This window comes from Arvicola amphibius, chromosome 4 (genome assembly GCF_903992535.2).
Source record: "Arvicola amphibius chromosome 4, mArvAmp1.2, whole genome shotgun sequence".
NCBI lineage: Eukaryota > Metazoa > Chordata > Mammalia > Rodentia > Cricetidae > Arvicola > Arvicola amphibius.
The window spans coordinates 97,558,365-97,702,543 of NC_052050.1; positions in this window are offsets into that span (position 1 = coordinate 97,558,365).

Below are 144,179 nucleotides of genomic sequence, written 5' to 3' on the forward strand. Positions count from 1 at the left end.
TCTGCATGTTTCATGTCCAGGAATTTAGCTAACTATATGGGAAATATTTGGGAAAAAGGTACCTGAGTATATACACATCTTTTCTAGCCGAGATTCTCTAAATAGTAATGTAGACAGCACTTTGGCAGCAGGATCATTTAGAAAAATTGTGACAGAAAGTTTACCTAAGGGCTTATGGCCTTTTTAGCCAAGTCCTTTCACCAGAATTAAAGTACCAGGCATGGGATTCCTTACTATGGAGCAGATACAAATTCTGTCCGAATCAGTTAGTTACCTAGCAATCATGCCGCTATGCACTAGTGTGGCCAGCTTGTCTGGGAAGTTGGTCTTGTAGCATTTGGGAGCCTAGCTCTAGGTAAGACTATGGATGTCTTCACTCTCTCAGCTGCCTATAAAAGCTAACAGTCAGGGAGAAAGTGTTGTGATCAGTTTGAGGTTGATTTTTCTATGTCCTACAGCCAAACTGTTCAGTGTCCTCAACAATAGTGCCTTACCATGTAGTTATGATAGGTAACCAAGGACAATGGGGTGGATACTCTTCAGGCCCACCACTTACTGAGGACCTATTGGCAGTTAGTTGATAGATTCTGGGAAGGAAGAATCATTTTTTTTTGGGACAATGTAGTCAATAATAGATTTTCCAAGCCCCTGTGGATGGCTCCACCCCCTTGGACCTTTGGGCAGCAATAAATGGGCTTAGTGGGATATGAGAAAAAAAGCAATGAAAAAAGGAAGTGTTGAAAGGGGGGATGGAGGGTGGATACCGTGCTTCTTTCTATGAAATGTTCAAGAATAAAGAAAAATGATGTGGAACAATTATTTACATAGCAGTTACATTGCTGTTAAGTGTTCTAAATAACCCTGTGATGATTTAAAGTGTAAGGGACGGAGGGTAGGGTAACTGTACATACTACACAGTCCCAGAGACAGAGATTTCTTTGCAAATTGTGTTATTTGGGACAGGGTGGGGAAATCCTTGAATCAATCCCCCATAGACATCAAGGAATCCCTACCCAAGTTTCCTAGAGTAAATAGTCTATGGAAATTATTGGGGGAGAAGCCTCTTCCCTTACCTTCAGCAGGAAGCATGAAGCTTCTTATTTTTTGTTTGATTTTTGCCTTCATAAAAGTTTGTGTATGAAGTTCAAGTTTCCCTGTGTGACTCTTCATATGAACATGATGCCTGAGACGGCAAGCAGAGCATGGCCCCGAGGGCAGAGGGGAGAGGGGAGGAAGGGAGGGGAGTGGAGAAAAATGTATGGCTCAATAAAAACAATAAAAAAGTATGTCCTCTTCACCCAGGATACCTGCTGCTCCTTCACGGGCACTTCGGGAAGCTCTGTGTTTTCCTCGAAACATTCACAAATTTCTGAGTTATTTTTGCTGTCAGAACAGCATAAGAAAATTATTGCTGGGTTATACCCAGGTTAATACAACTCATATTAAAGAAATCCTCTTAAATTTTGGTGATAAGGGAGCCTAATTCCTCCCAGGGACAGAAAAAACGCAATTCAAAGGGAATTTAGTAAAGAATATTAAAGTAATTTAATACCTGCCATCCTGCGAAGCATACTTTAAGCTAAGGCCTTTCTCCTTTGTCCTACCACCTCCTACCCAAAAGAGCAACTGAGCATCTACCATGTCCTAGATTTTCCTGGGAAGTGAGAATATGATGAGAAACACAGACACGGTCCCTGCCCTCATGGAGATTACCTCTGGCAAGGCGGCAGGAAGCTGGTAATTCTATTAATACCTATTTGTTTATTGTTGAAGACTCTGTATGAAGTGGTACCCACAGACGTGTGCAGAAACCTTGATCTACATCCAGCGAGGCTGCTTTGGCATGACTGTGGAGATGTTGGTACCGGGGCTCTGATGGAGGAAGAAGGCCATTTGGGTCCACAAGGGGAGACCTTGTTGCAGCCTAAAACACTCACGCATTGCTACACAATTTTGACGTCTTATTTCCTCTAGGTTTTCAGATGACTCTTCTCGCAATGATGTGGCTGTATAAGCCACTGGGATGTGCTTGTGTTACTTTTGTAGCTTGAATATTTCTAGTCTTGGGGACACACTCATAATCTGTCAAAGTGAGCTCTGAAAAGGGGTGATTTGTTCTCGTCTTCACATCGGAATCAGAGGCAGTGGTGACTTATTCTGTGTTGTCTCACAGGACGGAGGTGTGATTATAGAGAGTGCAGACACATAACCGTCATCGTGACCTGACATGTCCCATACTTCTTTCCATTTGTCACACAAATTGATCTGGATGTGTCATTTAAACACAACAGCTATGCTCACTCATGGGGTCAGGAGGGTGACATAGAGGAGGTCTCTTTACTCTAGCCTTTGGAGGGGCTTGGCTGAGCTTCTCTCTACCTTCAATTTGCTCGGCTTTTATTATTTCATGATTGCTAAAAGATGCTCATTGTTCTAGATCCTTTAAAATTTGGAACTGTGGGATGGTGGTGGTACACATTCCTGAACCAGGTCACAGATACAGTTGAGCAATAAAAGGCCTCACCCAGTGTGAGTGTGTGCATGTGCATGTGCATGTGCATGTGTGTGTGTGTGTGTGTGTGTGTGTGTGTGTAGGTGCGTGTATGTGTGTGGTGTGTGTGTGCATGTGTGTGCGTGTGTATATGTATGTGGTGTACGTGTGCGTGTGTATATGTGTGTGTATTATGCGGTGTGTGTGTGCATGCCTGTGTATGTGTGAGTGTGTGTATGTGTGTGCGTGTGTGTATGTGTGTGTGTGCATGTATGTGTGTGGTGTATGCATGCATGTGTATGTGTGCGTGTGTGTATATGCATGTGTGTGTATGCGTGTGTGCATGTGTGTGCTCGCATGTGTGCTCACATGTGTGTATGTGTGTGTAGGTCAGGGAGGTTGATATTGGGAGTCTTCCTCAGCTGCTTTTGTCCTAGCTCCATCTCTGTTGCTGTGATAACAAAAACAAGTTCGGGTAAAAGGTTTTTGTGGCTTCTGACTCCAGGTTACAGTTCATCATCACTGCAAAGTCAAGGCAGGAACTCATTAGCTAGTCTCTTTCAGTCAAGAACACAAAGGGGATAAATGCATGGATGCCTACTGCTCCACCTACTTCTTTACTCCTAAAAGATTGAGGATCTAAGCCCAGGAAGTGGTACTGTCAACTTTTGAGCTTTATCTTCACATATAAATTAATTAAAACCAAGATAGCTGCCTATAGACATACCTACAGGCCACATGGATCTAGACAGTCCCTCACTGAAACTCATCCAAGATTGGGTCACATTGAGTTAAAATAAACCCTCACAGCTCTTTACCTTGGCTTTTACATCCTCCTTAAAGCCATTGAACATATTAATAAATGCTGCTTTGAAGTCTGAACTAGTGCTTCAGGTTCACAGATGTTCCCAGGATCTGTGACAGTGTGTCACTGGCTTCTTTCTGGAAGAGGCATATTATCTTGGCTGTTGCTATTTGTGTTTTTGTGCCGGGATCTAGGCATCTGAAGTTAGGATGTTTTGAAGTGTTTCTTGGTGTTTTTGTCTTTATTGGGTGGGTGTTCTGATCTTTCGTTGCTATTGCCACTCCAGATCCTAGCCAAGTGCAGAGGCTGTAGGGTCCCTCACAGAGAGCTGTTCTGTGGGTTAGAAGAGACTCACAAAGGAATGGGGATGATCTGAAAGGAAACGGGTGGTGGGAAAGGATCATGGAGACTCTAGGTCTGCGCCAGTGGAAGGATGTGGGCTGCGAGGAACTCCTTGTTTTATGAGACAGAATCTCTATTTGAACCTGGGGCTCACTGATCTGGCTAGACTGGCTGGCCATCAAATCTGCTGGATCCTTCTTTCCCCTTCTAGGATGACAGGGGCACTGTAACCTGTTCTTCTTGTTATGCAGGCGGTAAGGATCTATCCTTGGTCCTGACTGTCCCCTTTGTCTCTTCACATGGCTCAGTTGTGTGCTTAGCTCTTAGAATCACTCCTCCAACTGGAAATATTCCATTCTATAGGAAGGAGGGTGGCTCCTAAGACTTGGGAAGTTCCTGAACCTTTAAGACTGGAGCCCTTCTCTGTGGTCAAGAAATCAGAAACAACTGCTGAGAGAGAGAGGAGGCTGTTGACGGGAGCTACCTGTAAATTGTGTCTGGAGGAAGTGTTTCTTAGTCATCGCTCAAGCTGGGGTGGGGATTTTCCATGTTTCAGGTGCCTTTGAGTTACTCATGCTCTGTTTCTGTAAGAAGCCCCAACATGCTCCTCCTCTTACCAGCTGGGGCATGGACAACAGACCAACATTCCACCAGTCTAGCCTGTCTTTAGAGGCAGAGTCAAACAGAGCAGAAGCAGTTGGTTTGTCTTCCCGATGTCTTCTTTCCCATTCTTTCCATCCCTGATGGTTCTCTTGGTGTATTAACTTCTCTGGTCTTCTCTCTAGAACTTTACTCTTCTTTTAACCCCAATGGCAATTCTTTTTTTTAATTGGTTATAGTGTTTTTTTATTTTATTTTTTTTCTCATGGTTTATTTTTTTATATTTAAAAATTTCCATCTCCTCCCCTCCTCCTCCCCCCTCCCTCCCCTCCTCCTCCCCCTCCCCTCCCCTCCACCCATACCTCTCCTCCCTCCCTCTCAAGGCCAAGGAGCCATCAGGGTTCCCTACTCTATGCTAAGACCAAGGTCCTCCCAACTCCTCCCAGGTCCAGGAAGGTGATCGACCAAGCTGAGAAGGCTCCCACAGAGCCCGTCCATGCAGAAGAATCAGAGCCCAGCGCCATTGTCCTTTGCTTCTCAGTCAGCCCCCGCTGTTGGCCACATTCAGAGAGACGGGTTTGGTCGCATGATCCATCAGTCCCATTCCAACTGGAGTTGGTGATCTCCCATTAGTTCTGACCCACCGTCTCCATGAGTGAACGCACCCCTCACGTTCCTGACTTTCTCCCTCATGTTCTCTCTCCTTCTGCTCCTCATCAGGACCTTGGGAGCTCAGTCCAGTGTTCCAGTGTGGGGCTCAGTCATTTTCCCCATCTATCGCCAGATGGAGGTTCCCTCACGGTCCTGACTTTCTTTCTCATGTTCTCTCTCCTTCTGCTCCTCATCAGGACCTTGGGAGCTCAGTCCAGTGCTCCAATGTGGGGCTCTGTCATTTTCTTCATCTATCGTCAGGTGGAGGTTCTATGGTGATATGCAAGAAATTCATCAGTATGGCTATAGGAACTGGCCTTTTCAGGCTCCCTCTCCTCAGCTGCCCAAGGAACTAACTGGGGGCGTCTCCCTGGAAACCTGGGAACCCCTCTAGGGTCAAGTCTCTTGACAACCCTCAGGTGGCTCCTTAAATTAAGATATATGCTTCCCTGCTCCCATATCCACCCTTCCTGTATCCCAAGCATCCCATTCCTCCGAGCTCCCCCCATTCTCCCCTTCACACTTTTCTCTCCCCATCTTCCCTTGGCCCAGTCTTTCCCAACCCTCAAGTTCCCAATTTTGCCTGGCGATCTTGTCTACTTCCAATATCCAGGAGGATTACTATATCTTTTTTTGGGAGTTCACCTTCTTATTATCTTCTCAAGGATCCCAAATTTATAGACTCGATGTCCTTTAATTATGGCTAGAAACCGATTATGAGTGAGTACATCCCATGTTCATCTTTTTGGGTCTGGGTTACCTCACTCAGAATAGTGTTTTCTATTTCCATCCATTTGCCTGCAAAATCCCAATGGCAATTCTTAAATTGCTCCTGGTCCCCAGGTATGCTTTGGGGTGTGTGGAAATCTGTCCTCACTCAGACGCTGCCCATGGAGGACAGAATGCAGGAGTTTCCAGGGAGGCCTTGGAAACAGCTCTGAAGAAACACTTTTGAAATTGTTCAACATCCTTAATCATCAGAGAAATGCAAATGAAAACAACTCTGAGACTCCATCTTACACCTGTTAGAATGGCCAAGATCAAAAACACTGATGACAATTTATGCTGCAGAGGATGTGGGGTAAAGGGAACACTTCTGCATTGCTGGTGGGAGTGCTGTAGCCCCTTCAGAAATCAGTACTGATGATTTCTCAGAAAATTAGGAAACAATCTACCTCAAGAACTAACAATACCATTGTTGGGTATATACCCAAAGGTTGCTCAATCATACCATAAGGACATGTACTCAACTATGTTCATATCAGCATTATTTGTAATAGCCAGAACCGGCAAACAATCTAGATGCCCCTCAGCTGAAGAATGGATAAAGAAAATTGGTACATTTATGCAATTGAGTATTATACAGTGGTTAAAAAAATGACATCTTGAAATTTGCAGGCAAATGGATGAATTTAGAAAAAAATCATATTGAGTGAGGTAACCCAGATTTAGAAAGACAAATATATTATGTTATCACTAATAAGTGGCTTTTAGACATAAAGTAAAGAAAAGCTAGCCTACAGGCCACAATCCTAGAGAAACTAGACAATAAAGAAGACCCTAAGAGAGACATACATGGATCTAATCTACATGGGAAGTAGAAAAAGACAAGATCTCCTGAGTAAATCAGGAGTGTGGGGGTCATTGGAGTAGGTAGAAGGAAAGAGGGGAGGAAGAGAGGGGAGTGGAAAAAAATAGATAGCTCAATAAAAACAATAAAAAAGGAAAAAAACCCCACTTTCCCCTGGCCTCTGTGGCTGGCCTCTCAGCACTGTTTGGGTTTGCCCACTCCTGGAGAGCGTCCTTCCTTTCCCACTTTTCCCAGCCTCACCGTCTCAAATCACCGCAGCAGCTTCGTTTATATCCTGGAGCTGGAGCGGAGGAGTGTCGCTGTGAAGCCCAGGTATCTTGGAGTGGAGTGTCGCTGTGAAGCCCAGGTATCCTGGAGTGGAGTGTCGCTGTGAAGCCCAGGTATCCTGGAGTGGAGTGTCGCTGTGAAGCCCAGGTATCCTGGAGTGGAGTGTCGCTGTGAAGCCCAGGTGGGCCTTGAACTTGTGTGTTTCCTCCCTCAGCTTCCTGAGGTCTGGCATACAGGTGTACACCACCTCTTCTGGCCCAGCAGTGCTCGATAAAGGTGGATTCCGGTAGTGGGCAGAGAGCTGTCTCCTTGTAATGGAATAAAGGAGAAGAAAACCCTTATTATGCTACTTTGGAAAATATGAAAAATTTCAAAGCAGAACAAAATAATTCTTAAACAGAACACAAAGAATCATCCACTCTGATATTTTAAAAATATCTTTTCTCTGTACAGTCCAGACAAAAACAATATGATTTTGCATTCTTGTTGTTTTGCTAGTCATTGTGAGGCAAGTCATCCCTCAATATTAAAATGCGCACCCCTGAACCTGTCACATTAACAAGCCCTTGCTTAATCGGTGTTCTATGACAGGCAGTTGGGCTGTTTTCTGTTTCCTGTCTGGCAAGTAACGCGGTTCACAAAACTTTGAATTTCAGAATATCTCCTGAAGAATTTTTTCTTGATGATTTTTCTAACAAGATATTTATAGAACAAAGAGTTGGACCTTGTTAAGGATCTTGGTTCAGTTGCCATGCTGATGCTCACATTTTGGTATCTACAGGCAGTGTCTTTTTTTTCTCATTTTTTTGAGACAGGGTTTCTCTGTAGTTTTGGAGCTTGTCCTGGAACTAGCTCTTGTAGACCAGGCTGGCCTCGAACTCACAGAGATCAGCCTGCCTCTGCCTCTGCCTCTCATATCTTAATTGTAATAATTTGACACAGTATCCAAAAGAGTAGAAGCAAGATGAGGGGAGGTTGGTATTGGAAAAATGGATGAGGGATGTTTAGTCTTACCTGTTTGGTGTGTATGTGTTCATGTGTGCATGCACATATATGTGCAGTTCCACATGTAAACTTATGCATTGCATGTGTGTGGATGTGTGTGCAGGTGCATAAGGGGGCCAGAGACCTATGTTAGGGGTCCTTCCTCAACTGTTCTTCACATGAATGGAAATTTTTCTTTATTTTTATTTTATGTGTATGGTGTGAAGAGCTTTCTAACAGGCCCAAGCATGGCGAACATGGTGCCATCCAGTCTTGACCTCTTCCATTTCCTCTCCCTTGCTAAGTCATTAGATCACATTCCTAAAACTAGCCACCAAGGTCTGTTCCCTTATTTGGGCACTTCCTTATGCCTGACTGAAAGATCTAACTATCAAAACATTAAGGTCCAGCAATCAAATTCATTATTTAGCTACACTGGCTAACATGTCCCGTCATAACTTACCAACTTACCCTAGCACAGGCATCCCCTTTGATCCTTAAAAACACTCCTACAGACATCTGCTGTTTACTGTCTCCCTTCACCCAATCAAGAGGAAGAACCCTCTGGGGTAATATATATCTCCTTTGTGCTGAGAATTTGGTGTCTGGGTGTTCTGTGATGACCCCAAGGCTCCTTCGGGCTGTTTGTCAGCATGTGTATCTGATCATCATGTGTGCAGTACCTGCAGAAGCCAGAAGAGGGGTCATATTTCCTGGGACTGGAGTTACAGACATGGAGTTGTGAGCTGCCATAAGGGTGCTGGGAATCAAACCTGGGTTCTCTGGAAGGGTGGGTGGCCAGTGCTCTTAAGCACTGAGTCATCTCTTCAGCCCTTAACATTTTTTTTAAGGCAAATCTCTCAGTGGACCTGGAACTTATCAAGTTGGCTAGACTAACTGGCCAGTGAGCAAGGGGTCTCTCCAGCTTAGTCTCCCCAGCACTGGGAATACAAGAGCGCCATTGGGCTGGCTCACATAGTCAGCTCCTCACTTTGCTGACTGAACCATCTCCCCAGCCCTTGGTTTCCTGCAACGAACATTTTATTCTGGACTAAATGCTTTCCTAGAATTAGTTTCTTATTAGTTTCTTCCACTGCAGCTTATCTTAGCTCAAACTGGCGTGCCAGGTCACATTAAAGATTATTTCATTTCTCTGCTTGGATTTGTATTAATTTTATTTTTATTGACAAATGGTGATTTGTGTATATTAATGAGGTACAGTAAAATACTTAACACATGCTCTGGTTGTTTTGTAGAATGAGGCAATCTGACGAGTTAGCACACCTGCCAGCTCAAACGGAGGCACACTTCTTTGTCGGGGGCATGCTAGGATCCACACTTCCAGAAGATTTGAAATATAAAAATCCTTGTGATCAACCGCAGTTGTTGCCCTGCTGTGTGACAGATCACAAGAACTTTCTCCTTGTACCTTATGTCAGCTTTCTACCCTTGGCCAGTGTCCTCATCCTGCCCAACACTGCTGCTCTACTTTTTTAAAGAACACTTTGATTGAATCTTTTCTAATACCATATGCTTATAGTGCATGATGGTTACTGTGCCGCATATTCTTATCTCCACCCAAGGTCCCTTCCCACATTCAGTCCTTTTTATCTTCTGTTTTGTGACCCAGTTAATTTAGTCTGCGTGGCAACAGGTTTACTGTCTACAGGAGCCTGTGGCTCCTCTGTGGCCCAGACAATGACTGCTTCTTCCAGAATCCATATGTAGTTAATATTTCAGCAGGCAGAGTGGGGGCCAATGGGCTTTCCCTGATTTATGATTGACACCACTCATGGGCCAGTGCTGTGGAGGCGCATTGCAGGCAGCTGCAGTTGCTTTGGGCTCATGCTGCATGGGCCGATGGCATATCCAGAAGGCAGCCCTTCACAGCCCTTCTCTCTGAGATCTTCATGCTCTTCAGTTCCTTCTTCTGTGATGCTCTCTGAGCTTCAGTGGGGTTGGTACAGACACCTGTTTAGGCAGTTCTCATTTTCAGTCTGCACAGCCTATTTTACATATTACTGTGTCTTTTGGATTTATCCACATTGTCTCAAATGACAGAATCTCATTCTTTTCAAACACTGACTCATATTCCGGAGAGTGCTTATCACACTAAAAATGTGTCTATCAGTTGACACGTATGTAGGGTTGTGCAGAATCCTCAGTTTGGTGACTAATATTTCAGATGGGGGTGCAGATGCCCTTTGACACACTGATTTCAATGCTTTGATTATATATATATATATATATATATATATATATATATATATATATGAATAGAAGCAGGTCCTTTCTTTCTTCCAACTTCCTTCTCTCTTGTATCCCTCCTTCCTCCACTCTTGCCCTTCTTTCCTTCTTATGTGTTTCCACAAAGAACCACACATACCCAGTGCCTACCATGAGCTAGGCACGGTACCTTTATCTTTAAGGCATTATCTGTTTAGTTCCTGCAATACCGCAGCTCTGTGTTGGCAAGCCCAAGCTTCCCGAAGTCACCTGGTCAGTGGAGTGCTACATTCTTGGCAGATTCCATGCAGAGTCTAGTCTTCACGTTTGATCTCAAGCCCGCCATGTCCACAAAGCCTGCTAACATGGCAGCTTGCTGTTCAGTCTACACTGGGGTTCCTGCTTGAGGCTGTTTTCCTCCCTTGATCTGGTGCTAGAGTGAGATTGTGGGTCCAGCAGAAGGGATCTGCAGTTAGTACAAGTTTTGTCTGTGTAAGGGATACATGTGGGAAATTTTCAATGATAATTGACTTCTGTTGCTTGTGTTTTCAGAGGTTTCAGTCTTTATGATGTGGAGACAGGAGGAGCAGCTCCCATCATGGCAGTCAGGGATCAGACACAGTGCCTGAACTAGTGATCCACAGGGGTCTCTAGCCTATGGATGGCACTGTCCTCACTCAAGGTGTGCTTCCCCTTAAACTAACTATTCCTGGAAAGACCCTATACACACCCACAGGTATGCTTTAGTAACCACCTAGGTGCTCCCCAAGGTCATCATGTTGGCAGTCAGGATTAGCCAAGCACCATCATGTCTCCACTCCCCATAGTAGACCTTCATAAAGGTATGTCTTCTGGGCTACCCTGAATCCACACACCATGCCTTTCTAAGCCTCTTATCCTTAAAAATTCTGAAGCTTCCTGCTCAGTAAAGTGTACCACAGTGTCTGGAAGTTTGTATAACGCCTTTGCAAACAGCAGCAGAAGACTAAGGAAGGGCAAAGATCTATGATTAGTGAGATCTTTGAATGTGATGTGGACAGCAGCACCTCAGGTGGTTGCATGGGTTATAGCCCTTATGACATGGACAGCCACACCTCAGGTCCTGTGAGTTGCAGCCTCATGACATGGACAGCCATACCTCAGGTCCTGTGGATTGCAGCACTTCCTTCTAGACATTGGTAAGCACATTTAGGGCTAGAGAAGTCAGTGGTGGATGAAATGATTTTACAAGTCTTTCCTTTCCCATCCTAGATTTCTTTTTTTCCATTTGTTGTAAGAAATACATGGAACTAATGGGATTGAGTAGATTCCCTTAGTGCATGATAAAATGTAGCTGAAATGAGGTGCACATAGGTTTAGATTCAGGATCTTACTGGTGTGATGCTAGAAAAGATCATAATCTTTCTAAGACTCAGTTTCCTCCTATCTAAAGTAGGACAGTGGTGCACTTGGGCCATAGCTGTGTCGGTAGAGTTCCCATCTAGCACACACGAAGCCTTTGGCTCAGCCCTCAGCACTGCATACACCAAGTGTGGTGTCTATCGTCCTAACACTTGGGAAGTGGAAGCATGGGGATAAGAAGCTCAAGGTCATCTGGGATATATAGCAAGGTCAAGGCCAGCCTGGCATACATCAGATTGTCTCAAACATAAAACAAAAAAACTACAATAATGCATGTCTTAAATTTCTGTTTGCAGACTTTGACATGATGCACTGAATTTACATAACACTGATCATTGTCATTATTGTCATTGTTTCTTCATGAAATATAGCTCTTTGTTTCTTCATCCTTTCTACTGAGCATCCCTGACTCTCACTGTTTTCTCACCGGATGGTGGATATCTCTGTGGAGCGGTGGTAGGTAGCTCTATCTTTCCAAAGGTGTTGAAACTGAATTTCTCTTTGTTTTCTTCAAGCCTCCTGCTAGCACATTCTTAGGTACCATAAGATGATTTAAAACCTTTGGGTTAATTCAGTGCTTTGAGACAATGATGCTGTATTATAGAATAAAAGCCAAGGCACAAGGATGAAGAGCAATGAGATTGCATTTAGATAGAATGAGCAGGGGAAGCTGCTAAGAGGGGTGACTAAGCAGTGACCTAAGGGAATCAAAGAAGTTGACACATAGAGATGTTTACTGCATGCATGTTCTGGGTTGAGGGGAAAACAAACACAGAGGTAAGTGGGATAGGGGTGCTGGGTTCCAGAAATATCGAGGAAGCTGGAGTGAATTTAGTAATGAATGATGATATCAGAAGGATGACTAGTTAGGGATTTGGAGCATGTGATAGGGACTTAAGCCACATTCGAGGAGAAGAAACATGTGCAGGGCTCTAGGAAGGAGGGATGTGAAGGATCTTTTTCTTTATAAGCAGCATGTTAGCTGCTGGATAGATGATCGGTAGAGAGTTGCCGCTAGAATAATGATGGGCCCCCTAAAGCCTCTTACAGTGGTTCAGATAAAATCAAAGAGGACAATTGGCTTATACTATAGTGTGGTAGTATTGGTAGTGGTAAGAAGTGATTGGGTGCATGGTGTTTATTGGGGAGAGAGAGGGTGAGAGAGAAATACAGAGAGAGCTCAGAGAGACAGGGACAGAGAGAAATTGGAGGAGATGGAGGATCGCTGCTAGAGCCAGTGATGGCATTTGCAGGTAGGTGTGTGTGTGTGCGTGTGGGTGTGCGTGTGCATGTGCGTGTGTGTGTGCGTGTGCGTGTGTGTGTGTGTGTGTGTGTATGCTCATGGGATAGTTACAGAAGTGTTTCTAGAGTGAGATTCATGTTACAGGCAAAGGTAGTGAAGGCTCAACCTGGCTAGGGTCTGTCTGGTAGGATTTGGTTTTCATGAGCCCAGACAAATGGAGACGCTTATCAAACAGCATCTTCTCCAATATACAACAGGAAGAGAAGTAGCTGCTCCTCGTTCCTATGCAACTTGAGGACAATTAAAGCTAAACACCTTAGAGAAAGTTACCCAGCCTCCGAGTTCGCTAATTCCATTTCTAAAATAGCTTCAACGTCTTCGCTTGCTCGTGGCGGGGATAATTAAAACTAATGAAGTGAATTTAGGGGTGCACATCAGAGACTGAGCCTGGAGAATCTGCCTGTGATTACAGACATGCTGCAGACTCTTTGAAGGTAATTGTCGAGCGACCCTTCTTCATTTGTATTCATGGAGACAGGGGGCCGGTTTCAAGGCAAACATTTCAGAGGCGCCATCACATGGCACACTGCAGAATTTAGAATTCTTCATTACATTTTAAGAGTTCTAGGGCTTTGCCCACTGGTTACAAATGACTAACCATGAGACAATTTATGCTTTACATTCTTATTCTGTGAATATGGGGTTTAAGAGATGAGAATGCAGGAGAAAACCTTTCATTTGTATGTAGCTAAGGTATACATATTTACTGAGCACGCACACACTAGAAACCAGGCTGCAGTCGAGGTTCCGAAGAGAAATAAACAAAACAGGGCTCTCCAGCCCTGAGAGAAACTGAAATAAAAGAAATGTAAGTTGGTCAACACACAGTACAAGTATAACACTAGGAGATGAATCAGGGGGAGCCTCAGGCCAAATCCTCTTCAAGGTTGCATGTTTTAACTGATAAGGAGACTGCTTACTTGGGGTCTCTATTGTTGTGAGGAGACACCATGACCACAGCAACTCTTCAAAAGGAAAGCATTTAGTTAGGGCTTGTTTACATCTTGGAGGTTTAGTCCATTATCATCATGGCAGGAAGCAGGGCTGTAGGCAGACATGGTGCTGGAGAAGGAACTGAGAGTTCTATATTTGGATCAGCAGGAAGCAGGAATAGAGAATGATACTGGGCCTGGCTTGAACTTCTGAAACCCCAAAGTCCACCCCCAGTGACACATTTTCTCCAGCAAAGCCACACCTACTCCAACAAGGCTACACCTCCTAATAGTGCTACTCCCTACAGGTCTATGGGGGGGGGCAATTTATTCAAATCGCCACAAGGACAGATAGTTGAAAACCAAAAGGAGGCCAAAGAACAAAGAATTGATGGGGCTGAGGGTCCATATGGCTGGGGAAGAGTGAATATAACCGAGTACACAGGTCAAAGTTAGGGGTGGAAAAGAAGGACTGCAGATTTTATGGGAAGTACTAAAGTAGGAAGGGGTGGAAAGATGGCCCAGAGGGTGATAGCACTCGTTACTCTTCTATAAGACCTAAGTTCGAATCATCGTACATGCCAGTCAGCTCACATTCATCTCTAAGTCCAGCTCCATGGGATCCAATGACTCTTCCAGTCTCCATGGGTACCCACACACATGTGGCACACACTCTTGCACACACAGACTCACAGCACAAGCAAAAACAAAAGCCGTTAGAAGTCTTCTGGCTGGCAAACAACTGGTCTGTTTTGTTCTTAAATGTTCTTTGGTACTGAGTTAGATATAACCTGTTGGAGAGAAACAATAAATTCAGGAGAACCCGCAGGAGTCTCCAGCAGTGACCCAGTGGCCTGATTGCTATGCTGAGTGAGAAGATGAAAAACATAGACTTAGTCACTGGTTTGAAGGCAAATTTGCCATAGTTTGATGAGGACAAAAAGGAATAAGGACATCCTGGGCACAGGAGGTGTGGTAGGCAAGGGGCTATTCTGTGAGTTCTGCAAGCTTTGAGCTTGAGTGGTCAGGAGGTGGCTGTAGCAAGTGATGGGCTGAAGAACAGCTGCTGGAGATAAGAGTAGCCATGGCTAGCATGCCTAGGATGACTAAAACTGTCTTGCATTGAGCTACTGATTCGAGTGGAAAAGGTAAACTAGAGCAAGGATCAAAAATCAAGAAAGAAGACTCATCTGCATATAGGTAAGGAGAGTGAAGGAGTAAGGAGGATTCTGGGAAAAAGCAAGTGTAGAGGTTGTTACCGCTTGTAACTGGTCTAACAGGCTAGTTTTGTGGTATTGGCTCAATGCTCAAAACTTATACCCTTGGAGACTCTCTGGGCTTGGCCTTTATTCACACTGGAAAACCCAAGGCAGACACTCAAGTTGTGATCTCAAAAGCTCCTGAACTCTAGTCCAAAGCCTGACTGCATCATCATACAGAGCTGGGTTCATATCTTAGGGTTGCTGTGTACTGGATGCAGGATCTTAGGCAGGCAATAGAACCTAACCCTTAGTGACTCCCATATTAAAAAGGACATAAGATGGAGTCTTGCCTCATGGAGTCATTGAGATAGCAGCTAACCTTATGAAGCCTCCATTCATGGCACATATGATTGAATTTCATCCTTAGCATGGCTCCACAAAGAAATGGCTGTTGTTGGCGATTTTATGGATGAGAAAACAGAGGGTTAGAGAGTGTCATATAGCAGTTTCCTCTGAGCTGAAATATTCTGTCCTGGAGGGAGCTGGGACACTCCGGATGGAGACAAATTTCACATGCTGGGAAGCTGGAACTCCTTCCATGATTCTCAGGTTCTGGCCCCATGGTTAGAGGCACATGAACAACTTCTAAGGAAGGAGACTGACCCGCTGAGCAGCCTGCAAGTTGTGCAGAGAATTCGATGGTTCCAGCTTTTGTGAGCTGTCGCCCTCAACAGGGCAAGCTTTCGCTGTTGCAGCTGCCGCTGAGTCCGCCACACTCCTGTAATAGCCCCAATAAACCCGATTGGATCGCCAAGTTGAACTTCCCCGTCTTTGTCACTTTGTTATGTCACCAGCTATTTATCTGCAGTGAGGGGACATTTGTTTAGCGTGTCCCCAGAAACAGTGTCACCAAAGAAGTTACATGATATGTCCAAAGCTCCACGCCAAGGGGCCAAGAGCAAGGAAATAACATGTCCAGTCTACAACCCTGTGAGCCACACAGGTGACAGTCACACTGCATACTTTGTCTCCAGAAACAACCTGGCTGCTTTTCAGCACACAGCTTGTCCTTGCTGCCGAGCCCCATGTGCAATACCGAATTATGATGTTGCTTCCATTTCAACTCTGTTTTCTCCCGGCGAGACTGGTGACTTAGCCACAGCTGTGCTGTGCTGCGCATGCCCACCAGCAGGTGTGCAGGGGATGCTGGCCAAGAGAAAACATAGCAAGACAGCTGCCTGCGATTTCTTTATCTGTCTGCAGCCCTCCCAAGGAGCACTTGCTCTATGCTTGGTAGAAGACACCCTTCCCCAAATGCAACAAGCCCTACCAGTACACAGAGGTGAGACAGACATGGAATTTACATTTCAGCATCTTTTTCCAGCCCCAAGCTTCCCCCTCAGTGAAGAAAATGTCTCATTGAAACAGGAATTAAAGCAGTAAGTTGTATTTGGCACCAGCCAAGTGCCCACACAAGCTAAACATAGAAAAAGGGAGGAGAAGACCATGAGACAGAAAAGGAAACTTTTCCTAATTCATTCTCCTGCCAGCACGCATGACAGTGAGTTTGTCATGGGCAGGCCAATTAAACTGAGATATGGCCCAGCCAAGCAGAAGAGTTGTTCTGGTGAGTAGACCAGAGAAAATGATGACAATCCTTTCAGGGAGCTGGGTGGAACAGGGTTCTCAATCTAATTATCTGTGTCCATTTTGGAGATGAGAACTGGCCTAAAAAAAATGCCAGCTTCCTAGGGTCTAGCAAGATGAGTATTTAATAATAATAATAGATAGGAATGGCTTATAATGGCTTTGTAATCTATGCATGCCTGGAGACCAAACATTCTTTTATAGATGAAGAAATGTACTTCTAATTGTGGAAAGAGAATACCCATGAAGACTGAGCTCATGGAAGGGGGTCTCAGGGTAGGTGGATGGTGGTACTGTGGTTGTCCCCACATCCCCTGAGATGTCTTCAGTCCTTCAGTGAGGAGGATGCATCTTCTCAGGCAGAGAGGACCTGCCTGGGTGGTGACTATCCCTGGTCCTAGTGATGAGGTGACATGATGGTTGGGGGTGCAGCCACTCCTTACGATGAAAAGGCTAGCCGTCCTGAGGGCTGTTTGAGTAAACTCAGCCAGCACGCATGCCCCGTTTTTGGAATCATATCCCACTGATGTGAACTTCAGACTCCTAAGGCAGCAACAGCTGTCTCCTCTTCCACTTCTCTAACTCTTGCAGGAGTTGGCTGTGAGACGGCGGGGGTGGGGAAGTGGGGAAGAAGGGGTAGGGACAGTCTCATGTGATGCCTCAGTGGTCCGGAGTCCATCTGGGTCTTAGTTATTTTTCCTATCGCTGTGACAAAATACGTGACAGAAGCAACTCAAGAGAGAGGCTCATCCTGACTCAGGGCCAGTATGGGCCACGGTGGGGAGAGGGTCCAGGCAGTCAGGAAACAGAAAGACGTGAATGCTGGTGCGCCTCAGCTGGGTTTCCTCATCCCATGGAATCAGAACGCCCACAGTCCCCGTAGGTCTTCATGCCGCCATTAGCCTCATCTAGATAATCCCTCATAGGCAGGACCAGAGAGCCTTGCCTTTTTGATGCTTCTACATCTGGTCAAGTTGACAAGTAATTAACCATCACTGTGTGGACTATAAATGCCCCCCTTCTTGCTTTATTCCCCCGTCTCTTTTTCACTTCTTACCAATGTCACTGATAATACATTTTCTGTACCCTCCACTTTTGAGACACATTTTCAAGTAGCCCAGGCTGGCCTTCAACCAGTTGTGCAGTTTAGGATAACCTTGAACTCCAGATGTTCTCACTTCCCTGCCCTAAGTAATTGGAATTATGGGCATGGACCACCACATCCGGTGTTTGTGGTGTTGGAGTTCAAACCCAACTTGGCATATAGTAGACAAACTCTCCCAACCAAACTGTGTCCCTTGCCCCCTCCCTTGATATTCTAGGACATGAGTGTGTTCTGGGATATTACAACTTGATTCAAATGTCATTTATACAAGAATCTTTTTATTTAATGGTAATTTTCAGTTTTTTAAAATTTAATAATAAATGGGATGACATTCTTTTTCATTATACATATTAATTTTATTAGGTAGCAGGTTTCATTGTGACATTTTCAAACCTGCATGTGATAGACCATGGTCAACTCATCCTATCCACTACCTTCTCTTGTCTGCCCTCCTTTCTGTTCTCTAATAATCCTTTTTTATTTTTGTTTTTCTTTTTTAGATTTTGCATATTAGAGAAAATATACAATGCTTCTCTTTCTGAGTTTAACTGATTCCAAATAATGCTAATGCAATGGTCTTCAGTTTCTTCCATTTTCCTACAGTGGGCATATGTTAGTTCTTTGTGGTTGAGTAATAAATAATCCAATTGTGTGTGTGTGTGTGGTATTTTCTTCTGTCCATTCTGTAGATGGGCACCTAGGCCAACTCTATTTCTGGGTTATTGAGCTATTATAATACAGCAATGAACATGCACACAGATATCTCTATTGTAAACTGGCTTCGATTCCTTTGTGTATGTTCAGGAGCGACACAGTTGAATGAATCATATAGTAGGTCTATCATCTTTCTTTTTTTTTTATTTTTTCGACATAGGGCTTCTCTGTGTAGCTTTGGAGCCTGTCCTGGAACTCATTCTGTAGACCAGATCAGCCTCGAACTCACAGAGATCTATCTGCTTCTGCCTCCAGAGTGCTGGGATTAAAGGTGTGTGCCACCATCACCCGGCTATTAGATCTATCTTCAGCTTTTGAGGAACCTTCATACTGACTTCTATAGTGGCTTCACGAGTTTACATTCCCATCAGTGGTGTGTACATGTTTCTCCCTCCTTGAGTTCATATTAGTGTTTATTATTTTCCTGGACAGGGACCTTTTAGGGTTTTCATTGAGCAGATGTGCTAATTCTTGACTACTTCTAAGGCAGGAATCCTTAACCAGAAATGTCTGTGATTCCCAGTCCCAGGCGACATGTGAAGATACCTGGAGACATTTTTATGTTGTCATGACTTAAGGAGGACTGCTCTCAGCATCGTGAGGAAATGTGTGTGGGTAGCCCCATACAGCAAAGATCACCCAGCCCCGAGTTTTAACAACGCTGAAGTTTAGGGCTGGAGAACTCATCATGTTCCCTAACACAGCACCACAGGCAAATGAGCTGACAGCAGTCAGCTGACTTCCTGATTTGCTAGGCATTGAATGTGTCTGGCATTCCTTCCTGCTTGGATCCTGTCTTTACTGTTGTGTTTAGGTAATTATAAAATCTTAGCATTATCAGAATGAGATCATGCCTGAATTATTGGTGGGGAGGCACTCTGCAGCAAGGCAGAAAAAGAGACCAAGGTTGCCTTCATGCGACAGTGATAACCATGAGCTCAGAGAGAAATTAGTAAGAGTGGGAAAGCGATGTGTCTGAGAAAGGCTATGTTACAAATTAGTTTTGTTTGTAGACAGTGGCCCATGTGTTCCTTTGGGGTGTAATTCATTAGAATGTTTTGAACATTTCACCATGTTTATTTTTCTTTTTATAAATTGCAATCATACCCTAGATATTATATATTGTATATATAACTAAAAGATAAGAAGTTAAAAAGGGTAATGTTAAGAAATATTTTCTTTATGCATCCTAATAAATTGTGCTGCCCAATTTTGATCATCAGTGTGGCTGCTCATCTCTGAATGTAAATGAATAATGTATGTTGTCCTTACCAAGACCCCATTTTAAAAAGCCCTTAACAGAGGGAAAAACAAACTGTATGAGGGAGAGAGAGTCACAGAAGCACCCTACTTATACTGCAAGACACTTTGAAGGAGAGAGGGTGGAAAGGTTTTCCTACTTTGACTACCTTTCAGGAGTGGTCAGGATTGAACGTCATATTGCTTTGTCTAACAGCTGTGATCACCTTCGCATACCAGGTGAGACAGAGGAGTCACTGTGACTTAGCCCTGAGCTGGCACACAATTTTTTCTGACTCTTTTTTGTTTGTTTATTTAATTTTTTATGTCACAAGCTTCTAGAGCTGTCTTCCACACCTGCTGCCAGACAGGACGCACCAAAGCAGGAGCGGGAATGTTTTGGTTTTTCACATGAACTTGTGTTGGTGCAAACGACTTGGCTGTCTTTTCTATGTTTCCAGCACCTATAAAGGTAAACTTCCAGATGACTTTTTGCAGACCTTGTGACCCAACCTAAGGTTCTTGAATGAGGGCTAGAGAGGGTGTGGCTAGTTTCATGTCAACCTGACACAAGCTACAGTCATAGGAGAAGAGGAACCTCAATTGAGAAAATACCTCCATAAGATTGGGCTGTAGTCAAACCTGTAGGGCATTTTCTGAATCAGTGTTTGATGGGCAAGGGTCCAATTCTTTGTAGGTGGAGGCATCCCTGGGCAGGTGGTCCTGGCTTCTATCAGAAAGCAGGCTGAATAAGCCAAGGAGAATACGTCAATAAGCAGCTCCCCTCCATGGCCTCCGCATCAGCTCCTGCCTCCTGTCCTGACTCCTTCAGTGATGAACAGTGCTGTGGAAGTGTGAGCCAAATCAACTCTTTTCTCCCCAAGTTGCTTTGGCTGTGGTGTTTATCACAGCAATAGGATCCTTACGAGGACAGGGGGTGAGAGATCTGATCAAGGTCTGTGTTTCATGCTCGTGAGGAGAGATAATACTACTGTCTACATCCCTGGATTTTGGTTTGGTAACTGATCAGGTTGGAAACATATCTTTTAGGTCAAACAACGTACAAGAGTTAAACTCAGCTCAGAGCCAGTAAGAAGGTAAGCTTTTATTTTCTTTTAAATAATTGAGTAGGCGTGATTAAAACGTGTGAACGTGTCAAAGACCCTGTTACAGCCTTCATTGTGTACTTCCAAATTTATGTTAAGTCCCCACTTCCAGGACCTTAGGATGTTTGGAGATAGGATCTTTGCAGCGATGTCCAAGTTCAAATTAAAGCCGTACTGGTAGGCTGCAATCTGGCATGACTAGTATCCTCATAAGAGGATGTTTGGGCCCTACAGAAGCATCATGGGTATATACACCTAGAGGAAAATGCCTGGGAAGACAGTGAGAAGGTAGCCGGCCATCTGTAAGCCACACAGAGATGCCTCAGTGTGAAACCAACCCTGCCAGCGTCTCAATCTTGGATGATCAGTGTGAGAAAACCAATTCTTGTTGATTAAACCACTAAGTCCCTGGTGTTCTGTTATGATGGGCAGGCCCCTTCACTTCTTATAGTAATAAAGCCAACAGCTACTATCTATTTTCCAATGAATTTCTCAATTAATCCCCATAAAACTGTATGATGTAATTCTTAGCTTCATTTTGCACATGAGTGAGTTGAGGCTAATAGAATTAGGATAGAGCTGAGCTTGCCAGTGTTCAAATGGCAATGCTCTTAATTATACCAGGGAATGCTAGAGTACTGACCAGGTCTGGTACCCAGCAGAGTTCAGAAGAGACAGAAGATGCCAAGAGTCTCTTCTTGTCTTATAGGAAGCACAGGAGAAAAGAAAAGGGAGTCAGACTGTATGGAGTTAGTGGCAGGGACAAACTGCTGCTTGTAGTGTCTGGACTTACCGGTCTGGCCCTACCATTGATCTCCCTCTTGCCCTTCCCTAAGGCAGCCTGTTTGGTCTTCTTCCTGGAATAGGCAGGGGCTGTCTTAGGCAGGGATTTCTGCACAGTTCAGTCTGTTACATTAGAGACATTATATACATATAAAAGATTGTATATAAAGGTATAAATGTCTCAGTAAAGTTGAGACGTTTACTAGGGGAAAGGACAATGGCGTCTTATAGATGCTCCTTTGGAGGACCTCTGTGGGAGCCAGCAGAAGGGAGACCTGCTTGTCCTGTTTTGCATAGCCCTGTCTTTCCTTCTTTTTATCCTGTCAGCCTGCCTATCTCACCCCTGCTGTAAACCCTCCCAGTCTTCTTCCCTGTGTTCCCAACCTTCCTGCCTCACCCCTGCTGTAAACCCTCTCATTCATCTTCCCTGTGTTCCCAACCTTCCTGCCTCACCCCTGCTGTAAACCCTCTCATTCATCTTCCCTGTGTTCCCAACCTTCCTGCCTAACCCCTGCTATAAACCCCCTCATTCTTCTTCCCTGTGTTCTCAACCTTCCTGCCTCACCCCTGCCGTAGATCATCTTATGAATGATCTCATGTTCACAAGCTTCTTGATTTAGCCATGTAATTTAACCCTAACTTTTCCATGTGCAACTTTTTATCTTCTGGGACTAGAGGGAATCCAGACTTGATGGTCCTCCGCATTGACTCTCTGTCCTACAGGAAGCAGAGGAGGACAGCAGGGGGAAGCTGATTCAGTGCCCAAGTGTGGGCCCACTGTCTTAGCCCTGCCAACTCTTTCCTCTTGAATCTTTAGTCATTTCCAGAAACATTTTTAGCCTCTACTCTGTACTAGGGAGGAGGCTGTGGGCTGGCCTGGCAGTGAACCCAGAGACAAGGCTGCCTGCTTGTGGGCTTTTTGATCTAGGGGCAGTTTTAGTTTTGAGATGCTTCAAATCCCAGACTCTTCTTTCCTCAAATGAGGGAGGGCCTAGGCAGCAGGCTGCTCTACTTGTCTTCCTTTATTTCTGTCTTCTGACACCATCCTTCACCTGTGGCAGGTGATGGCTCTTCTCAATGGTGACAAATTTGTATGCTGGCTCTTTGTGAAGCCCCCTAATTCATTCTTTATAGATTTCCATTGGCAACTAAATTTGGGTTTTCAGTTAAAATTGGGCAGTCAGCAGAACTGCCTTGGAATCTTCTTTTCTCTTGGGGTCCAATGTTCCACACTGTCTCTTTTTGACCTCCATATCCACTAAGGAAGTGAGCAGCACTGTTTGCCTCGTAGTGATGCACCAGCAAGTGGTTACCATGGAATGAGACAGCAGCACTGTCCCTGTCGTCATGGAACCCCCGGGACATCTCCTAAGCAACCTGGCAGGAGCTCCCTAAATAGGTTCTATGTTCTCTGTGCCACTGGGGTTTTTAGTAATAAATTTATTTTTGTGTGTGGCTTGATATCAAAAGCCTTATGTGGTTACACAAGTTTAGGGAAGGAGCTATAGTATACCTCTGTCCAGAGAGACAGAAAAAGCTAGAAGGCTGGAGGTGGGATGAAGGAGAGGGAGGGGGATGGCGCAGCATAGAAGACATGAGTCGGAGACATCGGAGAGGTGAAGAAATGTGTGGAAAGAGGCAGAGATAATGACACACAGGGGGAAAACAGAGGCAGAGGGACACAGAGAGAAGACATTTTCACAGAAAACAGTGTCTCACACAGGACTAAAATATCTGGGGAACAACAGCATAGGCTGTGACTCCGTGCATCAGCCGTTTCTTCGTTCCTTCCCGTTCTCATTCACAGTGGGAAAATATTAAAAGAGGCTGAGCTACTTAGAGTGGGAGTCACAGTTTTTGAAGACTCAAGCCTCCAAATTCTGTATTTTTCCAGAGGACACCCTTTTCTCCTGGTGTGTGGAAAGTGCCTTGGTATTTTTGTGTGAAGTGAGTGAAGGAAGGGGAGGCACAAAAGGTTTAAATCAGGGTCATCTGAATTCCTTTGCCCTCTACAGAGGTCATTTGAGAATCCCAGGTAGGCCACCCAGCAGTGAACATCCCCCACTTTCTGCGTGCCTGCCTGCCCTATCCCCAGTCCCTTCATCCCTCCTCATTGCCCTGTCCTAGCCCCTGACTTGGATGGAGACCCTCCAACTCAATCAGAGGCCATGCAGATCACCAAAACTCTGGGTAGGCCACTTGTCCTGGCACCTTCCCACTTTCTTGATTCCCCACCCCATCCCCAGTCTCCCTACCCCTCCTTATTGCTAAGTTCCAACCCCAACTCAGGTGAAGACCCCTGGTGGACCACAGGCCACCTGAGCCATCAAAAGTCCAACCCTCAACTTTGGTGGAGATCCACTGCTCAACCATAGGCCACACCTGCCAAAAGTGGAAACAGAAACCAAGGAACAAAACACCCATGAAAGACAAATTCAAAGACAAAATCAAAGATAAACACAAATTCAGAAATCGGCACTTCAGCCTATAATCACCCCAAACCCAGATGTCTAGACACCAGCATAAGAACACAATCAACAATAGCCAAGACAGGATGCCACTGTCAGAGCCCAGCTAATAGCTACAGCAAACCCTGACTTTCAGCACGGCTGAAGAACAAGAAAACAACCTTTAAAAAGGTTCTTAAAGAGGAAATGAAAAAAATCTTTTAAAGAAATTAAGGAAAAGATAAACAAAAGTTGAAAGAAATTAATAAGTCTCTCAAGAAAGGCCAACAAGCAAACAAACACAGAGTTGAAGGAAGCAAATAAAACTGTTCGAGACCTGAAAATGGAAATAGAAGCAATAGAGAAAACACAAACTGAGGGCATTCTGAAAATGGAAATTCAAAGTAAGTGAACAGGATCTACAAATGCAAGCTTCACCAACAGAATGTGAGAGATGGAGGAGAGACTCTCAGATATTCATTGAAGATATGATAGAAGGAATGGATACATTGGTAAAGAAAATGCTAAATCTAAGATATTCCTGACACAAAACATCCAGAAAACACAAAACCTAAGAATAATAGGAATAAAAGAAGGAGAAGATTCCTAGCTATATATTTTTCCCAATCTAAAGAAGGATATGCCAATAAAGGTACAAGAAGCTTATAGGATACCAAATAGATTGGACCAGAAAAGATAGTCCCCTTGCCACATAATAATTAATATACTAAACATACAGAACAAAGAAAGAATATGAAAACCTGCAAGAAAAAAAAAAACAAGTAACATATAAAGGCAATCCTGTTAGAATTACGCCCGACTTCTCAATGAAGTTTCTAAAAGCCAGAAGAGCCTGGACAGATGTGCTGCAGACTCTAAAAAACCAAAGCTATCAGCCCAGACTACTATGCCCAACAAAAATTCAATCATATAGTTGCAGAACAAGATATTCCATACTAAAGTCAAATTTAAACAATATCTATTCAGACCTACAGAATGTACTTAACTCCAACCCAAAGAGGTTAGCTATGCCCATTAACACACAGTAAATGAACAATCTCACACCATCAAAACCAAAAGAAGGGAAACACACACACACACACACACACACACACCACCACCACCACCACCACCACCACCACCACCAAAACAACTGAAATTAACAGTGATTGTCTATTGGTATCTCTCACTATTAATGGATTCAATTCCCCAGTAAAAAGACACAGACTAACAGAATGGATGTAAAATCAGGATCCAATCTGCTTCACCCAAGAAACACACCTCAACATCAACGATAGACATTACCTCAAAGTAAAGGGTTGGGCAGAGAGTTTCTAAGCACATGGACCTAGGAAGCAAGCTGGTGTAGCCATTCTGATATGTATCAAAATAATCAACCAAAATTAATCAGAAAAGATGGGGAAGGTCTTTTATATGCATCAAAGGAGAAAAATCTACCAAGATAACATTTTAGTTCTTAACATCTGTGTATTGAATGCAAGGGCACCCATGTTTGTAAAAGTAACATTACTAAAGCTTAAACTACACATCAACCCTCACATGTCGACAGCAGGGGACTTCGGTACCCCACTATCACCAATGGACAGGTTATTCAGACAAAATTAAGCAGAGAAATACTGAGCTAATAGATGTTATAAACCAATGAACTTAACTGATATTTACAGAACATTTTATCAAAAAACAAAAGAATATACCTTCTTCTCTTGCACCTTGCACCTTGCAGAACTTACTCATAATTGATCACAAAGCAAGTCTCAACAGATACAAAAAAACTGAAACAATCTCCCCTGTATCCTATGAGACCACCATGGATTAAAGTTGGATCTCAACAGCTGAATAAGTACTAAATCAAGACAGAAATAAATAAAGAAATTAAAGACTTCCTACAATTCAGTGAAGATGGAGGTACAATGTACCCAGACTTATGGGACACGAGTTCTGAGGGCTAAGAGGGAAATTCATTGCACTAAGCGCCCACATGAAAGGATGGAGAGATCTCATACTAGAACCTTAACATCACACCCGAAAACTCCAGAACAAAAAGAAGCAAACACAGCCAAGAGAAGAACAGGAAATAATCAAACTGAGGGCTGAAATCAATAAAATAAAAATAAAGATTCAATGAAAAAAGAGTTGGTTGTTTTTGAGAACATCACAAAATGGACAAACCCTTATCCAAACTAGCTAAAAGAGTGAGAGAATATCAGAAGATAGAACAATCTCCCATTCTCATGGATCAGTAGAATTAACATAGTAAAAATGACCATCCTACCAAAAGTGATCTTCAGATTCCAGTCAATCCCCATCAAAATTCCCACATAATTCTCTATAGACCTTGAAAGGAAAATTCTCAATTTCATATGGAAAAACAAAACAAGAAACAAAAAAAACCCCCAAACCCAGGATATCTAAAACAATCCTGAACAATAAAAGAACTTCCAGAGGATATCACCATCTCTTATCTCAAGCTGTACTACAGAGCTATAGTAATAAAAACTACATGGTATTGGCATAAAAATAAACACGTTGATCAATGGATTGATGTAGTGGCATCTCATTTATATTTTAATAAATAAAGCTTTCCTGAGAGTCAGAAGAGTATAATAGCCACACTGGCCAGCCTTACAGATCAAGCAGCAATGACACACACCTTTAATCCCAGGAGCCACACAATTTGCCATAGAAACCAGGCGGTAGTGGTACATGCTCTTAATCCCAGAACTAGAGATGATTATAAAATGGGAGGACAGAAATATCACTCTCAATCTCCTTCTGAGGTTTTCTGGAGGCAGGATCACCATTTTTGAACTGAGGTCGAGATAAGAGCCAGTGGCTGACTGCTGTGCTTTTCTGATCTTAAGGTTGAACCCCAATTTCTGTCTCTGAGTTTTATTAATAGTGCTTCAGATTGGAATTGAAGACCCAGAAATAAAAATACACAATTATGGACATCTGATTTTTGATAAAGAAGCCAAAAAGACACAATGGAAAAAAATCTTCAAAATTGTGCTGGACTGTCTAGATGTCTGCATGTAGAAGAACACAAATAGAAAAGCATCATCCCGCACAAAGCTAAAGTCCAAGTGGATCAAAGACCTCAGCATTAAACTAGACACACTGAACCTGATAGAAGAGAAAACAGGGAATAGCCTTAAACACACTGGCACAGGAGAAAACTCTATAAACAGAACACCAATAGTACAAGCACTATTGATTGGCAATAAATGGGACCTCACGAAACTGAAAATCTTTGGTAAGACAAAGGACAAAGTTGATAGGACAATACGGCAGTGTGCAGTATGGAAAAATATCTTCAGCAACTCTACATCAGGCCAAAGGCATCCAAAATAATCAAAGAACTTCAAAAACCAGACATCAACAAACCAAATAATCCAGTTGAAAAATGGGTCACAGATCTAAACAGAATTCTCAACAGAAGAATCTCAAAAGGCTGAGAAACACTTAAAGAAATGCTCAACATCCTTAGCCATCAGGGAAATGCAAATGAAACTACTTTGTTATACAATCTTATACCAATCAGAAAGGATAAGTTCAATAACACAGATGACAGTTCATGCTGGAGAGGATGTAGAGCAACGGGAACAATCACCCACTGCTTGTGGGAGTGCAAACTTGTACAGCCATTATGGAAATTAATATAGTGGTTCCTCAGGAAGTTGGGAATCAATCTATTTCAAGACCCAACTTTACCACTCTTGGACATATACCCAAAGGATGCTCCAGCCTACCACAAGGACACTTGCTCAACTGCATTCATAGCAGCTTTATTCATAATAGCCAGAACCTGGAAATAGCCTAGATGTCCCTCAGCTGAAGAATGGATAAAGAAAATTTACACAGTGGAGTACCCAACTGTTAAAAAATGACATCGTGAAGTTTTCAGACAAATGGACAGAACTAGAGAAATCATCCTGAGCAAGGTGATCTAGACCCAGAAAGACAAACAGGATATGTCCTCCCATATAAGTGAATATATCGCTGTTAAGTAAAGGGTAATCATGCTACAATCCACAGACCCAGAGAGGCTAAGTAACAAGGAGGGTTCAAAGGGGCACACATTGATCTCCCTGGGAAGGTAAAATAGAAGAGATTTTGCGGGTAGACTGGGGGCAGGAAGCAAGAGGGATTGGGTTGGGAAGGGAGGGATAGAGGAAATGTGTTTGGAGAGAGACAACTGGATTTGGGGGGCATTCGGGGGATGATGTGGAAACAGGGCTGTGGAAACTTCCTGGAACTCATGAGGGAGACTCCTGTGAGAACTCCTAAGAGCTGAGGATACAGAGCACACACCATCCATCTTCTGTAACTAGGCAACTTCCAGTGGCAGGACTGGGACACCAATCAGCCACAAACCTTTGACCTACAACCTGTCCTGCCTGTTGGGACAATGGTGGCACAGAGCTTGTGGGAGTAGCCAAACAATGACTAACTTGAGGCCCAAGCCACCAGAGGGAGCCCCACCCCTGACGCTGCCTGGATTGTCACATGCACACATAAACATACATGCACACACATTTACATTTTTGTTGGTACGTATTCATTGTACATAGACCTGGATTTCATAAGGACATTCTTGTAAGGATATATGTACCTTGCACTTATTCCCTCCTATGTTATATACACATATATGATTTTATGAACCTACATAATATCAAGGGTCCACAAATGAGATAAAAAAGTATGATCTCCGCCTCCCCTGCCTCCTCTCTGATAGTAATTTCGGCCCAGCGTGATGTTAAAGGCTCCTCATGTTCTCCCTTTATGTCTCAGAGGCACCTTGCATTATTTATCTTGCATTCTACAAACACAGCCTGAAGCCAGCTCCAAGGTCAGGGTAACTTGTTCAAGAACTAGCAAAGAGCTGAATCAAGTTTACACTCCCCTGACTGCAAAATCAAGGTAGACTCCAGGAAAGACACACATTACTTTTCTCTCTAGGTTGACTTGTAGCTTACTGTTGACTTTGTTATAATTTAAGATGCAATTGTTCTTCATCACTGACACATCTTCCATTGACATTCCATTTTTGCCAACTTGTTTGTGTCATTTGTGGTCACAATGCTCTCTCAGCATCTCTGCCAAGTAGCTAATGGTGTATACATTTGGACAAGTGCACCCATGGATCTGATGTTAGATTTCTTGTCATGAAGTGGTAACATCCATTGTTCTGGGGGTTCGGGTCTCTGAACTATCAGAAGTGTATGCATAGCTATTGAAGTTTCATTTAATTGACATCAACACAGCTCCTGCTACACTGAAGAAAGTTTACTGAGCCTGAGAACAAAAAGCTTCACTGGAGAAGTTTCTCTGCATTCATTATTAAGATGTTTTCCGGTGCTTTTCAATAACAAAGGACAACTTGAGTCAGCTTGAGCAAGAAGCAATTTGTTGGAAGGCTACAAGGACATCTAAGAGAACCTAGGGAATGAGCCAGATCTAAACAAATGAAATCAAAGTTTAAAATGGGCTGCTCCAGGGACCCAAGTGGAAGGAGTTTATGATTTATTCATTTTGGGTTCTGCAATGCAATCTCTACAGCTGGGTTTGGCAGGCTTCCTCTCCAGAAGAGTTGCTACCAGCATCTCACCCCCACCCCACTCATTGTTAGAGTTTACTTTACACTTGTTTAACAGAAAAAGCTATTATGCTTTCTGTTATTTTGTAAATCAGATGTTAATACCTATGACATTTAAAACCCAAGTTTTGTCATAGGAGTATTTCTAGCAGGGACTTCTTAGGTGCTACAAATTAAGGTTCGATTGTCTACCTATCCAACTGTCTATCTGTCTGTATCTCTCTCTCTCTCTCTCTCTCTCTCTCTCTCTCTCTCCCTCCCTCCCCCCCCCCCCTCCCTCTCTCTCTCTCTCTCTCTCTCTCTCTCTCTCTCTCTCTCTCTCTCTCTCTCTCCCTACCTACCTACCTATCTGGAGAAATGATGTAACAATACATCCTAACAATAGACTGTACTTATACCAATCTATAAAATGTCATGTTTAATAATATAAACTTTGAATTGGATTTAGTGAAGTTGTGGTCTTGCTATATTGTTTCTCCCCGTTCCCCTTCTTTTCTTCCCTCCCTCTGTTCCTTCCTTCCCATGATGCTCTGTATAGAGGTGGTACCAGGGACTTACATACACTGAACAATTGTTTTACTGCCAAGTTAAATTCCCAGCTCACTGGACAGTTTTCTTATTTTGTAAGCTTGAAAGTTTTATAGGCTTCCTGAAACTTAGATTTCTTTTCTACAGAATAAAACAACAATTAAACAAAAGAAGATTTGTAGTGATGACTTAGGGAATCCATAGAGCCTACACCACGGACAGCAATTCTCTGCTCTGCCTGTCTGTTGATCACTATTTATTGATGCTCCATACAGTTGACTTACCTTGATGTCTTCCTTGGTTCTTGGGCTTTTGGACTTGTACTGAACTTTATCATGGACATTCCTTGTTGTACAGCATGGTAATGGAAGATCAGGGGGTTTCTTAGCCTCCGTGTGTGGATTGGCTCACCTAATAAATATTACATTATCTTGTCTCTATGCTACTGTTTCTGTTTCTCTGAGTCACCCCCATTAGCACAGAGGAGGAGGACATGCCTTTCAGGATTAACTTGGTGATGCCCTATACGTGGCTTCATGAGCATGGTCTTCCCAGATGACCTTTTATGCAGGAACTTTTTGATTTACCCACATTTATCATTTTTTTCTAAGGTCACTCCGAGGGTGTGTGAGCCTGCAGGGGAGTCCATTTGGGCATTTAAATATGATGCTGCTACCTACAATGTTCATGCTGAAGAGCTGCACAATTGATTTACAAAATCAACACAAAATCTCATAATAATTTAGCTATATGAATGATTTTGTGCTGTGGTGCATCCACAGATACTTCTGACTACATGTGGCCACATGATGGGCATGCCTACTATAATTTATGACTCCAGACACTGCCTGAATCGAGCTGCACAGCCACCACACTTTCTGTGCTCCAGCATGGAGAGTCATGGAGTATCTTTTGATAAAGTTCTCTGGAAGAATTTCACAGGAATTAATGGGTATAAACTAGAAAAGATGAGTCTAAGATAATGAGCTATCTTTGGGGAAAGAGCATTTTGCTCCCTAAAATGTACTATTTGCTCCTTTCCTCTTGCTGAAGTGTCCTCACAAAGGGTCCCTAGAATGTGAAAGTACCAGGATGAATTGGTTCACAGAACCACCAAAGTTCAGGCGTCTGGAGACAACTGTGTGCTGTGCTAAGGGATATTTTGAGTTAGACTCACATAGATTTCAAAGCTACTCCCCAAACAGCACAGCATGGGCTATTCTCAGCAGCTGCATCTTTTCTATGTCTTCATGGAGCACAACACCTTGTCTAGTGCATTCTGTCTTTCTGGGTTCAGGGAGACATCTAGCATTTGAATGATACGTATTAGTTATCCTTCTGTTACAGTGATAAAATACCATGATCAGCAGCGACCTAAGGAATGAAGGGTTTATTTTAGCTCAGGATTCTAGAGAAATGAAGTCAATAATGTGAAGAAGTCATGGAATAGTAGAAGAAAGCTCTCTCTCTCTCTCTCTCTCTGTGTGTGTGTGTGAGAGAGAGAGAGAGAGAGAGAGAGAACAAGGAGTGGGAGATGAGGCTAATTTACCTCAAATCCCTCCCTCAGTTATGCACTTCCTCCAGCAAAGCTCCACCTCATAAAGGTTCTGCTCACAACTGCTCAAACAACACACAACCTATTTGAATTTGAATACCAAGTGTTCAAATACCTGAGCCTGTGGGGTCCATTTCTCATTAAAACCACCATTAGACAAGAGTTACTCTTTCTTCTACAGCCAAACTCTTGACACGTAACACCTTATGGAAAGGAAGGTTTATTTTGGCTTACAGCTTGAGGGGATACAGTTCACCATGGTGGAAGTACCGAGAGGGAGGCCGCCCCATGGTGGAAGAGTGCAGCGCCTTGTCCACACCATTGCTTGAGAGGCCGGTTTCACAGAGAGCAGAGCAAAGCAGTTACCCTGAAGTCTCATCTTCAGTGACTGCTTCTTCCAGCCATTTCCCAAAGGTTCTACACCTTCCCAGCTTCATCAGCTGGGAACTAACTGGTCAAGCTCAAACTACGCAGGTGTTAAGAAACACAACACGGTACAACGGCTTTCACAGACCTAGAGGCAAACTAGATCTTACTAGGTTTGTAGAATACTGCAAGCAAAAAGGATGCTTCATGCTGGTAATGACTTCCTACAGCCATTACAGAGGAGCAGAGGAAAGTCTGTGTAAAGATTTAAAGGGTGCTAACTTGTAACTAGAAATTTATGTGGTTTCCTAATCCCCAGTGGAGAAAATTTGCCAAATGTTTCCAGCGAGGTGAGGAACCTTCACTTTTTATTTTATTTCTTTTTGTCTAATTACAGGAGACACATGAGATTAACATCACCGTCTCCAACTTACAGACCAGGAAAACGAGGCACAAGAGATTCAGATAATTTTAAAATGACATTTAGCTAACCCATGACTGAGCACAATTTGAACCCATCATTGTCAGTCTGACTCAAAAATCTAATTTCTTTCCCATCATCCTAACTTCTTCTCTGCAATTTATACATTAGTCAGTTCTAGAGGTTTCTTTAGATTTCTCCAAGGAAGACCTAGGGTCAGAATCTATAGGTAAGAGAATTCTAGACTGTCTCTATACGGAGTTGTAGTGACTCCTTGTAATTTAAAGTGAAGGGGATACCAGGAAGGATTTAGGAACTATGATTTGTGGACAGTTTGCAAAGCTAAGCTTGTGTGTTTGGTGGCCTCACAGGAACTGTCTGCCCTGCTGCCAAATCCCAGCGTTTGCAGAAGTGCTGTTTTTAAAGAAGCATTTCATTTCCAGAATCCAAGCTGAAAGAAAAGGAAAGAAACTACCCATAATGTGTTTCCATGCACTGTTTAGACATGGTAAAATAGTCGCACAAGCTCACTTGGCTATCTGATTGGACTTTGGGGTACACTAGGGTGGGAGAGAAGCTGCCTCACTGAGACAGCATGAAACCATTCATCCTTTATTTTTCTGGCTGGTGACCTGGGCTGCACGGCAAAGAGAAGGGAAAGCACAGCCCACCTGGGAGCAGAGGAGGTGCGTAGTTGTTGCACTGTGGTAACTAAGCGTGGAAGTTCCATGCTAATTACATGAGGGCTGCATGTCTCACACAGTCCAGGGAGGATCTGATGCCACCGCTGCTGGCCTGCAGCTACATAGCTAATTGATGCCTGCACGGCAGTGAGTCTCTGGAGGTGAGACCTGAAAACTAGGCACTGGCCAGACACAGTATCCTGTTGCTAATATTTATTCTTGACTTGTTTGTTATATTTCATGAGCCTGAGAAGAGAGGAAATTTCCACCCCATCTTTCCCTAAAAAATACCGCGTGTGTGTATTAGTGAGGTGCCATAGCTAGTATCCGTGGGGAGTAATTTTAATTTTCCAGTCACTGTATCTAAGGCTTACTGTGTTTAGTTATGTAAACAGAACAGAGGGATACAAACTCAAACATGAATTTGTGTTTAGATATCCAGCCCTGGGGGTGGTCTGACTGATGGTGTTGATTGTCACTTTGAATAGGTTTAGAGTCTGCTGGAAGACTGGTGAGCGTCTCCTCTGGGATGTCTGTGAGGGAATCCCTGTGAAGGCATTTCCAGAGAGGATTCAGTAAGGAGGGCAGACCCACTCCAAGCGGGAGGTGCTCATCCCTAGGCTGGCGTCTGCACAGAGTGAAAGGGAAATAGAAGCAAGCCAGTTGAGTGCAGTCAGTCATTGTGTTCCCTGCTTCTTGCTGCCATGATATGAACAGTTCTGCTCCATCACTCCCCACCCCTGTACGGGGCAGCAGACACGCTCGAAATTACAGGCAGAGTGATTTCCGGTATTAAGTTGTTCGTGGGCACTTTGGTCACACTGATGCAAAAGTGCCCAACATGATGGAAAGTGGCCCCGTCACCGCCTTATCTCGTCCCACTAGCATGACGAGATTTCACGGGGTTTACTCAATCAATACCACTGTATGTTTCCAGAATGGACCGGAAGCCAGCACCACATGACACGAAGAAACCTCTTCAGATCAGCCTATTCAAACCTATTCATAAAAGAACCAATCATGGGCCTGGATTGGGCCCATTGGGCAAGACTACTTACCGCACAAGCATGAAGACCTGAGTTTGACACCCATGTAAACCCTATGTAACACCCATGTAAAAAGCTGGGCATGGCCAAATGCAAGCTGGAACCCCCAGAGCTATGGGTAGTAGAGACGGGAGGATTACTAAAGTTTGCAGACTGCCATCCTAGTTCCAGGGACAGGGAGGGACCCTGCCTGGAGGGAATAGAGTGGAGAGTCATGCAACAGGACACTCAGCATCCTTTGGTCTGTGTGAGCAGAGACTCATCCCACTTTTGTGCTCATGGAACACACATGCATAGGCGCTCGCGCACACACATGCACACACACACACACATGCACACACACATGCACAACACACACGCGCGCACACACACATACATGCACACACATGCACACACATACACGCACACACATGCACAACACACACGCGCACACTCATGAACACACGCGCACACATGCACACATATGCACACACACATTCACACACACACACATGCACACATGTGCACACACACACACACACACACACACACCCCTAGCCATAGATGGTCAAGATTCTTGTGTCAGTCATTGAACCAACTGAGAGTTTCTTTCTAGTTACCCATAGTCAAAAACAATCCTGCATTTACAGCTTAGGAATTTGAAAATGCTACAAATTCGAGCTTTTACATCTCTTTTGGGGAGATGGCTGACGGGCGCATCCCACCACAGAGTCACCATTCACTATCCACAGCTATGGTGGGAATCTGCCCTCCAGAGCTGTTAAGAAGGCTCAGTGGGAAAAGAACTTGAGGCTAAGCCTAGCAGCCTGAGTTCAGTCTCTGGGACCCACATGGTGAAAGGGCTGAACTAACTTCTCCAAGCTATCTTCTGAATACAGGTGCGCAGCGTGGCACATGTGTGCCCACACAGACACACACAGGCAGACAGACACATAAGAATTCAAAACGTACTAAAGAATATGAGCTTAAGAATGAGACTCGGGTGGGTGGGGTATTCAGATTTGCGACAACTTCATAATAGCATAACCTTGGGCAAAGCATTTATCTTCTCTGAACCTCAGATCCCCAGTTACTGAGAAGGTGCAGCTCAGAAAGAGCAAAGTCGAGTTGCTTCTGAGTGCCAGGCACAGTGGGGTCTTGAGGAATGCCCATAGAATTCCCGACCTTTGAATAATAGCTTCCATGTTGAGAAGGAATCAGAGATCATACCCAAAGGCATCAGGGGCAGAGCAGCAATTGATTAGTAATTTCTGCCATGAATGTTGGGAAGTGTGTTGTGGTCCAGCCAACACTGAGAAAGCATTTGTAAATTCTAGGGGCTCTTCACAGAGCACTTGCTCTATATAATAATGGCTCATTCATATAGCTTGGTTAGGCAATTTTTCTCTGTTGGGGTGATGTCCCAAACCAAGGCTATTTGGCAAAGTCTAGATACTTTTTGGTGGTCAGGATTGAGGTATATATGGGTAGTATTGACACTGAAGATCTAATGAACGTCCAACAAGGCAGAGGACAGATCCCTCCGTGCACAACCCCCAGATTACGTGGCTCAAAGTGCAGTGGTGCCAAGGATGAGAGAGTCTGCAAGGAGTGCTCTTAGTCCATGGTATTGGTGGGAAGTGAGGCATGGAGAAACCAAGCCAGGAAGCCAGGAAGCAGATAACTGGGACTGAATCAGACCTAAACCCACCCTTCCCTTCTGCATGTTTAGTAAGAGCAGGGCAGGGAGAGCAGGAGCTCAGAGCAGCAGAGCAGAATGCAGGTTGCAATCACAGGGTTTTGCTCTTTTGTTTTGCTTTGCTGGTGCTGAAAATACCCACTTCCCCAGGCCGCCTCTTCCACATCCCTGCTGTGAAAGTTGAGTTCTCTCTCAGATTTCCTCTGGCACTGGAGTCTCCCTTCCAGCTGCTCCCTGTTTGCTGCTCCTGCCCAGTGCTGGCAGGTGATGGCCCGTGAGTGTGATTTGCTCTGACACACCACTGTTGCCAATGTTGCCTGGGAAAGTGAAGCTGGGAGGTGTTGCTGCTTCACGAGTACAAAATACCAGCTTTGCACGTCTCCCTAGGGAAAGCGGGGCTGGGGACTGCTCTGGAGAATCTGTAAAACAGCAGTGCCCAAGAGGAGCTCTTTGTGACATTCCGTGCTCTGCGTGGTAGTAGCTAACTGTTAAGTGCAGAGTGGGTGACTCACCTGGAGCCTTGGAGAGGAAAGCAATAGTTGGCTGCACCTGAGGTGGTGGGGCTGCCATGCATCTCTGAGTCTTGGATCTGCCTCATATTTTAGGTGAGCAGGGATACTGTCTTGAGTGAGTCTAGGGGGAGAGGAATGGGGTAAAACTCAGACTGGGAGCTCATCTTCCGTAGCTGTTCAGCAGTGAGCAGGTAGCTGCACCTCTCTGAACTCCGCTTTTCACTTGTAAACATGCCACAGAGAGGTGGTTAGCATCACATCTTGTTAGATATAGGATGGAGCACAGATACTAAGAGCTAAGAAAGCAAATTATATTCTTTCTTATGAAACCAACTACTATGTTGACGCAGGTTCAGGGATCAAAGCCAGGCTCATCAAAAAAGAGTGCCTGATTGATTAGTCATGTCTGCTGTGGATACAGATGTGTAGGACAGGTATGCACACGCTCAGGCTTGGCACCTGCAGAAGCACTTCTTAGACTTTCTATTACTGTTCTTGATTATTTAAGCTGCTGTAAAGCCAAGAGAGAAATAATTCTTTGATAGAGACCAGAAATTAGTGAAGAAAAGCTCATTTTCTTTGAATTATGATTCCTAATAACCCAAATGGCCTGCGATGCAGAAGGGTTTTAGCATGTTGACTCAGTAGAGAATTGGGAACCAAGTGATTAGTCATAATTCTCTCCCCCTCTTGATATGTTTCTGGCAGATGGGGTAGCCTCTGGTGAGGGAGCAGTTAGTGAGGCCCAGAAGATAGAGAGTTAGCTGACAGGCTGATCCCAGACACACATGAGCACGGGGGAGAGAGTTGATATTAGCTGGAAAAATTCAAGCCACCTCTAGTTGGTTATCACGGTGTGCGTGTCATCTGCATCTCTAGACATTCACCTTTGTGTATGAGCTTCTCATGCTTCCTATGGGCACCATAAGCTGCATAGGACTCAGGCCTAGCCAATCAGAATATCCCTGGCTGCAGAAGTAGGTTATGGGGGAAGTCACATGACCAAAGTTGAAGTTGCGGAATTCTTGAGGACATGGTTCTTTCCGTTAGCCTTGCTGGACCTGGCATGACAATCACTCAGATTTCCCGAGACCATTTTTGTCCGTAAGGGGAGATTGCCCAACAATGAAGCCACAGTGGAGCAAAGTGGAGATGAGGGGCAGCAGTATGGAGGTTCTCCATGGCACCATCCAAATTTGCACCATCCAAGTTTCTAGAAGCAGCCACGTCTGATTTGTATGCACTTTCCATTAACCAATTTATAATGAATTGTTTTCTGCTGAAGAAGAGCCCTTAATGAATCCAGGGAGCATTCCTACCTTTGATGGGAGAAAGATGAAAACTACAGACCAAACAAGGCTGGAACTGGATGTGGTGCATGCCAGTAACCCGGCACTAAGGTAGCTGATGCACGAGGACTGTGATCTGGAGGCCACTCTGGAGTACATGCCAAGATCTTGTTTCCAAAAACAATAACAATACCAACAATAATGATAGAAATGTGCTAACCATGAGAATAACTTCTGTACACTAGAGGTTCCATGGCTACCATGGCTCTCATGAAGCGGCTTAGACTTGGACGTTGTCACTCGTATTAATAATGACTGCGGCATGGACTGTTTTCCCACTGAAGAAATCAAGAGTTTAAAGTTATTGTGGACTTACTGGGCAGGTGTTAGTGCCCACATGGTCAGCCCTATACTAATGTGTATACATATATCACCGAAAGATATATTTTGCTGATGTATAAAATTCTCAAAAAACTAAAAAGTCTATGTGTAGTTGATGTGATGGCCCACATACATAGTGACTGATTTGGGAAACCAAGGCAGGAGAATTGCCACAAGTTCAAGGCCAGCCTGGCCTACATAGTAAGACTATGTCTCCAGATCCAAATAATAAATACACAGATTTACGCATGAGTGCACACTCCCCCCCCCCCCACTAAAGTGTCAAGCCCAAAGCATAACAATCAGATCCATTACGAAGCTTAGATTGATAACCAGCTTAGCCTGATCCTGAGAACCATGGGTCTTAATTGCACACTGACTGCTTGGCCTCTCAGTGCACGCTTTAAGGCAATAGGAGGTGAAAAGAGAGCGGAGATTATTATGAACCAGGTACAGTATTGTGTGCTCTATCCTTCTAGCAAAGCAAGACCCAGGGTGCAGAGACTTAGCAAAAGAATAAGAAAGGGGAAAACCTGTAGGCAGGAAGCTCAAAAGCTGATGCATGGTGGCTCTTTCTGTAACTTATATTAAAATAATTGATCAAATTCATATTATCAACCACTGGAATACACAGTGATAATGGATAGCTGTAGTTCACCATTTAATCTCAGGCCCCTAAAGAGAACTCTGAGGAAATCCAGCAAGGATATCATTGCATTTTGTTATACAAGCAATTCTTGGAGAGACTGAGGGGAAGGTGGGGCAGGCAGTCACATTTTAAGCATGTCTTGAAGTCGTTGGAAACAGTTCTTGGTGTGCCGAAGCAGGCTGCAGGCTGCAGGCTAGAGTCACGCACCATGACTCTGGGAACAGCCTGTCTCAGAACCTATAAAGGTAGTCTCTGACTGTCTGCATGTCATTCACTAGTGAGCCATTTGTCCTGGGCTTGAGTAAAAGTTAGCGTTTCTCCCTCTGAGATCCCCATGAAGCACAAAGCGCTGGCCTTAACTGTGCAGGGGGCATGTTCTTACCTTCAGCGTGATCCACATTTTAAAATGTCTGGCAATTAGAAACTGCCTGCTTAAATGTCTTGCCCATTTCCATTCCCCACATCTGCAGTGTAAAAAGGCTTGTCTGTGACTGCTGAAGATGACAGTGGCCATGAGGATGATGGTAATAGTGGTTATAACAAATTCTTAATTACTGTGCACCAAGTCCCTGCTGGGTCCTTTCCACATACCTGTGCCTGTACGCCTCTGATTTCACTTTGTATTGTCACCTAAACGGCTTTATTTCTCCTACACGATCTAGCCTACTAATTTCCCTCAAACTCTCCCATCATGCCTCTTTCTTAGTTCCTGGTGCACTACTAAGTAGATACGCCACCGTTGTGCAATTTAAAACATGGCTGTGGTATTCTTTGAGTGATACCCAACTCCCTTTTGATGTTTTTTTTTTCTGAAAAATTTCAAAAATTTTATCCTCTATACGAGGTACTGTTAAAGCCACTTTTATATAATTCCTGTTGATCACATTCTCCCCACAACACTGTCCCTTTTTTTCTCTACCCCGGTTAGTCTCTTTGTTCCCATAGGCGGTTTCATTTCTATTCTCATGTCATATGTACACACATGATTTTATGTACCTCTTTCAAATCTATGAAACCCAAAGGAGAGAAAACATATGATCTTTGTTTTTCTGAAAATGGCTTAATTTACTTAATGTGAAGACCACCAGCTTATCCATTTTCCTGCAAATGACATAGCTTTGTTCTTTATGCCGAATAAACTTCTACTGAGTATATACACTTGATTGTCTTTATCCATCCCTCTGTTGTTGGGCACCTAGGTTGTATCCATACCTTAGCCATTGCGAATGTGCTGTGATCAGCACCGATGTTAAAGTATCTTGGTGATGTGCTGACTTAGAGACCTGAGTAAATACCCAGGAGTGTTGTCGCTGGTACAGCCAGATGATTGCTCTACTTTTAGTTCAGTTTTATTTATTTATTTTTGAACACCCCATACCTATTTTTACAGTAACAGGATGATATTTGCATTCCCACCAGTCCTGTCTAAGGATTCCCTTTTTGTGAGAGAAACCATGACATCGTGTTTGCTTTCTTTTATTCCAGGGGTTTCTCAAAGAGTCTGGCATCTGAAAACCCTCTATAAATGCTAACAACTTTTCTGTGGAATAGACCTACATCATCATCCGAATCCTACAGAAAAGGAAACTGGGCATGTGCAGAGGACAGCAGTGTTCCCAGCTGAATCCAGTCCTGCTTCACAAAGTTTTGCCCTGGACCATTATGCTATAGTCATTGACCTTTGTTTGTCAGGGACTCTGATGTCTGACTGGCACTGTCTTTGGTTCAGTAAGCTCACAAGGATAAGGCTTCTCTTTTGGAACCCAGTGGTAACCAGTTTAGAGATTTCAATAGCATTTTGGTTGAAAATGGTCTTTGCTGGGAACTTGGCAATGGTGTTTTCCTAGTGTTCCCAGGTGAGGGCAACTCATCCAGTGTAGACTGACCTCACAGTCTTCTCGCCCACACGATTCCAGGCCACACTTCAGCTGCACTGTGCTCCCAATGGCCTCGCAAGAAGATGCTTGCCTTTCCGTCCTCCATGAATGCCAGTTTTTCTATCATGCCCTATGCTTATAAATTTTTAGAACATTTAGCACACAATAATCTTTTTTTAAATTTAATTTTTTTGAGACAAGGTTTCTCTGTGCAGCCCTGGCTGTCCTGGAACTCACTCTGTAGACTAGGCTGGCCTTGAACTTGGAGATCCTCCTGCCTCTGACTCCTAAGTACTTGGACTAAAGGCATGGGCCACCACTCCTGGCAACACACAGTATTCTAATCTGTTATTTTATTGTCTTTTTGGTGTCATAGTTGTGATGTACTTGAGGTCACAAACACGATCTGAACCCATGTTGAACCCAAAGTGAGTAAATGCTTGAGAGATAAAAATGAGTTGGTAGGGCTAGGGCTGAGGCGCAGTTAGCAGAATGCTTGTCTATAATGTATTAAGTCCTGGGTCCAACCCCCAGTACCGCATAAACTAGGTATGATGGTGCACACCTCTAATCAAAACACTCAGGAGGTGGAGACAGGATCAGGAGTTCAAGGTCCTCACCAGTTATATAGCAAAGCTTGAGGCCAGCTTTGGCTGCGTGAGGTTGTCTCAAAACCCAGCCCCAAACGACAGAACTAGCAGTAGTAGCAGTCACAATAGTAAAGCCTTAAAACGAGCTGGTGGTTTAATGGATATGTGAAATGCAGGGGTGTTTTCGTATCTCTTAATTTCTCATGTGCAAAACCCTTTGCAGAAGCCAAGGCCTACTCCTAGGGCAACTGGGGTAGTGTTTCATGTGAACAGCTGCCTGTCTACTCACTTGATCAAACATGAACATCAGTGCTAACCATCGCCTGGTTTTTGAGAGACTGTTCGAGACCATCCTATTTCTAAAGCATCTGTCTTAGACACATAATTAGGCCCTGCTGTTCTCAAGCTGTCCACCACTGGAATCATCTGGAAATGAGTGCTGTCTACCTCACCAGTTACTACAGTGTTGACCGTGAGCTGGCCATGTGCCACGGATGGCGGCGTCTGAGTGCACCATAGACTGACACAGGAAGCTCTCTTCGCGCAACCCAGGGGTGCTTGCTTTGATCTCCCACCATCTTCTCTCCCTCTCCTCCTTCAGCTACCAAATGATATCCTACATACAGATCCTGGACATACAATTGAGTTTCCCTGCCAAACTTCAAAACAAAGCACTACCATGAAACCCCACATTTTCTGAGTTTTTCTAATTGGTTCTTTCTCATCTCCATATGGTAAACATTCATTATGCCTTTCATTAAACAGCATGAAAGACAACTTTTCTTAAAAATTGACTTTCTCAATTGCAGTCTGACATGAATGGTTTGACGCTGTTGTTTGGAGTATAAAAATAAAAGTTGAGTATAGAAATATATTATTGATTCCTGCCTGTTCTTTAGGCTCATGCACTATTGATTAAAGCTCTAACTTTTGCTCCGTCATCCCAAGAGAGAAAATCTATAGAGCTTCCAAGAACCAAAACTCTGGCATGAAGATTTTAAAAAATGGTGAGCCAGGCTGGAGCAACCCATGTTCTTATTGGTGATATGAATGGCCTTGGCTACGAGATGTCAGCCTGAGTGTACGACATCATGTTGGATGCTAACGAAGAACTTACCAGTTCAAGGATGCTGCATGTGTTTCTGCCTAGAGGTGTAAGTGAATTTAATGCAAGGGGCAACATCTAATCTCTGACTAGAATAGGCAGAGCGTACGGGTGTGTGGTAGGGAATGGCTAGAGTTATTGATCTTAGAGATGATCCTTATTTTCTCCTTGCATCTGTATGTTCATCTTATTATTCATTGGGAACTCAATTTCCCAGAGCAGAAATGCTTTTCCTAACGCTTTCAGATTCAACTACTTCCTCTCCTTTCTTGCAATCACACCTGCCTTGCAAGTCCTCAGTACCTCACATTTCCTTTTGAATTGGAGGCTCTAAACCATCTCTCCTCCCTGTGAAATGATGTTGGAGAACAGCATTGCAATATTGAGTTTTCCCCGTCTACTCATGAGCTCTGGTCTCCTGACAGAAGCACTTAGCATCTATGAGCGTCCAGCTTCCTCTTTTTCTTGGGACCAATTCACATGGTCAGATGAATTTGAAAGTAGCATATAGTGATTGAAGTGAGGCAAACCCCTGTCCAGCCCACACTGTGGCTAATGGAAGTGTAGATGATAGATAAGAGGCTTGTCCTGGCTATTTCTTTTGTCAACTTGACACAAGTTAGAGTCATCTGGGAAAAGCACCCTTACTTCTCTCTTGAAGATTATCTGTAGGCAAGTCTGTAAAGCTTTTTTTTTTGATTAATGTTTGCTGTGGGAGAGCTCAGCCCACTGTGGATAATCCACTCCAGGGCAATCCTGGATGGTATCAGGAAGCAGACTGAGCAAGCCCTGGAGTCAAGTCAGTAAGCAATGTTCCTCTGTGGTCTTGTCTCCAGGTTTCTGCCTTGAGTTCTTGCCCTGATTTCTTCAGGGATTGAGTAGTGTATATGACCTTTCCTATCCAAGTTGCTTTTGGTCAGGGTGTTTTTATCACAGTAATAGAAACCCTAACTAAGATGGGCTTCAAACTACAGAGTCAGCACACAATGGACCAGGGTGGAGATGACAAAAAGGGATCTGGCAGGGATGTGGTTAATGCTGTTAATAGGGAAGGACAACACATAAAAAGATGCGTTAGCGAGAAAGAACTGTGCACAAAGAATTGTGCTAGAGAAGCAGACAAGCCTCATCAAGTTAACTCAGTCTGAGAAGGACCTTGAGTACTGACACAGTATCAGAGCCATAGAATGGCTGCACATGGGGATTTTGCCAGGGCACCTGTCTGTACTTGCTTTTGATTTTCTATTACTACTTGGTTCTTAGCAAAGTTGGGGTGAAATGAGCCACCCGTGAGTGTCTGGTATGGGTGAACTTGTATATTTGTCTGTGTATGTGTGGTTTGTGTGTGTGTGTGTGTGTGTGTGTGTGTGGTATTTGTGTGTGCACATATATGTGGAATTCAGAAATCAGCATTTGGTGTCTGTCTGCTGCTCTCCACCTTATTTTGTGAGATAGGGTCTCCCCCTGAAGCTGGAGCTCACCACATCAGCTAGGCTGCCTGCCGAGAGGACCCTTTGGATTGACCTGTCTCTATCTCCTCAGCATTGGGATTCTTACACAACGCACATGGTGCTGTGCCTTGCTTTGATGGCGAATCTGAACTCAGATCCTCTCACTTCTGCAGCAAGCTCTTTCCCACTGAGCCAACTCCCTAGCCTCATGCGCACATTTTTAGCAGGGGGAGGGCAAGCATGTATCAAGAGACTTAAAGTGTGACCCTCTGATCCCACCACTGCTTTCAGATGGGATGAGTGCATGCGTGGTTTTATATTGAAGAACATCACAGGGCTATTTGCAATAGCAAAAAAAGAGTTTGTCTAGCATCTTGACATAGGGCAATAGGAATAATGTTCATTTTAGGTCAGTTTTTCTATCAAATAGTTTAATTTTCAAAAGTAAAAATATGGCATGAGGAAATACTCAATCTATGCTGTGTCTGGGATGGGGAGAGGGTATACTGCTCTTTAGCTAAACAGCTGTGCTGTCAAACTATCTCCTTATTTTTTATGCTTATCCCATGAATTTGTCCTGCTCCTAACCTTCTCTTTGCAGAGGTTAGTAGTTAAGGCAGAGGCTCATAACTGTTTGAAGAGCCAGGTATAAATAACTTTGTTTGCTCAGCTGTGCATAGTTTATCTATATCAGCCTCCTTCATCAGAATCAGGGGATACCTCAGGAGAGAGGACAGAAAGAATGTGATTGCTGGCAGATGAGGATAAGAGCCGTGAAGGGCTGTTTTCTTGACATGGCAGGGCTATTGAACACATGAACTTGTAGCAGCTGTAGCTACCTACACAATAACTGTAAGATCAAACCAGTCAATATTCCAGCATGGATGAGGGAGGGACCCTACCCAAGGCCAAAGGCTCTACTCGTAGAAGACTTGCTATTGGCAGTTGGTGGCTGCTGAGGGAGGGGGAGTCATTTTCCTTTGGGGATATTGCTGCTAGTCAGATGCCCACAGCCTAGTGGGTGACCCCACATCCAGGCACAATGGGCAGTAGTGCTTGGACTCAGAGCTGTTAATAACAATAAAAAAGAGGACATGAAGTTGAGCGGGAGATATGGGATGCAGTACGGTAAGCTGGAGGTGGTAGTAGTGGATAGATATGATCAATAAACATTGCATGAATATATGAACTTTTCAAAGAAGTAATAAAAACATTATCTAAAAAACACGTTTTGTATTTTTGCCCCTAAAGCCAAGCAACCACAATACCAAGTTAATACATATAAGACATAAACAATATTTTTTATATTAGAGTCCAGAATCTATTAGGTGATTTCCAGTGTGGCCGTGAAATCTGCTGTCCCTGCTCACCCAGGGCAAGATGTCAGTGTATCTGTGTACTTGTGGTTACCCCACTTACTAGAGTATTTTTCATTTCTACCCATTTTCCAGCAAATCTCAGTTTTTCATAAAATCGCACGTTTCCATTATCTATTTATCTGTTGTTGGACATCCAGGTTGATTCTATTTTCCTGCTATTATAAGTGAACAATAAACATAGGAGCATAAGTGTCTATGCGATAGGAGAGATGCTATAGCTGGACCACTCGGTAGTTCTATTTCTAGTTTTGTGAGAAAGCTCCCCATCGATTTCATAGTTTATCTTCCCGCCGGTGTTGGCCAAAGGTTCCTCTTTTCTCTTCAAAATTTTTTTCCTCCAATATATTATGGTTACAATTTCCCATCCAGATCTACACCCTTTCTGTCTCTTATTAGAAAACAAACAGGCATATCTAAGGAATAATAATAAAATAAAATAAGATAAAACAAAAACGAACAAGTCAGAATAAAACAAAACAAACAGAAAAAAGAACCAAAGAAAAAACATGAGAAACACAGATGATACATTCACATATCCACGCACAGGAGGCACATGTTCATACAGAGAGGAAACACACGTGTTCATACACAGGAAACCCAGAAAAATGTAAAACCAGGAGCAATCAGATGCATGCAAAGGACCTGTAAGGTTAGAAAAATGTCCTGTCATAGTGTTATGAGACAAAGGACCCCCAAAGATGCCATTGAGTTTGTTTCGTGGTGGCCATCTACCACTGGACATGGGGTCTACCCTTAAGGCTGCTTTGTTTCCCCAGTGAGACTGCTTATAGAAACTATTTTCCATTTGTAAGCAGTTGTCAATAGGAGTGAGTCTGAATTTTTTTCCCATCTACTGCAGGATGATGATGATGCTGAACACTGATCTATGAGCATGGCAGAACATCCTTAGAAGTCATTTTACTGCTGTGTTCCTTTAGCAAAGCAGTAGGGTTTGGTTTTCTCTGAGATACCTGGCCTTTCTGGTCTCAGGTTCTTGGCCACCCAAAGCATTAGTTATGGGTTCCATCTCGTGGAGTGGGTCATCAAACAAATCAGATCTTGGCTGATTACTCTCAACCTTTTACCACCACTGTATCTTGCAGGCAGGTGACAGTTGTAGGTAGAAGGGTTTGTAGCTGGGTTTGATGTCTGCCTTTCACTCTGGGTAGCAGACAGTACCACAGACATTAGACTGTAGGGGCGAAGTCTAGACACCAGCGCAACTTCTCTGTGTTATCTTCAGCAATATGGCTTCACCTTTAGTTTGTGGAGAACAGCCAATAGCCTTGGCAGTAGCCTGGGTAGTTTGGGGTTTTCTACGTGGCCCCTTTGGCTAACAACTTGATTAGATGTAACCCGTTACCAATACTAGAAGCTTCATTTGGTAATGAGAGATATCCAGTTGGGGGCTGTCTCCTCTATTATTTAACAATCTCATTTAGATTGAGTTCGTATATGAATTATTTTAGGAAACTTGTGTGGATTAGATTTTCATACAGCCTCTCAAATGGCCCTTATTTTTAGCTCTCTCCTCCTCCTCCTCCTCCTCCTCCTCTTCCCCCCATCTCCTCCTGTTAGTCTTTTTTCCAGTCTTTCTCTCTCTCTCTCTCTCTTTCTTTCTTTCCCTCTATCCCTCCCTCCGTCCCTCCCTCCGTCCCTCCGTCCCTCCCTCCCTCCCTCCCTCCCTCCCTCCCTCCTTCCCTCCTTCCCTTCCTTTCTCTCTCTTTCTTTCTTTCCCTTCCTCTGTCCCTCCCTCCATCCCTCCCTCCGTCCCTCCGTCCCTCCCTCCCTCTCTCTCTCTTTCTTTCCCTCCCTCCCTCCCTCCCTCCCTCCCTCCCTCCCTCCCTCCCTCCCTCTCTCTCTTTCTTTCCCTCCCTCCCTCCGTCCCTCCCTCCATCCCTCCCTTCCTCCCTCCCTCTCTCTCTTTCTTTCTTTCCCTCCCTCCCTCCATCCTTCCCTCCCTCCCTCCTTCCTCCCCCTCTCTCTCTAAAAAAACAGATATCCATGGGTGTGTGGAATTATTTCTGGGTCTTCAGTTTTATTCCGTTGATCAATGTGTATGTTTTTGTGCCAATGCCAAATTGTTTTCATTATTATAGCTCAGTAGTATAATTGATATCGGAGATGGTGATACCTATAGCAGTTTTTTTTATCATTCAGAAGTGTTTTTAGCTATCCTGAGTTTGTGTGTGTATATGTGTGTGCATGAGTTTTTATTTGTAGGTGAAAGTTGTCCTTTCAAGTTGTGTGAAGAATTGTATTGGAATTTTGATGGGGATTGGTTTATTTTTTTTTTTATTTTTTTTTCCTCATGGTTTATTTTTTTTTATATTTAAAAATTTCCATCTTCTTCCCTCCTCCTCCCCCCTCCCTCCCCTCCTTCTCCCCCTTCTCTCCCCTCCTTCTCCCCCTTCCCTCCCCTCCCCTCCACCCATACCTCCCCTCCCTCCCTCTCAAGGCCAAGGAGCCATCAGGGTTCCCCACTCTATGCTAAGACCAAGGTCCTCCCAACTCCCCCCAGGTCCAGGAAGGTGATCGACCAAGCTGAGAAGGCTCCCACAGAGCCCGTCCATGAAGAACAATCAGAGCCCAGAGCCATTGTCCTTTGCTTCTCAGTCAGCCCCCGCTGTTGGCCACACTCAGAGAGACGGGTTTGGTCGCATGATCCATCAGTCCCATTCCAACTGGAGTTGGTGATCTCCCATTAGTTCTGTCCCACCGTCTCCATGAGTGAACGCACCCCTCTCGTTCCTGACTTTCTCCCTCATGTTCTCGCTCCTTCTGCTCCTCATCGGGACCTTGGGAGCTCAGTCCAGTGCTCCAGTGTGGGGCTCAGTCACCTTCCCCATCTGTCGCCAGCTGGAGGTTCCCTCACGGTCCTGACTTTCTTTCTCATGTTCTCTCTCCTTCTGCTCCTCATCAGGACCTTGGGAGCTCAGTCCGGTGCTCCAAGGTGGGGCTCTGTCATTTTCTTCATCTATCGTCAGGTGGAGGTTCTATGGTGATATGCAAGAAATTCACCATTATGGCTATAGGAACTGGCCTTTTCAGGCTCCCTCTCCTCAGCTGCCCAAGGAACTAACTGGGGGCGTCTCCCTGGAAACCTGGGAACCCCTCTAGGGTCAAGTCTCTTGACAACCCTCAGGTAGCTCCTTAAATTAAGATATATGCTTCCCTGCTCTCATATCCACCCTTCCTATATCCCAAGCACCCCATTCCTCCGAGCTCCCCCCGCTCTCCCCTTCACACTTTTCTCTCCCCATCTTCCCTTTGCCCAGTCTTGCCCAACCCTCAAGTTCCCAATTTTGCCTGGCGATCGTGTCTACTTCCAATATCCAGGAGGATTACTATATCTTTTTTGGGAGTTCACCTTCTTATTATCTTCTCAAGGATCCCAAACTTATAGGCTCGATGTCCTTTAATCATGGCTAGAAACCGAATATGAGTGAGTACATCCCATGTTCATCTTTATGGGTCTGGGTTACCTCACTCAGAATAGTGTTTTCTATTTCCATCCATTTGCCTGCAAAATTCAAGATGTCATTGTTTTTTACCGCTGAGTAGTATTCTAGCGTGTATATATTCCACAGTTTCTTCATCCATTCTTCCACTGAAGGGCATCTAGGCTGTCTCCAGGATCTGGCTATTACAAATAATGCTGCTATGAACATAGATGAGCATATGCTTTTGTTGTATGATTGGGCATCTCTTGGGTAGATTCCCAATAGTGGAATTGCTGGGTCCTGGGGTAGGTTGATCCCGAATTTCCTGAGAAACCGCCACACTGCTTTCCAAAGTGGTTGCACAAGTTTGCATTCCCACCAGCAATGGATGAGTGTGCCCCTTACCCCACAACCTCTCCAGCAAAGGTTATTATTGGTGTTTTGGATTTTAGCCAATCTGACAGGTGTAAGATGATATCTCAAAGTTGTTTTGATTTGCATTTCCCTGATAGCTAGGGAGGTTGAGCATGACCTTAAGTGTCTTTTGGCCATTCGAACTTCTTCTGTTGAGAATTCTCTGTTCAGTTCAGCGCCCCATTTTTTAATTGGGTTAATTGGCATTTTACCGTCTAGTCTCTTGAGTTCCTTATATATTTTAGAGATCAGACCTTTGTCAGTTGCAGGGTTGGTGAAGATCTTTTCCCAGTCAGTAGGCTGCCTTTGTGTCTTAGTGACAATGTCCTTTGCTTTACAGAAGCTGCTCAACTTCAGGAGGTCCCATTTATTCAATGTTGCCCTTAAAGTCTGTGCAGCTGGGGTTATGCATAGGAAACGGTTCCCTGTGCCCATTTGTTGTAGAGTACTTCCCACTTTCTCCTCTATCAAGCTCAATGTGTTCAAATTAATATTGAGGTCTTTAATCCATTTGGACTTGAGTTTTGTGCATGGTGATAGATATGGATCTACTTTCATTCTTCTACAGGTTGACAACCAGTTATGCCAGCACCATTTGTTGAAGATGCCCTCTTTCTTCCATTGTGTACTTTTGGCTCCTTTATCAAAAATCAGGTGTTCATAGGTTTGTGGTTTAAGATCCGGGTCTTCTATACGATTCCATTGGTCAACTTCTCTGTTCTTATGCCAATACCAAGCCGTTTTCAATACTGTAGCTCTGTAATAGAGTTTGAAGTCAGGGATGGTAATGCCTCCAGAAGTACCTTTATTGTATAAGATTTTTTTGGCTATCCTGGGTTTCTTGTTTTTCCATATAAAGTTGATTATTGTCCTCTCAATCTCTGTGAAGAATTTTAATGGGACCTTGATTGGGATTGCATTGAATCTATAGATTGCTTTTGGTAGAATTGCCATTTTTACTATGTTGATCCTCCCAATCCACGAGCAGGGGAGATCCTTCCATTTTCTGGTATCCTCTTCAATTTCTTTCTTCAAAGACTTAAAGTTCTTGTCAAATAAATCCTTCACTTCCTTGGTTAGCGATACTCCCAGATATCTTATGCTATTTGTGGCTATTGTGAAAGGTGATACTTCTCTGATTTCCCTCTCTGCTTCCTTATCCTTTGTGTATAGGAGGGCGACTGATTTTTTGGAGTTGATCTTGTATCCTGCCACGTTACTGAAGGAGTTTATCAGCTGTAGGAGTTCTTTGGTGGAGTTTTTGGGGTCGCTTATGTATACTATCATATCATCTGCAAATAATGAAAGTTTAACTTCTTCCTTTCCAAATTGAATCCCCTTGATTCCCTTATGTTGTCTTATTGCTATTGCTAGAACTTCAAGCACTATATTGAAGAGATAAGGAGAGAGTGGACAGCCTTGTCGTGTTCCTGAATTTAGTGGGATAGCCTTGAGTTTCTCTCCGTTTAATTTGATGTTAGCTGTCGGCTTGCTATAAATAGCTTTTATTATATTTAGGAATGACCCTTGTATCCCTAATCTCTCCAAGACCTTTATCATAAAAGGGTGCTGAATTTTGTCAAATGCTTTTTCAGCATCTAATGAGATGACCACATGGTTTTTTTCCTTCAGTTTGTTTATATGATGGATTACATTAATAGATTTTCGTATGTTGAACCAGCCCTGCATCTCTGGGATGAAGCCTACTTGATCGTAATGGATAATTTTTCTAATGTGTTCTTGGATTCGGTTTGCCAGTATTTTATTGAGAATTTTTGCGTCAATGTTCATGAGTGAGATTGGCCTGTAATTCTCTTTCTTGGTTGAGTCTTTGTGTGGTTTAGGTATCAGGGTAACTGTAGCTTCATAGAAGGAATTTGGCAGTGACTCTTGTGTTTCTATATTATGAAATACCTTAAGGAGTATAGGTATTAGGTCTTCTTGGAAGTTCTGGTAGAATTCCGCATTGAAACCATCTGGTCCTGGGCTCTTTTTGGTAGGGAGGTTTCTGATAACAGATTCTAATTCTTCGCGACTAACAGGACGATTTAGAGCATTTACCTGGTCCTGGTTTAACTTTGGTATATGGTATTTATCTAAAAAACTGTCTATTTCTTTTACATTTTCCAATTTTGTGGCATACAGGCTTTTGTAGTAAGATCTAATGATTTTCTGAATTTCCTCTGTGTCTGTGGTTATGTCCCCCTTTTCATTTCTGATCTTGTTAATTTGCGTGTTCTCCCTCTGCCGTTTGATTAGTTTGGCTAAGGGTTTGTCAATCTTGTTGATTTTCTCCAAGAACCAGCTTCTTGTTTCATTGATTCTTTGGATTGTTTTCTGTGTTTCTATTTTGTTGATTTCTGCCCTCAGTTTGATTATTTCCAGTCTTCTACTTCTCCTAGGTGAGTCTGCTTCTTTTTTTTCCAGAGCTTTCAGGTGTGCTGTTAAGTCACCAATGAGTGCTTTCTCCGTTTTCTTTAAGTGGGCACTTAGTGCTATGAACTTTCCTCTTAGCACTGCTTTCATTGTGTCCCATAGGTTTGAGTATGTTGTGTCTTTGTTTTCATTAAATTCAAGAAAGACTTTAATTTCTTTCTTTATTTCTTCCTTGACCCAGGTGTGGGTCAGTAGTTGACTGTTCAGTTTCCATGAGTTTGTGGGCCTTCTGGGGGTAGCATTGTTGTTGAATTCTAATTTTAATCCATGGTGATCCGATAAGACACAGGTGGTTACTAATATTTTTTTGTAACTGTGGAAGTTTGCTTTGTTACCAAGTATATGGTCAATTTTCGAAAAGGTTCCATGAGCCGCAGAGAAGAAGGTATATTCTTTCCTATTTGGGTGGAATGTTCTATAGATGTCTGTTAAGTCCATTTGGTTCATTACCTCCATTAAGTCTTTCAATTCTCTGTTAGGTTTCTGTCTGATTGACCTGTCCATTGGTGAGAGAGGAGTGTTGAAGTCTCCAACTATTAGTGTGTGTGGTTTGATGGCTGCCTTGAGTTCTAGAAGTGTTTCTTTTACATAAGTGGGAGCTTTTATATTAGGGGCATAGATATTCAGGATTGAGACTTCATTCTGAAGGATTTTTCCTGTTATGAGTATAAAGTGTCCCTTTCCATCTCTTCTGATTGATTTTAGTTTGAAGTCAACTTTGTTGGAAATTAGTATGGCCACACCCGCTTGTTTCTTAGGTCCATTTGCTTGATAAACCTTTTCCCAACCCTTTACTCTGAGTAGGTGCCTGTCTTTGTGGTTGAGGTGTGTTTCTTGTAAACAGCAAAATTTTGGATTCTGTTTTCGTATCCAGTCTCTTAGCCTGTGCCTTTTTATAGGTGAATTGAGTCCATTGATATTAAGTGATATTAATGACCAGTGGTTGTTAACTTCAGTCATTTTTAGTAGTAGAGTTTGTGTGTTTCCCTTCTTCTAGTTGTGCTGGTGAAGGGTCGCTAGATGCCTGAGTTATTGTCGGCGTTGTTGGACTCCTTGGTTTGTGATTTTCCTTCTATTACTTTCTGCAAGGCTGGATTTGTGGCTGCGTATTGTTTAAATCTGTTTTTGTCCTGGAATATCTTGTTTTCTCCATCAATGGTGAATGCAAGCTTTGCTGGGTATAATAGTCTAGGCTTGCATCCATGTTCCCTAAGTGTCTGTAGCACATCTATCCAAGCTCTTCTGGCTTTCATGGTTTCCATTGAGAAATCAGGTGTGATTCTGATAGGTTTCCCTTTATATGTTACTTGACCTTTTTCCTTTGCAGCTCTTAATATCTGTTCTTTATTCTGTATGTTTTGTGTTTTGATTATTATATGGCGTGGGGATGCTTTCTTTTGATCCAGTCTATTTGGTGTTCTGTAGGCTTCTTGTACCTTCATAGGGACATCCTTCTTTAGGTTGGGGAAGTTTTCTTCTATAATTTTGTTGAATATGTTTTCTGGGCCTTTGAGTTGTAATTCTTCTCCTTCTTCTACCCCAATTATTCTTAGGTTTGGTCTTTTCATGGTGTCCCAGATTTCCTGAATGTTTTGTGTTAAGAATTTGTTAGATTTGTTTAGTTCTTTAATCTGTGAGTTTATTTCCTCTATAGTATCTTCAGAGTCCGAGATTCTTTCTTCCATCTCTTGTATTCGGTTGGAAATACTTGTCTCTGAAGTTTCTGTTCGTTTACTCAGAGTTTCCATTTCCAGTCGTCCCTCAGATTGTGTTTTCTTCAATACCTCCATTTCATTTATCAGGTCTTGTACTGTTTCCCTTACCTGTTTGATTGCTTTTTCTTGTTTTTCTTGTTTTTCTTGGGTATCTTTGAGAGATTTATTTATTTCGTCTACCTTTTTGTTTGTCATCTCCATTTCTTTATGGCAGTTTTTTACCTCCTGTTTAAGGTCCTCTATTATTTTCATAAAGTACTGTTTAATGTCGGTTTCTTCTATATCTTCTGGGGTAGGGTGTTCAATTCTTGTTGTTTCGGGATGTCTGGCTTGTGGTGATGTCATGTTGCCTTTCATGTTGTTGGAGGAGCTCCTGCATTGGCGCCTGCCCATCTCTTCCTTCAAAAGGAGCGCGGAGGTGTTTGGTGTCCCCAAAGAATGCTGGATCCTCCTGCAGACTGTCAGGTCCCCTTGCAGGCCAAGCAGCTCTCAGACAAAGGCCTACCTTGCTCTGGGCAGTCAAATGAAGGAGGGGACCTCCCACCGGCCTGGGTGCACTCAATTCCAGGTCCCCAGAGCCCAAACAGGCTGAGCTGTGGGATTTTGTGGCCCCAAAGACGGGAGGATGAGGCAGGGGGAGGAGGGGAGGATTCTGGGTGCAAGCTGGGAAGGGACAGGAAGAGAGAGGCAGTATCCGGGGAGAATAACCCCTGCAGGAAGAGCAGGAAGTGTGCTGGTGGCAGGGGGAGTTGTGGAGAGTCGGTGGTCCCTCTCCGGGCAGCTGCCGCGGTTCGGGCACTCACTCCTCACTCACCCCAAAGAATGATGGATCCTTCTGCAGACTGTGAGGTCCCCTTGCAGGCCAAGCAGCTCTCAGACAAAGGCCTACCTTACCCCGGGCAGTCAAATGAAGGAGGGGACCTCCCACCGGCCTGGGTGCACTCAATTCCGGGTCCCCAGAGCCCAAACAGGCTGAGCTGTGGGATTTTGTGGCCCCAAAGACGGGAGGATGAGGAAGGGGGAGGGTGGGAGGGTTCTGGGTGCAAGCTGGGAAGGGACAGGGAGAGAGAGGCAGTATCCGGGGAGAATAACCCCTGCAGGAAGAGCAGGAAGTGTGCTGGTGGCAGGGGGAGTTGTGGAGAGTCGGGGGTCCCTCTCCGGGCAGCTGCCGCGGTTCGGGCACTCACTCCTCACTCACCCCAAAGAACGATGGATCCTCCTGCAGACTGTCAGGTCCCCTTGCAGGCCAAGCAGCTCTCAGACAAAGGCCTACCTTGCTCTGGGCAGTCAAATGAAGGAGGGGACCTCCCACCGGCCTGGGTGCACTCAATTCCAGGTCCCCAGAGCCCAAACAGGCTGAGCTGTGGGATTTTGTGGCCCCAAAGACGGGAGGATGAGGCAGGGGGAGCTGGGGAGTGGTTTAAATCTGTAGATTGCTTTTGTAGGGTGGCCATTTTTACTATACTGCTATATCCTACTGATCCATGAGCATGGGAAATCTTTCCATCTTCTTCAATTTCTTTTTTTAATGTTATAAAGATTTTATTTTTCATAAAAGTCTTTTACTTTCATGGTTAGAATTACCCCAAGATATTTTCCATTTTCTGAGGCTATTGTGAAAGGTGTTGTTTCCTTGATTGTTTTCTGTCATTTCTGTATAGATGGCATGCTGAATTTTTCTTTTTTTCTTTCCTTTTCTTTTTTTAAAGTTAATTTTGTATCCTGAAAGTATTTATCAGCTGTGGGAGTTTCCTGATGGAATTTTTAGAGTCACTTACGTATACTATCATATCGTCCGCTAATAAGGATACTTTGATTTCTTTTCTAGTTTGTATCCTCTTGATCTTCTTCAGTTGTCTTATTGCTCTAAGACTTCAAATACCATATTGAATAGGTATGGAGAGTGAACAATGTTGTTTTAGTCTTGATTGTAGCAGAATTGCTTTAAGTGTCTCTTTATTTAAGTTGATGTTGGCCACAGGTTTACTGTAAATTGCTTATTATTTTTAGATATGCTCCTTCTATCCTTAATCCCTCCAGGACTTTTATCATAAAGAAGTGTTGGATTTTTGTCAGAGGCTTTTTCTTTGGCATCTAATGAGATGATAATGTGTTTGTTGCCTTTTAGTTTGTTTATATGGTGGACTGTGATTATTGATTTACATGTGTTGAACCATCTCTGCATCTCTGGGATTAAGCCAAGTTGATTATAGTAAATACTATTTCTTGATTCAGTTTACAAGTATTTTATTGAAAATTTTTGCATATATGATTATAAGGGAAATTGTTCTGTAATTCTCTTTTTGGTGCATTTTTTCATGGTTTAGGTATCATTGTAACTGTGGCTTCATGCAAAGAATTTGACAATGTTCTTTATATTCCTATTTTGTGGAGAAACTTGAGGAGTGTTGGTGTTAACTCTTCTTTGAAAGTTTGGTAGGATCTTGTGCTAAAACCATCTGGCCCTGGCCTTTTTGGGGGGGGGGGGCGGGGAGAGATTTTAATAACTACTTCTATTTCACTAAGGCCAATAGACTTGTTCAAATAATTTATCTGATTTCAGTTTAACTTTAGTAGCTTGTATATATCAATAAAATTGTCTATTTATTATTTTAGAGCCTCCAATTTGGTGTAATACAGGTTATTTAAATATGGTCCATATGAGTCTCTGGATTTCCATGGTGCCTGTGGTTATGTTCCCCTTTTCATCTCTTATATTGTTAATTTGGATCCTTTCTACCTGTCTTTTAGTTAATTTGGCTAAGGGTTTGTAAATCTTATTAATTTTCTCAAAGAACTAATTCTTTGTTTTATTAATTCATTGTTAGTGGAATGAAATAACTCCAATTTTTTAACGTTGGAATTTGGTGCGATGAAATTGCAGCACAACACCACTTCTTTATGCCCATAAGTTGGGCATGTGCGTTTCCACTTTCTTTCTTTCTTTCTTCCTTCCTTCCTTCCTTCCTTTCTTTCTTTCTTTCTTTCTTTCTTTCTTTCTTTCTTTCTTTCTTTCTTTCTTTCTTAACACTTTATTTGCTTTTTAAATTTTTGTCCTTACCCATTTTCATTCAGTGGTGAGTTGTTCAGCTTACATGAGTTTGTAATCTTTCTGTTGTTGATATCCAGATTTAACCCATGGTGGTCCGATAGGATACAGGGTGTTATTTCAATATCTTTTGAGACTTGCTTTGAACTAAAGAATGTGGTCAGTTTTGGAGAAAGTTCCAATGAGCTGTTAGGAAGAAAGTATATTCTTTTGTGTTTGACCAAAGTGTTCTATAAATATCTGTCGGGTTCATGTGATTTATGATGCCAGTCAATGCCATCATTCCTCTGTGAGTTTTTGTCCAGAAGACTTGTCTATTGGCAAGAGTTGGGTACTGAAGTCTTCCACTGTCACTTTGTGAGGGTCAGTCTGTGAGTTAAGCTGTAGAGTGTTTCTTTTATGAACTTGGATGCTGTTGTGTTTGGTGCATAGTTGTTAAGAATTGCAGTGTCCTCTTGGTGGATTTTTCCTTTGATAACTATTTCTTCTGATTAGTTTTGATTGGAAGTCTAGTTTGTCAAATATTAAAATGACTACACCAGCTCCCTTTTTGGGAGCTGAACAAAAACTGCTGAGAAAAACCTCACCAACAGAATATATACAAGAGAGAAGGCATGTTAGAGAGAATCTCAGGCATTGAAGACAAGATATAAGACAAAAATAAAAGAAAAATAGTAAAAGGTACTTAAAATACCTTTTTCCGTCCTTTTGCCCTGAGGTGATTTCTATCCTTGAAATGAAAATGTTTTTTGGCTGCAGCTGAGGTATGGATTGTGTTTTCCCACCCACTCTGTTTGTATCTTTTTATTGAGGAGTGGAGATCATTGATGTTGAGAGTTATCACGAGCAGTGCTTGTAGATTCTGCTATTTTGCACTGGTGGTGTCCCCTCTTTTTAATTTGCTTGCCTGATATTATTTATTCCTTTTGTTTTCTTGGATGGAGTTTACCTCTTTAGGTTGAGGTTTTCTTTCTAATGCCTTCTGTAGGGCTGGATTTGTAAACAGATACAGTTTGGATTTAGTTTTGTCAAGGAATATCTTTCTTTCTCCATTCATTGTAATTGAAAGTTTTGCTGGATATAGTAGTCTGGGCTGGCATCAGTGGTCTCTAGAGTTCATAGAACATTTGTTCAGGCTCTTCTGGCTTTTAGAGTCTCCACTGAAAAGCTAGGTGTTATTTTTGGTTTTTTTGGTTGTGAGTCTAGCCTTTAATAACTGAGCCAGGTGTTATTCTAAGAGATCTTCACTTATATATTACTTTGTGTTTTTCCCTTGCAGCTTTTATTCTTTCTTTATTCTGTACATTTAGTGTTTTGACTATTATATCCCAAGGGGACTTTGTTTTCTGATTTGGTGTTCTGTATGTTTATCATACCTTTATAGGTATCTCATTCTTTAGGTTAGGAATTTTTTCTTCAGTGATTTTGTTGGAAATATTTTCTGGACCTTTGAGTTGGGATTCTTATTCTTTTATTCCCATTATTCTTAGATTTGGTCTTCCCATAGTGTCTCAGATTTTATGGATGTTTTGTTCCTGGACTGTTTTTTCTTTTTGTAGATTTAATGTTTTCTTTGACTGAAGTATCCATTTCTTCTATCTTGTCTTCAATGCCTGAGATTCTCTCTAACATGCCTTCTCTCTTGTATGTATTCTGTTGGTGAGGTTTTTCTCAGCAGTTTTTGTTCAGGTCCCTAAAATTTTCAGTTCCAGTTTTCCCTCAATTTTGGTTTTCTTTATTGATTCTATTTCCACTTTCACATTTTGAACCATTTTCCTAATTTCATTCCATTTCATGTTTTCATAGATTTCATTAAAAGGTTTATTCATTTCTTTTTTTAAGGACCTCTAACCTGTTCACAAATGCTATTTTGAAGTTCTTGTCTTATGCTTTAGCTACATCGGAATACTCAGGGCCTGCTGTAGTGGGTTCCTGGGCTCTAGTAGAAACTATTGTCCTGGGTCTTATTGATTGTGTTTTATACTGGCATCCAGGCATCTGGGTTTGGGATGATTGTGATTCTGGGTGCTGAAGTCTGGTCTTGTCTTCGTTGGGTGAGTGTTCCACTCCTTGGCTTTTTTGCTCTGTCTGGTTCTTAGGAGAATGTAGTGACTGTGGACTATCTCATAGGGAATACATTGGCAATTCTGCCAGGTGTGTCTCTGTGGGTTTCAGGCAGAATGTGTTACCAGGTATTGGGTGCTATCACTTACAGGAGTGGGGATGGGCTAGAATAGGGGTAGAATGAGGGGGGGCCCACATGAGTGGGGGAGCAGCGTGTGCCTACAGGGTCTGGAAAGTCCTCTGGGAATGAGGCCAGAGAAGAAGGGGAGGCTGAAGCTGGTGGCCTGCGGTAGAGCTGAGGATGAGGCTGGGGGTTGGATTTGGAGGAGGCACTGCAGAGTGGAGATTGCCTTTTTTGCTTCCCTGACTGGTGATGTTATTTGTTTTCTTGATATAGCCATTGTGGCTGAGGTGTCAAAGTGGTTTTAATTATTTGCATTTGCCTGTTGACTAAGGGCATTGAGCACTTTAAAAATATTGTTTTGTATGTGCTTTTCTTCTTTTAAGAATTGTCTGTTCCATAGGCTTAATGTCCTTGGTTTATGGCTAGGGTCCACTTATGAGTGAGTACATACCATATTCATTTTTTTGGGTCTGGGTTATCTCACTCAGGATAGTGTTTTCTACTTCCATCCATTTGAATGCAAAATTCTAGATGTCATTGTTTTTTTACTGCCTAGTAGTACTCTAATGTGTGTATATTCCACACTTTCTTTATCCATTCTTCCATTGAGGGGCATCTAGGTTGTTTCCAGGTCCTGGCTATTACAAATAGTGCTGCTATGAACATAGTTGAACAAATGCTTTTGTAGTATGATTGGGCATCTCTTTATTGGCCCACGGTTTGCTTTACTGGGTATTCCACTCTTGTCTTAAACATGGAGGTCCACCTTTTTAGTTGGCTTATAGATTACTTCCAGTTACCCAGGAGAGGTGCAGTTTAAGACAGAAAGGCTGCATCTTACTTTTACCCTAAGTCCCAGTCTCCCCGCCCTTCTCTCTGAGGAACCCATTCTGAATTGAGCTCCTCTCACACTAGTCTTGCAGTAGCCTCGAATTCCATCCACCTTGTCTCATTTCTCCTTCTTCTTTTGTTTTGCTGTCTGCTGTTCCTTAGCTGTGTGCTTTGTAACCATCCTGGGAGCTGAAAATTTGTCTTTTCCATTTTGTCTGAATCCCAAGACAGCTACTACTCTGATGGGCGGAAATTGATTTCCTGTGTGGGAATGAAAAGGTAGGGCAAGTGGGGGAAACAGTGGCTAGGGTGAACCCAGCCCATCTTGACAGCCCCCCCCCCCGTCCTCTCTCACTTCCTGAGCTCATGCTCTGAAAGTGGTCCCCGGTTGGCGCTTTTGCAGGCTCGTTGATTCGCCAAGTGCAGGTGTGTTTGAACACGGTGTTGTGGAGAGAAGCCTTTAAAAGTGAGTCAGACCTCCACAGGAAGCTAGCTGTGTGGCATCAGCATATTATCTAACTTTACAGAGTTTCAGCTTTTAATTTTTTATGTACAAAACATTACTGGTCAAAAGAAATGGATGGGGTGTGTATTGAATGGTACAATAGTTAAGAATGTGGACTCTAGACCAAGATCTAGTGGAGATCAGTTCCCAGCCACAGCCTGGGCTGTCACAGAGCAGTGAGAAACGCTCTTACTCACTTAGTGCTGTCGGGCAGTCTAATGAAAGATGTAAATGTACATGAGGATGACCTTGATCCACCTCTTTCTACTTCCCATGGGCTGGGATCGCAGGCATGTGCTATCACTTATGACTAAGGTCGGGTGGTGGGGTCAAACTCAGGTTTTTGTGACTGCTAGCCAACATTAACTACATTCAAATCACAGGTGGATATTTTTACCTTTAATTGACACATACATGTATATGAGGATATACAGTGTGTGTATATGTGTGTGTGCATGTTGTACTCATGCACATGGAGGCTAGAGGTCAGGCTTTGGAGCCATCTGTCACACTTGTGAGGCAGTGTCCCATGGGCACCTGAGCCACACTAATAGGCTAAGCTGACTAGTTGAGAGCAGGTCCCAAGGACCTGCCTCTGCTTCCCTGTGCTGTGATTACAGGCATGAGCTACTCTGTTTTTTAGCCTGGGCTTTTGGGTATTGGACACAGATCCTCATGGATGTAAAGAAAGTGCTTCACCAACTGAGCTATCATCTAAGTTTTAATTAGATGCATTTATGGAATGTAATATAATAAGGGATATTAGGAATCATCTAAGACTCTACCAACTGAGACATATCTTTAACCTCAGGGAAAAATTACTCTAGTTGACAAGCAATAATTATATATGTAACTGATTACTGCTAAAGTGTATGGTTGTGAATGAGTGGAGTGTGCAAGGGAATGCACATGTGTGTGGATGTCAGGCATCAACCTCAAATGTCATTCCTCTGGAGTCAGAGCGAGACAGAGTCTTCCACTGTATATGTATCCATGTCGGATCTGTCAATCAGGCTAGTTAACATAACCATCACATCACACAGTTATGGTGAAAACATTGTAAAGACAGTTGGAATATTCAATATATTATTATCAACTATTGCCAACACGCTGGACTACAGCTCTTTAACATACAGTTCTCCTGACTAGTTGACATGCTAAACACATACAAGAGAAGAATAGTAATTATCAGAGCTTGAGAGGCTGGGCTTGGGGTATGAGGAAGTGTGATTTGCTTTACCCTATCATGGCTTGGGGATAGCTGGTAGTAGGAGTAGACGATCCATCCATCATCTGTGCTCCTTTCCGCTCATCTAACACCCTAGTTCTCACTATATGAGCTCTCGGTGAGAGTTGGTTTACTATGTGTGTACACCTAGTACTGTTCAGAACATGTGCTCCATGAAAACTGCTATTGTCATGTAAAATCACATATGGTGCGGGATACATAGCAGTCACCCAAGGGGCAGTGTGTCCGCCTTAGAGTGTGCTCACTGAAGAACTGAATACAAATTCATGTTCAACTTCTGCCTGAGTTTTTAGACATCTTTTGAGCTACCAAAGATCACCACAGGGTTTCCATGGATGCATAATCATGCTTGATCTGAAAATGTCCCTTCTCTACCCAAGGCCCTTGAATCAAGCTGGGGAAGGGTCCCAGTGTGATAAACACACACTCAGCTATTTCTTCTACCCTCAGTGGCTTCTGAGTGATCTGTGCGTAGTCACCTTGAGCATCTAGGCCATGGGGCTTGAGACAAGCAGAGGGCAGAAGCCGGTATCCTGGCAAGAGCTGATTTGTGTCGGGAGAGCATTTACCATGCATAAAAAAAGCTTTCCTGGTGTGTGTGTGTGTGTGTGTGTGTGTGTGTATAGATCACAGGTTGATGTTCTGGCGTCTTCCTCAATCACGCTCCACCTTCTTTATTGAGACAAGGCTTCTCTCTGAACCTGGCTGGTCAGCAACCTCCAGGGATCCACCTAGCCCTGTTATTCACCCCACCCCCTCCCCAGTGCTGGGATTGTAGATGTATGCTGGGAACTGTCCTTTTTATATGGCAAGTGGAGGTCCTAATCCAGTTACCCATGCTTCTTCAGCAAACATTTTACCCACTAAGCCATTTCTCTAGCCCTACGGAGTCTTTTAAAACAGAAGGCAAGTCAAGGTGCCTATCTTAAATTCAAAGAAGGCTGACAAGTCAGAAGCACAGTTTTGTCTGGACAGGTCTGGCTTAGGCAGAGGGAGGAATGCCCATTGAAGGAACCTAGCAGGTGCAAAACAACTTACTTCTCTGCTGGGCCATGAGGAAAGATTTATAACACCTTCTGTTTATTTGGTGGTTGTACAAGCTCTCTGTTTCTGTGATTTAGAATCATAGTTTTCAATTTACCAAGAGTTTCTTTCCCCTAGTGAGATGTGATGACGTCTCCCCTGCCCTCCCCCAAATACACACTGCCCACAAAGGGCAGCCTGAACAAAGGTCACAGAGCCTTATCTTGCTGCATGAAACATGCTCTCTCATCAAACTCAGCCAGAAGCTGGATTCAAAAAGCCTGGAGGTTAACAGGATCATCGCAGAAGTTGGCTGCTGTGCCCTCACTCTCCTGATGACCTTGGGCCAATTATTTAATAGCTCTAATCCTTAATATCTATCTTCATATCTTTAGATAATGGGGAAGGCAGTAGTTCTAACCAATTAGAATGCTGTGGAGTCAGTGTAATAATAACTGAAGAATGTCTCACATAGCTCTTGGCAAACAATTAGTGCTCAATAAATGACATCTAATGCTGCTGCTATTACATTAAGCAATTGCTGCATCTCTTGGTACTCAAACTGTTCATGAGTGTTAGAAAAGGAGCAAAATAGCTATGGAGATGGCTCAACTGATAATACTCCTGTTTCGTAAACACAAAGTTCTGAGTTTGGATATACCGTAGACACAGAGACATCGGCTTGGTGGTTGGTGTCTCTAACTCCAGTACGGGGGCAGAGGGAGGCAGGTGGACTCCTGAAGGTCATTAGCCAGAAACAATAAACTCCAGGTTCAGTAAGAGACCCTGTCTTAAAATAATGTGGAGAGCAATGAAGAAAGAAGCCCATCGGTGAGCTCTGACCTCCATGTGCAGGCATATACACTTACATATGCACACGCACACACATGGGAAATCAAGAGCACAATTGCTTTAAGGTTTCTTTTTTTCGTGGACCCAAAGGTCTCCATGGCAATTATTCACCTCTGCTACTGCCGGGAGAAAGGCAGCCAAGGGTGACCAACAATCGTCCAAGTAAACTGTTATTTGCAAAAGCTGTCTGTTTGCTAGATTTATTCTGTGAGTGGACATTTGTTATCCGTGTCCTAGAGACCTTTGCTGTTAGGAATGTATTTGGCTATACTTGTTGGGAAATACTATGATATGGAGTCTCAGAGAAGTGGGTACTTGCATTGGTTCTGTGGTTTGAAGACTGGGTCAATGTTTCTGTGGTTCTTCACATGTTTTCTTCATGTGTCTCAACCACATCATAGGCACAGTACACACAATAAGGAGGTGTGAGACCCAGTCAATAAGAATAAGGCATTCCCAAAGTATTTCAGACTTCAGTAGCTGGATTGTGCCATGTGGCCATTCCTGGTTGAAGTGGAAATTAGGTGGTAATGATTGTTATCTACACCATCTATAGATGGTCAAAGTAGTGGTCCTGATAAAGTGGAAGTCCCAGGCATGTCTGGGAGAGATGTTTCCCCTTGGCATTTGTTGTCCCTTTCTGCCTGGACTCCAGCATGTAAAATACACTTGTCAATCTGAATCAAACCTACATGCGCAGCCAGGCAAAGCTAGACTCAGGCTTGAAGCAGAGAAGCTCAGCTGAGCTTATCAAATGCCCTCTCAGCCTACAGGTGCTGAGTGAGGACAAAAGCTTGTTACATTGAATGAATGAGTTAGGACCTGGCTGCTACATAGTAATAGCTAACCAATAGAACTCTATCTTATGTAGGGGCAAGAATGCCAAACTCACAAATCAGAATCTCTTTCTACATAGGTTGTTTTTTTTTTTTTTAAACTTTGACTGGAGACCTAATATTCAAGATCTGTTGCCAAATTCCAGGGATACTAAATCAGGTGAATTGTGCAGTGTGGTGTTTGAAAAGGGAAACAAAGTATAGAATCAAGAATGAAAAGATGATCATCAACTGTAGGGAAAGGAAGAAGAACAAAGCAGAGGGAAGGAACACCCAAATTTCCATGTCACAGTTAAGTAGGGGATAGTGGAGCAGACCCTATTGGGAAGAGCTTGGAGTAGGGGATCAATGCTATTCAGATTTGAAAAGCAAAAGGGGCTTGCTCATGGAGAAGCAGCAAGTAAAGATCTCTGGAAGGTCAGTGGTAAGGAACAAGGTGTCCGATGTCCCTTAGAAATGGTTTTCTATGGAAGGAGAAGGAAACTGTTTTGGCCATAACCACAAGGGCAGTGGAAGGGGTGGGGCGCACTGCCGTCTGCCGACTCATCTGAGTGCACCCTGATTTGAACTGTAGCAGGCACCGCTTCGCAGGCACCTGTGTGCTGCCAGGCCCTGGGCTATGTTGACTTCTCTCCCAGACACTCGAATAGTTAAGTATTGCTATTCTCCCTTCACAGGTGAGGAAACAGACTCAGGGGGGGTAACAGCTTGTCACCGCCATGGAATAATTGCTAGAGTGGTGTGTCCACTCATGATGCTTAATTCTAGATTCTTGCTCCTTAACCACTGCAAATTCCAGTGTCTCTACCCAGCAGACGGGGGAAGGGGCCCATCTCCCCATATGTAGTTTCTGAGCTCCCAAGAGCCCTTGAGCTCATCAGGACCATGTCCTCGGGAAACTTGATTGGCAGAGGAACAGTGCTCAGCACCAATGACTTTTATTGGTCCAGTAAGACAGGTTCCTTATGGCAGTGACTCTTGAACATGCTGGGTTAAAGCATCAGGGAAGGGGTTTTAAAAACAATAGATTTGTATGGTAAAGTGCTTGTCACATGAGGACACCAGTTTAATCCCTAGAACCTTACATTTAGAAAAGGGGCGGGGTAGGGGGCATTGTGGTGCATACTTGTAATCCCAGCACTGGAGAGGTAGTGACAGGTGTATCCTTGGAGCTCATTGACCAGTTGGTCAAGTGAACCAGGACCAGAAAAAAAATGAATGACCATGACTCACTTCTCCCACAAACAAATAAATGGCAGAAAGTCAAGGTAGACAGCTCCTGCCTAATGACACCTGAAGTCAGCCTCTGACCTACACATGTGCATGTGACCCTTGTCCTCGTTTGATTTCTGTGTGCTGTGATAAAAATAATGACCAAAAGTAACTTGGGGGAGGAAGGTGTTTCTTTCATCTTCCAGCCTATAGCTCATCATCAAAGGAAGCCAGGACAGGAACTCAAGGCAGGAACCTGGGGGCAGGAGCTGAGGTAGAGACCAAGAACCCTGCCTCCTGACTTGCTTCCATGCGCATTGTCAGCAGCCTTTTTAATATAACCCAAGAGCTACTGCCCAGGGGTGACACAGAACACAGTGGGATGGGTCCTTCCCATTGGCTTTTAGTCAAGGAACCCCTGCCTCCACACACACACACACACACACACAGACAGGCTCCCAGGCCAATCTGTTGGAGGCAATTCCTCAGTTGAAGTTTCCTCTTTCTGGATGACTCTAGCTTGTATCAAATTGACAAACAGTAACCGTGAGAGCCCTGCACACACAAATGTACTTGCATATAATGCACACACAGAGACATATAAACAATAAAAGCACAGCTTTTGGGTGAACTGGAATAAAAGTGTTTGAGTGGGAGTTTTCTACACCTCCTTGCCTCCCCACCCCTTTCTCTTTACATTTCCCCAGTGACTCTGCAGTCCCATGAAGGTGACATTGGCGATCTCTGTAGCCACATCCTGACTAGGACTTTGCAGCTCAGCACACATGGCCAGTCAGCTACTTCCTGGGGGTGAGCAATGCCTAGAAGCTCATTTTAATTCCCCAGGCTCTCTGCTGAACTGTAAGAGCTGCCAATCTCTGCCCTGGCCCCTGGACAAGTTCTTTAAAGATACTGTTGCCTGAAGCTACTGTCAAACTAGCTGCGTAGCGATGTCCAGTCTTCCTGACCTCACGGTGGCTCCTCCAGCTGTTTGGAGTAGAAGATATCCACCAGAAAAAGATGCAGAGGCTGCATCTGTAGCACAAGGTTCAAACAGAGTGAGCTGTATTCCAACTGAGGATCTCCAGGCATGAGGGCAATAGACCCTCATTCTGCCATTCTGTTCTAGAAGCAGCAAAAGCCCCTACTTCTGCATACTTTCTGTTCAGGAATCTAGAGGATGTGATGACATCTTCTCTTTCAATCCTAGAATATTTCAAGGATGGACAGCTTTGAAACCAATCATTATCATCTAAGTTGCTGTCTGAGAATCCCCCCGCCTCCTGTTGCAGTCTTTGATTTTGGAACCTGGATGTTTACCCCTTTCTCAGATAAGCGTGCAAGCCAGACAATCTGATGTGACCTCGGTGTTTCCATCTGCAGTCAGACTTGATTTCTGCTGATGCGAGGAAACAGCCCTGAAAGAACTTGCATCTGTAGCTGTGGGAAGATGGCAGGTTTGCATTCAAGTGTGTGGCCTGCTGAAGCCCTTTCTCTTCCAGTCCCTGCTGGAGTTGGCAGTGCAAACATGATGCCATTTCTCATGTAAGTATCTCAGAGTCTGATGACAGGTAGAATAGTTAGTGCAGTAGGGGATATTTTATGACACATGATTTGCACGCAGTTCATCTTCTATTGTGTGTATGTACATGTTCGCATGCCCCTGTTAATGGAGAGGTACACACACACCTTATATGTGCACTCTTAATGTCTAGCTCTGTGTGTGTGTGTGCTTTTACCTACACGAGAGTGCCTTTGGACTTGCACAGTTTGCATGCATATTTTCCAATTTCTGTCACAGAGCATGTTTCCAGTCTTTTAACCAAAGCTTTACAGTCTTTGCAGTCTCCATCATTGCAGGCATTGTCAAAGCTGGTCCTGATGAGAGCTTAGCATGGTAGTTACTATATAGTCTCTCCTTAGCTAGTACTTCATGCAGAATGCCGCACCAAAGATGTAAGATGGTCTAGTGTGTTGGCCGCCAGATAAACCTCTTAGAAAACCCCATTCACCTCATTCTTAGATCCCTCTTCTCTTCCTGCTTTTCTCAAATATTGTTGATCCTCCCATTTGCCCTGCTGTTGCAGAATATTTGTTTAACTATGTAAAGATGTCTCGTGCTTGTTTGATTATATAAAGATGTGTTGCTGTCTTACTTTGCCTGCCTAAGGCACCTTACTCATTGAATCAAAAGCTGAAGGGCTAATCTAATAGTGAGGGAGGAGGTATAGGTGAGACTTCCTGGCAGGGAGAGTAAGGAGGAGGAGTGTAGGCTGGGGAAGGAAGAAAAAGAGATGCCAGGGAGGTTCCGTGGTCAGCCAGCCTGATGCAGAGAAAGCAGGAAGGAAGGACATACAGAATAAAAGAAGGTACAAACTCCCAAAGGCAATACGTAGATGAAGAAGCAGGTTAAATTAAGATAAAAGAGCTAGCAGGACAAGTGTAAGCTAAGGCTGAAATTCATAATTAATAATAAGCCTCCATGTCTTTATTTGGGAACTGGTTGGTGGCCCAACTATGCCCCACTGCCATTGCTTGCCCAGATGCCTCACCCTTCTCTTGTCTTGGACTCGATGCCCTTCCACTGAATCCAGGGCCATGTCTTTTGAGGAGCCAGCAGTGAGCTGTAAGCTTTATTGTTAGCTAAGAGTGAGGGCTGGGTTCAAAAGCTCCCAAAGGCATCCAAGGACATTTAACTAAGACCTTCAAGGTCACTGTGGATGTGTTAGTCTTTTTGTTGCTGTGACATAATACCTCACAGAAAGAGGTTAAGGGAAGGAGGATTTGTTTGGCTTATGCTTTCAATTCATGGCTGGCTTCCTGTTTCTGGACCTACTGTGAGGGAGGGGATGTGGCAGAGGAAGCTGTTCAATCCATGGCAGTCAAGAAGCAGAAAGAGGGGAGAGGGAGGGAGGAAGGGAAGGAGGAAGGGAGGGAGGGAAAAGTAGAGAAAGAGAGGGGGAATATGGGTTTGTTGGCCTTCTCTTCCTTTCCCTATTGCATTTGATCCACCAGCCTGTGGAATGGTGCTGCCCACATTCAGGTGGGCCTTCCCCTTTAGTTAATCCTCTCTGGAAGTATACTCATAAGCATACCTGAGATGGTTTTACTAATCTCCCAGGTACCTCACAGTTAATCAGCCTGACACTTGAGATCATCATCACAGCAGTGACACAGTTGGGGACAGACAAAGCAATCAGTGGAACATCTCCTCACTGAGAAATACCTGCAGGAAGAAGCCTATGTTCTTGGCTCAGCTCTGCCTGAGTTGTGGTCCAGCCTGGGGCTCACCAGAGCCCTCTGTGTCTTGGAGGACGTGGGTCAGCCAATTAAACACCAGTCACTTAACTGTACTGGCTAAAGGAGAGAAGTTGCATCTCCATTCAGGGGCAGCATCCCAAGGGCAGGGCCCCCAAATCCGCATTTTTTTTTAGATTTGTTCCCATTTTTTATGTTTTTTTTTATTTAAAAATTTCCATCTCCTCCCCTCCTCCTTCCCCCTTCCCTCCCAACCCTCCACCCATACCCTCCTCCCTTCCTTTCCAGGCCATGGAGCCATCAGGGTTCCCTACTCTATGTTAAGTCCAAGGTCCTCCCAACTCCCCCGCACCCAGGTCCAGGAAGGTGATCAACCAAGCTGACAAGGCTCCCACAGGGCCCGTCCATGCAGAAGAATCAAAGCCCAGCACCATTGTCCTTGGCTTCTCAGTCAGCCTCCACCATCGGCCACATTCAGAGAGTCCGGTTTGGTCGCATGTTCCATCAGTCCCATTCCAACTGGAGTTGGTGATCTCCCGTTAGTTCTGTCCCACCGTCTCCATGGGTGAACGCACCCCTCACGGTCCTGACTTTCTTTCTCATGTTCTCCCTCCTTCTTCTCCTCATCAGGACCTTGGGAGCTCAGTTCAGTGCTCCAATGTGGGGCTCAGTCATTTTCTTCATCTATCGCCAGGTGGAGGTTCTATGGTGATATGCAAGAAATTCATCAGTATGGCTATAGGATCTGGCCTTTTCTGGCTCCCTCTACTCAGCTGCCCAAGGAACTAGCTGGGGGCATCTCCCTGGAAACCCATGAACCCCTTTAGAGTCAAGTCTCTTGACAACCCTCAGATGGCTCCCTTAATTAAGATATATGCTTCCCTGCTCCCATATCCACCCTTCCTGTATCCCAAGCATCCCATTCCCTGCTTCCCTGGTGAACATCTTCCTTCTCTGGATTTTGGAAACTGACAAGTGAGGCAGACTATGTAGTTCTTTCTAGACACTGAAACTATTATTCTGGGAGTGAAAATATTGACAGAGAACAGATGGGATTTTCTCGGGGAAAAGAAATGAAAACCCTACATCTTGCAAGAAATATAAAAAAGTAATAAACTGTTTGAAGAAGGGCATCAGGCTAGGAGGAGAGTGCCTGGGGCTGGGTACCTGACCCGCTATGTGAAAACCAGCTGGCTGGGCTCCAGGATGAAGGACACTCTGCCAGGCTCTTCAAGCTGATTCATCTCCTCAGCATCAGGGAGATGCTGAACCTCTGACTCTGGGTGGCTGTAAATCAGAAGCGCTGGTTTATTAAGGATACTCCTGTCATCTTGCACCATGTACAAAGCTGTTACTTTCCAGTCATGGTTTGCATACTGGTTCTCATGAGTAAGCTGGTCCATCCCTGTTGTTAGTGGTGGTCAGAGGATGACAAGGTTTGCTGTGTGTTTGTCATAAGCAAGATGCTATGCTTTCTGCGGGGATTGTCCCACTTCCTTGTGACAAGTCTTTGGGTGGGTGCTCTCATTATCCTCATTTCAGAGATAAGAAAGCCTAGGCACGGCGAGGTAAAGTAACTTCCCTAAGGTGCCACAGACTGTGCTTGCCTTTAAGAACCTACAAACAAACCAGGGAAAGATGTTTCCCGTTTGAGTGCAAGCGTATATGCTGATGCTCATGTGTTTAGAGGCCAGAGGTGGAGGCTGGGTATCTTCCATCACCTTCACCGTTCTGTTGGAGACAAGGTCTCTTACTGAACCTGGTTTGCTGATTCAGTTAAGCTGGTAAATCCCAAGGACCCTGCTGCCCTCACCTCTGCACTGCCCTCACCCTGCAGTACAGCAAGACTCAAACTCAATTTTTTGTGGGTTTGGGGGTTGAGCTCTGATCCTTTTGCTTGCTTGGCAAGTACTTTACTGACTGAGCCATCTCTACAGTCCAAGATGCACCCCTGTTGAGTTAGAGCTAGACACCATTGGTGTGGATCCACATCTCCCCGCGTGTAGGTTGCGAGTAATTAGCATCTTTACATGATGATGTAGCTCCATCTTCGAGATTGCCTATCCCCAAGTCAGCTTTTACAGCTTGGTAGATAGAGGGCAATCTGGGTTTCAGCCCTGCCCGTCTCATCTGAGTGTTCACGTGCAGGGTACAGCACACGCAGCTAGACCGAGTCAGAGGGTGCTTGTCTTCCTCTAAGTGATGAAACCGGAATTTGATCCTAAGCTGCCTGACTACAAAGTAGGTATTTGCATCCACAGGAATTTCAATTCTTGTTAATATAGACAATTTCTTCTAAAGTGGAGATTTCCAAGCAGGCACAGAGAGCTCTCAGATGGAAGGATCAAGGGTCAGTGATACAGCAAATTGGACAGTGCACAGCTGGAGAGACCACGGGGGAGTACAGTCTATTTTCTGAAGTATATACTTTGAAAGGCATATTCACAACGGAGTGTTGGGTTGGAATAGATATGAAAGGGATCCTGAAGCTGGGTGACAAGTCATGGAGAGACATGATGTTCTGGAAAATGGGGCTCAGGGTGATCTGAGTCTGTTCCTGTGGGCAGCACCGTGTGCTCAAAGCTCCCGTTCAGCACCTCTGCTGTTCCAATATGGATATTAGAAGGGGTCAGGGAAGGCAACACAGGTGTGTTGTCATGAGGACCCGAGTTTGATCCCCAAAACCCAAGTGAAAATCTAAGGTATGGTGGTGCATGCTTGTCATCCACCCTGAATAGATAGAGGCAGAAAGATCCCTGGGGCTCACTGGCTAGCTAGTCTAGCTTATTGGTGAGCTCCACGCCAGTGAGGGGCACTGTCTGAAAAAGTAAGGTAGGCCCTGGAGAGATGGCTCAATGGTTAAGATCCCATACTGCTCTTGCAGAGAAAATGACCGGAGTTCTGTTTCCAGAACCCACATCTGGCATCTTACCTTTAACTCCAACATGGGTATGTGGGTGGGCGTGTCCTGATTCCTTCAGCCTCTGTAGACTCCTATACTCATGTGTATATATGTATACATAATTGAAAATAAAATAAAAGTAATCTTTTTTCTAAGAAGAAAAAAGCTAAAACAAGGTAGATGACTTCTGAGGAACAACACTTGAGGTTATCTTTATGTCTCCACAGGCACATGCATTTCTGCACATTTGCACATGTGCTCACATATGCACTCTCATTTGCACACACAAATGGAGAGCAGATTGAACATGCCCAGGTATTGTGGAGGCTTCAGCTCTAAAGGGCCAGTACTGAGAAGCCTTGTTACCATGGAACGCTTTGAGTGACGTGATGGGCGCCACGAGTGGGTTCTACACATGGGTAAGATCACATGGAAATGCTCCCGGAGCTGAGTGCATGCAGAGCTGGTGTAGTCTGAATGAGCTTCTTGGGTCTTGTAGTATAGGAGGACAGAGTTGGGATCATGCAAGTGATTCTAGGAGAGAGGAGGTGAAGAGTGCTTTGGAAGTGGGGTGCTATTTCTTGTGAATCTTCAATTATTACAAGATAGAAAGTTTAAAAATTCTATTGGGAATATTGCCAAGTGATCAGGATACAGGAAATTTATTCTGCAATGCATATTGTCCAAATAGTAAGCAATACAAGTAAGAAATGAAAACTAAACATTTAAATCACAGTTAGGGGCTGAGGAGACGGTTGTGTTGGCGGTGTATGCTGCACAGGCCCAAGAGGCTGAGTTTGATTTCTACTGTCCATGTGAAAAGCTCTAAAAGTCTTAACCTGGTGGTGTGTGTTTGTGGGAAGTAAAGACAGGTGACTCCAGCCCAGAAACTACTGAGTTCCAGGTCAATGAAATACTTTAACCCTTTAAGTTGTTGCTTAGTTTAGATCACAGTCCTGTGCATTGGAAACCCTCACACTGATGCACAGGGAGCAGGCATGAAGATACTGGCAGCTGGAGGGGTGCAGCCCTGAGCCTGAGTGGAGAGCTGTAGCCCTGAGTCTGGACGGAGGGGGTGTAGCCCTGAGACTGGACGGAGGGGTGTAGCCCTGAGCCTGGACGGAGGGGTGTAGTCCTGAGCCTGGACGGAGGGGTGTAACCCTGAGTCTGGACGGAGGGGTGTAGCCCTGAGTCTGGACGGAGGGGTGTAGTCCTGAGACTGGATGGAGGGGTGTAGCCCTGAGACTGGATGGAGGGGTGTAGCCCTGAGTCTGGATGGAGGGGTGTAGCCCAGAGTCTGGATGGAGGGGTGTAGCCCTGAGTCTGGACGGAGGGGTGCAGCCCTGAGCCTGGACGGAGGGGTGTAGCCCTGAGCCTGGACGGAGGGGTGCAGCACTGAGCCTGGATGACCGCCAACACTTTTCTTCACTTTTACTGATGTCTCAGTGTGAGGAGATGGTCAAGATCCCCACAGATGAGAGAGAAGAAGGTATTTTCTGAGAAAACAGGATAATTTGAAGGATAATCAAATATAAATGTAATATAGATACACATGATTGAATGTACAAACTAAAAATATATGTGTAATTGTGCTATGTGAACACAAGAAGGAAAATACCTGAGTGTGCATGTGCCGAAATCACGGTGGAGACCTCCAATTGCCGCGCACCGCGCCCCCTTGTCTGCGTTCGGTGCATTGGCACCCAGTTCGCGAGATTCGGGCAAGGGGCAGGAGGTTAAAATACATAAACACATACAGATAGAGAGACAGAGACACGGGTCATCCTTGAATTCCCCAAGAATGCCCCCTTTATTGTGTTCAGGGGCAGAATATATAGAGATAGGCATGCCCCAGCCAAACCCACCAGAAACCACCTCCTTCCATCAGGAACTCCTGAAGGTCTTGTGCTCAGAGCACCTGTAGGCACTCAGATCAGGGGATTACAAGAAATTCAGGATCTGGGGTCTCACTGCTCCCAACATGCATGTTTATGTAAATGAAGAGGAAGGCCATTTGGAAACGCATGCCCTAAACCAATCGTGGATGTGCAATGACTAGACTGCCTGCCAAGTATGTGTCACTGCTCCACAAACAAGCTCCCTTAGCCAAACAGCAAGCTCCTGGAGTAAGAACTACAGTTCTAAAGTTCTATTTCCAAGCAGCACCATCGAATTGGGGAGCCACTCACTAAAGGCCATGCATTTAGAGCTGGGATTCCTCGGACTGCAAGTTTCTCTCTATCTCACTGACCTTGAACCCTCCTCCACTTGGCCGCTAAGGAAATTAGCGCTCTCCAGAAACTGTAGATAACACAGAAATGGAGCTGGGCAGGGAAAAGAGCAGCTTAATTACTGTTCTTTACTCAACAGCTAATACCCTTTTATGAGTGAGTACACACCATGTTTGTCTTTCTGGGTCTGGGTTACCTCACTCAGGTTGATCTTTTCTAGTTCTGTCCATTTGCCTGTAAATTTCATGATGTCATTGTTTTTAACAGCTGAGTAGCAATTGTGAAAATACACTATATTCTCTTTATTCATTTTTCCATTGAGAGATTTAGGTTGTTTACAGGTTCTGGCTATTATGAATGAAGCTTCAATGAACTTGGCTGAGCAAGTGCCCTTGTGGTACGATTGAGCATCCTTTGTTTATATGCCCAAGAGTGGTATTCCTGGGTCTTGAGGAAGATCAATTCCCAGTTTTCTGAGGAACTGCCATATGGATTTGTAAAGTGGCTGTACAAGTTTTCACTCTTACCAGCAATGGATGAGTGTTCCCCTTGCTCCATATCCTCTCCAGCATAAGCTGTCATCAGTGTTTTTGATCTTAGCCATTCTGACAGGGGTAAGATGGAATCTCAGAGTCATTTTGCTTTTCCCTGCTGGCTAAGGATGTTGAACATCTCCTTAATTGTTCCTCAGCCATTTGAGTTGTTTTTTTTTTTCCTGTTGAGAATTCTTTGCTTAGATCTACTCCCTACTTTTTCATTGAATTTGGTTTGTTGATGTCTATTTTCTTAAGTTCTTTATATATTTTGGATATTAGCTCTCTGTCAGATGTGGGGTTGGTGAAGATCTTTTCCCCATTCTGTAGGCTGCTGTTTTGTTTTATTAACAGTGTCCATGGCCTTACAGAAGGTTTTAAGTGTTATGAGGTCCCATTTGTTGATTGTTGTTCTTAGTGCCTTGCTATCCAGGTGTTCTTTCAGGACGTTGTCTCCTGTGCCAGTGTGTTCAAGACTATTCCCCACTTTCTCTTCTAGCAGGTTCAGTGTATCCAGATTTATGTGAAGGTCTTTGCTCTACTCGAACTTGAGTTTTGTTCAGGGTAATAGATATGGATCTATTTGCATTCTTCTTATGCAGACAACCAGTTAGACCAACACCATTTGTTAAAGATGATTTGATGTTTCCACTGTGTCTTTCTGACTTCTTTATCAAAAATCAGATTCCATAGCTATGTGAATTTACATCTGGGTCTCCATTCAATTCCATTAAACAACCTGTCTGTTTTTATGCCAATACCATGCTGTTTTTATTACTATAGCTCTGTAGTATAGCTTGAAATTATTGGTGGTGATACCTCTAGATGTTCTTTTATTGTACAGGATTGTTTTAGCTATCTTTTTTTGATGTTGTTGTTTTTCCATGTGAAGTTGAGTATTGTCCTTTCAAGTTCTGTAAAGAATTGTGTTGGAATTTTGATGAGGGTTGCATTGAATATGTAGATTGCTTTTGGTAGGATGACCATTTTACTATGTTAATCCTATTGACCCATAAGAATGGGAGATATTGCCATCTTCTTCAAAGACTTGAAGTTTTATCATACAAGTCTTTTACTTGCTTGATTAGAGTTAACCCAAGATATTTTATCTTACTTATGGCTATTGTAAAGAGTGTTTTTTTCCTGATTTCTTTCTCAGTCTGTTTGTCATTTGTGTATTGGAGGACTGCTTTTTGGGTTAATCTTGTATCCAGCCATGTCACTAAAGGTATTAATAAGCTGTAGGAGTTCCCTGGTATAATTCATAGACCCAGAGGAACTAAGTCACAAGGAGAGCTCAAAGGAGGACACATGGATCTCACTCAGAAGGGGAAATAGAACAGATTTTGCAAATGGACTAAGGGTGGGTGGAGATGGGGACAGGAGGGATCAGGCAGGAGGTGGGAGAGATGATTGGAATTGGGGGGCAATATAGAAACATAATGCAGTGGAAATTCCCTGGAGTCTATGAGAGTGACTCTGGAGACGTCATGCGGGATACGGAGCCCAAAGTGGCCATCTTCTATAACCAGGCAAGGCTCCTAGCAATGGAACTGGGACATCACCCAGCCACAAAACCTTCAGTCTATATACAATTTGTTCTGCCTTCAAGAGATGCTGGGGCAATGGTGGCACAGAGCTTGTGGGAGTGGCCAGCCCATGGCTGGTCCAACTTGTGGCCTACACCAAGAGAGGGAGTCCACAGCTGACATGCCTGGAGGGTCAGGAACCAGAATCAGGACAGCATAGCCTTAAGATAGAACCAAGAAAAAAAACCAATGAAATAATTCCAAATGATATTCTGCTATACTCACACATTGGTGCCTAGCCCAATTGTCATCAGAGGGGCATCATTCAGCAACTGGTGGGAGCAAATGCAGAGACACACAATCAAACATTAGATGGAACTAAGGGAACCCCCATAGAAAAGCAGGAATAAGGATTGTAGGAGCCAGAGGGGAATAGAAACACAGGGCACAGAATCAAGTATGCAGGGCTCATAGACACTGAAGTGACAACCACAGACCTTGTATGCACTGGAGCTAGGTCTTCTGCATATGCCTTATGGTTGTGTAGCTTGGTGTTCTTGCAGGACTCTCAACAATGGGAATCTCTGACTTTTGTTTGTGCTTGGGACCCCTTTCCTCCTACAGGGTTGCCATATCTAGCCGTGATATGAGAGTTTATACCTAGTCTTATTATGTCTTGTTAGGCCATTTTCAGTGGATATTCCTGAAAGGCTTGATTTTTGTTTGTTGTTGGTAAAGGAAAACTGAGGAGGAATTGATCTTGGGGAGAGTGATGCTGGGGAAGAGACTGGAAGGAGAGGAGAGAAGAAAAACTGTGGTCAGTATGTAATGTATGAGAAATGAATAAAAGTTAAAAAATACAATAAAATATGTTTGCATAAACAAATAATTCTTTATAAGGAAAAAAATAAAATATAACCCAAAACAAAACAAAACAAAAAACAGCATGATAGAGAACCCAAGAGGGAATTGAAACCCACATGTTCCCAAAGACCTCGTGTCTCTATCACCCAGGCTGTAGCACATGAGTCTCTGCTCTCTGAAGGACAGCACAGGGTGACACTTCTGTCAAATAGTTCTGCCCGGGCTGTGTCATTGCTGATAGTGCCTTAGAGAAGGGACTTCCATGCATCTCCTCCCTGAAGCATGGCTGTCCCAGTGGAGGGAACATCTGGGGGATGGGAAGAATAGAAAACGATTGGTCTCCCTTGAATGCTGCAGAGAGGAAGCATTGGCCCCCGCCCTGGGATTTCAGTGACTGCGAGTCCAAGGGGCAAGGTCACTCACTGGTGGGACGTGCTCCTACTTTGGACTTCACAGATGAGATAGCAGAGGGCCAGGAGATCACAGTGATCAGTCAATGTCGCTTTTTAAATTAAACATACACGTCTTCTTTTATCACTGAGCTCTATGGACATCAGGACATTGCACAGCTGCCTCTGTCTTCCTCAGTGCCTGGGCACTGTCCCCTGTGGTGGCTTCCCTCAGCTCCGTGCTTACTTCTTACAGTGCACCCCAATATGGAGTCATCATTAAGTAATTAGCAGCGCAGCTAGTGCTTTGATCTTTCTCAGCCTTGGGACGTGAGCTTCGTGAAGGCAGAGGCAATATCGTGCTAATTAATGAGTTTCTATTATCCAGCCCACTGCCCGCCACATAGCAGGTGCCCAATAAACACGGATACATGAATTTAATATTAAAAGTAAAGTCTTCATGTGGTTTTCAATGATAATGAGTCTAATAAAAGACTAAGTGATTCTAGATCTTGCTTCATTTACCCACAGAGCTATGGTTTTTATTTGCCCCACATGATATGCGAGGCTCTCACTAAGCCATGAGAATCTGGTGGGGACAGAACATACATCATATTTGTCTTCAAAACTTGATCTCACGGGTCTGGGGAGACGGCTCAGTGCTAAACTGCTTGCCATGCATTAACTCATATTCTAACCTGAGTCAGACCCCCAGAACTCACTTTTAGAAAAAAATCAGATGCAGCAGCTTTGTGCCTATAATCCTGGTGTTGGGGACCTGGAGCCAGGGACACCCCTGGGGCTTGCTGGTCAGCCAGAGACCCTGTCTCAGAAAATAAGTGGAAATTGATTGAGAAAGACACCCAATGTCAACGTCAATCTCTGGCTTCATGAAAATGTGTGGTAACGTATACACGCTGACACACAGATTAAGGCCATTGTCTAGGGTGCGGTGTCATGGAGCTGGTCAGTTGGGACCTGATGGACCGGTCCATTGGTCACTGCCCAGTGCTGGCTTCTCACTCACCTTCCATTTGTAGTTTTGCCAGAGTCACCCAGAAACTGTCTGGAACCCCACTGTCATCACTGAGTCTTTCCTGCCTTCTACTTTCCAGGGCAGTTAGTTCATCAATGCCAGGCATTCTCCTTCCAGGGAGCCTGAAGTTGAAACGCCCTCAAGGTGAAATAATTGGGTATCTGTCAAATCTCCCCAGTCCAGAGCTACAAGACCTTGGGGGAAGTTACACAATCAGCTCTGTCTGCTTCACTAGCCAGGCCTTTCTGTTCTCCATTGAGAGCTCCTGTGCATGGGGCCTCAAGGAGCACCCCGGGCTCACTGGTGCCTCCAAGGCAGGCAAGGGGCACTCGAGTCTAACAAAGCTTCTGGGATTGCTGGTCTAGTTGCTTTCTTGATCACTGTTCACCTAGGTTTTGGGAAGCAGACAAATTCAATAAATATATGTGGCTGTCATTTCTTTACTTCTACCTCGAGACTGCTTTTCTCCTTAAAGATGAAGAAACCTTTTGTCCTTGAATGTATTAAAAACCAGTCTCTCTCTCTCTCTCTCTCTCTCTCTCTCTCTCTCTCTCTCTCTCTCTCTCTCTCTCTCTCTCTCTCTCTCAATGTTCTTTTTTTTGAGGAAGTTACATGGCATAATTTAATACTCATTATGAAAGGCATTGAAAACCAGAGGCAGGATCTAAATGAATCTTAGGGTGAATTTTAAAATTTCTCCCTGTTCATTCCTGAGTTTTTGCAAGAAGAGAACAAATTGTACCAGGAATAAAGTGAAAAGAATTGAAGACTGAGAGTTTCCCAGACTCTCAGACAGAAGCGACCACCTGGTACTACTTGGGCTGTTTGACAGTACCCAAAGTACAATGGCGCTTCAGAACCTCCAGCTAGACCTTTCACAGCAAGCTCCTCTCTACAGCTACTTAGTTCTTCCTTCATTTCTCCCTTTTGTTCATGCTCTGTGTCTGTCTGTTGGTTGCTGGTTCTACATGGAAATGTTTCTGAGTGTGTAAAAACGGTATATTTTTCTTCCCTCCCTCCCTTTCACCTTCCCTCCCTTCCTCCCTTCCTTCTTCTCTTCCTTTCTTTTTCCTTTGCCCCCTCTCCTTCCCTACCTTTGATGCCAATTAAATTTTACTGTCCCTACTGTAGTCTCAGCCTGTAAGAGCCCTCATTGGTTTTCTCCAAAGCTTCCTTTCCCACCCTGTTTTCTCCACAGCCACATGAGTGTGAGTCAAATCACAATTCTTTAGGCCTCTCTTTTGCTTTAAAGCATGCAACAAGCCCAGTTGAAGTTGGAGGGTTATTGAAGGTGTAGTATTTTTCCAGTCTTCAGAAAGAGGATGTGGGGCGCCCATCAGTTTTCTCCAGGAATGTAGCTCCTGATGAGTCAACCACACTCCAGCAGAAGGCTATACAGCCAAGAATATTTGAGTAGCACAAATTGACCATGATGGGGGAAAAGAAGCCACAAAGTTTGTGAAAGGGAAGCTGGGATTGGGTCTGTGCAGAGTTGTGGAGGGAAGGTGAATAAGACCAAAATATGAATAAATTTCTCAACGAAATAATAAAAACATATGTGCTGGTTGGTTTGTCAGCTTGATGCAAATCTAGACATATCTAGGAAAGGTGAATCGTAACTGAGAAAATGCCTCTGTAAGACTGACCTGTCGGCAAGTCTGTGACTAGCGATTGATGTGGAATATGGAAGGACCAGGTTAGTGGGGGCAGCACCATTCCTGACAGGTGGTCCTAGGAGCAAAGCAGGTGGAGCCATGGGGGAAAGGTCAGTGAGCAGCCCCTTTCCATGACCTCTGATTTAGGCAGGGTCCTGCCTTGAGTTCTTGCCCTGGTTTTCCTTCATGATAGACAAAAATGAACTGAAATAAACCCTTTCCTCCCCAAGCTGCTTTTTATTAATATGTTTTGTCATGGCAGGAGAAATCCTAACTATGACAATATATTTTTAAAAAATGCAATACATTTTTCAAATCAATAAGAATACAGCTGATTTTATACAGAAGTTAAAAGACTAGAAATGCATCATTCATTCATTCGATATGCATCTAGGACTGGTTGCTTACTGTGTGTCAGGCACTGAGCCAGTCATTGGCATCTTATATGCTGGGTTAAACCAGATGTGCCTTCTGCCATCATGGAAAAAGACAAGTATAACTTGATGTGGAAGTCCCCTCTGTGTTGCTTGTATTGGTTAATGAATAAAAAAACTGCCTTGGCCTGATAGGGCAGAATTTAGGTAGGCAGATAAGACAGAACTAAATTCTAGGAGGAAGAAAGCTGAGTCAGAGAGATTCCATGGACCCACCATAGGAAATAGATGTGATGAGACTTTGCTGGTAGGTCATGATCTCATGGTAATATACAGACTAATAGAAATGGGTTAAATTAATACATAAGAGTTAGCCAATAAGAAACTAGAGCTAATGGGCCAAGCAGTGATTTAATTAATACAGTTTCTATGTGATTACTTTGGGGCTAAGCTAGCCAGGCAGCCAGGACCAACAAGCGGGCCCTCCTCTTACAATTGATGCCTAATATGGGGCTAAATTCAATTTAAACCTGAGAATGTTTAAAAAAGGAATTCTAGACAAATATGTGTGTGTGTGTGTGTGTGTGTATATATATATATATAGAGAGAGAGAGAGACAGACAGACAGACAGACAGAGAGAGAGAGAGAGAGAGAGAGAAAGAGAGATTAATACAGCTTGCTGTTTGCTGGAGGCATGCCACAGCTCCTTTAAGAGAGGTTTTCCTGACTCAACAGCAGCAACAGAAAAAAAGCCATGCCATTTTAAGACGTGGCTTCCTGGGCCATGTCACCAAGCAAACTCTGGCGATGGAGCATTTCAATGGCATTTGTGGGCCTGGGTGTTTGTGTGCCCACTTGGGGTCAGGAGGAAAGTAGCTGAGACCATGCCCTTGGCTCGATGCTCCCTGCCTAGGCAGGTGGCAGGATCAGATCTACTAGGTGTGCACAAGCAGGAAAGCATGACATATTCCCACCGCCATACACAGAAATATTTCCAGGCTGTGCAGTGTGCTGCATGGCGGATTTAGCTTTTACTCAGAAAAAAGTGTCTATATGCTGCATGGTGCTACCCAGAGTTTAAGTGGTGAGGATGGCCCCCACCCAGCAGTCCTAGAGCTGAGGTGAACTACCTCCACCATATTTAAAGCCTGAAAGATGCAGAGCCAGCAGCCAGGGCCACTGAGACCAATCTGCTTAGCATTTTAAGAAATGCTTCTGATCAGAAAATAATTACATATACACAATAAAGACATATTCAGATAAAAAAGACCTATAAATGGGTCACAGTGTTGGATAAATGTGTGTAGGCTTAAAAAAGAAAAAAATATAGAGAGTCATAAAATAAAGTTATTGCTTTTTTAAAAAAAAGGTAAATTATTTAAAAAGACAGTACAGATAGGCATAGATTAACAGGAGTAAAGAAAAATAAGCCACGTAAAAATAAAAATATTCACAGAGTCTGGATTACATATATTATTGTGTTATCTTTGAATTTTTTGACTGTAAAAAAAAACAAAGTACAGAAACTAAGTACAGAAAGACATTTCATTTAATGGGCTGCTAAGCTAAACCAGCATGTATATTATAAATGTATCTTGACTTTAGAATTTTGGTCTAAGGATATGGTATTTTGGAAAAGAGGTTCTTCTTTTGTTTTCACAGAAGATGAGAACCTGTGGATCGTTTCTAGACCAATATGGTTTGATAGACCACACCCTCCTGAAAGGTTGCTGTGAACACCCTCAAAAAATTACTTTGCCCAACTGTTGACTAAGATGAACCTAGCACACAGGATACACCATGAAAGACCTGATTAACAACCGCCCCCCGAAAAAACATCAGGAAGCAGTATGGACAAAACTATGCCCATATTCCGAAATACTGTTTATAAATGGTCTTTTACATTTAAAGGGGATATGGCTATAGAGATTTGCATTGGTATGGATCTTGGTTTAGTGATACAAATTTAAGATTAATTTTGTTATATGTATATTTCTACTCTTGATTAAGGTATTGTGGTTATGTAGTTTATTTAAAAATGTATAATTAAGAAATATAGGTTAATAGATAATCATCTATAATAGTTAAGCTTGTAGTCATGTTAGTTAGATTTTCTAGCTTTATAGAGATATATTTCCGTTAGACAGGTATTCTTCAAATCTTTCAGAGACCTTCAAAATATGGCATTTAAAATGTTTAAGAACTTAAGACTTTTCATGACAGTGAGACATATCTGCTCCTGGCAACACCAAGCCACTTCAAGTGAATGATGGGCATTAAAGAGGCTCCTTATGGAGTTGGCTAACCATTTGGGCAAGAAACTGCTCTTGCCTGGACTGCTTCATGGTATGCTGTAAAAAATGGACATGCAAAACCCACAGAGAAATGACTGCTAAACTTGCCTAAAGGTGAGATGATCTTTCAGGGTTCCTGCTTCATAAAAGAGTCTGCGAGACATTCTGCAGGATACAGAAAAAAAAAATGACTGGCAAACTGCCAATATAGATGAAACTGTGTTTGAAATTTCCTGCTTCATAGAAAAGTCTTCTGGACACTATGGGCCTGTAGGCTGAAGATGGATGCACCAATGGTACAGAAGAACTTTGGGTAACTGTCCAGGTAGCGAAATGTCTCTGTCAATTCTAGAGTTTTGAAAGTTGCTTAAAATGTACTTTCTCTTTACTTAGGTAATATTATTTCCTTCTAGAATCTTTGATGGAGTTAAAGAATGAATAGTTATTATTATAGTTTTCCTTAGTTATGATAAAAGATAAAGTAGATGTAAATATTGTAACTGTAATTCTTGCTTGATAACTGTTTTGTTGTATGTAATTTTACTATGTTAAAGACTTCCTTTTTATTTAAACGGAAAAGGGGAAATGGTGGGGGAGGTCCTTCTTTCTATGTGTTGCTTGTATTGGTTAATGAATAAAGAAACTGCCTTAGCCTGATAGGGCAGAACTTAGTTAGGCAGGGAAGATGGAACTGAATTCTGGGAGGAAGAGAGCAGAGCCTGAGACAGATGCGGATTAGAACTTTACCCTGTAAGCCAGTGCCATGTGGCAATACACAGATTAATAGAAATGGGTTAAATTAATGTAAGAATTAGTCAATAAAAAAACTAGAACTAATGGGCCAAGCAGTGATGATGGAGGAGTGTCTATGTGTTACTTTCATTATTAATAAAGAAAACTGCCTTGGCCCTTTAAGAGAACAGAAAATTAGGTAGGCGGAGTAGACAGAACAGAATTGTGGGAACAAGGAAGCAGAGTGGGGGAGACGCTTCAGGCAGTCGCCATAGGAGTCTCCATGCTGCTCCTCTCCGAGATGGACGCAGGTTAAGATCTCTCCTGATAAGCCACACCTCATGGTGCTACCCAGATTACTAAATATGGGTTAAAGGAAGATGTGAGAATTAACCAATAAGAGGCTGAAACTATGGGCCAGGCAGTGTTTTAAAAGAATACAGTTTCCGTGTAATTATTTTGGGTAAAGCTAGCCGGCGGCGGGTGGCGGGACGCAGCCCCGCCGCTTCACACTACACAGTGATTTAATTAACACAATTTCTGTGTGATTAATTCGGGGCTAAGCTAGCGGGGTGGCTGGGACAAACAAGCAGCTCTCCTTCCCCTGCAACAATAACTGATTTGTTAGTTGTATTGTCACTGCGGTAAATGTCTGCTAGGAGCATAATGGAGGGCAGATGCATTTTGTCTGATGGTTGAAGTCTACAGTGATGGAGTAGGCACGGTGAGGAAAAACAGCTTGTACCATGGCAACCAGGAACTTCCTGAAGGTTTCCTCCTTGATTGTCTCTAAATGGTCTCAAAGACACAGCCAGAAGTGTGTCTTACAAATTTTCTGAGAGTTTTTCAATTCAATTAAGTTAATGGTTAGGATGCATTGACACAATGGGGAGTGTATACCATGACCAGTGGTGTTAAGGAGAAGCCATTGGGTCTGAGGATAGAGACGTTGAGCTTGGTGTAGGAGTTGGAAAGTTTCCCCACAGACATTATATTTAATGAACTGTGAAAGATGAGAGGAACTTAAGTCAGATCCAGACAGGCCTTCCTGGGCAGAGAGAACAGCAATGCGCACAGTGAGGAGGAGAAAGAGAAGCTCAGAGTGGTGGGAGCAGGGGATGCATCCAGAGTGAGACTGAGCTTGTAGATAGCATCCCAGTCATGCTAGGTGTTTGAGGCCATAGAGTAGGAATTTGGTCTCTATTGTAGAGACAGCAGACCTCTTTAGAGTTTTACTGCATTAGATAGCAACAGTCTGTGATGCTGAAGGGAGCAGGCAAAAGCACCTTGTCCTGAGTACTGCCATTTTGACTTCAGACTCCCTTTTACCTGTAGGGTGAAATAAAGTTCAAGTTCCCAAGCCTGAGGGGAGCTGAGAACCATCCAATGGCTGACCCACCTCCTCCCTAAACCATAGAAATGGTTATTATGCATTTTTAGTTCTCTAGAAACATTGTGGTCATTCCCAACAACAGAAGGAACCATTGTGTATTGTTTGACAATGATGGAACATTCAAGGGAGCCCCTAATCTCTAAATCCTGGTTGGTGAAAATTGTAACTTGGCAACAAATGTTTGTGATTTTTATGTTTATAAACCCTACTCCTGCCCCTGCTTAGGGCTGTCAGGAGAAACAAGGCTCCCGAGTCCTTGTCCTGCAGCTCTGATCCATCAGTGGCCCGCCCGTTCATGTGGTGAATCATCAGATAGTTGGAACCCATAAGTGTCATCTCTATTTTTCCTCATGGCACATAACGGGCTAGGTGGAACAGGGTGAAGACCCTTGTGGCTATGATGGAGCAAGAGGAGGAACTGGAGTTGGATAATGTATCACGAAGATTTGATTAAGCGGATTTTGCAATGAGATAAATTGGAGACTTGAACTAATGTAATGGGGTATGGATGGAGAGATACAGATGGTTTTATTTTAAATGTAGGTTGGGGAACTCATCTGTCTTATTCTGAGCTACACAGCTGAGGTTTTTCATGAAAAAGCCAAAAGCTGATGAAAATCCCCAGGCCTCCTCTCAAGGGTGAGGACAGCGTGATGTGGAGACAGCTGAGCTGCAAAGTGCGCTCTGCAGGCAGCAGAGGGGCCAACTTTACCAGGTTAGAAGTTTTCCAGTCTATATCTCCTCCTCCTTCCTGTTCTTCCCCTCCCAAATGAGCAGTGGAGTTTCTGCTTGGTTGATATCTTGACCATATCAGGAATCAATTAAAATGCACACAGTTGGGCACATCTGCAAGGGATTATTCTTGATTGGATCATTTGAGGCTTGAAGACCTGGCCTAAATTTGGGCCACAGCTTTTGGAGTCAACCGACATAAAAGGATGTAAAAGGAAGCTTTTGCTTATTGTCTGCTTGCCCTCACTCTTACTGGTTAGTTCGTCTATCCTGCTGCTGAGGCATGTCTTCCTGGTATTAATTAGAATCTAGTTCCTCAGGATTCCAGTGTAAACTAAAAACCCTCTGAGAGATATCCAGCCTTGTGGGTTGAACAAGCATCGGATTCTTGGCCTTCTAATCGGGAGACAAGCATTGCTGCATTTGCCAGACCACAGCCCGTATGCCATTCTAATAAATCCCCTTTTAATATACATAGATCAGTTCCGTTCCTCCAGAGAACACTGATTGTTACAGACTACACTAACATTTGCTTGCTTCCTGGGGCACATCCTCAGGCTTTTGCACAGGTTGTAACTCCACCTGGTACATCCTTCTCCTTTAACCTTTTGATGAACTTTTACTTTCTAAACCCAGACTTAAGTTCCTTTGTGGACTGGGGATATGCCTAAGTCATTAAAGTGCTTGCCACACAAATATGAGAGCTGAGCTCTTAGAACTCATCTGAAAAGTCAGGCACTAGTGTTTCCTGTAATCCCAGTGCTGAGGTCACTGTGGTGGCAGAACCAGGTGAATCTGTAGTGGCTTTCTAGCCATCCAATTAACTAAAACAGTGAGCTTTAGGTTCAGTGAAAGACTCTGTTTCAAAAAATAAGGTGAAGAGCCATCGAGGAAGACAGTCGATGTAAACCTCTGGCTTCCACAAGTGTGTGCACGCACATAAGCACACACTGAGTACCCTCCCTCTACACAGAATCAACAGCTTCATGAAGCCAATTAGTCTCTCCAAAAAGAACTTCTCTGTGTCCTGTGTGTCCCTGGAAAATTTGGTAAATGTGCAACTACTAGCCTGTGGTATAATAACCAATGGTTGTGTCATAGTTTCCTTGAGACTGAAATATTCCATTCTGCAGGGAAGCTTTTAAACCAGAAGGCAAACAACTGGAAATAGCTCCTGGAAGTCCCTGAAACTCACCCGACTCACTAGGCCCCTCTCTGGGAGAGGAAACAAGCCAAATGCTGAGAGTCACTCTCAGAGAAGCCAAGCTGCAGGGAAGACTCTAAGGCCAGACCAGCTGCGTGGAAGAAGCAATGCTGCCTGTAAAAGGCTTAGATCAACTAGGCCATTTGGAAGGGACACTCTCCAACCTGCTGAACTGTCTGTGGGGTGTGTAGGGTGTGCCAGGTTCCCAGCTTTGTAAGCTGTCAACTGTGCTTTGGTGGGTTTTGGTGATGCAGCCATATTTAGGTAATTTCTGCTCCTGTAAGCAATCCTTTACCCATACTCCTGTAAGTAACCCCAATAAAAGTAATTGGTTCACCAAGCTGGACTTTGGTGGTATCATGGGCTGCCTGCCTGGGATGAACAGGTGTGTGTCTTGTCTCCCAAGAAAAAGTTTTGTTATACAACATCAGCTTATGTGATAGCTCCATGTTTTACCATTTGTTGCCTCCTTATATTAATACCTGAAGTTTATCACACGTTCAATAGACAAATATATTTTTTTCTATTTGTATGTGTTTGTATGATGTTCTTGTGTGTCTGTGTGTGTGTATGCATGTTTGTATGTGTGTGGGCACACCTGTGTTGTGTACATGTACATGTGGAGGCCTGTGGCTGATGTCTGGAACCATCTCTAGTCTTTCCTCACTCTTATTTATCAAGGTACTTCTCCGAATCCATCCCACACCTATTGATATGGCTGCTCTTGCTAGCCACCATGCTCAGGGACTCCGTTGTCTGCCTTCTGAGGCTGTAATCACAGCCACATCCTAGAGCCATCATCACATTTTACGTGGGTTCTGGGGATCAGAACTCCAGTTCTCATGCTTACTCAGCAAGTACTTTAACAATTGAGCCATTCCCAAAACCTCACACAAATGTAGAATTTTGTGTGTATTTCTCTCTCAACTCTGTGAGGGAGACACTACTATCATATCACAGAAGAGAAAACTGAGTCACAGAGCAATTTAATGGCTCAGGTATGATTTCTTTCTCTGAATAATGCTCCAATATTCTCTCTCTCTCTCTCTCTCTCTCTCTCTCTCTCTCTCTCTCTCTGTCTCTCTCTCTCTCTCTCTCTCTCTCTCTCTCTCTCTCTCACACACACACACACACACACACACACTTTTGTTACCCACTATTTTTAAGCATTCACAAGTACTTATACCAAGTACTTCTGTGATAGTTCGGAAAATAAAGAGAACAGTATTTTAAAAGCCCTGTTCCCCATCCCCTCATTGCACAACCTTGGATACCCCACTGACCTTTCTGCATCCTGGTTTCTCCTACATAAGATAAGATGAATGACAAGATGGTTATTCTTAGCAAGATTAAATGAAGGAAGCCTGGAGAATTGCCTGCTACATGTTAGATGTTCTCCATTGATATACCAGTCCTCTTTGCTGGTCCTCCCCCAGAGGAAAGGTATGCGCATTCAGAGACATAGAACTACAAAGACCACCTTGTGATACCAGCTGCCAGATGGCACAGAGCTGTCAAGACTTCCGGTAACACTGAGCACTCCAAGCTTCCAGAAGCTGCAGGATCTTTCTTACATCTTTGACAAAGGACATCCAGAATTTCCTGTGCATGCCCCATAATACACATTTTCTATGGGGCACATCAATTATGCATTCCCTTATCACCATGAATATTTAAAGGATTCATATGCATAAATAAAACATACATTAATTAGAAGTTTGCAATTGGATCTCTTTCCTGACCTGTCTGCACCATCAGTGTCTGTTGTCCACAGACATAAATCATTCAACATCATCCTTCCTGGACTGGGTGTTCTCCTCTGTTGGGTCAGAACAATTGGTTCAAAGAGCCTTGGTGTGTAGTCACCAAACAATGACACTGACCAAATCCTTTTGTTTCTCTTTTGTGGAAGAAATTAAAATTATTCATGTGGTCCTGCTCAACTGAACAGTTGGATCCTTTTCCTCCACTTCAGGGACAGATTTCCTGGCCAGAGTTTGCTGCTGAAGAATTGAACATTGGTTAAAAGTGAACATCTCCTCCAAGGGGGGATATTAATACACCTAATGTTCAGGGAGCCTTGGCATCCTCTGCTGGGTGGCTGCCAAACAGATTACATTAGGTAGATGCTCTCACTCTCAATGGGATTAACAAGTGGCACAGGTCCACCGTGCATCTCTATTCACTTGCATCAGGCACAAGCGTGCCATTTGTATCTTCAAAGCATGGGTTGGTGTGTACCTTCAACAGGTTCTTTGATGGTACCCTCGCCAGTCACCCAGGTATGGCAGAACCAGAGCCTTGTTCAGGCTTGTGCCAACAAGCTGGGGGCCTGGATGCTTGGAGGCCTTTTCTCTTAATTTGATGCCTTGGATGCTGATTCTTGGACTACTCTCAAAGCACCCAGGTTGAAGGGTCGCTAATGAAAGGTCCATAATTAAGCAATGTGAACAAGCAGAGTGGATTGATAGGGAATGTGAGAATAAGAAATTTGATGAAATCAGAGCAGCTGGAACACCCAGATTGTTGATGACGGAGCTAGAATTAGACCATGGATCTGTGTGGCCTCAGGTGTTAATGAGCCCCTTGTGAATGGCACAGACCGTGATACAAAGCAGGGGTTCCTTGGGCAGAGTCCAGTGTAGACGGGTGTGGGGCCTCTTTCAAAAAGGAATCTGTGACTGTTGCATTTGTCCTGCGGTTTTCTAGTTCTACTTTTCTTGCACCTCAGAAGCAGTTTGCTCTGAGAATTCAAATAAAGGCAAATCTGCCACCCCCTTCAGCTTCTTCCGGTGTCATGTCCTGTGGAGACACTGGCTTCTTTCCTCCTTTGTGCGTAGATAGCATCAGTAATCTCTACAAGCAGGGAATGCTTGACTTTACCAGTGGATATTTTGCAGTTTTAGGTGTTTCTGGTCTTTGCTGCCAGCGGAGGCCATGCTGATGTCTGTAACCCCTTCAGCTACTCAGGGTGTTTTGATGTCCATGGTTCATGTTTCTGGCAGAGGTCAGGCTGATATTCATGATCTATGCTGCCACCAGAAGCCATGTTGAAGCTCATGATCTATGCTACGGCTGATCACTATGGGCAAGGAAGCTTCTTTTGCAGTGGTATGGTGATTGTAGACTCTAAACTGCCCCCCCTTAACAAAAACAGTCCAGACAGGAAGTTATTAAAGTGAGTCCTTGAAAACTGTGCTAACGAGGCTGAAGCGTAGTTCCTCACAGCTGCTGGCTCTGGTGTGTGTGTGTGTGTGCTGGCGGGTAAGAGTGGCTGTGGGGTGGGAAAGAACTCTGTCTTCCTTAAGGGACTGCCTATGAGGAAGCTGACCATGATCCACAGAGTATGGACAACACAAATTAGACTTGGGTTTTCTGTTGTTGTTTTGTTTGTTTTGTTGGCAGGAGGCACAAGGGTGGGAGGGTGGACCTCGGAGGAATGGGAAGTAAGTGTACTTGGAGCGCATGGTACAAAATTCCCGAATAATTAATAAAAATATTATATTGGAGAAAAAGAAGAGTCACCAGTGGAGTGATTCTCTATACACTCCACGAAAGTCTTTATATGAATCCTCTGAATATCAGCTAGACAAGCAAAGATAGCATAGATTTATGGGATGCAGATTGATGAGGAAATAAATGCATTAAATATGTAATGGTCAATTCATTAGCAAATCTGTATCTTTAAACATTTATTTGTGTTTTACCTCTGAAGTTCTCCCTTCAGGTTCTTTGTATTAGTGAACGGTCAGAACCCATCACTTGGTTATGATGTAATAGTGAACGGTCAGAACCTTCTCTCTGTTATTATGTAATAGCAAACAGTCAGAACCTGTCACTCTGTTATGACGTCATAGTGAACAGTCAGAACCGGTCACTCTCTTAGGGCCTGCAATTACTTCCTCTCTTCTCGTTGTATTCTGTTGCTGTGATAAGACATCCTGACTAAAAGTCACTTAGGGAAATAGGATTCATTAGGCTAAATCCAGGCTGCGGTGTATCACAGGGGAGATGTGTAGGCAAGAGTTCAAATAGTCCATCTACAATCAAGAGCAGAGACAGAGGATAAAAGCATGTTCCTTGCTGGTTCTGCCTAGCAGGCTTCTCCACTTTTATATAGCTCACAGAGCCCAGCCCACGATATGGTGCCACCTCCATTCAGGGTGGGTGGTCCCACTTCTTATCAAGATAATCTCCCACAAACACAGCCACAGCCTATTGGATCTAGACAGTTCTGCTACTGAGACGCCCCTCTTGAGATTCTAGGCTGCAGGAAGGTGGAGCGTGCAGCCTGCAGCACCCGCCTGTTTAAGTGTGCTCCCGGCATCTGTTATATAACTTCCCCCATCCTTCTCTTCTGTCCTAGTCTTGAGCGCTCACCAGTTTGCTCGCTACTTCCACAGAAAGCTCTTCTTTGCCTTTCACATGTGAGCTAAATCATGTAGCATTTGCCCTTCTGGAAGGTTGTCATTGGGCATTTGCTCTGCCCCTGGCCCTTTGATGGAAAGCTACCTGTGTGTGAATCCCTTCTTGGTAGAGAAACCACCTGAATCCATTTGCTCCACAGTTGCTCATGCTTCTGGCCCCTGACATCATTTTGGCATTATTTTTGCTGCTTGGCAAAGACCTGGCTAAAGCCTTTATACATTATGTGGTTTTAGAAACTGCTAGGAGCTAGGGAAATTGGTGCAGTTCTTTAGGGAAAAGGTAATATAAATCAAGAATGCTAAAGGCAGTTCCATGCACTTCTACTCTAGGGCTTGATTCCTGCATCTGTTCTAAGGGGTCCACTTTTCCCCAGTTATCCAGAACATTCTCTGTACTGGGCTGTGTGCTTACATAAATGCCTCATGTATACCCTTGACACTTCCATGAAGTAGATATAAATACCAAACCCATTTAACATGAGGAAATTGCAGTTCAGAGAGGTTGAGTCACTTGTCCAAGACCTTCAGCTGTTGGACCAGAAAGGATAGAGGTTTCAGACCAATGCATTTCTCTCCAGACAAATTACCCACATAACTGGCCACACTCCATGACAGTGCTATTTTGAAAGTGCCATTTAATAAGTTAAAATGAATTTTATGGGCAGCTGAGTAATTATCTGACTTGAACCCAATTAAAAATTGAGTCCATTCTGCCCGAATTTAGGACTTCTTTTGATTAATGCTGGACAAACGGATTTCTCTTTTTAACCAGAACTCTGAGGGCCAGATGGCTGGGCTTTCTTCTGCAGACCACCCGCAGTGAAGCTTGCGTGCTGGACCCACGTGTACTACTCGTCCATGTCTCTGTGTGGAAAAGAGAAAGACAGCATTCTGTTTTGTAGTTCTGCGGGTTGAACCTCAGACATGCTAAGAAAGTGGCATTCCATTGAGCTGTCTCTCCAGGTCTGGTTTTCTAGTTTGTATTTTGAGGCCGTGCCTTAGTTTGCTTTCTATGGCAGTGTTAAAACACTGAACAAAAGTAACTTGTGGAGCAAAGGGTTTACTTGACTTACAGGTCACAGTCTGTATCAGGAGAAGCCGAGGAGGGAGCTCTGGGCAGAGGCCTGGAAGTAAGAGCTGAAGCAAAGCCCACAGAGGGGTTCTACTCACTGGCTTGCTCGCCTTGCATCCAGCACCACCTTCCCAGTGATGGCACTGGCCATAGTGGGCTGGGCCCTTCCACATCAACCACTAATCAAGAAAATGACATAAAGACTTGCTACAGGCAATTTAATGGTGGCATTTTCTGAATTGAGGTCCCTCTGCCCAGACAATTCTAGCTGAGAAAAAGCTAATCCGGACAGGCAGGGGCTCAAAAGGTAATCCAGGGTGATTTGGGACCCATTTGATAGCTTTTCAGTAGCCTAGACAGACATTGAACCTATGATCCTTCTGCCACAGCCTCTAGAGCAGCACAGGTTATAGGCAGGCAGCAGCAAGTTTGTCTAGGAATAGACTAGAGACTGCTCTATAAGACTTGGGTTTGTAGCAGGTTGATTAGAACTGTTTCTTTTGGGAAACTCGGCGAGGATAGGTGGAAAGACCTGTGTTTTCGAATCTCTAACCCAGGGTGTGCGGACTAGCCTCGTGCTTAGCTGGGTGCCTGGGCATGTCACACCGCCCTCAGCATCACTTCTTTTATCTGTTAGTGGTAAGTGGTCAGGGACTTGGAGTTGCAGGCGACAGAAGCTCAGCCCCGGGATTATTGCAGACGATGTATAAACAGAACCTAAGCACCATATCTCTCAGCCCTGCTGCTTGCAATCCTCTTAGGCACAAACATTGTTCCAGAAACTGGACCACTCTAGAGCACTGCCCTGGACATGGTTGTACCGTTACCTCAGTAGTCCCTCACGCCCAGGGATGTTGGAAGAAGCTGCCACCACCATCTTCTACTTTTAGAATGGATTTCACTCCATATTTTAGCGCTCACAGCTCCAGCTCCATTCTAGGCAGGCACATCTGGGCATTTGGCAGCTCCCGTCTACAGTAGAAGGTTCTGTATCCAAAGCCGGGGGAAGATGTTGTAGATATTTTGGCAGCTACTGTCTACAGTAGAAGGTTCTGTATCCAAAGGTGGGGGAAGATGCTGTAGGTTTAGGAAGGTGCCTTGGCGGTGCAGAGTAGCAATGGAAGCATTCTCCCCACTGCAGGGAAGCTCTCTAAGGTTCAGGAAGTTCTTGAGGTCACAGGCTCCCTAAGCAAAGGACTCTTAAGGGAAGCTCTGACGTTTTCAAGAAGCTCAAGTTCTCTCCCTCTCCGAGGTTACATAAGCTGTAAGGACTGCCAAGAATAGGTGATTCCTACCTGCGAGGCTGCCATCAAGTTCTGCAGAGAGATCCAGGGTTCCAGCTTTTATGAGCTGCCATTCATGCTGGGCTGGGCTTGTGATCCAGTTGCCTTTAGTCATCCATGCTCCTGTAAGCAGCTGCTCACCTATTCTCCTGTAGGCAACCCCTATAAATCCACTGGTTCATCAAGCTGGATTTGGTGGCATCTTTGTTTTGGTCTGTTATCAGTTTCCTATCTGGGGTGAGTAGATGTTTGTCAAAGGTCTTCTCAGGAAACATGGCACACAACAGGGATGGGTAGAAATAGATTGACACACGAGAGTGATAGTTACCATATGCTTGGTTTCATTCATTCTTTATCCTTCCTTAAGTATTTACTGAGCACATATTATTTGCTTAGCAGGAACTGTGCTAAATCACAACAGCTGCAGACAAGAGTGGACTGTGCCAGTTTATAATTTTACAACGCTATTGGTAAGAGTTTACTATTATTATTATCGTTACTATTATCATTATTTGAGACAGCATCTTCTCTGCAGTTGCAGTTGGCTTGAAATTCACTATGTAATACAGTCTGGTCTTAAGACGTGGAAATCCTTCTGCCTCAGGCCTCTCGAGTGTTGGCATTAGAGATGTGGAACACCACGCTCAGCTGGATTTCCTATTTTTTTAAACTTGAGGGCGAGGCTGAGTACAGCACCAAACACACAATGCCATTCTGATGAATGGGCTAGTACTCTCGCGCAGAACAGATGTGTAATAGGAGTGAATTCTGGCTCAAATGTATCTTAAGAAAAGTGAATCTCTTGCTTTTCTTTTAGACACAAATACATTTTGAAATCAAAACACAGAAACTTGACAATTTTGCCTAAACTTATGCTGGTTGCTATAGCTCAATCAAAGGCTTGGCAGCTGCCTAGCAGGTGACAAGTGGAATTAAGGGCTCTTGTGGCATTGAGGCACAGCTTGCGAAGGCACCCTGTCTGTCGCCCAGTCCGCGCCCTGTGCTGAGTTAACAGACATAATTAAAGATGTGTTTCTGCTTGCTGAGGGATAGACTGAACTTTGGGGCTATGACAGTCATTAGCCTAGTCTCTGGCTTTCTTCTGGCTGCTTCTGAGTTCAGGGTCTCTTAGGATTTGTTGGAGAGAGAGGGTGGAGGACAAGGTACAGAAGTGGAAGCTGGGAACAGGCATGTTTGTCAAGAGGAAAGCTAAATTAAACCTAGTGAAGTATGTGGGGCGGATAGAAGATTCCTGGACACTTTCAGAGAAGGCAGAATCTTGGGATAGAGGACAGGAGTTTGGGACCTGAATTCTGAGTATGGTCCCTACATCAAACATGTCCCCATGATGTGTTGAAATCATTTACACAAATGTCACAGAAATGATAGCCCAGTGGCTGAGAAGATGGCCCGTCCCAGACCATGCCGACTTCCTAACACAGTGTCCTTCCTTCACGTTTATTTCTCTACAGGAAACCTCAGTCTTATGGTCTTTGCTAGGCTCCCGTCACACACACACACACACACACATACACACACACACACACACACACACACACACACACACACACCCACGCCTTCTTTGTCTTAGTGGTGGCTTTCTGAGTCTTCATATTGCAGGAGACACAGGACATGAATATGTCAGCAAATACATGTGCCTGTATACACACACGTGTGCATGCACACATACAGAAGAATATGTGGTCTCATTAGAAAAACCATGGTCTGCTGGGATAGACAGAAAACAAGCCAGCAGCCACCAGAACAACCCAGATTTTGATCAATGAGCACGATTCAGCCTGCAGTGTGGAGGAAGGACCTCTGGAATCTAAGTTGAGTTTGGAAAGGCAAGACTATGTTAGCCCTTTGCATGATGAGGGTGCCGCAGCATGCGCTGAAGTGGAGTTCTTTATTTCCACTTCCCCTGTGACTTAGAAACATGCAGCTATTATCAGTATGCTTTGTTACCTTTATTTTAAATGTTTATGTAATTTGCAAAATGGGAATTATGATATTACCACATGACCTTTTTTGTGGGAAGGTTCTACCACATAGTAGGTGTTTAAAAGACATGGCTTCCTAGCTCTCCTGTTGCTTCTCATTGTCCATTGAAGTTGACTGAGGAATGGCCCACCAAGAGGCAATATTATAAAAATGTAATAGTAAGTGTGACTTTATTTGGGTGGGAAAGGTCTTTGAGGCTATCAGTAAGAATCTTGAAAGGAGAATTCCTGAGTTATTCTGTAAGACTCTTAATACGATCACCAATGTCATGTCAAAGACAGGGAAAGAGGCAGTGGGACACCCAAGTCCAGGAATACAGCAGCATCTGAGAAGCTCCAGCAGCCCCCAGTACAGGACAAGGTAGTGAAGACCTTCCTGGGCAGCCTTCTCAGAAATGTGGCACATTCAGCCTGGAGAGAGATTTTGGAGCTTCTGGCCTTTTAAGCCATAAAGACACATTTCTATTAGTTTTTTTTAAAGCTGTGTTGTCCATAGTAATCTATTAGAGTAGCTCCAGCAGCTGCTGTGCTCATGTCTATGGTCCGTAGCCTTTTCACCCCGTACTACATGACTGCAGGGTGGTTTGATCAATGCATCTGAAGTGTGAATTCAGGTGCTTGTCCTTCGAGGACTGTGTGAATGTTTCTCTCTTCATAGCACTGTTGTGACGTGGCTGGTTTCAAAGGAATGCAGCATTATCTGGAGGGAGGGGGAGCTTCAAGTTTCCAGGGTCATATCCAGGCAGCATAGACATCAGGAATGGATGCAGAGACAGAATGCCCCCAAGAGAAAGCTGAACCTGTTTATGAATCAACTTGGGGAGGAAGAACATGTGGACCAGCACAGGTCTTCACAGAGGAACCATCTCAGCAAATGTGGGCTATTGGGCATCCACAGGTGGGATGTTGCACACAGGAGCTGTGGACTTCCAAGCCACCTCACCTCAATTCTCTCACATATGGTCATGGTGGAAATTCCAAGGCTTGGGTTCAGGATCAAAGAGCTGGAAGGTCATGTAAGAACTTGCACCCAGGTTTATAGGATTCCAACCATTGTTCTCAAAATTGTCTTAAGCCTGGGGAGGGTCATCCAGGTAAACTGGACTTAAAGGTCCACTTTCTAATGATGTCCTCATGTTAGACCCCAATTCAGCAAACACATGCTTTTCTGCAAGTCTGAAAATCTAAATGGGTTGATTCACCAGACTTTTGATCTGAAGTGGGGGATGGGAGGTGTTTGGTCTCATCAGCTTCCCTTCAAGGCTGCATTAAGTCACTGAGATGAGGTAATAACACTGGGGCTCCCTGTCAGACTGGTTAATTCCAGCGGCAGCTGTAATGAAGAACAAGCTACATTCCTGTCCCAGCCATGTTACTTTCAGTGTGTACTGCCATGCTTGGATCTTAATCTAGTTACAGAATCTTAACAACACATGCAATCTTCCAACGATTTCATAGGATGGTTTGTGTGGCTTGCTCTGGGAAAAAGATCTTTTGCTTCTATGGCCTCTCGCAGATTCTTGGAGTCACACACGGCTCCTAAAATTATGGGCTATTACAAAGGTAATCTTGCATTAACGTGCCTTTCTAAACCTTGGGTTCGATTCTGGCAGCTCCTCACAGGTTTCATCAGGAAGACTACTTCAGCTGCTACTCTGCAGGGTTGGGAACCATTTTTTTTTTTGCATCTGTATATATGAACTTATCAGAGCTGTAAACAGCCCTGTAAGGCAGACACAAATATTATCTGCCTGTCAGAGTGATGCAGCCGAGGTTCAGGGAAGCTAAGAAACCTTCCCCAAACTACCCAACCATTAGTGGTAGGCTTTGGGTTCAAGCTGCCTGGTTTAAGAGTTTGTCTGCTGTCTACTGCCTTAGTGCCCTAATGTACTCCAAGGATGGTTGGTTAAATTATAAAGCAGCTAACATTAGTTCAGCTCTTGTTAGAGATCAAATGTTTTACAGGATACTCAGTGTGTTGTTTGAAGGGTTCTCAAATCATGACGCCAATCCTCACAGTTTTCTGGGAACTTAAAAATTCAGATTTCCTAGTTAGAAGCTGTAGAGTAAGAACCGAAGTGTGTATTTCAGAGTTGGTTCAGTCTGTCTCTTGGGGAGAGGGGAGGGTGCAGCAGGCAAGTCAGTAAGGAGAATGGACTGACTTTTTGCTGTTCTCAGGAACCATGATCATATCTGCTGGTCTAACATCTGTCTGTCTGTCTGTCTGCCTGCCTGCCTGCCTGCCTGCCTGTATATCATCTATTTACTGTCATTTATCATCCTGTCATTCGACCTATTCTATCTATCTGTTGATCATCTGGGTCTCCATTCATTTGTTTATGGTCAGATATTACTCTGTCTATCTATCTGTCTGTCTATCTATCTATCTATCTATCTATCTATCTATCTATCTATCTATCAATCTATCTATTTATCTATCTATGTATCCTAAGGATACAGCATAGAAATATGACGTATAGATAAGTTGATATAAAGGCATTCATTATCAAAGCTCAGAGTTTGAACTTTGGACTAAGTAGCTACTCCCAAAACTACTTATACTATGATCTTGCATGCTCCACCCCTCTGCAACAATGTTCCAGCCATGATGCTCTTCTCTCTGTTTCCGGGACATTTCACTTGTCAGCTGTCATTCTAGACTGTGTAGGCTATTTCCAGGACTAGCGCCTGGAATTAGCCAGGTTTCAGCTTCAGCATCACAACACGCTCACATACACCCTTTCCCTGTTATCTGCTCTGTTGCCTTCTTGACTTTTGAGATTTGCTATGTAGCCCAGGCTGGACCTGATGATCTTTCTGACCCAGTCTCTGGAACATCAAGATTATAGCATTGCACCTCCTGGGTGGCCCTGCCATCCAGAGACAAAAGTCTTTCTGCAGGGAGTTAATGGTGTTCTAGGATTTCTGGGATATCTAAGGTCTTTGCTGCACATTTTCTGTATATTTGCACTCTTTCCAAATGCAAAGCATTCATTAACCTTTTCATGATGCACTGGTCCTTAAAGATTCTTCCATCTTCTGGCTCATAGATTTCAGGACAGCCAAGGCTACACAGAGAAAGCCTGTCTTGAAAACAGAAAAAAAAAACCAAAACAATGATAACAACAAACAAACACAAAAACAAAAAAGCCAAGTGTGGTGGTTTGGTCACAGCTTGACTGTGCTGTGCTAACTCTTTCTGATTATTCTGATGGTGGTGGTGGTAGTGGTGATGATGATGGTGGTGGTGGTGGTGATAATGATTCTGATGATGGCAGTGGTGATGATGATGATGATGATGATGATGGTGGTGGTGGTGGTGGTGATGGTGGTGATGATGGTGGTGGTGGTGATGATGATGATGGTGGTGGTGGTGATGATGATGGTGGTAATGATGGTGATGGTGGTGGTGGTGGTGGTAATGATGGTGGTGGTGGTGATGATGATGATGGTGGTGGTCGTGGTGGTTATGGTGATGGTGGTGATGATGATGGTGATGATGGTGATGGTGGTGGTGGTGGTGGTAATGATGGTGGTGATGATGATGGTGATGATGATGATGGTGGTGGTGGTTATGATGATGGTGGTGATGATGATGATGGTGGTGGTGGTGGTGGTAATGATGGTGGTGATGATGATTCTGATGATGGCGGTGGTCGTGGTGATTATGATGGTGGTGGTGGTTATGATGATGGTGGTGGTGATGATGGTGGTAGTGATGACTGACGATGGTGGTGGTGTCAGTGAATTTTTTTTCACTGAAACTGAACAATGCTCTATTGTTACTTTTCCACAGATCATTCACAGGAGTTTTAGAAGTTCCAAATAATCCAGAAAAGAACAAAAAGATAACAAAAACTCTCTCAGCTCATCCAAAATCCTAACAGCCTTTAAATAGCTAGTAACCACTTTTCGTGGCTTAAAGAGCAGCTGCAATATGATTCTCTTTCTAAAGAAGCAGACACTCAAGTTGCTTAAACAGGATTACACACCACGAGAGGTTCTGCCATTTGCCTTTTGTTGCGAAGGTGGTGACACTGATGGGCAAGGAAAGCCGGATCAGAAAAGAAGAAAAATGTTCTGTGTTTCAGTGCAGGCTCGGGGATCCTGGGTTAACTATTATGACTGACACCAGGGCCTGTCTGCGTGAGAAGTGACCGAGTCACTGCTTCTATAAGTGCTGGACCAGTTTGATCAAGCAACTATGCCTCCAACAACCGAGCCTGCATCTCTCTTCTTCCACGGCCAGTCAAGCCCCAATACTATGTAAGCACAGTGCCAGTACTAACCATTTTCTTATCAGGGAAAGCAGATTCCAGACTTGCCTGGGGTCATCAGTGCCTGACACTGGTGATAAAACTGTGGAGGCTCATCCTGCCCACCTGACTCAGGTGCTGCTCCGCGCGTTGCCTCATTCCCAAGCTCAGATATGAAAGCCAAGAGGGAAGAATCTGCACTTAGGCCAGACTTGCATTCTTTGTGCCATGGAACTCTTCTCCATTAGTTTATTTCTGCAAAAGCAGTATCTGGAAGCTTCTGTTGGTTGTGCTTCAGGAAAGAGGTGTTCTTACCAATGCAGGAAGGTCATGTGGCATGAAATTCAGCACAATGAATCATCATTGCTGTGTATCAGGCACTGGACACGTCGTGCACCTCATACTCTTCAGATGGGAGTTTCTGGGATACTCTCCGGTTTGCCTCCTAGGTCACAGTAGTAGAACAGATATTAGGGATGCAGGCCACAACATCTGGGTTGTTCACATGGATTCCAGGGTTAGAGTCAAGTCATCAGGCTTGTGGTAGGCACTGTTGAGCCTTCTTCCTATTCCCATACTCTCATAGAAAGGAGTCTTTGGTAAGAGGGACCCTTTGGTAGGAGTTCATTTACTTATGTATTCATCCAATGGATATTTGTTTGGTACTTATTCTGTGCCAAACACTGAAATAAAGAAACAAAGCCCCTCTGTCCATCCTGTCACAGAACTCGTTTGACAGGGAAGATGTGATAATGACAGCAGAGAGGGGAGGTAAAGACACATGGCTATTTCATATTAGATACTCAGGGATAGGCTTCATGATGCAGTGAGGGTACTGGAGAAGAGAAAGAGCAGAGAGTTGTGCAGATGAGGCTGGAGAGGAGCTGGGTAGGTTAACTGGATTGCACAAGGCTCTATGGATGATTGGAAGGTCCAGCTAGATCACCCAAGGTTCTGTGGGCCATTGGGAGGTCCAGCTGGATCACACAAGCTTCTGTGGGCCAATGGGTAGGCATGGGGTTTCCCCTGAAGAATAAAATGAGTAATATGAACTGATAGGTTCTCATCAGAACCATTCTGGCTGCTGTGTATGTTTTGGGAGGAGGGCAAGGATAGAAGCAGGTTGAGCAAATGAAACAAAGTGGTAAGGAGGCCATCTTTACAATACAAAGGCAAGGGGTTTGGAGCCGCTCCACTAGTTTCTCTTCTTGTTATAACAAAGAAACTTAAAGAAGAAAGAAAGGGTTCATTTTGGATCACATTTCACAAGTACATCCACCATGGTGGGAAGTCAAGGTGGCAGGAGCTCGAGGCAGCCGGTGGCACTGCAGCTGCAGGCAGCAAGGGGGTGACTTGGTGCTCAGCTCAGTGTCTCCTTTCCCTTCAGTCTGAGAGAGAAGCATATGGAGTGCTGTGAAGTAAAGGTGAGTCTCCCCACCACAAGGTGATCTGCATACCCTTCACAGGCATGCCCAGAAGCGGTCTCCTAAGTGACTCCAGACCTTATCCTGTTGACAATTAACGTTAATCGTCAAAACCACAGCGTACCCCTGAGAGCAGTGGCTGGATTCTCATTATGTGTAGGAAGCAGAATAAATAACTTTTTATTAAAATAAATTGAGTGAGCAGAGAGTTATAAAAAGATGATAATGATACAGTTCTTAATTTTAATTGTTCTTCAATATGGTTAAGACAGCAAGGAAAGAGCTCAGCATCCTCAGTCCTATGCCATATGCCCTGTGCCTTGTCTCCTCCCAGGCAGAGTGAATGGTGCTAACTCAAATCCAAGTTTGCTAGCTATGTTCCCCTAGAATGTAACTAGACCTCTCTGACTGGCTTCTTTTTAAATTTATTTTTATTTTGTTATAAATTATGTGTATGTCTATGTTTGAGTATAGGTTTATGCATAAGAGTGCAGTGCTCATAGAAGACCAGAAGAGGGTGACAGATCCTCTGGAGTTAGAATTGCAGCCAGTAGTGAGCTTCCTGATGTGGGAACTGGCAACTAAACTCTGTTCTCTGAGAGAGCAGTATATGCTTTTAAGCACTGAGCCACCTTTCCAGCTCTGACCCACGGCTTCACCTCTAAATTGGAGCAATGCTATCAAAAAGTACTGTGGAGATGGGGAGGAATTGGAGGGAAGGCAGTTGGGATTGAATTTGATCAAAACACATTATATTTTTGAATAAAATACTCAAACAACAACAACCACAACAAAGACCTTCTAGGAGAGTAGTTGGGCTTGATTCCTGGATGACTCCAGTCCATCTTGCTTGGGGACTTACATGATGGATTCAGGTTAGGTACTGGACCTAAATCCTCTTTGTGGTCATATGTGCTTGAACTTTAATTCAGGAAATATTAACCTTCCCTTAATGTCAATGAAGATCTGAGAAAGTGTTTATCTAGTACTGTGGAAATACAGCAGAGTCTAATCAATTGAAGGGAAGCCAAAGCCAAGATCACTCAACTACTTGGTCAAGACATTTAGACTCCCCATGCCTCCATGCAAGTTGCTGGGAGGAGGGAATGAAAAGATATGGGTATGCTAAGCAATGAACACCCCACGTAGCACCCTCATTTCTGCTATCCCATCCCAACCTGCCGTGAACACCCCCCATAGTGCCCTCATTCTGCTTTTCCATCCCAAACTGCCATGGGGTTTGCCTTCATTCTTGCCTCACATCTGTTCAGAGTTACAGGAAAATGCATTATGTCCTTTTGCACACAGATCTGCAGCACGTACTGGGGCTGGGGAGTTCCCATCATTGCAGATTGCTGGATTGTAACATTACCTGTCGGCCTTCTCCAAGCTGCTGTCTGCTCAGAGAGACCGTTGTCTCATTATTGTGAGCAGAAGTAGTGTGTGCTGCCTGCAGCCTGCTTTGGGAGGAGACGGGGGAGGGGCCTAGGAAGAGGAGAAGGACTGGATTCCTTAGTGCTTCTGTTAAATTGGTTGGCATCCTTGCTGACTTCCATCACTGTCTCCTCTATGATATAACTGATCTCTCATGTCTGTGCTTGGTTTCTCACCTGTAATTTTCCACTGGATTCCAGAGGGCAGCAGATTCATCAGCAGTGTCTCTCGGTTATCTAGAAACACTCTCCTCCGTCACTCCATCTGCACCCTCTGCCCTTACAACTTGGTTTTGCATTATTTCTAAACTCCACAGGGCCTGCCTACATGCTGTTCTATCTTCTAGTGGGAAATGGAGCATTAGGGAGTAAAATACAGTCAGTGCAAGGCAGATACACCCCCAAACCCAAGCCTGACATCCTGTCTCCACTCATGTGGCCTTAGGAGTTAATTGTCATTCCTACTTTTTATTTGAATTCAAGTCTGCTCTCCACATCCTCCAAAGCCTGTGTCCTCGCCAGCTGAACATGAATCACCCCCATACCGAGTGCACAATCAGGTGTCATGTTCTGTGCTTAGTATCAGCAGCAGCACCACTGAAGCCCCAAAAAAGCCCAACTAATTACAAGCCTGCATTCTATGCTGTTATTATTTGAATGTAACAAAGGCACCTGCCACGTTAATTATGCCCTTCTAATAAATATCTCCAGGCAGCCAATCAAGAATGAGCGGGGTGGGGGATGCATATCTTGGCACCACATGGTCAAACTTTCCTGAGTTCAGTGCTGAGTTCATTCACATGAAGCTCTGCAACCTACACCCGGACCCCCAGGGAAGATTAACCGGCTAAACTACATGAAATCCCAAAGAGTTCTCGAAGAAGGAGAATCAGGAAGGACATCAGTTGAACCTCTCTGCCTGTGTTCAGAGTGGCAACTTTACAGGGAGTATGGGGTGCATGGATGAGAAGGTCAACAGGAGGCTGCTCATCACGACTGTATCTTCCAGGCACTGACCTTTCCCTGTTAATACATAGAGGCATAACGCAGGGTCAAGGGCATGCCTCTGATTCAGCTTTTCTTGGTAAAACATTTTTGCTATGGTAAATATGTGCAGTGGCATACATTCAATGAAATATTTGCAATTATTTATTGTGTTATTATAAAATATGTGAACTAAAATCATCATTTTAACCACCTCTAAATGTAAAGTTAAAGGGCATTAAATTATAACCTCAGTGTTGCAAAACTATCATCTCGGATTTTCCAAACATTTTCCTCACCCCAAATAGAAAAACTGTAACTATTACAGCTTGATTGCTTGTTCACATATGTTTAGAGGATGCAGCCTAAATCCAGAACAAAACTAAAGCATTTCTGATTTCCAACAGACCACTGTGCATATCTTCTTCCGGGGAACACTGTGTTAGTCGGGTTTCTCTAAAGGAAGGTGAAGAGGGGAGAGGGGAAGGAGAGGGAGAGAAAGAGAGAGGTTTATTTGATTATGTTAGACTGGTTTAAAGTACATGGGGTCTGGGTTGTGTAATATTGACTGTGTCACACTGGAGAGGCAGATGACCCTGCAACCACTCTGTCCATGAGGCTGGATGACTCAGCAGTCAACATCTGGTGCTGAAGGCTTGGAGAACCCTGGAGGCCTGCTGACCTTCAGTCCACACTGGAATCCCCAAGAAGCTGGTTCTAGTGTCTGCTGGGGAATGGTGCAGCATCAGGACAGGCAAACTTGGCAGCAAGAGTGGGGCAAGAAGGCAAACTTCAATCTCTATTATTTTAGGGTGGAACTTCCTGCTATAAATCATCTCAGTCCCAGGAGTACTGCAGCTGGGGTTTTAGCTGATTCCAGATCAGTCATATTGGCAACCAAGATTAGCGATCACAGCCCAATCTTGAGTTCTAGAGCATGGATTGGTATTGCCCAGCAACAACAGATGGAGTAAAATAACATATGCTATCTAGTGTCTGGCTTTGTTCTTGTGGCAGCATTCATGAGGTCCATTCTTGTATCACTAGTGTCTTCTTTTTCATTACTGTGTAGTATGTGAGTATATCTATTAGGATATAGATATTTCCTATTGCTATGTATTTTATCAATAGATATTTGGAACTGTGAGAGTTATCTTTAACTGTCAACTTGATATGGCATAGAACCACCTGGGAAGAGTGTCTCAATGAAGGATTGTATATTGGCCTGTGGGCATATCTATGAGGCATTGTCTTAATTTAATTGATTGATATGGGAAGATCCAGCCCAGTGTAGGCAACATTATTCCCTATGCAGAGGGTCTTGAACTACAGGAGTGAAGAAGTCATAATGAGAAAGCAAACGAGAGAGCACGAGCACACTAATTTCTTTCTGCCTTTGTGGATGTGATGTGACTAGCTGCTTCAGGCTCCTGCACTGACCTCCCTGTGGTGATGGACTATAATTGTAAGCTGAATAAGCCCTTGCTCCACATAAGTTGCTTGTTTTCAGGGTACTTTATCACAGCAGTACAAATGAGACTAAATATTTCAAGTTTGTAGTTTGGGATTGTAGATAAAAGAGTTACACATGTTCTTAATAATCACTTCTTTCTTGTAGCTACTATATTAGTGGACTAGGAATGCTATAACAAAATACTAGACACCAGACAACTTAAATAACAGAAATTTATTTTCTGACTGGTCTGAGGGGATCACAGTGTCAGCAGGGTTGGTTTCTTTGAGGATTTTCTCCTTGGTTGTAGATAACCAATAACTACCCTTCCCTAGAGTCTGCACAGCCTTCCCTGTATATGTTTCTGTCCTAATCTCTTCTTATCAGGACATATGACACATGTGCCTTGAGCCCATTGCACTGTCTTCAAACACAGTCACATTCATTGGTTGTGGTGACCTGTGAACTAGGGGCAGGAAGGAAGATGCACAGACACAATTCAGGCCATAAGAGTTGTGAGTTTGGCTTCTCTCTCCCCATCTTGATTGGGGAGAGCTTGGGGAAATGGGATGGTTGAGATGGAGGAAGGGTGGATATGGGAGCAGGGAAGAAGATATCTTAACTAAGGGAGCCATTTGAGGGTTGGCAAGAGACTTGGCTCTATAGAGGATCCCAGGTGTCCATGGGGATGTCCCCAGCTAGGTCCCTGGGCAGCAGAGGAGGTGCCTGAACTGGCCTTATTCCATAGCCACACTGATGAATATCTTGCATATCACCATAGAACCTTCATCTGGCGATGGATGGAGATAGAGACAGAGACCCACATCGGAGCACTGGACTGAGCTCCCAAGGTCCAGATGAAGAGTAGAAGGAAGAAGAACTTGAGCAACGAAGTCAGGACCGTGAGGGGTACGTCCACCCACTGAGATGGTGTGACTGATCTAATGGAAGCTCACCAAGGCCAGCTGGACTGGAACTGAACGAGCATGTGATCAGACTGGACTCTCTGAATGTGGCTGACAATGAGGGCTGACTGAGAAGCCAATGATAATGGCACTGGGTTTTGATTTTACTACATGTACTGGCTTTTTGGGAGCCTAGTCTGTTTGGATGCACACCTTCCTAGAGCTGGATGGAGGAGGGAGGGTCTTGAACTTCCCACAGGGCAGGGCACCCTGACTTCTCTTAGGATTGGAGAGGGAAGGGAGAGGGGGAGGGAGGAGTGGTAGGGAAATGGGAGGAGGTGGAAAATTTTAATAAATAAATAAATAGTTGTGCATTTGGAAGTGAGATTGCTTGGGCACAAGTATATGTTTATTTGTTGTTAACAGATATTTCAGTTCTCCAAAGTGATTGCAGCAATTTAATGTTCTATCATCACAGAGAAAGTTCCAGTGCCTTTAACCCCTCAGTCAACGTTTGATGCTGTTAATCTTAATTTTGTCTTAGTCCTTCTGGTGTACAAGTGGCATTCCTGAGTTCTTCTGAAACACGAAGGTCTCTTCTGATGCCTGACTTTCCTTCCACATGTAGAGAGCAGTGTGTGGTCACTGGAGGCCTCTGAGCCTGCCGAGATTCTATGGATTGCTTCTCTGCACCAGTGTGGGTTTTGTTCTTCTCCTAGGGTAGAGGAGAATTCATGAGCGATGTGAAGCTAAATCTCTATATGTACATGAAATTTCTTAAAGATTCCCCAATTAGTGTGCATTGATTTTCTAAAAGAAAAAATGGTTGTCATATATTAAAACATTGTAAAAACTGGAGAGATGGTTCCATCTCTGGAGAGCACCTGATACTAAAGAATAGGAGTGTGATTTGATTCTCAGCATCATGTCAAGAATCAAATTCACAAATAGATGGAACTAGAAAAAAAACCATCTTGAATGAGGTAACCCAGACACGGAAAGACAAACACAATACGTACTCACTCATAAATGGATATTAGACAGAAATCAAAGGATAACCAGTCTATAATCCATGACCCCAGAGAAGCTAGGTAACAAAAACATCCTAAGAGAGACATATATGGATCTCCCCTAGGAAGGGGAAATAGACAAGAATTTTTGAGAAAATTGGGAGTGGGGGGGGGAAGGAGAGGAGGGGAGAAGGAAAGTGGGGAGGAGAACATGAGGGAACAGGATGGCTGAGATGGGGAAGGACAGAGAGGGAGAGCAAGAAAAGAGATATCTTGATTGAGGGAGTCATTATAGGGCTAGTAAGAAACCTGGCACTAGGGAAATTCTCAGGAATCCACAAGGATGACCCCAGCTAAGACCCTAAGCAATAGTGGAGAGGGTGCCTGAACTGGCCTTCCCTTGTAATCAGATTGATGACTACCTTAGATTATAGATCATTATAGATCCTTCATCCAGCAACTGATGGAACAGACACAGAGATCCACAGCTAGTACTGGGCCAAGTATCCAGAGTCCAGTTGAAGAGAGGGGGAGCAATAATATAAACAAAGGGATCAAGACCATGATGAGGATACCCACAGAAACACCTGACCTGAGCTACTGAGAGCTCACTGACTCTGGATTGACAGAGGGGGAACCTGCATAGGCCCAAACAAGGCCCTCTGAATGTGGGTGACAATTGTGTGGCTGGGACAGTCTGTGGGGTCACTGTCAGTGGCACCAGAATTTATCCCTAGTGCTTGAACTGATTTTTTGGAGCCCATTCTTTTTGGAAGGATAACTTGCTCAGTCTAGATTTAATGCGGAGGGCCTTGGTCCTGCCTCAAAGTGATGCCAGACTTTGTTGACTTCTAGTGGGAGGCCTTACCCTCTCTGAGGAGTGGATGGGGCTGGGAAGGTGAGAGGGAGTGGGATAGGATACTGGGATTGGCATGTAAAAAGAGAAAAATATTGTTTTAAAAAATAAATAATAGAAAAAGAATTCCAGGACAGCCTGTAACTCCAGAACCAGGTGACCTGATGCCCTCTGTGAACACTGCATGCATGTGCACCAACACACACACAATTCTTGAGTGCTGGGTAGGTAAGGAGGTGGGGGACAATCTGGGAGGAGTTAGTGAGGGGAACCACGTACAGAATATAGTGTTTGAAAAATTATTTTCAATAATAAAATAAAAGAAATGTAAAAGTATTCATAAAGCATGTCTACATGGGCAGTCATTGCAAACTCTCTGGAGTTATAACACATAATGTGATTTTTGAAAGCAACTAAATTCCTTTTCAAAGCACTTCTTCAAGGTAGTGCTAAGGATGCCTCTAGGCACAGAAGAGCAGGCCAGCTTGCTTCAACTGTTTGAGATGAAGGTGTGTATATACGCACACGTACAAGAATATGCAGGCATATGTCTTCTGATTGCGTGTGCACTTGTGTACACATAGAGTACAGAGAAGAGCTTCAGGTCTTGTTCTTATGTACTGTCCAAATTGTACCTTTGAGTCGGGGTCTCTCACAATCCTGGAACCCCCCCAAGTAGGCTGGCTGGCCAGTGATTCCCAGGGACCCATCTGTTTCTACCTCTAAGTCACCACTACACTTGCCTTTAAAAAAATATAGTTCATTGGGCATGCCGACCCAACTCTTTGTCTGCCAATATACTTCTTAACAGCTTATATCAGATGATGTGCTGAGATCCTTTTTGGCAATCTTTGATTATATTGGTGGTAGCCTATCAAAAAGAGCAACAACCATTATTATTGCAATGATTGGCATTCAAATGAGTTAACGTGATTTCCACCGCTGCCTCGGAAAACTGCAATGCTTCCAAGTAGCAGAAATATGAGCAAAGGTTCAAATGACACCTGTAGACACTGAGCTGCTTCCATGATGTGTCCAGGCAGGATTTCTCACATCCACAGTGCTACAACATAGGTGCCATTTAGGCCCATTTCATACATGAAGAGACATAAGCACTTGCTGAAAGTTTCATGGGCTAGTGGCCAGGGCCAGTGCTCCATCACAGGATTCCCACTCTGTGATAGCTATTACTAGAAGTATTATTTAAGATCTACATCAAGGTCTGGTGAGAGGGCTCAGAGAGTAGGGGTGCCTACCCCCAGCCTGACAACCTCAGTTCAATTTCTGGGACCAATGTGGTGGAAGGAGAAAATGAATGCCTGCAAGTTGTCTTCTGATCTCCCCAAGTACACAGTTCTGTGTATACTAAATAAATAAGAATGTAAAGATCTGTATCATGTGGCATGGCAGGAGCTGGTTTCTTTCCAATCTTGAAGGAAAAGTCCATCCATCAGCAATTCTGCCTTTCACAGAGCTGCAATTGGCCTCTTTTAGCCTTACCCAGTTGCTTCCAGTACTTAGCACTTAATTACATCTTGTCTTCTATTATTCTCTGGTTGTCTCTTGTGGTTCCTCCCTTCCTCCTGGCTCCCTTGCTAGCATCCCCAGGACAGAGACCAAGTCTTACAGGCTCAACACCTCCTAGAACTGCGAAGAGCTTATTAGACAAATACTTGTTAGCTGAAAGTTCCTACCAGGATATCTCCTCAGGGTCTCATCCTAGGTATGTGGGAAACTGTGTAGAAAGATCACCAAGGATTTGCAATTGAAATATGTGTCCAGTTTAAATGTGATTCAAATAATTTTGACTAGACAGTGTAGCAAATACTCAGCAGCTTTATACCTATTATGTTACTTCTGTCCTAATGTGTGTCATTCGTGTTTGTGTGTGTGTATGCATGTGTGCATGCACAAAGTGTGCTGCATGCATACAAGCATGTGATACGTACCCGTGCAAACACACAGAGGCCTCTCACTCTTTGCCTTATTGTCTTAAAACAAAGTCTTTCACTAAACTGGAAGCTCAAAGTTTTGGTTAGGCTGGCTGGCTGGTAAGCTCCTGGGATCCACCTGCTCCACTTTTGAAATGCTGGGGTTACAGGCACAGCTTGCATAGTCTTCTCCTGAGTCCAAAGAATACCAGCCCTGCGTGTCTCTTGTCCTCTCTATTGTGTGAATGCCAAATGAGAAATGAGGGCACAAAGTGAGGAGAATCAAGGCTGCATGAAGGAAGGTCAGGGTGAGCCTGCCTGCCTGAAATTTTGTTGACTTCAAGTCAAGTCTGCTTCTGTTCTCCAATACAACCACTCGTCGCCATTTCCTGTAGCACCCTCTATTTCCATTTCTTGACTAGAATTTAGGCAGTATTCTTTCCCGCAGCAAGTGACTGAAACCCTAATCAAGGCAGCACAAAGCAAGGACACTTAAATTTGTTGCACTGTCTAGTCCCTAGATAGTCTAGGGACTTGAACCCAGATGCATCTGGAGATTGATTTGATGTCATGAGATGTGTGTGATGTAATGAAAGATGATTAGATTCTCTTTCTTTTTCCCCACCCTGCTTACAGCCCAAGTTGAGAGAACACCAATGGCCCAAAGGATGAAGTCAACATCTTCACTGTTCCTTGATCTCACAGAGGTCCCATGACTATTCGTATACCAATCACTTGAGACTAGAAGAATCATGAAGAGAACTAGTTCTGAGATGAGCTCCACCCAAATGAGATGGTCCTAGAGAGGAGAAGAGAGAGTCACCAGAGGGAAGTCTGAAAGCCATCAGCAGAGCAAAGGCAGACACAAACCATGATACCCACAACCAGTTAATCCTATTACGAACCTGCTTCTTGCCAGCCTGGGGTTCTGGAAGGTGGGATGTTGGGTGATTCCCCATGGATCTTAGCCCTTACAGGAACAAAAAAAAAGAGTTCAAGGTGCTTCGTTTCCCACCTGTTCACTGAACGCAGGATGAGCGAAGGAGAGCAGCCCCTGCCTACCATGGGACTTGCATGCCGCGGTGGGCAGGCCTCACAGAATGAGCACTACAGGGACTGACACATGCTCATGCTTGAGCCCGAGACACAATATGGAGGGAAAGACAGTAATGCCACACAGCCTCTTTGTGGAACCCCTTTCTCTACCTCCACAGCAACATCTAAGGTCAGAAGATACAATGAGACCCCCTTTTAGGAAGGGAGTGAAGTCAAAGGACACCACACACACCGTGTCCCAGTCACTTGTGTGCTTTCTCATAGAACCCACGCTCTGTGAAGTCACATGTTGTTTGAAAGATGGGAAAACCATGTCTTGGGATAAAGAACTTGTCCAGACACCAAAGATAGAACTTGGAGTCTGTACCGGCGGGCACCGGCGGAAATGTACCGGCGGTTACCGGCGGTACCGGCGGTCGGAGGGGTTAGGGAATAACCAAGATAGTCCTTTTATAATAAATCAGTTTTAATAAAAGAGGAAATAAGGGAACTTACAGAACCAAGGGTCCATCGGAGCAGAAGGTAACGCGGGGGAAAGCAAAAAACGGGGCTCCTTCCGGCCCCCGATCCTATTTAAGGGGTATCCTACTCCGCTGGGGCAGCCACGCCCCTGAACGCAGGGATTGGGCCAGCTGCCCCAACAGGAGTCTGGGTCAGCAGACATCCAGGGAGGGACTGAGCATCACACAGAGCCTGCAGTTGAGTCTGGGTTCACTGTTCGAAGCTCACAGTTCCTAGCCCAGTGCCCTTCCTTAGCCCACTGGAAGTTCCCCTCCACATTGAAGCTCCACCCTTCAGAGAGTCACTTTAGCTGGGCGCTAGGCAGTGACTTTTGCAAGCAGTAAACAGCTATTAACAGCAGAGGACCAGAAAGAAGGAGATGTCAGTTGCTGTCTTCAGCTGTGCCTTGATGTCCTGCCCTCAAAATGCCAACCTCCTTTTCCCAAAAGGTATTTCTGTCCCCCCCATCACTCATACCTAACCCTGTTCCAGACACTGGGTGGTGCTGGGGGCAGTGGCATGCGGCCAGCCTCTCCAGGGCTTGGCTTGGTGTGTGGCAGCCGGGATCTGGCCTATTTTGCTCATGTGATAGCCAGAGACTGTTCTGCTAGTGAGACCCAGCTGTCCCCATAAACAGAATGGTCCCTGTTAAAAATGTCAGACTCAGAGAAGCTTAGTGCCTGGAATCAAGGAGGCCCAATAGACTGTTTCTTAAACTTATCAACAAGTCAACGAGTCCAATCAGAAGAAAGAACTAGGTCCTCAAATGGCTGACAAGAGATTGAACTAGAGCAGCAGCTCCAAGGTGGGTCTCTTTTCTCTGCTCATGAGCAGTAATAATAAGAGACAATAGCACTTCCTCAGTTTACAATGTTTCATCTACATTACCTGAGTTTACTCTAATCTTTAACCATTGACAATATTCCTTCAAACCGCATACATTGTGTTCACTTCATGGAAAAGCTGAGGCTTGAACAAAAGGACAGACTCGGCTCCGTTTTGAGGGACATGGCACAGGATTTGCTGATGGTCATGCTGTGACACAAAAGGACAGGCCAAGAATGAGGCCAGTGATTTCTGTCGGCTTGATGAAGTTCCTGCTGGCTAAGGTAGCAAGACTTTTGGCCAATGTCAATTCTGTGTGAGTGGAGTCAATAGTTTAGCTCTGAAATTAAAGAGGGGGTTACTAAGAGGCAGTAAAACAGAAAAGAGGATGTTAGAGATGAAAGTGTAGGAATCATAGTCATAATGACAGAATTAAGAGCCGAGAGGTTGGAAATCATTGAAGAAACTGGACCTAGAGAAGAGAGTGTGTTAGGGACAAACTGGGGCACAGAGACAGGAAGGAGGCAGCTGAGAAGATGTGGAAAGAGTACACACGGGGCGGGACCATGGAAGGTGAGGACTGTGTTTCAAGAGGGAGCAAAGCTAGTATAGTCGATGCTCCTGCAGAACTGTACTAGGTTAAACCTGAGGACTGAGTGTCCGTTTTAGCACACAGGATAGTGTGACTGACCTCAAAAAAGGCACCTGCCTCCCATGGTAGGGAAGAGAGCTGGTGAGAATGGCAACACAGTGGAGCCAATTATTTTATGTGTTCACAGGAAAGGAGAGCCAAGAATGGAACCATTGCTAGGCAGACCACAAGGATTTTTCTGAAGATGAATAGTGCACTATGACTGTGTCAGAGAGGAAGGATACATGATGCCAGACCGCCCCCCCCCCACACACACCACAAATGGGGTAACTGCAGGAGTGTGTATCTGGGTTGGCTGGAGGATGGGGGCACACAGACCACCAGAGCATCTGGGTTTGGAGGGCTCCCTGCATTTGCTGAGTGGACTCTTCCCAGAATGGCATGCTCTTGACTTCCTTCCTCAGAGCCACTTCAGACTTCCCAGAGAATGCTGCTGCTCTGAAGAGCACAGCCCAGGATGCAACGCTTGCTATTTCTGCTTTGATAACCATGAATTAGAGAGAAGAAAGAGACAGGAGGTGACACAGGAATTTGTCTGGGCTGCTGAATTTAGGTATGTGAGTGGTGAGCACGCTTGCAACATCACCTCGCTGGGACGTTTTCAAGGTTAGGAGGCATTTTCAAAAGGACAGAGACCACGAAAACATACCCGAGGAAATCGTCTAAGACATTCAGCCTAAGGGAGAAGCACTGGTTGTTTTCAAGGCCATTCAAACAGCAAATAGCAATGGAGGAAGATGGACGAGTGTGCAGCTGTCCTTAGAGAGCTTAGGTTCAGGGAGGTCTTAGGGAACATGCCAGCAGGGAGGGGAGGGGACAGACACTGCCTCACACTGCTACATCTGAAGCCTTCCTGTAGGCTCTTAGGGACCTGGGCTTAAGCCAAAGTAGGAATCAGGGGTTTGGCACAGAAAGAATTCCAAGACTAGCTGCATTGAAGCCGAGTTGGAAGTTTTATCAAGAAGATTTTACTGTAGGTTTATGCATGAGAATTAAGAGAACAAGAGAAGCTCTGAACCGAGACAAACCCAGGTGGGGGTGAGACACTTCCCAGGGGAGAGGAAGGGGTAAGATGCACCCTTCCCAAAGAGAAAGCAAGCAATTCTTTATTTTAGTGTTCAGCCATGCATTCCATTTTTGATGACTCTTAAGTTGCATCTCAAAAGGTTGCTAAGAAACCGCCCCCCAACCTGCTTTTTTCCTTTTAATAACAGAGCTATATGAGATGGCCCCAGAGACCCATTGGATGGAACTTTGATCTGATTAAATGAAGCAATAAGCTGTTGGGGCTGTAGAAAGGGTTAAGTCCACATCCCTTTCTGAAACTAAAATCTGGGAAGAGGAGAAAAAAATGGGAGGAAGGAAAGCCACTAAGTGCTGTCAATCATAGGGGAGTTCCTGCTGCCCTGTTGGCAAAGGCTTCCACTGGAGTCCAGGGAGCAGGAGCATCTCTCCCTCCTCTTGCATTCCCACGATCTACTCTGCCCTTTTTCTGTCTTGCCTCACATGTGGATGCTCACAGAAGGTCCAGCATTAAGTGTTTGGAGACTGATACACGTGTGCTGTGCATGTGCAGAGGGCAGGATCAGATGATCAGGTAAGCCTGAAGGAGGCAAAGCTCAGGACACTGTGATGGAGGATTCTCATTGGCTAATAAACAAACTGCCTTGGCCAGCCCTTAGGTGGGTATAGTAGACAGAACAGGAAGAAGGAAGTAAGGTAGATGGCTCAGTCAGATGCCACACCTCTCCTAAGTGAGATAAATCGCCATGCCTCTGCTCTCTGAGGCAGAATGCTGTGCCTCTCCTCAGGGAGAGAGATGCGATGAAGCCAGCCGCCAAATCAGACATGCTGAATCTTTCCCAGTAAGACACCGCTCGTGGTGTTACACAGATAATTAGATATGGGTTAGTCAAGATGTGAGTAAAAGGCTGAAACTAATGAGCCAGGCAGTGTTTAAAAGAATACAGTTTCCGTGTAATTATTTCGGGTGTAAAGCTAGCTGTGTGGGATCCGGGCGGGATGAAAAGCAGGCCTGCCCACAGCCCCACACTACAACACTGTGGTCCCCACACAGGAGAACCTAAGAAGTCTGCTTCTGACACAGGAAACTGCCTCAGAGGTGCAGGGAACACCAAACACTGACTGAGTTGGAACCAGCTGAACTATATTCAGAGTGTATTTTCAAATTAATTTTTAAGTTGGTGTACAAAATAATGAGTTTCATTATGACATTTCATGTGTATCATTGTGCTTTGCTTATATGCACCACATCTACCATCCCCATTGCCCCCCTTCTTGCTAGTCACCTCCCTCCCCCACCAGTTCCCTTCCTGAGCTCGTCTATCTATCTATCTATCTATCTATCTATCTATCGATCCATCCATCTATCATCTATCTACACGTCTATATTCACATATTTTACATCTAGTTTCTGCATATGAAAAAATATTATCCTTCTTTGGTCCTCCCCATTGCTCTTTTGTGTTCTCCCGCACTTGTACCTCCAGACTCAGTACCACAGCCAGCACTGTGGTTAAAGAATCTCAAATGAAGGGACAATATAGCTGGACATACCTGAAATCAAAGTAGAAAAATTTTGAAAAACAGGCAGTTGTTTTCCCAGCATTGGTCCATAAAGGGGTCATCAGGGTTGAATGGTTGCTCTTCCTGCTGTGTGGGGGTCTAGAAACAGACCTGAAAGCTTCAGAAGAGGTTTCTGGAACTTGGCTATGTGCCAACTGAATCAATTGTTCTTTATGGTTTGGACTTAAGAGCTGACATTTTCTGGACACACAGCTCTGGCATTAGGCCACTCACTTAAGGACCTAAGAGGAACAAAGGCAACTTCTATAACCACAAAGGAGGTGATGCCTGAAGGCATCGCATTTTATTTTAAGCAGGTAACAGGTGAGCTTGAAACACAGAAAGCACAACAGAGAAAGGCTTTCAGACTGTGACTGTCTTTCCTAGGGGTTTGCCAAGTTTTGGTGGGGATCCCTGAGTGAGGTGAGGTGCAAATGGGTCTTTAACACCTTCTCTTTCAACACAAGAAAAGCAAGCCTCCAGGTGCAGAATCTCCCAGATTCCGGAACTCACTAGAATGAAACAGCTTTGCATTTGGTTACATTTGTTTTGAGCTGCAGTTCACAATGTTAGTTTTTATTTCTGTTTTTATTTTGCAGCTGTGTTCCACCACTCTGAAGAGCATTGTTTGTGGCACTAATTCAGATTTTTATATCTTCCTCGTGCCTATTGTTTTAAAGCCAGCTTTATCTTTCTTTTTATTGTGAGCAATACTAAAGATAACAATAAGTGATGGATGCTGGAAATGGCATTTGTTTATGTGACAGTTGTGGCCCATGAACATAATGTGAGACATGAAGTTGAGCCCTGACATATCATGCCACATGATGAAAGTATCCGGCTATATGCCACATGCTATATGTGCCCATTTCTGCCCATTTCTATGCAATGTTCCAAAGAGACAAAGCTAAGTGACCCCCTGGGGCTGCGGCCTGAGCTGGGCACAGAGGCCTTTTGCTGCGGTGATGGAAGAGATCTAAGCCATTTGTGTTGGTGTTTACATGAAGCCATGAATTCCCTAGGCATGAGTCAATAGTCTACTTACAGCAGTTTCACAGTATAAATGACTATATTTGAATAAAAGTTTTAAAATCTTGAGAGTCCTCAAAACCAAACAAAAAAGGAAAATCTTAAGAGTGTCATTTGAGCAGCACAAACTTTGGAAACTGTGGGGGCCATCCATGATAAGCTAAGTATGGACAGGTCACCCAGAGGACGTTCTTTACTTCCAACCATTATCACCTGGGACTCTGGCCATCGATAAATTTAAATGGAGGCCAGGGTCTCAGTAGTTTACCCTGAGGCAATGCCTGGCTGCAGGAGGAATCAGAAGCTGAGATTACCCAACCCCCACCCAAGAACAGACTATTCAAAGGAAATGCCTGGCATTACAAGCACTGTAGATAGGAACACCTGCCAGATCACATTCACCGGAACACCCTAGACAAATGTCAGCCAATCAGGGGTCATAAAACCTCAGAAAACCCTCACACCCACCTTTACTACTATAAAACCCTACTCTAATTGAACTCAGGGCTCTCTGGTCATTCCAATATGTTGGACATGTGGAGAGATTAAGTTTGCAAAATTGATTAAAATAAAGGCTCTTTGCTTTTACATATGGGACTCAGTTTCCTTGTTGGCTTTTGTGGGGACTTCGTGGATTTGGGCATAACATTAGGGGGCTCATCTGGGATACACCATATCCTCCTAGGAGTACTACCTGTAGAACCTTCAACCAGTTGGTAAGTTTTTTGTGTTTTGTTTCATGTCTCATGTCTCATGTCTGTCTGTGAGTGGGCCCAGGAACAGTAGTACTTGAAGATGATCTGCAGATGCATGAAAAGATTACAGGCAGGGTGCCTGGGTAGACATTCCCAGGGCCCTTCTGCAGAAGGTGATTCCCTCTGGTGTAGTGACACGTGGGTCGTGTGAGGAGACACACGGGACTCTCAATTCTGTGGTGCAACATACGGGTAGCGTGAGGAGATACGCCAGTAGTGTTTCTCAGTTCTGTGGTAAGACATATGGGTAACATAGTTCTCTGGTGAGACACGTGAGTAGTGTGGTTAGTTCTCTGATAAGACACACAGGTCTCAAGTCTGTAAAGAGACACATGGATAGTGGGGTTTCATTGTGATAGAGGGGTGTGTCACACCCGCAAAACAGCTTGAAGCTGTGTCTTTGGTTTGGTTTGGCACCATTGTCCACTTTATTGTCCTGTGTGCCTGTGTATTGTTGTATTCTTTTCCTGACTTAGACTGATGCAGACAGACTCAAATCATGACTTCTTTGACTTTGATATTGTGATCACTTACAGGATTTTAGAGACAGGGCCATAGCATAGGGGTATGTTTTCCTTGCCACCCTAAACATTTCATAAAAACGAGTCAGCCTTGGCCTTAAGCACCAGGCTGCCGGCTGCAGGGCAGCATGCTTGTGTGGCTGGGTGGCTGGGCTATGCAGCCTTATTACAACATAGCAAGGCTGCCAGGCACAGTTGTAGGGGGCAGTTGTATCACAATAGAATTTCAAGCACTAAACAGAGACTCTGGGGTTAATTGCTCTGGCTTGGAGAGATTAACAGTCCCCCGCCCCCCATGCTGCATCCTGCCCCTTCTATACTGGTGGATGAGCTCCCTTCACCTGCCCTGGGGGTTGCATGCTTCAACTTCTGGTCAAACATGACCTAGGTTTGGCTCTGCAGGTCAATATGTTATAAAAATCTGTCATCATTAATAGAGGCTGGCTACAAGTTATTATTGGTTAATATATATATATATATGTGTGTGTGTGTATGGATATATATATATATATATATATATAATGTTTCACACTGGTACAGGATTTTATGTGCTGCTCTTGTTTAAATTATTGTAGCCATACATCATACATCACTGAGAAAAACCACACACAAAAAAAGACTTTGATAAGAGTTTTTATGTTGTCTAAAAAGCAAAAGAGATTTTGGTATATCATCCAAAAAGTGACAATAAAAGGGGGGATGTAAACTATGCTTGCTATAGTTTCTCATACACACAAATACTAAATATGCTTGTTTTGTTAAAAAGTTTGTCTATGTAAGTTTTCTTACAAGCATGGAGCAGAGACTTTATCACTGATCTCTGGTTACTAAATTTGGGTTAACATAAATTCAGATGACTCTTTTGGTACAAGTAATGTTAAAACTGCTATATGCTTTTTTTTTTTTAAATTAAAAGTGGCTCTAGAATTGTTTTATGGCTCTTCCCTTGTTAGACCCTTGTTTTATTTACTTAAAATCTATACATGAGCAATTTTTAAAAGCCATAAAGCATAATTCCATTTCAAATTTTAATTGCCACTTTGCTAGAGTTCAAAAACTAGACGCCACATGATTTCACCGCCATCTTAATTAAAGATGACCACATGAAATGGGCCTAACAAATCTCCAAGATAGTTTAGATTGAGATAGGTTCAAGCTATACCTCAATATTTTTATACTCAAAAATATACCATGTCCTGCCAGCTAGACTTTGTTTAAGAGTCACCAAGGTAATAATGCTTAAAAAGACATTTAAGAGATTTTAGGTTTTTAAATAAATTTATAAGGCTGTGAGACATCTGTGATATAAAATGTTTTATATTGTGATTTATATTATTAAAGTTTAAGCTATTTAGATAAACTAAGTCATAAATTTTTATATTGATACTAAGAGGTTTAGACTTCCTCTTCTGGGGGAAAAATGTAAGGCCTAGGGCAGTTTTCCCAGGTCAACTGAGCACACACCTGCCAAGATGGGTTCTATGGAGCAGCAGGAAGGTAGAACTTAGTCTCAGTTTGTCCTAGGGCAATGCTAGCTCTTAGCTGCCCTCCTGATCCCATTTCACCTTGGTTGCCTTTACAGGAAACATCATTAACAGCTAGATATAAACTTGTTCTGTGTTTACCCTCAAAATGATTAATTCAGTTTCTTTATTAGCTTTAATTCAAAATCATTACAGAGTATGGAGTTCTAGTCTTATAAAAGCTGCTAACTTATTATAGACTGTTAGACAATACAAGTTAGTCAGTTATTTTTAAAGTCTTGATATAATTAGTTACAGGAATAAGCCTTATTTAGTTTCCTATATATGTTTTCAGAGTCAAATTTAAGCAAGTAATAAAAAATAAAGTTTGTCTAATCAGACATACTTAGGCAGCCCTCATATTTCAGAGATCTGCAGAATATGGCATTTAAAATAATAATTAAAAAGCTTATTATATTAGACAGAGACTCTGAGATCCTAACAGTAACCCAAGATCTCCAGAGAAGATTATAAGACATTATGATGTCTCCACCTGGATTACGACGATGCTGAACATTGGGCGAGATGACCCCCCAGTACAATACCGACTGCCAGTACCTGGTTTAGACTGTGGACAAACAGCAGGACCTTGGAGAATTGATTGCACCACTTTTCCTAGACAAAATAAGGCCGGTCTTTTCCATGTCCCTCTTCCACAAAAAAAGAAAAAAGTTCACCTTATGGGCCTGGCTTAGACAGTAAGACTGCTGTTCTGGATATTTCTGCCTCCAACGCTATGAAGACCTGGGTATGACTTACTGCATACAGACTCTGGTCCCTGTCATTTTTAATAGATTTAAAAACCATTTGGTCTGTACTCAGATATTCTTTATTTATCCTCCTGAGATTTCTGATAGTAATAACGGCTAGGGCGGTTATAATGTCAGTTTAACAGCAAAAGGTATCCAGATCCTCCCACAGAGCTACAGCCAGCTTGTTAACTCATTAAAAACATGTTTTGAGGGCAGAGGATATAAAAGTTCATAAGCTTGAGGGTCTAAAAAAATAACTTAAGATATAAATAAATGTTTCTTATTTCATCCCCCCTCTATGGTATAGTTCTAATATGCTAATAGAGCAATGACTACTTACTATGTGGGTCTCAAGCTCAAGATTTTAGATCTATTCTGGTTACCATTTAAATGTGAACTTAAAGGTGCTTAGTTTTTTGCTAGGACCCAAAGGTATGAGTCTGTTCTTTCTGTTTACAGATGCCTTTTGTCTGCTTTTTCTCTACAATATGGGTTTTTTCCTTTAAGTAAATAAACTTTAACTTCTGTTCCCAGTTTAAACTTATCTCAATAGGCTTCCACTTGGCTGGCAGACGCATCTAAGCATCAGTTGCTGACTACAACCTGCTCTAAATGGTGCTGAGCCCTGGACTTCATGAAAACTGATGTGAACCAGTCTGGCTGATATGAACACTCCCTGTTCCTTCAACAGAGTCTGATGAGTGCCCCATTGCCTAAATGCCCCACTCCATTTGGCTAGCCTTTCAACCTACTTGGGCTTGGATAACAATGCTCCAATGTCAACATGAAGTAGTTGTAGAAAGAAATACGTTGTCCCATGCCCCCTGCCCAAAATAGGTTGAAAGGCTGAGACAAAAACAAAAACCAAAAATCTCCCTGGCCTGGGGAACAAGATAACTACCTGTAGTGCCTGTTAATATACTAGGTCCAGAGTTGTCAATTAATTTAAAACCATGGGCAAGCAGGACCCAAGATTGGGTCCTGTCATCGGTGCTTGTGAAGGGGGAAATGTGGGGGCTAGCCATGATAAACTAAGTATGAACAGGTTACCCAAAGGAAGTTCTTTACTTCCAACCATTATCATCTGGGACTCTGGCCACTGATAAATTTAAATGGAGCCCAGAGTCTCAGTAGTTTACCCTGAAGCAATGCCTGGCCCTTGGAGGAATCACAAGCTGAGATTACCCGACCCCCACCCAAGAACAGACCATTCAAAGGAAATGCCTGGCATTCCAAGCACTGTAGATAGGAACACCTGCCAGCGCACCTCACCAGCACATCCCTAGACAAATGTCAGCCAATCAGGAGTCCTGAAGCTCAGAAACCCCTCACACCCACCTTTACTACTATAAAACCCTATTCTAATTAAGCTCCATGCTCTCTGGTTATTCCAATACATTGGACATGTGGAGAGACCAAGTTTGCAAAATTGATTAAAATAAAGGCTCTTTGCTTTTACATATGGGACTCGGTTTCCTTGTTGGATTTTCTGGGCACCTTGCAGATTTGGGTATAACAGAAACATTGGTCATCATGATGGCTTAGTGCAGCCCCCACAGGCTCATGTGTTTGAATACTCCATCCTCAGCGGGTGGGACTCTATGAAATGCTGTAGCACTTTTAGGAGGTGGTGCCTTGCCATAAGGAGTGGCCTTGAGAGTTCATAGATCCCTTCACTTCCTGTCCATTCTCTGTGCCATGGCTGCAGTTGCAGTGTCACCAGCCACCTCATGCTCCTGCACCAGGCTTTACCTGCAGTTATGGGCTGTATGTCTTCTTAAGCTGTGACAGGAAATAGGCATTTCCTTAGCATCAATAACGGTTGGACAGCTGTGCAAGGGTCACTTTGAATGGAAACCTATGAAGCTGTCCAAACAACATTGCTGCAAGACTCTTGTCATATGATTCCATTTGTCCCATTAGCAGCTTGACTAGCAACATGGATGCCACTAGAAATAAAGCCACCCCCAGCCTAGATTAAGGGTGGGTTTACTTAGTGTCATCCAACAGTGTGCCTGGGAGTGTGGAGGGGCCATCTAAAGTCTAAGAGTTATGGTTCATTCATGAAGGCAAGCATGGCTTATTTATGTTAAGGGTCAGCACGTCATTTCTGAGGGCAGAGAATTGAACAAGATGAGCCTGCATGGGATCACTGGGTATAGCCGGTGAGCATTTGTCTATCTCTTGTTCTTTTTCAGGACCTTGTTGCAACGAAGATCTTTATTCCTTTTTAGAATGATGAGCATCTGCTCAGGAGTTCAGGGGACAGTTCTGCTGGAGAATGACACCCTGGAGCTGAAAATGCCCAGCAGATTGTGCAGAGCGTGGGCAGCCCCACCACGGAGTTTCCTTTAGGTTTCTAAGCTTGCACAGATTGAAATAATTACTGCTTGTAACTTCCTTGATGAGGAAGCAGACGAAGACTCTGACATGAAGACAGCTGGGCGAATGATGGGGCAGGGAGGCCTTCCCCATGGAAATCCCATCTGCCTGAGGTCAGCCCCTCCAGAGACTGAGGCATGAGATGGGAAAGCCTCGAGAGAACTCAGCTATGAATCTAGCCTTCTCATCCTTTGAGGCCAGGGTTAATCTCCTGCTTGTTAGCACTCACATGCAGTTCCTCAGATTCACCTCTCTGCTTCCTCCTTGAATGTCCCAGTAGAAAAAAAAATCTTCCCAGAAAGCCACAACAATCCATTTAAAGCCAATGGGACACAGCCACCCTCCTGCTCAACGCTCTGCTGTGGCTCCTTATTTTATTAAAAATGAGCCCAATTTTGTTGTTGTTGTTTGCAGCATTTTCCACTTTGATCATTGCTATTTTATATTGTTTCCTTTGCTGTATTCAGCCTTTTCCCATGAGTAAGGAATTTTCATTTATCTTTAAAGATTGAGATTGTATCCTGGCAGTGATAATTAAGATGTTTCTTTTAAAAAAATAGAATAAAACTAAAAGAAAAACCTACTAGGAAGGAAAGTTCCTTTCGACCTAAGCCTGTGTGGTGCACACATGATTCTGAGGAGCTGTAGCTGCAGTTGCTTGGAATACATATGTGCTGTGGTACAAGGCCTTCTGAACACAATCCATGTGTATCCATGTGTTTGACATATCTGAAGATAACATAAAAATGATGTTACCTCACTCATTAAAACTTCATTTGAAACAGGATCTCCCACTGTAGCCAAGAATAACCCTGAACTTCTGATTCTCCTGCCTCCATTACCCGTGTGCTGGGATTACATGTGTGTACCACTACATTGCATTTTGTAGTGTTGGGCTTTGTGTGCACTAGGCAATTGCTCTATCAACTGAGCCATATCCTAAACCCCTTCATTAACAGTTTTTCATAGCATCACTATTTAAATGATAGCATTTTAAATGTATTTATGTTGGACCCTGAAGTCCAATTACCAAGGAGGAGTCGCCCCAAGAGACTACTCTCACACCACAGTTGATGTAAAAGCAAGAGGATTTAATTCTGTCGAGACAGGGTCCTTCAGCATTCGAAAAGCCAAGAGACCCCAAATGACTGTTACAAGCTATTTTTAAAGCAAAAAAGCCATAGAAACAAAAGAGGAAACGTGGGGGTTGTTTTTCAACTATTAGGATTGGCTTATTCAAAGGGCTATTAACAGTAATTGGCTGGAGAGCAGTTGCCAAATCAGGTGAGGTAAGAGGGAACATTGGAGGGTTACTTTGACTCCTTTCCAGGAACTGAGTCAAAACATCTGTGGACATCTGGGGGTATCTTGTCCCAATTCCAGCAATTGGGGATCTATTTGGAGAATATCCACAAGGACATAGGGAGATGGAAAGTCCCCAACATTCTAGTTGCATACATGCAGGTATAGTTATTAGGTTCTCAGGGGAGAGGGGGAGCACTAAGGCTGAGAAGCCTCAGAAATGGCCTCAGAGTTCTACATTTACTTAATAAAATATATTATTAACATTAACATTAACATATTAATGTTATTATATTAATTAAAGCTTCATAGAACTTTTGAAATACAGTTCCATAGGAAAAAAACACCAATTTAATAAAATAATTCAGGCACAGAAAGAGAAATGCCAGGTGATCTCATCACATATGAAATCTAAAAAGTTTGCCTTCTGGAAGTTGAGTGGAATTATGAACTGTCTCTCTCAAGAAGTCAAGGCATTGACTATTTTCACTATGAAGAGCTGATAGGCCATGGAGGAGGTGTGTTTGATTATGACTTAGGCATTTTCAATATGTATAGTCTTAAACCTCATACTATCTCACACACTTGGGCCTGATGGCACAAGCCTGTCATCCCAGCTATTTGGGAAGCTGATGCAGAAGCAAGGCAAGTTCAAGGCCTATCTGGGTTACAGAGTTAGTTCAAGGCCAGCCTGGGCAGTTTAGTGCAATCCTGTCTCAAAATAGAAAGGGATGGGGAATGTTAGAAGAGAGACTTGGATTGGGTTGTGGGGGCAGTAAGGGGTAGATTTGATAAAAGTACTTCCACATTAAGGAAAACTCTTTAAAAAATACAAAACTTTGTAGGTCTCTATAATAGCTCAGTCGTAGAGTGCTTGACTATGATGTACTGGTTCCGAAGTTCAGTTCCATGAGAGAGGGGGGGGAGGGAGAGAGAGAGAATATATATAAATATATATAAAGTAAAATTATAAACTATGCCAGTGACCAAAGCATGTTTCTGTTCGACGACAATGACCCTCCCCTATCCCCAACCCTGTGTCCTAAGAGCCACCTTGGTCTCTGCAGTGTCCTTGATGGAGACATCTTTGAGCACTGCTGCCTACTGACACTGGCGAGCTCTTCACCTATTTAGTACCTGACTTTCTGCTCTGACTCCTCTGGGCCTCTACTGAAGGACAACCAATCAGTTGGGAGGCCTTCTTTGTCCATACTTCCCCAAGGAGAACCCATCCTTGCCTGGTTTCATTTCTGTGCATCAGGCTGCCCACCCCAGGTGCAGAGGGGAATGTTTCAATTAGGAGGAAATAGCCACACAACACTAGGTCAAAAACATCAGATTATAACTGCAGAAAGGAAAAGCAGCCATTTTCAGTGTTTGGCATGCACCCATGCTGTGCTGTCTGTGGTCTTTCATACAGGCTGATCCACCTTAAGTTTATACCTGGAAAACTCCTAGTCACCATTCCAAAGCCAACTCCAGCGTTCCCTCCTTGTAAAGTGCCCCCACTTCTCTCTCTTGGATAAATCACCCCCTGTCCTTGAAACCTTCTCACAAATGTGTGGATCTTTCTCCCACTTCCTTTCCTATGGTATTGGAGATGCTTTAACCTCTCTTCTTAGGATCAGATTCTCCTCAAGTCCATGAACTCCACTAAGGGAGCTGCACAGGCCACCCAGCTGTGTAATACGGTTGTGCAGCAACCTCGGGGTTGGCAGCTCTTGGAGTGGCACATGTCTGATTGTCTGACTGCTGTGATCTCCACATGCATCACAGAGAGGGGCACTTAGTGGTAGGACTTCAAACATTTCTACTGAATAGAGCTGAATTTCTGTTGAACTGATCTTCCTTGCTTGAGGAAAAAGGTCATGGGTCAGTTGCTTCCTCAAAACCTCACATACCTGGGAAATCCTGACTTCTCCACAGTGTAGGCTCAGAAACCAACTCTCTAGGTGACATAATCCTTCTAGACACCTTCTGTCTTCAGCACTGTTCAGGGCACGTGTGTCTTCCCTCCAAAGCCCAACGGGAGAAATATAGGCGAGTGTAAAACATCATTTGCATCTGGCTAAGCAAACAGAGCACTATTTTAGAACATCCTAATTAATGGTGGTGCCAAATCTTTTTTCTTGCTTCCTGGGTGCCATATGCTATTAAAATAACACTCAGATCAGCTCAGGGCAGGGTTCACTAAACCCCAATCTAGAGGGGGCAGCCCGCATCAGTCAAAACCATTAACAGCTGAGGTGGAACCCAGTTAAAATTCAATTTATCCTGGAGCTGGCATTTAGCGAAGGGTGCTTAATTTCATTAATACAGCTTGGAGAGTTTCTCCTATACAGAAGTATTTGTATTGGAATAGCATAAGCAACTGCCAAGTCCCTAGGGAGGTTGAATGGTAGAGATGGCAGAGGCCGATGGATGATGGGTGAATTGGCTGGGGCTTGGGATAGACATTTGTACACACCGTTGGAAGACATGGAAGGGGACCTTGCAAATACTTTGAAGAACAATTTATTCTATCTGTCAGAACAAGCAAAGCCAGGACATGTGTTATTTAATCCAGATGTGTGGAGATGCTTCCTATGAAAGTGTTATGAAGATGCTCACTGTCCACAGTAAAAGAGACTGGAAACAATTTGAGTATTAAAGAATAGGGAACAGGTTAAATAAAAAGATGTTCATGTAATGTTACACACTGCAGCTTTGGGGAACAAGAAAAGAGCTGAGTATGCTCTGATAGAGATACACACACACATACATACATACATGGGTATATATGTATGTGTGTATATGGATATATGTGTATATTTAGGTGGAAAGAAACAGTTTGTTAAGTGGTGCTCATGATGTTCTTCTGAGGGTAAAAACAGAACGTACAGATGTTTGATAGGTCTCTGAAGTAGAGGCACTTGCAATAATGGCTACTCCTAGATAGAATCTAGAGCTAGTTTTAATATTTCATTTTCCTTGCATATGCTTTACTGCTCAATTACCACCACAAACATATATTAATTTTTAAACTAAAATTGTGCTTTACAAAAAACACAAGGAACTCTTTTATAAATTATCAATTATTTCTTAAGTTCTGTTGTTCTCTTGAGTACTTACTGAACACTTAAACCTATCACTTTTGGGCCCTCTCTGTAAAGCCTGCCCCAGTCCTTATCCCTTGAGCTACGTAAGATTATGCTACTGAAGTAGACTAGATTGCCAGGCAAAAATTGGGATCTTGGGGGTGGGGGTGGGGCAGCGGTAAGGGGTGATGGGGAGATGTGGAGAGAAAAGTGAGGAGCGGAGGATGGGGAGACTCTGGGGGAATGGGATGGTTGGGATGGAGGAAGGGTAGATAGGGGTGCAGGGAAAAAGATATCTTAATTAAGGGAGCCATTTTAGGGTTAGCAAGAGACTTCACACTAGAGGGGTTCCCAGGTATCCATGGAAATGTCCCCAGCTAGTTCCTTGGGCAGCTGAGGAGAGGGAGCCTGAAATGGCCCTTTCCTATAGCCATACTGATGACGAATATCTTGCATATCACCATAGAAGCTTCATCTGGCGATGGATGGAGATAGAGACAGAGACCCACATTGGAGTGCAGGACTGAGCTCCCAAGGCCCAAATGAGGAGCTGAAGGAGGGAGAACATGAGCAAGGAAGTCAGGACCGCGAGGAGTGCTCCCACCCACTGAGACGGAGGGGCTGATCTAATGGGAGCTCACCAAGGCCAGCTTGACTGGGACTGAAAAAGCATGGGATCAAACCGGATTCTCTGAACGTGGCGGACTGACTGAGAAGCCAAGAACAATGGCACTGGGTTTTGATCCTACCGAATGTACTGGCTTTGGGAGAGCCTAGTCTGTTTAGATGCGCACCTTCCTGGACCTGGATGGAGGGGGTTGGACCTTGGACTTCCCACAGGGCAGGGAACCCTGACTGCTCCTTGGACTGGAAAGGGAGAGGGAGGAGAGTTAAGGGAGGGGGAGGGAACTCGGAGGTGGGGAGGAGGCAGAAAATTTTAATAATAATAATAATAATAATAATAATAATAATAATAAAAGATTATATTACTGTTCACAGTGTTCCCCGGTCACAGCAGTGGAGCAGCGCTGGCTTCCCCACACATCAGCTGCAGGGCAGAGATGAGGAAATGTGACATTTCTTGAGCCTCTCTGCCAGCAGCGGAGCTCCACACATCCTGTGTCCGCCTCATCTAACCTGCTCTTCCTGCCGCTCAGTTCCCAGGCCTGAGACCAGAGCTCACACTGCAGAGCTGAGGGAATGAATGAGGGAATGAATGAATGAATCAGGAGGAAGGAAGTGCACAGATGCTCCTGCACAGGAAGCAGAAATATGGCCATGGAGGGCATGCTCAGAGCGGAGCCCTAGAGCCCCAGCACCAGCCAAGAGCTGCTGAGAGTGAGGTTGAGATGCGTGGCTTTTCTGCAGCTGGCTCTGGGGGAAGAGTAAGGTTTCTTTAAGGTATATGTTATACTTTACAGGTCTCAGTGCTCCTTTCTCCCTCCTTCCTTCCTTCCTTCCTTCCTTCCTTCTTTCCTTTCTTCCTTCTTCCTTCCCTCCCTCCTTCCTTCCTTTTTGTTTAAAGTGTGTTAATTCCACATATTGATGGAGTCCACGTGATACTGCAGCACAGGCTACAGCGCGCACGGATCGAGTCAGAGCAAATCCATATTCCCTCTTCTCATCACCTCACTTATCTCGGGGCCTTTGAATGACTTTTCTAGATCTTCCCATGCCTCAGTTTCCTTCCTTATGAGAAGACTAACACTCCGTGAGGTGCAGGGAGGATAGAGATGAGCAGTGGGTGCTGGGTATGGAGCCTGGCACACAGTAAGTCTCAGTTCACAGTGGCTCTAATTTTTCTCTCTGATTTCCCTGTAAAGAAGTAGTGTGTGGGGCGAGGGGAGTAGAAAAGCATTGTTGTCTTGCAGCCTCAGGATTCCCCCTCCACAATCTTCTGGATCAGCAAGGCTGAGCAATCCCTTTTCCATAAAAATGCATAAACCAGGTCTTTTTGAGATGGGTTCCCTTGATGAAGCACTCTTGGGAATCCATGAACTCCAGTGTTACTGAACATCTGAATGCAATTTGCAGGCTATAATAACATCTTTCTCGTTAGCAAATGTTTATGCTGCTCTGTAATTTTCTTTTCCATGTGAAAATAGACCTGTCATCCTAAGGTGGTCGGCCAGCTGCCTCTATAATATTGTTAATAAGCAGGAAGGATGGCTGGCCCTGTAGTCTGTTGAAGCAATGAGTGTTTCTGTCCCCAAGTAGGGTCTGGGGTCTGCTTCTGTCTGGTGTGTCAAGAGGAGATGCTGCGGGATCCTAGAAGAAAAGAATTAGAAAGAGCTTAGGAAGTGGGTGAGTAGAGCATTAGTATTTCTAGGAGCCCCACTTTGTACTGAGTAGCACCCAAGGCTCCTGCTCATTTTAGTTGCATCCATATTGCATGTTGCATGCTCAAGTTCCCCACAAGCATCTTCCAAATGTTACTTCTGGCCTCACTAGACTCAGAATCTCTTTGGGTTTTGCTTTGACATTTTCATTTTCAGTACATCTTCGGTCTAGAATTCTATGCATTTCAGTGTAGAGAGGGGCTAAATCTCACAACACAAGAGCAAAACTAAATGATTTTTCTGAGTGTTCTTTTATGTAGTAGACACAATTTATTTACGCTTCCTTCAAAATATCTCCTTTCCAAATAACCTGATAATTTAGTCACTATTTCTTCATTGATGATTTGAGGCACCAGTTCAGCAGATGTTTATCAAGTGCCTACTGAGGACTTGGGGGCTGGACTACAAGGCGCTGTCCCTGCTCCAGCACAGCTGCCAGGTCCAAAGAGGACTGCAGTGAGTCTGGATATCGTGTCAGTGGGGATGTGGGAGCTCGGTGGCCCCAAGAAGAGTCACTGACTTGGTTTTGGGGGTTGTAGATGGCACGTGACGAGAAGGGTAGCAGAAATACACCCCATGAGGACTGTTTACTAGAGTTGAAAGATTATGGTACTCTCTTCATGGCCACAATGTAGTGTAAGAGGTAGAGAGGGTAACTGGGAGCAAGCTGCACACCTCAGACATTATCTAGAGGATAACAGGCAGTGTGCTTTATAAAGAACGCTCCTGCTGGGATGTGAGCATGAACGGGGCAGGAGTGGATCACAACTCTGCATCCCCAGGTGTAGGATCATTGTTATTATCAAGGAGAAAGGAGAAAGTGACTTGGGACAAATGATAGGCTGTGGACGTGGAGGTCAGCTGCCAACTCTCAGACATAGTGACTGGAGTAAAAGTCACTGTGTTGGGGGAGTGGTTGTGCAGGGAACAATATGGGCACCAGCTAGGAAGCAGAACAGACCATTCACCCAGAAGCCCACCTCCAAAGCCACCACTCTCGCCTTCAGGTATTTTTTATTCTGATTTTTGAAAGACTTTCCACTGTGTCCCACACATTTTCTATACCTTGGTTGATGTCTTACAGCTTCATTGTGAGTGGCCATGCAATGCAGACAGGCACACTTTATTCAAACAACCCTTATTGCTAGTGTGAGGCTAGTAGTCATGCATCTTTACCTTAGCTATTTTTACTTAAAGCTGCCCTATCTTAGACTGTTTGGGGGGAATATTCTTAGAGAACACTGTAGAATTGTTTGACGAGCCATTAGGAGTGAGGACTTATTGGTGCTTTTGTTTCTCCTCTTCTCTTCATGGACAGTTCCTTTGCCTCAGAATGACTTCTGGACACAATAGACTCTGAACATTATCTCTCACTGACGTTTTTATATCTGTCCAGACTTTTGAGCATAGACAGCTGCTTCCTCAGACAGGGAGTTGGTTCTTGCTGGTCCTCTCCTGCAGTTAATCTTCCTTGACCATAGGGGGCGCCAGAGTAGGCTCTCTTCCTAGGCTTTAAAGTAGAGCATTTGAGAACATGGCCTCTAACTTCAGACAACATGGATCTGAATAAATCCAGAGTCAGGCAATCTATCCTCCCAGCATATCTGGTTTCTCAGTTGTAAAGTGGTCACGCTAGCAGGGGATAGCTTCCAGTTAGAACAGGGAGTAATGAGATGCAAGAGCTGGTTGAATTCAAGCTTCAAGAGATGATTCACTCTTCACACTATTTGGTGTGCTGGCCTCAGAGTGCTTGCAATTTTAAACATCAGAGTTAGAATTTTGTAATAATTTATGTTCACAGATCCTGGGGTCATCCAAGTTCAACTTCTTAAGGATGACTCTGGGACCTCGATGACTTCTGTGAGCCTCAGTTTCCTTCCATGAATAATAGAGATGATAATATGACTGTATTAAAGGGATGCGGTGACTCTGCAGGTTAGTTAACACATGAGAAGTGCCCAACACAGTGCCTGGGATGAGGTGAAAGCTGAGGATGCTGGAGGATGCTGGCTGCAAGAAGCCTGCATTCCCTTCTGCTGATGGATATGCTCTCTGCCTCTAACTGCTACTGTTGGATGAGCATCTTCTGTATGTCAGGGAGGTCATGAGACCCCTCACACATGCAGGACTCAGAATGATTGGGGCAGTGAGGAGCTATAGTTCACCTTCCTTTATACTTCTGGGACCAGGAAGTTCAGGGTGACCGCCCGACATGGATGGTGGATTCGGAGGAGAGTTTCTGTATGACGGCACCCTCCCTGCCCTTCCACAGAAGTATGCAATGTGCCTCTTGACAATGGATGAAGGAGGTTGGAAACCTGCCCAAAAAATGGTGTCCTTGAAGGCATGATGAAAAATGATCACTTTTCACAGTCCAAAGAGCTTCTTATTAAATTACCAGCTTCCTTTGCCCAAGGCTGGCCCAGGGAGCATTGGCGTAAGGGACTCTGATGGAGGGTCAATTTTATCCTGGAATCTGTTCTTTTGAATCAATTCCAACAGTCTGATTTGCTGTCATGAAGCTCTTAATAAATGAGCTACTTTACTCAATTTCCAATAAACTTTCCAATATTGGGATGAGAGGAAATTCTGAAATAGACCTCACATCCATATAAAGTCAGAGTGGGCCTTCTTACCATGGCTTTCAGGAAGACAAAACGCCAACAGCAAAGAATATGGCCAGGTAGAAATGAAGAGTGATGAGAAGAGACAGTTAGAAGGGACAGTGTGACCTTGCTTAAATTAATTTCATGATTTTTTTTCTTCCTGATTTGCTACTGGGAAACCTGAGATTAAGCTGCCAGTAAGTGATGAGCACAGAAAGGTACGCTCTGGGAGAATAAGCATTTTCCAGTTATTAAGACAAAGTCAGCCCTTTGTTTGCCTTTGTTTATCCCAGCACCAGCCCTCTTAGCTAATTAACTTCTTGGGGTTAAGCAGATGCATAAATAAGACACTGGTCAGTAGACGTCACATGAAGAGTCAACTTTGCAGAAAAGTAGTCTGGGACAGTTAGGGTCTGGGTTGGTTGGAAAACTGCACAAATTTGTGTGAACAATGTGTGTTTGTGGCTAACATGTAAGATGTGCCATAATAAATATCACTAAGTATTGAGGTTCTAGTTAAAGATGAAGGTTAATTGATCCAGGCTCTACAAACTGTATAATTCAAGGGTGTCTTAGCACAGGATTTTATGAAGCATTTGTAAGAGGGTGGAGGGTTTATTTTTCTTCCTTGCCCATCTGACCATGAATCTCTAGCTTTTCTTCCATCATATGCCACGCTGGGTTACAGGGCTGAACTGTCGGTAATAGATTTCCTTCAAATGCTGAGGTGAAGCTACCCACTCTGGAAGGGAGAATATATTATCAATTTCATGGGGTCCAGCTTACATAACACTTGCTGAAAGCATGGTCCCTGGACCAACAGCACATGTATTTGGAATAGGCTCAGCATCTCAGCTCCACCCAGACTGCAGTCAAAGCCTGCACATCAGCAAGGCTCGGGTGAGTGCATTCATCCTGAGGTGGAAGAAGCAGTGCTCACAGTTCCAGATGCCCCTAGTTCTTCCCTTCTCACCCTGGCAATAGACTTGTACATGCTTTGGTTTTGTAAGTGATTAGTCGTTGCAGTTTTCCTGATATTTTCTCTTGCTCATCTCTGTGGCAAGTTGCAGGCTGCAGGTAGTTTGAAAACAAGAAAGGAGTCTCTGCATCAGTGTGAAGGAATGAACATGAATGGAGGATGGAGTTGAGTTTCGTGTCGTGATCCATGTGCGTGAGCTTAAAGGATTCTATTTGGCAATCAGAACACAAAGCAGCTGTGGAGACACAAAGGTCAAGAAGTCCAACATCTCTCTGTTCTCAGCATAAACACCACTGAGACCCTGGAGCATCTGCCAGAACTTCTTCACATTGCAACACATGTGGAGAATGCAGAGACCCCCATCATGCCAAATTTCAAATATAGTTTATTTGTTGAGTTTTCCCAAGGATAGATTGCATAATGATGCTACCACAGACCTAAGAACAGAATCTGAGCATGAGAGGTTTGGCACACACTGCATCTCTGAATCCCTATTGAGACTGTTGTGGTGGTACATGCCTGTAATTCCAATACTCAGGAGGCTGAGGCAGGTGATTTTCTTAAGCACTGGGCATGCACCAGACTGGCCCAATCAACAATTAGTTATGGATTGAGGAGGGCCTCAAAGGGCCCCATTCCTCCATGCGGAACTATTAACTACTGCCAGAATTTGGGTGTCGGGAGTCATGTTTCCACTGCTGAAACCAGCAAGCTCCAAAGGATGCAAGCTTCAAGCCCACAGCCACACAGATGGCCCTGACTAGACCCAGTGAGTGACAAAATAGTAAAGACATGGATATGAAAGAGGCATTTGTAGGGAGGATGGAAGGTTGACATGTGTGAGAATATCAACGAACAAATGTAATTAACAAAAAAATCAAATAAAAATAAAAGCCATTCAGTTATAAGACAATGGGCTTTTAAGAACCATTATCCCAGGACCCCACATTTGGAGTGGGAGGGTAGGAAAGGTGAAAGGAGTCAGAGCTGGACATTTCCTAGATAACTATTCTTTATGTACCAATATGTTTGTGTAATCATGTGTGTATTACAAGTATCAGGATTACACATGTAATTCCTCTTGACCAAAAAAAAAAAAAAAAAAAAAAATGAGAAAAGTAGCTTCTCATTCCAAAAGGAATAAAACTGTCTTTTGTGTCTTTGGAGAAAATGCAAAACATATGTTTCTCAGGATCCTTTGCCATCTCTGTGATTTTTATGACACTGAGATTGGTCGTTTTTGTCTTGTTCACCTTGTCCTCCAAGGGCCTTCATGTCATTTGCGGACTCCCTGCAATCCTTACATCCTGCAATCCATGCTGATGGTCCCGATGAATTTACCCGGCCCAATGCTTTTATTTATTCTGTCTTTATTTTTTTTCCCTCAGCCTCTGTTTTCTCAACCTTTGCTTTGGCTGGCTTATTTGGGAAACTGACCCTTTTACGGTCCACTGCTCCATGAGTCCCCCCTTCCCATTGTGAATGACTGTGATCACCTGGGGCTCTGGACTTAGACCCTGTGGATTCTTTTTCAGTTCAGTCCCTTTCTCAATGTGTGACACCAGGTAAGCCATATAAAAATAAATATTAATTAATGATTTTAGCCTCGCCATGCCTCGGTTTTCTCCTCTCTTCAGTGTCTGCACTAAGGCAAAGATTAATGAGATAGTGAATTTACAAAGAATTCAGCATGGTTAGGGAGTGGATGCCCTGAATGGTAGTTTCTGTTCTACTCCTTTAGTCAGTTAATCTGGGATCACCTCACACATGTTGTAGGTCTCAGAAGGGTGCAGGTGTGTCCACGTCAGATACTTAGTCTCTACTGGCTCCATGCATAGATATGTTATGTTATCTCCCTCTATCTGGACCTTGACTCGTTTTCTTCCCAAATTCCTAAGTTTCTCTTCTCTTCTCTTCTCTCTCTCTCTCTCTCTTTCCCTCTCTCTCTCTCTGTCTCTCTCTCTCTCTGTCTCTCTCTCTCTCTCTGTCTCTCTCTCTGTCTCTGTCTCTCTCTCCCAAGTTTCACATAGCCAAGCCTGGTCTCAAATTCTCTATGTTGCTGAGGCTGACCTTGAACTCCTAATCTTTCTGCTTCAACTCTTTAAAGCTGAAATTAGGGACATGTGTCACCTTGCCCAGCTTCATCCTCTCAAAGGTTTCTTTCTTTCTCTTTTCCTTTTTGAGACATGACCTCATGTAACCCAACCTAGTCTCAAATTGTGTAACCAAGGATGGTTTAGAATTGCTGAGCCTCCTGCCTTCACCTCCAAAGCACTGGACTTCCAGTCTTGCACCAGAACACTGGGTTTGTGTAGTGCTAGAGTTCAAAGTCAGCCCTCTGGTACTCTGTCAGCTGAGAAAATTCCAGGCTTTTACTTACTTCCCATTACCAGGATATAACAAATAAGCAACTATAGGGTATGCACGTGCCCATGTGTGTACATGTGTGTGAATCTAACTCCAAGCTTTGGGTTGATTCCTATCTTCCACCAAAGAACATTTATGAATACTAACAACAGATGTGTACAGTGAGGTAGAAAGAGAGTATACAATACTTTATTGTTGTTAGGCCCTAACATCTTCCTCGGGGGAGGGGGTGAGAAGGTGCAGTGTCAACATCTCAGATACTGGGAGTCAGGAAGAAGCCTTACAGCAAACTTGCTTATTTAACAATGGAGAAAACCTTACAAACTCCCCCAGCACCCAGGCATTCTAATCCCTTGATAGTTGACTTCATAGTCATCCCTCATTGGTTAGGCAAGATCAGGACCTCTGACAGTGCCTGTTGCTAGGCACTCAAGAAACATTGCTTGGTTGTCCCTCATTGGCTAGGCATTATCAGGCCCTCTGAAGCACCAGGCAGTTTCCAGGCTCTCTCCATTTGGTCTGATAGGCTTTAATTTCCCGCATATCTGCCCTTTTCATTTATTACATAGTGCACTTAGCAGGAGCCAGAGTTCTTTGCTCAGGCTTTGTTGACCCCCTCCTCAGGAGGGCTCAGCAACTGGACTGTGCCTGTCTTAGGCTGGTATGCAGAACAAGCATTTATCCATCGTTGACTACCAACCCTTGAAGAACATTTATTCCTGGAGAACCACCAGGGTAGGGGACTAGGCAGCAGCCTTTTGAATCACAGACAACCAGACATGCATAGCCTCCTGTGGAGGACTGTGAGAAGGATGCCTGAGAGCCACTAACACCTGAAGAGTTTCCTTAGTGCTGTCCACTGATGTTGGATCTGCTGCAGGAGACATTTAAGGAGAATAAGGATTAATAACACCACCACCAATTAATGCATTCAAATATGTGAGCATCCAAAAGGGATCCAACAGAATTTTTATAATATGCCAACTTAAAAAAATGAATAGTCAAAGGCCACCTCTGTCCTTAATAAATCAATTTGTTGCGCGGGGGCAATGAGGGTAGGAAAGGGGAGTATATACATTATCCATCCTAGGTTATTCCCTCATTGGTGGAAGCAGGCTGATCCATGGCTAGGTGTACATCTCTTACCTGGACCTATATTGGCATTGTGTCAGTCTGAGGAAAAACACAAGCATACCTTCCCCCTCAGATTAGCAGGGGGGCTGGTGGCTGCCATGGGAGGGAGCTAGGATCTCTCCATCTCACGAAGGGTAGGGATGTGTTCCTTGGCAGAGATGCCCAGTGATTGTAAGCTGGATTGAGCCCCTTGTCATCCAAACTGAGAAAGTTCATCTGGAAAAGAACCTCTGTTAAGGTCAGATGAGGATCTCTCCTAGCCTCTGGAGAGACAGTCTTGGCCAATAGTTCCTTAAGAGCTCTGTTGGTCCTCTCTACAATGGCTTGTTCCTGTGGATTATAGCGGATGCCAGTGGTATGGGAAATCTTCTAGGAACCCCAAAAGTCTTTGAATTGTTGAGAGGAATAGGCAGGACCATACGTGCAGACACATAGCACACATACACTTGCAAATAATTAAAAATAAATATGTTAAAATGTAATAATATTCTACTGAATATTTATGTCACATCATCTATCTATCTATCTATCTATCTATCTATCTATCTATCATCTACCTACCTATCTATCATCTATTTATTTTACCTATCAGTCTGTCAATATATACTTAAGTTTCTTAGACAAAGAAAGGTACTAAAGAATTAAAAATAATTAAGGGGAGAAATAGAATTTTGGGAGGTAACAGAACTTTGACAATACTCCCCAGATTTCTGGTTTTCTTTTGTCCCACACCAGGTGGCTCTTCTAATATGAGACAGAAACTCTGAATTTTTCTTCTGGCAGCATGCTTGGGTTTAGAGAAGGACAGAGCCATGCTCCAGCTCCAAAGCCAGGTTTGATTTTTAATTGAGTCAGGATTACAACTCTCTGAGACATAAAGAGATATAGATGTTTAGGTGGTGAGATCTAATCTGTGCCAGGTAGCAGGGCTCAGTCCCCTGAGTTTTTATCTGAAGGGCAGGGTGACACAAAGGATGGAGTGGAGGAGGGGACTGCACAGGTCTGTATCTTTATTGGAAGTATAGAGAGCCCTGCTAAGATCTTTTTTTGGCAAGTAATTGTCAATTAGTTTGATATTATATCCAAAATGATAGTATCCGATAAACCATTCAGTCCAGGACGTCCAGGAGATTAGTCAGTTCTGTCCAGTTAATCCATAAATGTGGTTTCCTAAGGAAGAAGATGGGCAATGCTCCAACTAAAGGCATGTCACCAAGCAAGGGCTCCATGAATCTGAATACTTTTCAAACCAGCTCTATGAAAATATAATTTGATCTCCAAATCAATCTCATGATTTCATACAAAATTAATCTGAGGATCCAGAATAATTTGTCTTTTATCTACATATTTAGTATAAACCTTAACACCATTGACTCTGAGGGGCTGCTGACCCATGTTCACTTTTGTGAAGCTTAAGGTGTTGAGGTGGGCATTTATTCCCCGCACAGCTGGTTCTATGATTTCTTGAAAGAGGTTCCCTATAAATTGACAAATAAAGGGCCACATGTGCTTTTTACCATCTTATTTAGCCATTCTACTCTTTTGGTGTCTGGAGAATGAACCCAGGCAGGCAGATTGCAGGCACGCACCCACAGGTGCATGGCTTGCTCCTGTCCTCCAACAGTGCCAGCACATGGCACAGGCAGCTGGCTTTGAGGCTACATCTCCGGTGGCACCAGATGAGAAACCCATACACCAGTAGCACCAAGTGAAGATCAGCCCCAGGTAGCTAAGAACGTATGCCGGCAGCAGCAGCACGAAGATGTGGCTACTGCTACATCTACCTGCTGTCGCGAGTCAAAGGGGGCCAGGAGCTGTGAGAACACACTGAAGCAGCCAGCTGCAGCCTCTCTCTGTGGGCCAGGCCCAAACTCCCACTACTCAGACTACCCACCAGAGTCCCAGCAGGCCCCACAGAAGCAGCAGGTATCCCAGATGGCTCTGTTGGGCTCTAACCCCTGAGGTGGCCCAGGCCTCATGCCCCGGGACCCCAGCTTTACCAGCGATGTGCTGCCATTCCTGGACAGGCTGCCGAAGCTCAAGGTGGGCCCCAGGCTGCCCTTCATGCACTACTGCAAGGTGTGCAGGGCCGTAGACCTATGGCGCCCACTCGGAAGGATGGGAGCACCAGACGAAGCAGGTGATTCAGACGAGAGGCACACAGCCCAGCGGAGGTCTGAGAGGGGCCCGGAAACTCCACTGTCCTGTGTGCTGTGTCCTGCACCAGGGCTGATGCCTATGCTGCTCACATGAAGGGGGTCAGGCACCAAAAGGTCTCCAAGTTGCACACCAGGCCTATTTCCTCTGAGCCCATGCCTGGGAGTGTCACCTACACCTGAGGCTCAGACAGCACCCTGAGACCTCAGGCATGCAGGGAGCTCACACCCATCACAGCTCACACACCCCAGCTGTAAATTTTGGGTTTTTGCCCCGAACAGGTTTAGTCATCTTTCTCTCCTCACTCCTGATGCTGCCCCCAAGATGGTGTACTTTTACAGCCACAGTGAAAAAAAGTTCTCTGACCAGGAGAGCTTAAAATCCGTGTTAGAAGTCCCTGGTCTGGTGCCAGATGTTGCTGGGCCCTAAGGTCTTCCTTGGAGGAGGGAATGAGAAGGTGCAGGGTCAATGTCTCAGATACTGGGAGTCAGGCTTACAATAGACTCATTTATTTAACAATGGGGGAATCTTATAAATCCTCCCAGCACCCAGGCATTCCGATCCCTTCACAGTTGACATCTCGTGGTCCTCCCTGATTGGACAGGCAGGCTCCTGTTTGCTCCTTTTGGTCTGGTAGGCCTTAACTTTGCACACTTTACATTTGTGTCTTATTAAAAATCTCATACTCCCTGTAGGGGTAGCTATTAAAAATCATTTTTATATTTTAATTTAACTTCTTTTCTTTGAAATTTTATTCATGTATACTATGTATCTTTGATCAAACCCACCCCTCACTTCACCTTCCAAGTCTCCCCAAACCACCTATCACATCTTCCTCTAACCGTCATACTTTCTTTGTATTATTTAGTTATTTTTGACCTTACTTAATCAGATTAATGCTTCCCGTTTGAGTGTGAGTGTAGGGTAATCCACTGGGGCACAGGAACAGACCAAGGGCCACACCCTCTAACGTGAATCTCCTTCCCCCAGAAATCATGAGCTGCCAAAAGCTCCTCAGCTGGGAGTGTGGCCTCTAGAGCCCATCCCACCTCCATGCTGGAACTTTCCATTGGTTTGAGCTTGTACGGGTCACCACAGCCTTCCCAGAGTTCATACATGTGAAATAACCATGTCTGTCCAGAGAGGCTTCTTATGGCAGTGCCTAGTAGTTAATGCAGAGAACATAATTTTCTTTCAAAAACATAAATAGAAGCATAGAGACTTTTCCAAATGCCAAACGGCTAATGTGGCTTGATCCCAGGCATTTTGCCAAATACCAAGTTCATGGCTGTCATGCCAGCCTCTTCTCACAGGGCTTGTCCTTCCGAGAATGACTTATTTGTCCCAACATCTTCCAGGATCACTGGCATTATCCACATGATATGACTTAGTTTGAAAATCACGCTATCCCCATCTATCGTGTTTTCCCGCCAGCCATCTGTGAGTGGACACTGCGGGCTCCTCAGAACAATGCTGGAATGAGCATGGTGTGCAGCTTGCTCTTCAAGATCTTAAGTTCAGTGTTTCCAGATGTGCACCTGGAAGGGGAACAGCTGCATCACGGGACAGTTCCATTTTAAATTCCTGGAGAAACCTTCACATTGTTTTTCGCAGCAGCTGCATCATTAATATTCTGAGCAGGGTCCATGTTCCATTCTTACAGCCCCCAGCACTTGCTTCCTTTTGTTTTGATAATAGCCTCCCTAACAGACGTGAGGATATGAGGATGTTTTGATAATAGCCTCCTAACAGATGTGAGGATGTTACCCAAATACTATTCGATTAAATGAGCTATCTAGTACAGCCAAATGCATAGGAGCAGAGAACAGAGCGTGGATTCCAGGGGTCAGAAGGAGAAATGGGTGCTTGCTATTCAATGGGTCTAAGGTTTCAGTTGTGATGAAAGCTACCAGTTGGTTGCGCAATATTCACCTATGGTTAAAATTCCTGCATGGGAATGAAGAAGCTGCTAAGAGGGCAAAACTCAAGAAATATCCCTTCCCACAAGGAGAATATGGAAAACCTTTAAAGTGCATGTGTATGTATTCCTGTGTATAAGTACGGATGTGTGTGTGGAGTCCCCGGGTTGATGCTTAGTGCCTTCTTCAGTCACTCTTCACTAAATTTTTTGAGACAAGGTCTCAGCTGGGAGCTCAGTGGTTCAGCTAGGCTGCCTGGTCGTTGAGTTCCAGGGACTCTCTTGACTCTGTCCCCCCAGTGTTGGGGATCCAGATGTGTATTTTATATTGAGGGTCTAAACATAGGTGCTTATGCCTGTGAGACAAGTGCTTTGCTGACTGAGCCATCTCAGCCCTACCAGGAAGCTTTTGGAGATGAGAGACATGTTATTACCTCATTGTGGCAATTGTATCCTAAGTGGACAATGCCTTGCAAACTTTCAAGTTGCACGTATTAAATATCACCCACAAGCTCCAGCATGCTGATTACCCTTCAGTGGCAACGCTTCTAAGACCTGCCTCATCTCATCAATCGCCTCTGTGTTTCACTCTCTCTTGAGAAAGAGACTACGACTTTTCAGAAAGGAAAGGAGCTGCCCGTGCCATGGGCAATGAGGCAGAGACGCGAGAGTGGAACACAGCATCTCGCAACTACCCTTTCCTCCTCATGGTGTCATCTAAACCTGACTTCTAAAGGAATGCACCCTCTGCGGCTGCTGCACTCTTCTGGACTGTTCCACCAGAGCACAATGAACCCTCTTCCTTCTGGGGTTCAACCCCTCGATGGGCAGAATTCAGCTCTATAGACTCATCATAGTCAGTTTGACTGACTTCCAGAACTGTCTCCACATTTCCTGGGGCTCTACACAGATGTGGCCTGACCTCCAAGTCACCATCCAGGCTCTACTTTTCTTCAGGAACACCATACTACACAGGGAAGTGCAAGCTCTATCTCAAATGGATCCAATTGTCTATTACATTCACCCAAGCAGAAGTTTATTTTTCTTCATCTGACAGGCTAAAGAAAGTCCAGGTCATAAGAAGAAGTTCTGTGTTCTTCTGTCACTCAGGGATCCAGGACAATGGGAGCTCTCCTATATTCTGTATGTCTGGTATTCCCACATCATAACTCAACAGTGCAGCTCACTGGATGAAGGGGAAGACAGTGGAGAAATATACACAGACATGTTAGATACTGGCCTGGAAATGGTGAACATGACTCTAACCTGCTTACATTCCTCAGGTCAGAACTTAGTCTCGTGGCAACACTGTCCCTGTGTAAGAGAGGCTTGGAGATTAAATCCATTCAGAAAGGAGAGGAAATGGAACTGATGGACGTCACAGCCATTATGCTAGGAAAACTACCTCCTCTTTCTCTTCTGTAACCTGTTGGGGTCCAGTGCCAGCCCCAACATAAACTCTCTCTCTGGACCAGTGTGGAAGCACAAGAATAAAGACACAACTCACATGGCTTTATCCAAAGGGAGATTCTGAGTGATCCCTCATGAAATCCTGAGTTCACATCCTGAAAATTTTCTCTTGTTTAGTCTCCAAACAGCCTTTATACCAAAAGGTAATCTGAGGGGGAAACTCATTAGCATTCTGTTTCCTAGGTAACCAGGTGAATGGCTTTAGTTATGTCCACATCGACCTGTGTCTGCTCTGCCACATAGGCTGAATTAGCATCTCTATCCCAAGCACTCCCCAAATTCCAAAGAAGGAACAAAACAATATCCTGACCCTTTGTTAGGGTAGCAACAGCCTGTCTGGAAGGCTATGTGACCACCTCAGGTACTAACTGTGGCCTGAGAACCTGGCTTCCATACCATGTAGAGAAATATGGGCCTACAATCTGCTCTCTCTTATTAATTTTAATAAAGCCTGTGCTTCTGCAACAGGACAGAAGATCACACCTGCCTTGGGAAAAGACCTCTTCATTTACCCAAATTTTCCTGTCTTTGGAATAGGCATTTCATTTATGCACGTGCCTGTCTCAGGCATCCAGGAAGAAAAAGCTTCAAACCCATCATTGATTGCTGATCTCTGTAAAGAAAAGAGATTAAGGGAGAGAGATACCTTTGGGCTCTCCAAAGTATGTGCTGGAGCCATACGTTTTGTCAGGATAAATTATAATGCTTTATGAATAATCATGCTTCTAAAGGCTATAGTCTCATATTTAAAGGAGAAGAGGCTCACCTGTGTTAAAAATACTTCTTCAGCTAGTTTAGAAAACTTCTTAAAATTTTCACATTGTATCAGAATCTAAAATTCTTAACATATGCATTAAATATAAAGATTTACAGGGTGTGTTTAACCTTTCTCAATATCTATAAGCAATTTCAAATATTATCAGGCCAATACCAACTTTTCTCAACATCTAATAGGCAGTTATAATCAGTTCAGTACCATAATTCTCAGTGTTATTGGCCAATACCAACTTTTCTCAACATCTTATAAGCATTTACAAATATTATCAGCTCAATACCATAATTTTTTCAACATTTTAGTCAATACCAACTTTTCTCAGCATCTTATATGCAGTTACAAATATCATCATTAGGTCATACCATAACAATGAATCGACAAACATATCACAATTTTCTTAAATCCACATCAATCGAAAGACAAGAAAAGCTCTTCTGATGGGTGAGAGAACAGTGACGTTGCTGTTATCAAACACCAGGTCCAGTCTCTGAGCAGCAATTAAACCCCTAGGCTGCCCCTTCTTAAGTGAAGAGAGGTTTCAGTCATTCCTTATTTTGAATCTTTCTTTCCCTAACTGGAAAGCTTAGGTCTTAGTCCTTAGGTTCATTATTTTAATCAAAATAAATTCTGTGTCCCAAAGATTAAAACAGTCAGATGTTCAGTCTGCATCTCAGCTCCAAAGAAAACAGGCAGGATTCAAACTGCAGAAAATTGTAGTCATTGTGGTCAGGTCATCTTCGCAGGGCCTCTGGGTCTCTGTGTGTGTCCCAAGTATCTGGAAGCAGCTCAGCATCTATTCCTCAGAGCAGCATGGCACTCTGCAGTGTAGAGTGGTGGTCCTGCAATCAGGTACTTCTCTCTGTGAGGGAAGGGAAGATTGAACCAAGGATTCCTCTCCATCTCCTCTATGAGGGCATTTGCAGCTTCAATGTCATCGGGTTGGCCATTCCTTTACTGTATATGCAGTCATCTCTTCCAGCTTTATATTTTTTCTGTGAAAAAAGCACAAACACCTCCTCAACCCCAAATTAATATAGGTCAGGTCTTTTCATAACTCATTGCGAGGTCTTTTTCATCCATAGTAAGCTCCACAAATTTTTTTCATTATTAACCATATATGCAGTCCTTCCATTGGAAGAGTCATTTGTAAAATTTAGAATAACATCCTTTAAGGGATCTTAAGCTATAACATTAGCAAAACATAGTTGTGTGAATTGCAGCAACAATCATCTTGGAAAAGATCATTACTCTGGCCTTTGAATTGAGCAAACGCAATTGTCCAAAAATCACTATCTTAAAATGATCAATTAATCTATTGTTTAGTATAAGAAACATTGATCATAGTCAATTCTCTGCTAAACTATCTCCTAGATTTCATCCTGCTCTTTTGTATTAGACAAGCTACTGTTTTAAATTAAGAGTTTACTATCTTAACCGGCAAAAATGATAAGGTACAGCCATAAAAAGCTTTCTGTTTTTTTTTCATAAAATTTCTGTAGAATAAGTTTTGTACTTAATACACACACTTGCCATAGCTGAATCATAATTAATATACTGTACTTGCTGATTACATTATACTCTTTCTGTTGATCAGTACTCCACCTGCTTGAGTACCTGTTTTACAGCTTCTATAAGCTCTCTACTGGGGATTGGCTCATTGCTCCCTTTAAAAATTTTACTTTGTATCTCAAGATCTCCCATAAGAATATTATAACTAAGGCCTTAGCCATTATATATCTGATTAAAAGTTTGTAAGCAATCCTGCTTTTAAGTTGTAAGTCTGCCTAGCTGATAGGAAAATGGAAAAAGAAAAGCATATTCAACTAATGATGGTGATCTAATTAGACATCAACACGTAGAATGAAAACAGATTCGTATTCATCTCTATGTACAAAACTCAAGTTTAAATGAATCAAAGACCTCAAAATAAAGCTAACAATACTGAACTTCATAGAAGAAAAAGTTAGAAGTACATTTGAATGCATTGGTACATCTCAGACATAGCCTCAGTGGCACAGACATTGAAAGAAACAATTGATAAATGAGATCTCCTGAACTGAGAAGCTTCGGTATAGCAAAGGACATAGTCAAGAAGACACAGTATCAGCCTATAGAATGGGAAGAGATCTTTACTTATCATTAATCCACTCAAAAACATATGAAGAACTCAGGAAATTAGTATGGTACAGACCTAAACTGAAACCTCTCAACAGATGAACTTAAAATGACTGAAAGACATTCAAAAAGATATTGAAACATGACATCCTTAACCATTAGAGAAATGCAAATTCAAAACTCTGAGATTCCATCTCATCCCTGTAAAAATGACCAAGATTAAAAATACTACTGACAACTTATGCTTAAGAGAACGTGGGGTAAAGAAAAAACTTCACTGCTGGTGGAAGTGAAAACTAGCACAGCTCCTTTGGATCCTAGTATGGCGATTTCTCAGAAAATTAGGCAAGAATCTACCTTAAAACTCAGACACAAAAGATGCTCAATCATACCATAAGGACGTGTTCTCAACTATGCACATAGCAGAAATACTTTGTCACAGACAGAATTTGAAAATGACCCAAAATGCTCCTCTTCT